Source organism: Loxodonta africana, chromosome 22, assembly GCF_030014295.1.
Source record: "Loxodonta africana isolate mLoxAfr1 chromosome 22, mLoxAfr1.hap2, whole genome shotgun sequence".
Taxonomy (NCBI): domain Eukaryota; kingdom Metazoa; phylum Chordata; class Mammalia; order Proboscidea; family Elephantidae; genus Loxodonta; species Loxodonta africana.
Window position 1 is genome coordinate 4776803 of NC_087363.1, and position 144179 is coordinate 4920981.

The 144179-nt window shown below is 33.9% G+C and overlaps 3 pseudogenes; all 3 read right to left on the reverse strand.

Moving 5' to 3' along the window:
* Positions 1 to 51406: 51406 nt before the first annotated feature.
* LOC100656933 (olfactory receptor 6C3-like) lies at positions 51407 to 52636 on the reverse strand (annotated as a pseudogene).
* Positions 52637 to 65517: 12881 nt separating this feature from the next.
* Positions 65518 to 74359, reverse strand: LOC100658077 (olfactory receptor 6C1-like; annotated as a pseudogene).
* Positions 74360 to 81475: 7116 nt separating this feature from the next.
* Positions 81476 to 83241, reverse strand: LOC135228443 (olfactory receptor 6C3-like; annotated as a pseudogene).
* Between the last annotated feature and the right edge of the window lie 60938 nt (positions 83242 to 144179).

The window sequence follows — 144179 nt, forward strand, 5'->3', positions numbered from 1 at the left end:
AGAATATAGATGACAAACTACAGAATATAGAAGATATAACATAAAATATTGAAAAACGTGGTATATAGAATACAGGATATGCAACACAGAAGAATGTAGAATATAGAAAGTAGAAGAATAGAGATTACAGAATGTAGAAGAATACAGATTACAGAATATACAAGAATACAGATTACAGAATATAGAAGAATAAAGAATGTAGAATATAGAACCCCTAACTAACCCAGTGCCAAGTTGAGTTTCCAAGGAGTGCCTGGTGGATTTGAACTGCCGACCTTTTGGTTAGCAGCCATAGCACTTAAGAATATAGAAGAATATAGAATATTGACAAATATGGTATATAGGATATACAATATAGAAGAATGTAGAATATAGAAAGTAGAAGAATATAGATTACAGAATATAGAATGTAGAATAATATAGAATATAGATTACAGAAGTGCATAGAGATTAGAATGCAGAATATAGAAAAAAGAATATAGAATTCAGAATATAGACTAGAGAAGAATACAGAATTTAGAAAAATTAGAATATAGAATGTACAATACAGAATATATGAGAAAATGGAACATAGAATGTAGAACATAGAATATAGAATACACAAAAGAGAATAGAGAAGAATAAAGAATATAAAAGCATTTAGAATAAAGAATGTAGACTGTAGAATATAAAATATAGAATATGGAAAAATATAGATTAAAGAACATAGAAGAATATAGAATGTAGAATATAAAATATAAAAGAAACAAGAGTATAGAATACAGAACATGGAAGAATATAGAATGTAGAGCATGGAATATAGAATAAAGAATATAGTATGTAGAAATATACAGAATATAGACTATAGAACATAGAATATGGAACACAGAATACAGAGCATGGAATATAGAATATAGAAAAACATAATATAGAATATAGAAAAATATAGAATTTAGAAGAGAAAATATAGAATGTAGAATCTAGACTACAGAATATAGGATGTAACATATAGAATAAAGGATATAGAAGATTGTAGATTATACAATATAGACGATTATGGAATATAGAATGTAGAACATAAAATACAGAATACATAAGAATATCAATATGGAATATAGAAGAATATATAATATGCAATTATGGAAGATAGAATAGAATAAAGAAAAATATAGTATGCAGAAAAATATAGAATATAGAACATCAAATATACAATATAGAATTAAGAGTATGGAATATAGAATATAGAAAAATATAGAATATGGGACATAGAAGAATATAGAATATAAAAGAACATAGATTATAGAGTTTAGAATATCGAATGTAGAATATAGAATATAAAATAATACAGATATAGAATATAGATTATGGAGCAAAGAACGTAGAATGTAAAATAGAGAATATACAATATAGAAGAATATAGAAAATAGAATGCAGAATGTAGAATACAGAATATGGAATATAGAATACAGAAAAATATAGAATATAGAATACACGACATAAAATATAGAAGAATATACACTATATAAGAATATGGAATTTAGAATATGGAATATAGAGAATTTAAAATACAGAATGTGGACTATGGAATATAGAAGAATATAGTATATAGAAGAATATAGAATATGGAACGTAGAAAATAGAACACAGAAGATAAAACACAGAATATAAAAGAACTTTGAAAAGAGAAGAATATAGTGTATAGAAGAATATGGAATATAGAAGAATATAGAATATACATTATAGAAGAATATAGAATACAGAATATAGAAGAAAATAGAATATAAATTTAAAATATAGAATACAGATGAATATAGAATGTACAATGTAGAATACTGAATATAGAATACAAAATATAGAAAAAAGAACATAGAATATAGACTATAGAATATAAAAAAATTTATATAGAAGATGATAAATTATAGAATGTAAAATATAGAATATAGGAGAATATAGAATACGGAATATAGAAGAATATAGAATGTAGAATATGGTACATAGAATATGCAATTTGGAATATAGAATACAGAAAATTACATTATATAGAAAAATAAAGAATATAGAAATAGAGCATAGAATACAGAGTATGGAATATATAATATTGAAGAATATGGAATGGAGAATACAGAATATAGAATTTACAAGAATATAGAATATAGAAGATAATAGAATATAGAAGTTTATGGAATATAGAATGTAGAATGTAAAATACAGAATATACAATATAGAAGAATATAGAATACAGAATATAGAAGAATAGAGAATGTAGAATATAGAATATGGAATATAGAATACAGAAATACATAGTATATAGAAAAATAGAGAACATAGAACCTTGAATATAGAATACATAGTATGGACTATACAATATAGAAAAATATAGAATATATAAGAATGTAGAAGAACATAGAATATAGCGTTTAGAATGTAGAATAAAGAATATAGAAGAATTTAGAATCTAGAATGAAGAATGTAGACTATAGAATATGGAATATAGAACTGAGAATACAGAAGGATATAGTATATAGAAAAATATAGAATATAGAACATAGGATATCACACATAGAATATAGAATACGGAGTATGCAAAATAGAATATAAAAACTAGGAAAATATAGAATATAGAAGAATATGGAAAATAGAAGAACATAGAATATAGAAGAATTTAGAAAATAGAATGTAGAATATAGAATATTGAAGAATAAAGTATATAGAATATAGAACGTAAATTTAGAATGTAGAATATAGAACATAGAAGAACACAGAATATAGATGACAGACTACACAATACAGATGACAGAATATAGAAGAATATAGAATATTGACAAATATGATATATAGAATATAGGATATACAATATAGAAAGTAGTAGAATATAGACTACAGAATATAGAAGAATATACAATGCAGAATATAGAAGAATATATAATATAGATTACAGAAGTATACAGAACAGAGTTTAGAAGGTTGAATGTAGAATAAAGAATATAGAATTCAGAAGATAGAATAAAAAAGAATATAGAATTTAGAAAAATTTAGAATGTAGAATATAGAAGAAAATGGAATATAGGATGTAGAAGGTAAAGCATAGAATATAGAATACAAAAAAGAGAATAGAGAAGAATTTAGAGTATACAATTTAGACTGTAGAATATAGAACACAGAATGTTCAATGTAGAATATAGAAAACAGAAGAATATAGATTAGAGAACATAGAAGAATATAGAATGTAGAACACAAAATATAGAATATAGAGGAGTATAGAATACAGAACAGAGAAGAAATACAAAATACAACGTAGAATATAGAATATGGAATAGAGAATAGGGAAGAATATAGTATATAAAAAATAGAATATAGAATACCCAATGTAGAACACAGAACATCAAATATGGAATATAGAATACAGAGTATGGAATATAGAATATAGAAAAATATAGACTATACACGAACATAGAATATAGAATGTAGAATCTAGAAAATAAAATACAGATATAGAAGAATATAGATTTTAGAATATAGAGAATTATGGAATATATAATGTAGAACGTAAAATATAGAATATGCAACATAAAAGAATATAGAATGCATAATACAGAAAAATATAGTATATAGAAAATAAAACATAGAACATCAAATACAGAATATAGAACACAGAGTATGGAATATAGAATATAGGATATGGAAGAATATAGAATTTAGAATATAGAATGTAGAATACAGAATATAGAAGACAAAACAGAATATAGAATATAGAAGAATACAGATTATAGAATATAGAAGATTACGGAACAAAGAATGTAGAATGTAAAATATGGAATACAGAGTATGGAAGAATATAGAATACCATATATAGAAAAATATAGAATGTAGAATATACAATACAGAATATAGAATAGGGAATATGGAACATAGAATATAGAATACAAAAATATATAGTACATAGAAAAATATAGAACATAGAACATCAAATATATAATATAGAATACAGAGTATGGAATATAGAACAGAATATACAGAAATAGAAGATATAGAAAAATATACAACATAGAAGAACACAGAATACAGAAGAATTTAGAATGTAGAATATATAATATTGAATATGGCATGTGGAATATAGAATATAGAAAAATATAGAATAGAGAACATAGAACATCAAAAATAGAATATGGACAGGGGCGGGGCCAAGATGGCAGACTAGGTGGACGCTACCGCGGATCCCTCTTGCAACAAAGACTCGGAAAAACAAGGGAATTGATCACATACATAACAATCTACGAACTCTGAACAACAAGCACAGACTTAGAGACGGAAAACGAACAAATAAGGGCAGACAGCGACCGTTTTCAGAACTAGGAGCCAGAGTACCAGCTGATTACCTGGAAAATCTAGTTTCCCAGTGATGGCTCGGAGACAGCAGTCAGTATCAAACCACATAAAGAAACAGACCATGACATCTTCTCCAACCCCCCAAACAAAAGAATCAAAATCTTTCCCAAATGAAGATACAATCCTGGAATTATCAGATACAGAATATAAAAAACTAATTTACAGAATGCTTAAAGATATCACAAATGAAATTAGGATAACTGCAGAAAAAGCCAAGGAACACACTGATAAAACTCTTGAAGAACTCAAAAAGATTATTCAAGAACATACTGGAAAAATTAATAAGTTGCAAGAATCCATAGAGAGACAGCATGTAGAAATCCAAAAGATTAACAATAAAATTACAGAATTAGACAACGCAATAGAAAGTCAGAGGAGCAGACTCGAGCAATTAGAATGTAGACTGGGACTTCTGGAGGACCAGGGAATCAACACCAACATAGCTGAAAAAAAATCAGATAAAAGAATTAAAAAAAATGAAGAAACCCTAAGAATCATGTGGGACGCTATCAAGAAGGATAACTTGCGAGTGATTGGAGTCCCAGAACAGGGAGGGGGGACAGAAAACACAGAGAAAATAGTTGAAGAACTCCCGACACAAAACTTCCCTGACATCATGAAAGACGAAAGGATATCTATCCAAGATGCTCATCGAACCCCATTTAAGATTGATCCAAAAAGAAAAACACCAAGACATATTATCATCAAACTTGCCAAAACCAAAGACAAACAGAAAATTTTAAAAGCAGCCAGGGAGAAAAGAAAGGTTTCCTTCAAGGGAGAATCAATAAGAATAAGTTCAGACTACTCAGCAGAAACCATGCAGGCAAGAAGGGAATGGGACGACGTGTACAGAGCACTGAAGGAGAAAAACTGCCAACCAAGGATCATATATCCAGCAAAACTCTCTCTGAAATATGAAGGCGAAATTAAGATATTTACAGATAAACACAAGTTTAGAGAATTTGCAAAAACTAAACCAAGACTGCAAGAAATGCTAAAGGAGATTGTTTGGCCTGATGGCCAATAATATCAGGTACCAACACAATACAAGGTCACAAAACAGAACGTCCTGATATCAACACAACTCAAATAGGGAAAGCACAAAAACAAACAAATTAAGACTAATTCTAAAAAATAAATAAGTAAACAAAATAATACACATAACAGGAAATCATGGAAATCAATAGATAAACGATCACAATAATCAAAAAGAGGGACTAAATATAGGAGGCATTGAACTGCCAGATGGAGAGTGATACAAGGCGATATAGAAGGATACAAGTTAGGTTTTTACTTAGAAAAATAGGGGTAAATAATAAGGTAACCACAAAAAGGAATATCAATTCCATAACTCAAGAAAAAAGCCAAGAAAAATGTAACGACTCAACAAACACAAAGTTAAACATTATGAAAACGAGGATCTCACAAGCTACTAAGAAAAACGTCTCAGCACAAAAAACTATGTGGAAAAATGAAATGGCCAACAACACACATGAAAAGGCATCAAAATGACAGCCCTAAAAACTTATTTATCTATAATTACGCTGAATGTAAATGGACTAAATGCACCAATAAAGAGACAGAGAGTCACGGACTGGATAAAGAAACAAGATCCATCTATATGCTGCCTACAAGAGACACACCTTAGACTTAGAGACACAAACAAACTAAAACTCAAAGGATGGAAAAAAATATATCAAGCAAACAATAAGCAAAAAAGAAGAGGAGTAGCAATATTAATTTCTGACAAAATAGACTTTAGACTTAAATCCACCACAAAGGATAAAGAAGGACACTATATAATGATAAAAGGGACAATTGATCAGAAAGACATAACCATAGTAAATATTTAAGCACCTAATGACAGGGCTGCAAGATACATAAATCAAATTTTAACAGAACTGAAAAGTGAGATAGACACCTCCATAATTACAGTAGGAGACTTCAACACACCACTTTCGGAGAAGGACAGGACATCCAGTAAGAAGCTCAATAGAGACACGGAAGACCTACTTACAACAATCAACCAACTTGACCTCATTGACTTATACAGAACTCTCCACCCAACTGCTGCAAAATATACTTTTTTTTCTAGCGCACATGGAACATTCTCTAGAATAGACCACATATTAGGGCATAAAACAAATCTTTCCAGAATCCAAAACATCGAAATATTACAAAGCATCTTCTCAGACCACAAGGCAATGAAGCTAGAAATCAATAACAGAAAAACTAGGGAAAAGAAATCAAATACTTGGAAAATGAACAATACCCTTCTGAAAAAAAGACTGGGTTATAGAAGACATCAAGGAGGGAATAAGGAAATCCTTAGAAAGCAACGAGAATGAAAATACTTCCTATCAAAACCTCTGGGACACAGCAAAAGCAGTGCTCAGAGGTCAATTTATATCGATAAATGCACACATACAAAAAGAAGAAAGAGCCAAAATCAGAGAACTGTCCCTACAACTTGAACAAATAGAAAGTGAGCAACAAAAGGATCCATCAGGCACCAGAAGAAAACAAATAATAAAAATTAGAGCTGAACTAAATGAATTAGAGAACAGAAAAACAATTGAAAGAATTAACAAAGCCAAAAGCTGGTTCTTTGAAAAAATTAACAAAATTGATAAACCATTGGCTAGACTGACTAAAGAAAAACAGAAAAGGAAACAAATAATCCGAATAAGAAACGAGAAGGACCACATCACAGCAGAACCAAATGAAATTAAAAGAATCATTTCAGATTACTATGTAAAATTGTACTCTAACAAATTTGAAAACCTAGAAGAAATGGATAAATTCTTGGAACAATACTACCTACCTAAACTAACACATTCAGAAGTAGAACAACTAAATAGACCCATAACAAAAAAAGAGATTGAAACGGTAATCAAAAAACTTCCAACAAAAAAAAAAAGTCCTGGCCCAGACGGCTTCACTGCAGAGTTCTACCAAACCTTCAGAGAAGACTTAACACCATTACTACAGAAGGTATTTCAAAGCATAGAAAAAGACGGAATACTACCCAACTCATTCTATGAAGCTACCATCTCCCTGATACCAAAACCAGGTAAAGACATTACAAAAAAAGAAAATTTTAGACCTATATCCCTCATGAACATAGATGCAAAAATCCTCAACAAATTCTAGCCAATAGAATCCAACAACACATCAAAAAAATAATTCACCCTGATCAAGTGGGATTTATACCAGGTATGCAAGGCTGGTTTAATATCAGAAAAACCATTAATGTAATCCATCACATAAATAAAACAAAAGATAAAAACCACATGATCTTATCAATAGATGCAGAAAAGGCATTTGACAAAGTTCAACACCCATTTATGATAAAAACTCTTACCAAAATAGGAATTGAAGGAAAATTCCTTAACATAATAAAGGGCATCTATGCAAAGCCAACAGCCAACATCACTCTAAATGGAGAGAACCTGAAAGCATTTCCCTTGAGAACGGGAACCAGACAGGATGCCCTTTATCACCGCTCTTATTCAACATCGTACTTGAAGTCCTAGCCAGGGCAATTAGGCTAGACAAAGAAATAAAGGGCACCCAGATTGGTAAGGAGGAAGTAAAGCTATCACTATTTGCAGATGACATGATCGTATACATGGAAAACCCTAAGGAATCCTCCAGAAAACTACTGAAACTAATAGAAGAGTTTGGAAGAGTCTCAGGTTATAAAATAAACATACAAAAATCACTTGGATTCCTCTACATCAACAAAAAGAACACCGAAGAGGAAATAACCAAATCAATACCATTCACAGTAGCCCCCAAGAAGATAAAATACTTAGGAATAAATCTTACCAAGGATGTAAAAGACCTATACAAAGAAAACTATAAAACTCTGCTACAAGAAATTCAAAAGGACATACTTAAGTGGAAAAACATACCCTGCTCATGGATAGGAAGACTTAACATAGTAAAAATGTCTATTCTACCAAAAGCCATTTATACATATAACGCACTTCCAATCCAAATTCCAATGTCATACTTTAAGGGGATAGAGAAACAAATCACTAATTTCATATGGAAGGGAAAGAACCCCCGGATAAGCAAAACATTACTGAAAAAGAAGAAGAAAGTGGGAGGCCTCACCCTACCTGATTTCAGAACCTATTATATAGCTACAGTAGTCAAAACAGCCTGGTACTGGTACAACAACAGGCACATAGACCAACGGAACAGAATTGAGAACCCAGATATAAATCCATCCACGTATGAGCAGCTGATATTTGACAAAGGACCAGTGTCAGTCAGTTGGGGAAATAATAGTCTTTTTAACAAATGGTGCTGGCATAACTGGATATCCATTTGCAAAAGAATGAAACAGGACCCATATCTCACACCATGCACAAAAACTAACTCCAAGTGGATCAAAGACCTAAACATAAAGACTAAAACGATAAAGATCATGGAAGAAAAAATAGGATCAACCCTAGGAGCCCTAATACAAGGCATAAACAGAATACAAAATATTACCAAAAATGATGAAGAGAAACCAGATAACTGGGAGCTCCTAAAAATCAAACACCTATGCTCATCTAAAGACTTCACCAAAAGAGTAAGAAGACCACCTACAGACTGGGAAAGAATTTTCAGCTATGACATCTCCGACCAGTGCCTGATCTCTAAAATCTACATGATTCTGTCAAAACTCAACCACAAAAAGACAAACAACCCAATCAAGAAGTGGGCAAAGGATATGAACACACATTTCACTAAAGAAGATATTCAGGCAGCCAACAGATACATGAGAAAATGCTCCCGATCATTAGCCATTAGAGAAATGCAAATTAAAACTATGATGAGATTCCATCTCACACCAACTAGACTGGCATTAATCCAAAAAACACAAAATAATAAATGTTGGAGAGGCTGCGGAGAGATTGGAACTCTCATACACCGCTGGTGGGATTGTAAAATGGTACAACCACTTTGGAAATCCATCTGGCGTTATCTTAAACAGTTAGAAATAGAACTACCATACAACCCAGAAATCCCACTCCTCGGAATATACCCTAGAGATACAAGAGCCTTCACACAAACAGATATATGCACACCCATGTTTATTGCAGCTCTGTTTACAATAGCAAAAAGCTGGAAGCAACCAAGATGGCTGTCAACGGATGAATGGGTAAATAAATTGTGGTATATTCACACAATGGAATACTACGCATCCATAAAGAACAGTGACGAATCTCTGAAACATTTCATAACATGGAGGAATCTGGAAGGCATTATGCTGAGCGAAATGAGTCAGAGGCAAAAGGACAAATATTGTATAAGACCACTATTATAAGATCTTGAGAAATAGAAAAAACAGAGAAGAACACATACTTATGTGGTTACAAAGGGGGGAAGGAGGGAGGGAGGGAGAGGGCTTTTTATTGATCAATCTGTAGATAAGAACTGCTTTGGGTGAAGGGAAAGACAGCACTCAATACAAGGAAGGTCAGACTAATTGGACTGGATTAAAAGCAAAGAGGTTTCTGGGATAAAATGAAAGCTTCAAAGGTCAGCGGAGCAGGGGCTGGCGTCTGGGGAACTTGGTCTGAGGGGACTTCTAAGTCAATGGGCGAAATAATTCTATTACGAAAACACTCTGCATCCCACTTTGAATTGTGGCACCTGGGGTCCTAAATGCCAACAAGCGGCCATCTAAGATACATCAATTGGTCTCAACCCACCTGGAGCAAGGGCAAAGTAAGAACACCAAGGTCACACGACAACTAAGAACCCAAGAGACAGAAAGGGCCACATGAACCAGAGACCTACATTATCCTGAGACCAGAAGAACTAGTTGGTGCCCGGCCACAATCGATGTCTCCCCTGTCAGGGAGCACAACAGACAACTCCTGAGGGAGCAGGAGGCCAATGGGATACAGACCCCAAATTCTCATAAAAAGACCATACCTAAAGGTATGATTGCAACTAGAGGAATCCCAGAGACAATGCTCCCCAGAACTTCTGATGGCACAGGACAAGAACCATCCCCGAAGACAAATCACCAGGCATGAAAAGGACTGGTCAGTGGGGGGGAGAGAGATGCTGATGAAGAGTGAGCTAATTAAATCAGGTGGACACTGGAGAGTGTGTAGGCAACTCTTGACTGGAGAGGGGATGGGAAGATAGAGAGAGAGGGAAGATGGGAAAATTGGCACGAAACGAGAGACTGAAAGGGCTGACTCAACAAGGGGAGAGCAAGTGGGAGAAGGGAGTAAGATGTATGTAAACCTACATGTGACAGACATATTGGAATGGTAAATGTTCACTTGAAGCTTAATAAAAATTAAAAAAAAAAAAAAGAAAGTAATCTCCAACATTCAAGGAAGCTAAGGAAAGACTGAAACACCATTCTGTATTAAATGAAATTAAAGAGTCATGCTAATCAAATGAAAACATAATTCTGAGCTATTTATACCTTTTTTCTATAAACTTGTAAAAATTGAATGGGATTGGGATATTGGATGTTATTAATATCTCACAGTTAGTGTGCTACTGTTCTAATATTTATTAAAAATGGTTTCATGTTATTATATAGTAGATATTTTCTTTCTATGTAAGGAATGCACACTGTAGCGTTGAGCAGGAGATAGGGCATCAAATGATTAAGGAAAAAACAAAAAAATTTCTTGCTCTGTATTTGTAACTTTTAAGTTTAAGATGGTTTCAGAATAGAAATAATAATTAATAGGAGCCATTTAAATACTCCTTCTCAGGCCTTAGGGTGGGCCACAATCAAGTGAGTGGAATCTTAATATATTGCCTAATGAAGGCAAGAGAAAAATTCCTGTTTGAGATAAAGTCTCTGACCAGTAGAACGATTCATACAGCCCCAAAACCCAAAAAACGAAACTGGTTGCTGTTGAGTAGACTCCGACTCACAGTGACCCCATAGGGCAGAGTACAACTGCCCCATAATGTTTCCAGGAGCGGCTGGTGGATTTGAACCGCCGACCTTTTGACTAGCAGCCAAGCTCTTAACCACTGTGCCGCCAGGGCTCCCATATAGCCCTGGGGGAGTGGAATATCGAAATCTTGTTGGCATCCCACACAGAGTTTAAATCGTTTCTAGTTATCTTTTGGGAGAGTGTTCCCTCAGCTTTGTATTTAAATCAATATACAGCTTTGTGGCTTTTTTTTTTTTTCTTGATGTAAGTGGTAGGTCCTGAACACCAGTTTCAACAGGAGATTTCTTTTTCTTTCTTCCCTTTATTTCAATTAATTCCCCTGAGTCTTTTATGAGCAAATTGATAAAACTGTGGCTTTTGTTAGCGCACAATTGTAAACATAGTCATTCTTTGTTACGAAGAGTGGGTTGCTTTAATCTGAGACCTTTCCTAAAATGCCCTTCTCTTAGAGCATCATTTTCATTTAAGTTTAAATATTTAAGGAAAAAAAATCAGAAAACCTCTACTTGGTAACTAGAAAGGGCATTCTAATTGAATTTTCTATAATATCTAGGTTCTGTGATTTTTGTAGTGTATGTGAAACTGGGAGGTATTAACAGATACATATACTTCCCAAATCTCCCCTCTGCTTTGAATCCTTCCCACGAAAAGCATTGGAATTAAATTTCTTATGCAAATAATGGAATGTTTTCTAATATTATAAAAGCAATAATATTCAACATCTATTATTTTACTTTTGTTTATAGCGTATGTCCTTAAAATATATATATATATATATATATATATTTGTCCTTAAAGGAGAAGGGAAATCAATATATCCTGCATACAGTAAGTCACCTAGATCATAGGTGAAGGTAGTTCTACACGTACAGTAGTTCTAACCATTGGCGTCTGGATCATCATACATGCTCTGTGTAGATGCAGTACTCAAAGCTGCCTGATTATATAGGGACTGAAGTCACCTAGATCATAGGTGAAGGTAGTTCTACACATACAGTAGTTCTAACCATTGGCATCTGGATCATCATACATGCTCTGTGTAGATGCAGTACTCAAAGCTGCCTGATTATATAGGGACTGAAGTCACCTAGATCATAGGTGAAGGTAGTTCTACACGTACAGTAGTTCTAACCATTGGCATCTGGATCATCATACATGCTCTGTGTAGATGCAGTACTCAAAGCTGCCTGATTATATAGGGACTGATATAAACTGTAGCATTATAGGCTTTTTACTATATGTAACTATGATCATTCAGCAGATTTTGAAGAGTAAAAATAGCTTCTGTTTTGCAGGTTTTTAAGAAAGCAGCATATAGACTTGTCATCTAGACACATGATGTTAGCAAAAATTGTTTGACTGACTCAGAGAGATTCCTTTCCCACTGAGTTAGAGCAAAACTGGGATTAAAGAAATGGCAGTGCAGATATACATATTTGATAAATAAACACTCATGATCACTCAGCTTCTCATCCTTTCAGTAGTCAAGGAGTAGAAGAAAAATTGCTACTATCCTTGTGTTCTGGTTTTGAGATTTACACAAATCAATACTTTGGAATTTTTCATCAATATCTCTCTTGCTGTCACTCTCTCTCTCTTTTCCAGAGCCAAATGAAGATAGAAGGGACCACTACCTATAAAATATTGGGGAAAAAAGCCACTTGGAAATAGGAGCACTATACTTTTTTTTTTCAGTAGCTATCGTTTAAAACACTAAACAAAATTCTTATAAGAAAATGGACGTGTTTATTGCATTGAGTAGAGAGTGAGAAAAAATGAAATTCAGGAAAAACTAATAAAATTCTTATATGCAGGAATAGATGAAATTATTTTTATTCATGTGAAAAGCATACATTAATAACCCATGGAATGATTTTAAAATGAATAAGGAAAGTATTTTGCAAATGCATTTATTTAAATACCATATGAAACCTGTAAATTAACTTTGACATTAAACATAGATGAATGCTTGGATAGCACCTCAATATCTTCCTTCAAATAAAGAGAAAAGCTCTCTTTTCTGTTCTAGACATCTATAGAAGGCCATCATCTACCGAACATAATGTATCGAGTCAGCAATTTAGGTCTATTGGTCTGTACAGAAAAGTCTTATTTATGGATTTAAGAACAATGACATTGAGTGCCAAAAACAATACAGTTAGGATCATAAGTGAGTATTGACTACCACTTCTATACTAGTCTTTGAATAACAAAATGATTTTAATAAATTACTTCTAGTTATTAAAACACCTAGGTATTACATCCTTATATTTACACTAAAAAGATAAAATTATTTATTGTGGTCGGCTCAAACAGGGAAAAAATATTGTTTAAGAATTTACAAATTACCTGAATCCAAGACAAAGATCAAGTCAGAAAATAATTGATTTTGATTTGTTTTATTTTTCCTGTAGCTACAGTTTTTCTCCCAATTTGTTTAGAATTTTGAAATTACTAACTGTATCTTGAAGATATTTCAAAATGATAAGTTTAAATGATTAAGAGAAGACTAATGATTTGGAACCAGAAAAATAGTAATTAAATAAAATAAATCAAAGGAACAATGGAGCAGTACTGCACTGGAACTAAACAATTAATGGCATATATTGGAGAAATTCAATTGTAGTTAAGGAAAATATGTAACTACCAATATTTCTGTATGTTTCATCAATTAAAAAAATTCATAAAATAAAAAGTGTTGAACATACATTGTAAATTGACACTGGAAAGGCTGCCTAGATTTTATAAAGCTTTTTTTTTTTTTTTGCCGTAATTTATTAAACACACACAGAAGATACATAGAGGATGCTTTGGTTGACCGATGCTATAATTTTAGGTATCATCTGCCTTGTTAAACTGCAGCAAATATTTACACTTATTTACATTTCTGGATATCAGATTTTTTTCCTGATGTAGCTTTAAAAAATTTGTTTTTTCTGTTTTTGGAGTTGTTTCCTAATGTCAGTTTAATAGGTCTCAAAACTGAAATGAAGAACCAGTCAAGGGAGATAGAATTCATTCTTTTGGGACTCACAGATGACCCACAGTTACAAATTGTGATTTTTATATTTCTCTTTCTCAACTACATTTTGAGTGTGATGGGGAACTTATCCATCATCCTCCTCACCCTACTGCATCCTCACCTCAAGACTCCAATGTATTTCTTCCTACGAAATTTCTCCTTCTTAGAAATCTTATTAACAATCTCTATTCCTAGACAACAATTGTGACTAAAAACAAAATCATTTCCTACAATGGTTGTGCATCTCAATTATTCTTTTTTCTTTTGTTAGGAGTTACAGAGTTCTACCTTCTGGCTGCCATGTCCTGTGACCACTATGCAGCCATCTGCAAACCCCTGCGTTACTCAGTCATTATGAGAAGCCAAGTGTGCTACCAACTTCTACTCAGTTCATGGACAGCTGGCTTTCTGATTACCTTTCCACCATTGGTCTTGGGACTAAAGCTGGAATTCTGTGCTTCCAAAGTAATTGATCATTTCATGTGTGACACTTCTCCTATCCTGCAGATTTCTTGCAGAGACACTCACTTCCTAGAAATGATTTCATTTGTTTCAGCAGTTATAACACTAGTGGTCACACTACTCTTAGTAATTCTTTCCTATACATATATAATCAAGACCATTCTAAAAATTCCCTCTGCTCAGAAAAGAACAAAAGCTTTTTCCACTTGTTCTTCCCACATGATTGTGGTTTCCCTTACTTATGATAGCTGTGTCTTCATTTACATGAAGCCATCAGCAAAAGAAAGGATGACTTTATCCAAAGGTGTAGCTGTTATCTATACCTCAGTTGCCCATTTACTCAATCCCTTCATTTACAGTCTTAGGAACAAGCAAGTGAAACGAGCTTTCAAGGATATACCCAAAAAAGTTTTCATTTCTTTCAAAAAATAAGGAAAAAAGCTAAAATCTTGACAGAAACAGTGAATATATTTTTTATTCCTTTTTCATGTTTACTTAATTTATCCTTTCAGTAAGTTAAATTTCTTATAGCATTTAAACAAGTCTTTCAGCACAATACACTTTCCTACTTATTCTTTAATAGTTCTTGCAGTGTTAATATTAAGAGTTCCGTGATTGATGGCTGTTACGAATTAAATTGTGCCCCCCCAAAATGTGTGTCAACTTGGCTAGGCCATGATTGCCAGTAGCGAATGATTGTCCACAATTTTGTCATCTGATGTGATTTTCCTATGTGTAGTAAATCCTGCCACTATGATGTTAATGAGGTAGGATTAGAAACAGTTATGTAAATGAGGTAGGCTCAATCTACAGGATTAGATAGTATGTTGATTCAGTCTCTTTGGAAATATAAAAAAGAGAAGCAAGCAGAGAGACAGGGGGACCTCATATCACCAAGAAAAACCACCAAGAACAGAGCACATTCTTTGGACCTGGGGTCCCTAACCTGAGAAGCTCCTCAACCAGGGGAAAATTGATGACAAAAACCTTCCTGCAGAGCCAACAGAGAAAGAAAGCCTCCCCTGAAGCTGGCATCCAGAATTAGGACTTCTAGACCCCTAGACTGTGAAAGAATAAATTTATCTTTGTTAAAGCCATCCACATGTGGTATTTCTGTTATAGCAGCACTAGATAACTAAGACAATGGTGTATCTATTATTTATGTGGCCCTGAATAGAAATCATTTAGTTTTGATTTGTGTTCAAATTTGTTTTACAATCTTTCAAAGCAACAATTTTTAGTCATCTACTTTTCCTTGGCAGAAAGAAGAGTGTTAGTTCATGTGATTACATTTATGGGCCTGAGAACTTTCACTCACACAGTTTGTGTTTTCAATATACTTTTTAAAAATTATTTGAGCCTTATCTGATAAATGATGGCCAAATATTTTTTCCATTCTATCTATTACATTTTCATTTTCTTGGTAGTATCATTTAATGGACAAAAACTTTTCATGAAATGGAGAAAATACTTGCTTTTAATGTATAAATATGTAATTTGTATAATTTTTTTACAAAGAATGAGCAGGATCAAGATACACTGAACATTATTGAAATTAAGACATTATTCATCTGAATTAGTTGGTTTTACATTAAGATGCTAACTGTAATCCACAAGAAATCATTAAGAAAATAACTTGAAACATATGCTGTAAAAGATACAATAAATAAATTTAAAGGTACACTAGGATGTACCAATTTAACACAAAAGAAGCCAGCAATCCAGGAATAGACTAATAAAAAAGACATAAGCATATTTAAAAAAAGGAAGACATAAGTCCTACTTTATCAGTAATTAAATTTAAACAGTGAAACAACCCAAATGAAAGGCAGAGATTGGAAACAGAGTTTAAAAAGAGAACATAACCCAAATATATGTCTGTCTATTACAGGCACTCTTTAGATTAAAAGACACAAATAAATTGAAAATAGGATTTAAAAGATAAGCCATATATTCTGGATTGAAAGTGTCTCCGAAATATATATGTTGAAGTGCTAAAACTTGTACCTGGAAGTTGTGACCTTGTTTGGGAAAATAGCGCTATTCTTTGATGATAAAAGAAAAACCTTCGCCATCCTGTTGATTATAACCCATAGTGACCATATAGGACAGAGTAGAACCACCCCATAGGGTTTCCAAAGAGCAGCTGATGATATTGTCACTTAAGCCATACCAGAGTAGGATAAGTCCTATTCCATTCTGAGTGGTATCTTAAAAGGAGATAACAGACAGGGAGATGGAAAGAAACAGAGTAAGACAGATGCCAGGTGATGATGGAGGCAGACACATCTATAAGCATCCATAAGCATGCCAAGAATTGCAAAGGGCTACAAGGAGCCCTGACGGCGCAGTAGTTAATAGTTCAGCTGCTAACCGAAATGTCAGCAGTTGGAATCCACCAGCCGCTCTTTGAAAACCCCGTAAGAAAGTTCCGCTCTATCCCATAGGGTTGCTATGAGTTGGAATTGACTCAACGGCAACAGGTTTTTTTTTTTTTTTTTTTTTTAGCTGCAAGAAGCTGAGACAGGAAGGACCTTTCCGTAAAACAAACAGAGAGAGAGCTCATAGACCCATTAATGAATTTGGGCCTCTAGTGTTCAGAACTGAGACAATAAATTCTGTTCTTCAAAGCCATTTACTTTGTACTATTTTGTTATGGCAGCACTAGGAATCTAACATTCTATGCGAGCAGTAGCCAAAAAAAAAAAAAAAGAGCTGGGTTGCCTATAATAATATTCGATGTATTAGACTTTAAGACAAAAAAGTTACAGGATACAAATAATATTTTATAATTATAAAGTGTCGATCTATTGGGTAGAATAAACAATTATAAACATATATTCACCTAACTTTTCACAATAATAGAGACTTCAATAACTCATTTTCAATAATGGATATAAAACTAGGCAGTATACATGGGACATTCTCCAGAGTGACCATATACCAGACTATAAAACAAACCTGAGTAAATACAAAATAATTGAAATAATACAAAATATGTTCTTTGACCAAAATACAATTAAATTAGAAATCAACAATAGAAGAAAATATAAGAAAATCACAAATATATGTAAATTAAACAGTACACTCCTAAATAACAAATGAGCCAAAGAATAAATCACAACTAGAGTTTAAAAATAATATTTTTGGATAAAAGGAAGTGAAAAACAGCATGCTAAAACATATGGATTGCAGCTTTAGAATCGTTTATAGAGAAATTAATAGCTCCAAATGCCTGTGTTAAAAAGGAAGACAGATTTCAAATCAGTAAACAAATGTTTTACCTTTGGAAACAAGAAAAAGAAGAGTGAAATGGCACAAAACAAACAAAAAAAGAGAGTACATATTATACGATTTTATTCATATGAAATTCTAGTAAATGAAAACTAATTGTAGATTCATTGTTGCCTGTATAGATATAGATGTAGGTGTTAATATTGAGGTATATATAAATATTTGACATAATAACTATATATATATATTTGGTGAAACCAAAACGTTCACTAATGAGAGGACAGTACAAGAGTTTCAAATCTTTGATTAAAAAATATTTATTGAGTATAAATTATGTCACCTTTACCAGGCACTAGAGATATAAATATAAAACAACCAAGGCTTGTTTCTTCCAGGTTAGGTAGTAATTTAATAGAAACAGGTTTATGTACAAATAATTTCAGTAGAGTAAAAATAAGAGGACAAAGTTTTGGGAGAGCAAAGAGGAGATAGCACCTAATCTTGGCTTTACACAAAGGGAAGATTTCAAGGATTTTATTATATTTAGACCAAACCTTAAAGGAAAGTATGGGTGTATACGTGTGTGTATTTGTGTGTATGTGTGCATGTCTGGAAATACCTAGTGTTAACAGGAATAAATGAAAGATTTGATGATGTTAGAGCAAATGTTGCACAGGGCCTAGGTTCTGGGTTGCACAGGGTTAGTTTAAGAACAAAAAGGAGAAATAACTGACCCCCCAGCACTTGTCTGAAACAATTTTCTACAATAATGGAGATGTTCTATAATCTGTGCTGCCTGATACATTAGCCACTAGACACATGTGGCTACTGATCATTTTAGATACTGCTGCTAACCAAAGGGTTGGCAGTTCGAATCCACCAGGTGCTCCTTGAAAACTCTATGGGGCAGTTCTACTCTGTCCCATAGGGGTCGATGTGATTGAGGAACTGAACTGCTATTTTATTTCATTCATATTTAAATTTAAATAACCTCAAAAGTAACTTACTCCTGAGCAAGGCTGATACTTGGTTATTAATTCAAATTCAAATATTATTACTGCTTTAAAGATGAAGCACAGGACATTCTGGAAACATGCAAGAGTTTGAGAGAATCAGAGAAGACTTCTCCAAGACAGTACAATTAAGTACAAATGAATTGAGATGCCAGAGGAACCACCTCTAGCAGACAGAAGAACACATGTGAATGTCCTTAAGGAGAAGAGAAAGTGTCAGATTGTTAGAGAAACAAACAACAAATAAAGAGTATCTCAAAAGGACAAAAGTGAGGGACATGGAATGAAGTGAGTCTGAAAGGTCAAATCTTAAGGGCCTTGAAGGTGTTAGATACTTTTTGCTCAGGGCACTAAGAATCCAGTTTGTTTATTTTTACCTGAAAAGTGAGATGATATTTACAAATTATATGCATCATTCTAGTTTGTAGTATGAATTATAAAGTTAAGATTAAGAAAGTTGGTTTTTAAGGATAATATACTTTTGTCTCCTCATGGAGATAAAGATAATCCCTGGGCTGTTAGATAGATTCTTAGGCCAAGATTGTGTTTCAATAAACTGGTCCCTATCTCCAGCTGAAAGATTGCATGTGGGCCTTATTGATGATAATTCTGGACCAGAACCACGTCTAATAGACGATAACATGACACTGATGCTCATATTGTCTCTAGCCTAATGTTGTTAGGGAATTTGGTTACCTGCTGAGAAAATAACAAAATTGGATCCATATCTCACATAAACAAGAATGAATTCTAGATGGATTAAAGATGTCAATGTAAAAAGCAAACTCATGGAAGTATTAAATATAGATGAATATTTATATGATTTTGAAGTATATGGGGAAGACCTTTCTAAATAGAATATGTCACTAAGAATTCATGCTGGCTGCACAATCATTTATTATAGAACCACATCGCAGAAAAGTTAAAAAATAAGGATATGCAACAGACAAGACATACCACGGGTTTATATTCACAATATAAATAAATGAGAAAATAATAAACTCAATGGAAAGTGAGCAAAAGTTATGGATAAGCAATTCAGGGATGAGAAATGAAAATATTAAAAATATATTTTATCTCTGTTTCAATCAGGAAATATGAAAATTTTAAAATAGGTAACATTTATACATTAATCATTTATTATATGCAAACTAGTATGCTAATCTGTTTTATACACTATCTCCTTTAATAATTACAATAGACATTAAGGTAGGACAGTTAGTCTTCTCATTTTATGGGTGAAGAGACTGATGCTCATAAAGAAAGGTTCAGTAAATTTTGCAAGTTTGCAGAGAAATTGGATCTGTTTAACCTCAAAACCCAGGTACTGTGACAGCAAAGCTATAGTGTCTTTACCATTAAATAAATTGGGATATTATTTTGTCTCTCTGTTTGTAAAATTTTTTAAATGACTGATAATACCCTGTGTTGACTTAGATGTGAAGACAAGGGCTCATTCTTATTGTAGGAGCAAAATTTGATGTGGGTATTAAAATTCACACCTATATAAGTTTTTTGCATATGCGAATGATGCATAAGGGTGTATTGTCATATGGTAAACAAGGGTGTGAAATTGGTAGTAACCTAATCTCTCAATCATAATCAACAATGTAATCACTAAATTATATACAAGTCAACTGTTGTATTCTATGCAACTGTTACAAAAGAATATTTCTATCTAAATAACTTGATAAGGAATGCTATCCATCATATACTGTTAACTGAAATGAAAAGAAAATAGAAGAATATTTTGCATAGGATAATTGCATTAGTGTCTAAAGAAAGAAATATCTTCAAGTGTGTGAATGTGAGTGTGGTCCTATGAGACAATATAGAAATAAATCTGGAAAACAAACTATAAATGCTCAATACTGTCTAACTGGAAGATTGGAGTAAAAGCGGAGGATTTGTTAGGAAATGTAGGACATGCCTCACACCACTCTATACTACTGTGACACTTGATTCTTATAGCATTAAGCATATATTACATTTAAAATAAAAAAATTAAACTCAAGTACTCTTCTGACACTCAAAGATATTAAAATGCCTTCCTTTATTTATGTATTTTTCAATCCATATTATAAGGATGGAGATATAAAAGTGAATGAAAAATAGATATCACCCTCAAAATAAAGTCCACTATGGTGTAGTTGAAGCCCTTGTGGTGCTGCGGTTAAGAAATTGGCTGCTAACCAAAAGGTCAGCAACTCAAGTTTCCCAGTGACTCCCTGGAAAATCTGTGGGCAGTTCTACTCTGTCCTATAGGGTTGCTGTGAGTCGAAATTGACTTGATGAAAATGGGTGTATGGTGCAGTTTGGCACTGGATTTAAGCTGTCCCAAATGAACTGAGAATAAGTAATTTCTTGAATGTAGACTGAGTGCCATGTGCATATTAGGAAGATTTTGCATAATAAAAGGGATTATAGCCAGAAGCAAAGAAATTTCCTGAATAAACCAAATGCTTTGAAAGCCAGAGTAGCTGGGGCAGGGGTCTGGGGACCACGGTTTCAGGGGACATCTAGGTCAATTGGCATAATAAATTCTATTAAGAACACTGTCTGCATCCCACTCTGGTGAGTGGTGTCTTGGGTCTTAAATGCTAGCAAGCAGCCATCTAAGATGCATCACTTGATCTCGAACCACCTGGAGCAAAGGAGAATGAAGAACATCAAAGACACAAGATAATTATGAGCCCAAGAAACAGAAAGGGCCACTTAAATCAGAGACTACATCAGCCTGAGACCAGAAGAACTAGACGGTGCCCAGCTACAATGGATGACTGCCCTGACAGGGAACACAACAGAGAATCCCTGAGGGAGCAAGTGAGCAGTGGGAGGCAGACCTCACATTCTCTTAAAAAGACCAGATTTAATGGTCTGACTAGGACTAGAAGGACCCTGGAGATCATGGTCCCCAGACCTTATGTTAACCCAAGACTGGAACCATTCCCAAAGCCAACTCTTCAGACAGGGATTGGACTAGACTATAAGATAGAAAATGGTACTGGTGAGGAGTGAGCTTCTTGGCACAAGTAGGCACATGAGACTACGTGGGCAGCTCCTGTCTGGAGGGGAGATGAGAAGGCAGAGGGGGACAGAAGCTGGCTGAATGGACATGGGAATACAGGGTGAAGAGGAGTGTACTGTCTCATTAGGCGGAGAGCAACTGGGAGTACATAGCAAGGTGTACATTAATTTTTGTATGAGAGACTGACATGATTTGTAAACTTTCACTTAAAGCACACAAAAAAATAAATAAATAAAGGGAGTTTAGTTTGATGGTATAAGCTGATTGGTATGCTTTTACTTTTATTTCTTTAAATTGCTTAACTTTCCAAAAAAATATATGTCATGACATCATTTATATATTTTGAACTTATCTCTCCTTGGATCTTTCCTTTCTTCATGCTATTCTCAGAGGGATTTATTCAATGACCAGAGAAGTTAAAAGTATTTTATTGTTGGGTACTATTAAATCCTCATCTTATCCAGGGAGCTTTGGAATGTTTTCTTTTCCAGCCTCTTGAAGCAGTATTTCCTTGAAATTTACTTAAAGAACTCTTAGAATTACAATAAATAACTTCTTATTGAGTTCACATATGGAACAATGTGTTTATGTGAAAAGATACGTGTTGTCAATGAGTTGCTTCCGGCTCATAGCAACCCTATAGAATAGAGTACAACTGCCCCATAGGGTTTCCAAGGAGGACCTAGAGGTTTTGAACAGCCAATTTTTTGGCCTGTGATCATAGTTCTTAACCACTGCATCACCAGGGTTCCTATGTGAAAAGATAAGTTTATTTTTATTTAGAAGAGAGGCTGCTAAGAAAGTTATACACAATTCAGCCTTCTTTTTCTCCATGGAAGAGCACTCCTGTGATAAAGGCAAGGGTGGGCTAAATGACAGTGTCCTGAAATATATTATGAGTGAATTACATATCATAGTTTGAAAAAATTAAGAAAGACCCAGGGTTATATTTCTGACTTGAGACATCAAACATCTGAAAAAGTATGTTCCTATTTTTATAGTTAATAAAATTACTTTTGTCTTTTTATCCACAATTTGGTATACTTAGAATAAATTGCAGAGAAACCCAAATTATCCTTTTAACATATTTAGTATTATTAACTATATGTTGTAATATGTTTCAGTCATTATTGAAAACAGAAATACAATCTCTCCCCTTCATTCTGCCAATTTTGCTGATATGATACAATGTGTATACTCCAAAAGAAAGAGAATGATCATTGACAGGAAAAAATAAATAAAAAACAGAAAAAAGTAAAAACAGATGTTATCATCTTTTAAATTAATCACTTATCAGCAAGAATCGTTGCTAAGGATAGCCAAATGACGACACTTTTCTTCACGTTCCTCTCTTCAATGCTATATCACCAGTTTATGTTATAGAAAGAGAATATGATAGGCATTGTTGAAAACTTACATACAAATACAGTTCTGTTGGAAAATTGATAAGGAGAGAGCAGAGACCAAAACAGACAAAAGTTATTGAGCTTACCTTGTAGCAATTTTTGCTTTTTCTATAGTAAATTTCCTAAAGAAAATTTTATTTCCTATAATCATTATGTCATTTAAAAAGGAGATGATGAGATAAATTGGCATTAAAATACTCATTTATGAGTTACATTTTGATCTCGGGCAAGTTTAAGACCAAAAAGAAAAAGTGAATATAGTTAAAAAAAAAAAATCTTTGTAATAATTGTAAATTTCAATTAAAAAACCCATAAAAAATGGGAAACAGAAGCACCATGCCATCCCTCCACAGCGAATGCCCAAAAAACTAAGCAAAACAGATACAACTGTCAATCCTGGTAGCCTAAGTGTCAAAAGAAGGGATAAAGAACTCGATCAAGCACAGAATGGAATAAGAAACCATCAGCCAAATATCAACTTAGGTAATGAATTCTCAAAGAGAAAACAAAACTAAAATATTTACAACAGGAAACCAGAGAGGAAAATCTGTAAATGATGTCAGAATGATAAAAGCGGGAATAAATGGTGTAGGTATAGAACTTTCAAATGGAGAAGTCAAGGTGGTATCAAGAAACAAAAAACTGGTTTAAACTTACAAAGATGGGGTAAATATCAAGGTAATCACAAATAAAGTTAACAAACCTGTTATTGTGTTGTTGTTAGGTGTCATCAAGTCAGTTCCAACCCATAGCGACCCTATGCACAACAGAACGAAACACTGCCCAGTCCTGCAAAATCCTTACAACAGTTGTTATGCTTGAGCTCATTGTTGCAGCCACTGTGTCAATCCACCTCATTGAGGGTCTTCCTCTTTTTCGCTGACCCTGTACTCTGCGAAGCATGATGTCCTTCTCCAGGGACTGATCCCTCCTGACAACATGTCCAAAGTGTGTAAGGCGCAGTCTCGCCATCCTTGCTTCTAAAGAGCATTCTGGTTGTACTTCTTCTAAGACAGATTTATTCGTTCCTTTGGAAGTCCACAGTATATTCAATATTCTTCGCCAACACCACAATTCAAAGGCGTTAACTCTTCTTCGGTCTTTCTTATTCATTGTCCAGCTTTCAGATGCATATAATGCGGTTGAAAATACCATGGCTTGGGTCAGGCAACCCTTAGTCTTCAGGGTGACATCTTTGCTCTTCAACACTTTGAAGAGGTCCTTTGCAGCAGATTTGCTCAGTGCAATGCGCCTTTTGATTTCTTGACTGCTGCTTCCATGGCTGTTGATTGTGGACCCAAGTAAAATGAAATCCTTGACAACTTCAATCTTTTCTCCTTTTATCATGATGTTGCTCATTGGTCCAGTTGTGAGGATTTTAATTTTTTTATGTTGAGGTGTAATCCATACTGAAGGCTGTGGTCTTTGATTTTCATTAGTAAGTGCTTCAAGTCCTCTTCACTTTCAGCAAGCAAGGTTGTGTCATCTGCATAACGCAGGTTGTTGATGAGTCTTCCTCCAATCTTGATGCCCCATTCTTCTTCATAGAAGAAGTGTTATCCATAGTTTGTTATGATCCACATAGTCAAATGCCTTTGCATAATCAATAAAACGTAGGTAAACATCCTTCTGGTATTCTCTGCTTTCAGCCAGGATCCATCTGACATCAGCAATGATATCCCTGGTTCCACGTCCTCTTCTGAAACCAGCCTGATATTCTGGCAGTTCCCTGTCGATATACTGCTGCAGCCATTTTTCAATGATCTTCAGCAGAATTTTGCTTGCCTGTGGTATTAATGATATTGTTCTATAATTTCCACATTTGGTTGGATCACCTTTCTTGGGAATAGGCATAAATGTGGCTCTCTTCCAGTCAGTTGGCCAGGAAGCTGTCTTCCATATTTCTTGGCATAGACAAGCGAGCACCTCCAGCGCTGCATCTGTTTGTTGAAACATCTCAATTGATATTCCATGAGTTCCTGGATCCTTGTTTTTCGCCAATGCCATCAGAGCAGCTTGGACTTCTTCCTTCAGTACCATTGGTTCCTGATCATATGCCACCTCTTGAAATGGTAGAATATTGACTAATTCTTTTTGGTATAATGACTCTGTGTATTTCTTCCATCTTCTTTTGATGCTTCCTGCATCATTTAATATTTTCCCCCATGGAATCCTTCACTATTGCAACTTGAGACTTGAATTTTTTTCTTCAGTTCTTTCAGCTTGAGAAAATGCCGAGTGTGTTCTTCCCTTTTGGTTTTCCATCTCCAGCTCTTTGCACATGTCATTATAAAACTTTGTCTTCTCGAGAGGACCTTTGAAATCTTCTGTTCGGTTCTTTTACTTCATGAATTCTTCCTTTTGCTTTAGCTGCTTGACGCTTTAGAGCAAGTTTCAGAGTCTCCTCTGACATCCGCCTTGGTCTTTTCTTTCTTTCTTGTCTTTTCAGTGACCTCTTGCTTTCTTCATGGATGATGTCCTTGATGTCATTCCACAACTCATCTGGTCTTCGGTCAATAGTGTTCAAACCTACTCATCAAAATAAAGAAGAAAAACATAAAGTCTCAGTAAACACAAAATCTACAAAAATAGAAGAAATAAAAAAAATCACAAGCAAAAGAAATTCAGCTCAGGAGAGTAAGCAGAACAAAAAAACAGCACCACAAAAAAAAAAGCACTACAAAATGACAGCAATAAACTCACCTTTCATTAATCATACTGAAAGTGAATGGCTTAAATACACACATAAAGAGACAGACAGTGACAGAATAAAGAAACAGGACCCATCAATATGATGTTTACAAGAGACACACATTAGAAACAAAGACAATAATATATTAAAAATCAAAGGGTGAAAAGAATACATTAAGTAAATAGCAACCATAAAAGAAGAGAAGTGGCAATATTAATCTCAGATAAACATATTTTAAAGCAAAATTCACTTAAAAGACAAAAAGCCCATTGCTGTCTACTTGATTCTGACTCACAGCGACCCTATAGGACAGAGTAGAACTGCCCCATAGGGTTTCTAAGGAGGGCTGGTGGATTAGAACTGTCAACCTTTTGGTTAGCAGCCTAGTTCTTAAGCACTGTGCCACCAGGGCTCCATAAAAGACAAGAAAGAAAGTTAAATAATGGTTAAAGGGACAGTCCACCATAAGGACATAACCATAATACATATCTATGCACCCAATGACAGAGCTACAAAGTACATAAAACAAATTCTAGAGACACTGAAAAGAGAAATTGACAGTTCTGCAATAATAGGAGTAACTGACAGTTCCACAATAATAATAGTAAAAGGTCAGAACATCTAGAAAGAAACTCAGCAAAGATCTAAAAGATCTAAAGACCACAATCAACCAACTTGGCCTCATAGACATATACAGAACACTTCACTCAACAGCAGAGAAGTGCATATTCTTTTCCAACGCACGTGGAACATTCCTCTGAATAAACCACATCTTAGGCCTCAAAGCAACACTCAACAAAATCCAACACTTTGTTATAATACAAAACATCTTCTCTGATCACAATACCATAAAGGTAAAAAAATTAATAAAAGGAACAGCAAGCAAAAAAAAGTCAAACACATGGAAACTAAATAACATCTTGCTTAAAAACCACTGGGTAATAGAAGAAATCAAAGATGGAACCAAAAAATTCCTAGAATCAAATGAGAACAAAAACACTTCATACCAAAACTTTTGGGACACAGCAAGGCAGTGCTCAGAGGTCAATTTATAGCAACAGATGCACATATTAAAAAAAGAGAGACAAAATAAAAACATTAGCTATACAACTTGAACAAATAGAGAACAGCAAAAGATGCCCACAGCCACCAGAAGAAAGGAAACAATAAAGATCAGAGCAGAAATATATGAACTAGAAAATAGAAACACAATAGAAAGAATTAACAATACCAAATATTGGTTCGAGAAACGATCAACAAGATCTACCAATCATTGGCCAAACTGACAAAAGAAAAATAGGTGAGGATAAAAATAACCCATTAAGAAGTGAAATGGGGGACATTACAACTGATCCAACTGAAATAAAAGGGATCGTAACAGTGTACTGTGAAATCTATACTCCAACAAATTTGAAAACCTTCAGGAAATGAACAAATTTCTGGAAACACACTACCTATCTAAACTAACATGAATTGAGGTCAAAAATCTGAACACAGACCCATAACAAGAGAAGAGATTGAAAAGGTAACTAAAAAAAAAACACTCCCAACGAAAAAACCGTGGCCCGATTGCTTCACTGGAGAATTCTACTAAACATTCAGAGAAGAGCTTGCACCTATAGTACTCAAACTATTTCAGAATATTGAAAGGACAGGATACTTCCGAATTCATTCTATGAAGCCAGCATAATCCTGATAACAAAACCAGGTAAAGACATCTCCGAAAAAGAAAATTACAGACCAATATCTCTCATGAATATAGATGCAAAAATTCTTAGCAAATGTAATTTAGCATCATATGAAAAAATAATACACCCCAACCAAGTAGGATTCATATCAGGTATGCAAGAATGATTCAACATCAGAAAATCAATCGATGTAGTTCACCTTATAAAAAAAATAAAAGAATCACATGATCATCTCAATCAATGCGGAGAAGGCATTCAACAAAATCCAACACCTATCCCTGATAAAAACTCAATGAGATATATATGGAAGGGAAATTCCTCAACATAGTAAAGGGCATCTATACAAAACCAACGGCCAACAACATTCTTAATGGAGAGAGGCTGAAAACATTCCCTTTGAGAACAGGAACAAGACGAGGATGCCCTTTATCACCACTCCTATTTAACGTTATGCTGGAAGTCCTAGCTAGAGCAATAAGGCAAGAAAAAGAAATAAAGGGCATCCAAATTGGTAAGGAAGAAGTAAAACTGTCCTTATCTGCAGATGAAGTGATACTATACATAGAAAACTCTAATGACTGTGCAAGAAAACTACTGGAACTAATAAAAATATTCAGCAGATTAGCAGGATACAAGATAAATATACAAAAATCAGTTGGATTCCTACACACCAATAAAGAGAATAATGAAAAGGAAATCAGGAAAACAATACCATTTATAATAGCCCCTAAAAAAAAATAAAAAGCTAGGAATAAATCTAGCGAGGGATGTAAAAATCCTATGCTAAGAAAACTACAAAACACTACTGCAACAAACCAAAAGAGATCTACATAAATGAAAAAAACATACCATGCTCATGGATAGGTAGACTCAACATTGTGAAAATATCAATTCCACACAAAGCAATCTACAAATACAAAGCAATTCTCATCCAAATACCGACAGCATTCTTTAAAAAAAAAATTTGTTTTTTGGAAAAACTAATCATTAACTTTATATGGAAATGAAAGAGGCCCCACATAAGTAAAGTACTATTGAAGAAGAAGAATTAACTAGGAAGACTCACATAACCTGACCTCAGAATCTAATGTACGGCTACAGTAGTCAAAACAGCCTGGTACTGGTACAATGACAGCTACATTGACCAATGGAACAGAATTGAGAACCCATCTACAATCACCTGATCTTGGAAAAGGGCCCAAAGTCCATCAAATGTGGAAAAGACAGTCTTTTTAACAAATTCTGCTGGCAAAACTTGATGTCCCTCTGCAAAAAAACGAAACAGGACCCATACCTCACACCATACACAAAAACTAATTGAAAATGGATCAAACACCTAAATATAAAATCAAAAACTATTAAAGATCATAGGAGATAAAATAGGATCAATGCTAGAGGCCCTAATACATGTCACTAACAGGATACAAACCATAACTAACAAAATGCAAACTGTAGAATATAAGTTAGATTACTGGAATCTTCTAAAAATTAAACACTCATGCTCATCAAAAGACTTCACCAAAAGAGTAAAAAAAGAACTTACACTTGGAAAAATCTCTAGCTATGACAAATTCAACAGAAGTCTAATCTCTAAAATCTACGGGAAAATCCAATACCTCTACAACAAAAAGACAAATAATCCAATTAAAAAAATGGGCAAAGGAAACTAACAGACACTTCACTAAGAAGGCACTCAAGTGACTAACAGACACATGAGGAAATGACCGTGATCACCAGCCAATAGACAACTGGAAATTGATACTACAATGAGTTACCATCTCATCCCAACATTACTGGCATAAATCAAAAAAACCAAAAAATAAAAAATGTTGAAGAATCTGTGGGGAGACTGGAACTCTTATGCACTACTGGTGGGAATGCAAAATGGTACTGCCACTTTGGAAAGCGATATGGCTCTTCTTTAGAAAGCTAGAAAGAGAATACCATAAGATCCAGCAGTATATCTTAGAGAAATAAGAGCTGTCACATGAATAGACAAATGCATACCCATGTTCATTGCAGCATTTTTCACAATAGCAAAAAGATGGAAACAACCTAGATGCCTATCAACAGATGAATGGATAAACAAACTATGGTACAGACATACAATAGGTACTAACTATGCAACAGCAACAAACAATGATGAATCTCACAACATGGATGAATCTGGAGGGCATTATTCTGAGAGAAATAAGTCAATTACAAAAGGACAAATATTGTATGAGACCACTACTAGATAAACTCACTGACAGGTTTAAAGGTTTACACACTGTTTTAGGATGGCTTTTCTAAAGAAGGAAAACCAGTAAAGTATATAAATATACATATACATATAAGTATAATATATATATATGAATGGAGAGATTTATATCAAGGACAGCTCATGTGATTGTAGAGGCTGGAAAGTCCCAAGTCCCTGAATCAGGATAGAGGTTTTTCCCGATTCACACAGCCATGGGGGCTGGCGAGCCCAAGACCTGCAGGCCGAGAAGCAGGGCTCTTGCTCACAGGCTGTGAAGGTTGATGAATCCCAAGATTGGCAGGCAAGACCTCAAGGCTTCTCCTGAATCACATAGCTGCAGGGGCTGGCAAACTCAAGATTGGCAGTTTGGAGAGCAGGACTCTTGCTCACAGTCTGTGAAGATTGACGAATCCCAAGATCGGTAAGTAAGCAGCTAGCTCAAGTCCCAAGAACTGGAGGTCAGACAAACAAGAGGCAGTTGCAGGATCCAGAACCAGCCAAAAGCCTTGGCAAGGAGAGCAGTAAGAAAGTAGGCAGTGGAGGGCAGAGAGATGAAGGCTGAGGGGTGGTGAACAAGCACAGGCCCCGCCCCTGCTGGTACCACTCAGCAGATTCCATCATAGGGGTGATCACAGATCAAATCTCAACAGGGAAGTGATCACAACATTATATGACTGCTGAAACACTAAGAATCATGGCCCAGTCAAGTTGGCACACAATCTTAATCATCACAGTCCACCCCTCCTCAACTTGGCACCAGTACACACCTCTCCAAACCATACATAATCTCTGAATAAACAAAATTACAAATTCATTCTTGTGCATAACATGATATAACTAACACAAGTACAACCGAAAACACACTAGTCCCATTTCCATCTTATATTTTATAAGTGGAGAAAACACAAATATTTCATGCACACATACAAAGCAGAAATACTCATAACAATTACAGTCCTCATTTCTGCAACTGGTCACATGGCCATAACTGGTATTTAGAACTACCTTCTGAGGTGGGGTCAAGATGGTGGAATAGATAGAAGCTTCTGGCAAGGCCTCTTACAACAAAAACCCAAAAAAGCAACTGAACCAAGTATATTTATGACAAGCTAGGAACCCCTGAACATCAAAGGCAAAGTTAGAAAATAAACTGAGTGGCAGGGGGAGGAAGGGATGGTTCAGAAGCAGAGAGAAGTTACTGAACCTGAATCACTAGGCGCTTTCAGGCACCATTCCTGGAAGTGGCAGTGGCGGGCTGATACTAGCGTTCGTCCACACTTTCCTCAGGGAGAAGCAGCCAGCCACACAGCCTACTCATACCTCCAGAACCAGAGAAGAACACTGTTCTCGGCAAAAAGCTAAGTACTTGTGTACATTTTACCATGCCCCGCCACCAAGGTGGCTTCAGAGGCTGTTGATTTCCCTGGCCCTGAGATATGCCCTGTTGAGCACCTAGAGCAACCTTCTTGCCCTCAGAGAAGGAATAAATTCACATTTGGGGGAAAAGATAATTTGCCAGCTTAACTAAACAGAGGAGCTCAGGACAGAAGTGGCTGCTCTCCAGGTATAAACCATCCATGGACTTTGAGTACCTTTCCCCCCTGCATGGACCTGTGTGGGCCTATTTCAGAAGAATAGACCCTTGATGGCAGACTGCAACTGTTTCAGCTGTGCGGTGGAGAGGTGGGTGTTTGATGTTTGACATTGCTTTGCCTATTAAACGGGGTCCTCACCTACCCACATCAGGGGCCTAAGAACTGGTGGCTTCACTCAGGTCACCCAGCTACCTGCGACAGGGGTCCAAGGATAACTGGTACCTCCCAGTCCTTCCAACCAAAAGCACTGGGTGCCCATGGCCCATCTGCAGAACACACCCACAGGTACATTCTAAGGAAAAGGGATATGGTATCCTCAGTGACACTTGGGGGACAATTCTAAGCCTTCTGCCTTGTTCAGAGCATGACCCCGGCCCCTCTAAGACTGTAGAACAGAGCCTGTACCACACACTTGATGATCAGCTATCTGGACACCTGAGCTGAATTCATTCAAGAAAAGTGAATGGACTTCTAGATTGAAATACCTGATAACAACTCTAGCCATCTGGGGTCAGGAAATCAGAGCTCCAAAGGCAAAAATAATCAAGCTAATTCACTCAAGTAACCCATTTGGACATATCAAAACAAAACAAGAAGCTACGATACAGTAAGCAAACATAAAATAAACTAATACAATAACTTATAGATGGCTCAATACCAATATCAATATCAAGTCACAAAAGGAAACAGACCATGATCACCTCAACAAGCTCTCAAACCAAAGAATCAAGGGATCATCTAGGTGAAAGCGTGTTCCTGGAATTATCGAATGCAGAATACAAAAGATTAATATACAAAACCGTTCAAGACATCAGGAAGGAAATCAGGAAATATGCAGAACAAGCCAAGGAACACACATATAAAGCAGTTGAAGAAATTAAAAAGGTTATCCAGGAACATAATGAAAAATTTAATAAGCTAGAAAAATCCATAGACGGAAAGTGATCAGAAATTCAGAATATTAACAATAAAATTACAGATTTAGACAAATCAATAGAAAGTCAGAGGAGCAGAATTGAGCAAGCAGAAGGTAGAATTTGCGAACTTGAAAATAAAGCACTTGGCACCACTATATTTGAAGAAAAATCAGATAAAAGGATTTAAAAAAATGAAGGAAACTTAAGAATTATGTGAGACTCTATCAACAGTAATAACCTACAAGTGATTGGAGTACCAGAATAGGGAGGGATAACAGAAAATACAGAGAGAATTGCTGAAGATTTGTTGGGAGAAAACTTCCCTGATATTGTGAAGGGTGAGATGATATCTAATAAAGATGCTCATTGAACTCCAGATAAGGTAGATTTTAAAAGAAATTCACCAACACATATTATAATCAACTTGCCAAAACCAAAGATAAAGGAACAATTTTAAGAGCAGCTGGGGAAAAATGAAAAGTCACCTACAAAGGAGAGTCACTAAGAATAAGCTCAGACTACTCAACAGAAACCATGCAGGCAAAAAGACAATGGGATGACTTATACAAAGCATTGATGGAAGAAAATTGCCAGCCAGGAATCATATATCCCACAAAACTGTCTCTCAAATATAAAGGTGAAATCAGGACATTTCCAGACAAACAGAAGTTTAGTGATTTGTAAAAACCAAACCAAAACTACAAGAAGTACTAAAGGGAGTTCTTTGGTTAAAAAATCAATAATATCAGGTATCAATTCAAGACAGGAACAGTGGACAGAGCAATCAGATGTCAACCCAGACATGGAAATCACAAAAATAAATCAAGATTAAAAAAACGCTTAAAACAGGGAAACTCAATGCTATTATGTAAAAGAAGAAAACATTAAAATGATAAAGAGGGACTAAGAAATGTAGTCATAGATCTTTCATATGTAAAGGAAAAGAAGGCAATATAAAGAAATAAAAGTTAGGTTTAAATTTAGAAAAACAGGGGTAAATATTAAGGTAACCACAAAGCACACAAACTATCCTACACATCAAAATAAAATACGAGAACAAAATAGAAGCTCTTCAGAAACAAAATCAACAACAATGAATATGAGGAAAACACAATATATAAAGATAAACTAGTCAGCACAAAAAATTAAGTGGGAAAAAGAACACACAAAAAAGACATCAAAATGATAGCACTAAATTCATACCTATCCATAATTACACTGAGTGTAAATGGACTAAATGCACCAATAGACAGAGAGTGGCAGAATGGAATAAAAAAAAAAGGTCTGTCTATATGCTGTCTACAAGAGACACACCTTAGACTTAAAACCCAACACACTGACATTGAGTCTATTCCGACTCATAGTGACCCTATAGGACAGAGTAGAACTGCCCCACAGAGTTTCCAAGAAGCTCCTGGTGGATTTGACTGCTGACCTCTTAGTTAGCAGCTGTAGCACTTAACCAGAATGCTACCAGGTTTCCCCCTTGGACTTAGAGACACAAACAAACCAAAACTGAAAGGATGGACAATATATCAAGCAAACAACAATCAAGAAAGAGCAGGAGGGGCAATATTAATTTCTGACAAAATAGGCTTTAAAATTAAAACCATGATAAAGGATAAGGAAGGACACTATGTAATGATTAAAAGGACAATATACCATGAGGATATAACCTATCCAATATTTATGCACCCAATAACAGAGCTGCAAGGTACATAAAACAAACTCTCTTACCACTGAAAAGTGAGATAAACAGCCCCACAATAATAGTAGGAGACTTCAACACACCACTTTGGTGAAGGACAGAATATCAGGAAGAAGCTCAATAAAGACACGGAAGACCTAAATGTCACAATCAACCAACTTGACCTCATAGACATATACAGAACACTCCACCTAACAGCATCCAAGTATACTTCTTTTCTAGTGCACATGGAACATTCTCTAGAACAGACCACGTATTAGGTCATAAAGCAAGCCTTAGCAGAATTCAAACATTGAAACATTAAAAAGCATCTTCTCTGACCATAAGCCATAAAAATGGAAATCAATAACAGAAAAAGCAGGGAAAAGAAATCAAACACTTGGAAAATGAAAAATACCCTGCTCAAAAAAGACTGGATTACAGAAGACATTGAGGATGGAATAAAGAAATTCAGAGAACCCAATGAGAATGAAAACACTTCCTATCAGAACCTTTGGGACACAGCGAAAGCAGTGCTCAGAGGTCAATTTATATTAATAAATGCACATATCCAAAAAGAAGAAAGGTCCAAAATCAAAGAATTATCCCTACAACTTGAACAAATAGAAACACAGCAACAAAACAAACCCTTAGTCACCAGAAGAAAACAAATAATAAAAATTAGAGCAGGACTAAATGAAATAGAAAACAGAAAAACAATTGAAAGAATTAACAAGGCCAAAAGCTGGTTCTTTGAAAAAAATCAACAAAATTGACAAACCATTGGCCAAACTGACAAAAGAAAAACAGGAAAGGAAGCAAATAACCTGAATAAGAAACGAGATGGACGATATTAGAACAGACCCAACTGAAATTAAGAGTCATATCAGATTACTATGAAAAATTGTATTCTAACAAATTTGAAAACCTAGAAGAAATGGATGTATTCCTAAAAACACACTATCTACCTAAACTAATACAAACATAGATAGAACAACTAAATAAACCCATAACAAAAGAAGAGATTGAAAAGATAATTTAAAAACTCCCATAAAAAAAAAAATGCCCTGATCCAGACAGCTTCACTGGAGAGTTCTACCAAACTTTCAGAGAAGAGTTAACACCGCTACTTCTAAAGGTATTTCAGAGCATAGAAAAGGACGGAATACTCCCAAACTCATTCTAGGAAGCCAGCATATCCCTGATACCAAAACTAGATAAAGATGCCACAAAAAAAGAAAATTACAGACCTATATTCTTCATGAACTTAGATGTAAATATCCTCAACAAAATTATAGCCAGTGGAATTCAACAACATATCAAAAAAATAATTCACCACGACCAAGTGGGATTCATACCAGGTATGCGCAGGGATGGTTCAACATTAAAAAAAAAAAAAAGAAAGAAAAAACAATTAATATAATCCATTGTATAAATAAAACAAAAGACAAGAATCACACGATTTTATCAATTGATGCAGAAAAGCCTTTCACAAACTTCAACACCCATTCATGATAAAAGTCTCAGCAAAATAGGAATAGAAGGAAAATTCCTCAACATAATAACGGACATTTATACAAAGCCAATAGCCAACATCATCCTAAATGGAGAGAGTCTGATAGCATTCTTCTTGAGATTGGGAACCAGACAAGGATGCCCTTTATCACCACTCTTATTCAACATTGTGCTGGAGGTCCTAGCCAGAGCAATTAAGCTAGATAAAGAAGTAAAGGTGCATCCAGATGGTCAAGGAAGAAGTAAAAGTATCTCTATTTGCAGATGACATGATCTTATACACAGAAAACCCTAAGGAATCCTCTGGAAAACTACTGAAACTAATAGAAAAGTTCAGCAGAGCATCAGGATACAAGATAAACATACAAAAATCAGTTGGATTCCACTACACCAACAAAAGAACATCGAAGAGGCAAGCACCAAATCAATACTACAAAAAAAAAAAAAAATCGTTAGGAATAAATCTTACCAGAGATGTAAAAGACATACAAAGAAAACTACAGAACACTTCTGCAAGAAACCAAAAGAGACCTACGTAAGTGGAAAAACATATCCTGCTCAGGGATAGGAAGACTTAAAAGTATAAAAATGTCTGTTCTACCAAAAACGATCTATACATTTAATGTAATTCCAATCCAAATTCCAATGACATTCTTTAATGAGGTGGAGAAACAAATCGTCAGCTTCATATGGAAGGGAAAGAGGCCCTGGATAAGTAAAGCATTACTGAAAAAGAAGAACAAAGTGGGAGGCCTTACTCTACCTGAGATTAGAACCTATGATACCACCACAGTAGTCAAAACAGCCTGGTACTGGTACTACAACAGATACATAGATCAATGGAACAGAATTGAGAATCCAGATATGAATCTATCCACATATGAGCAGCTGATATTTGACAAAGGTCCCAAAGCAGTTAAATGGGGGAAAAGACAGTCTTTTTAACAAATTGTGCTGGCATAACTGGATATCCACCTGCAAAAAAATGAAACAAGATCCATCCCAAACACCATGCACAAAAACTAACTCCAAATGGATCAAAGACCTAAATATAAAATCTAAAACAATAAAGATCATGGAAGAAAAAATAGGGACAACATTAGGAGCCCTAACACATGCCATAAAGAGTACATAAAACATTACTAACAATGCAGAAGAAAAGCTAGATAACTGGAAGCTCCTAAAAATCAAACACCTATGCTCATCCAAAGACTTAGCCGAAAGACTCAAAAGGTTACCTACAGACTGGGAAAAAGTTTTGAGATATGACATTTCCAGTCAGCACCTGATCCCGAAAATCTACATGATACTGTAAAAACTCAACCTCCAAAAGACAAATTATGCAATTAAAAAATGGGCAAAAGATATGAACAGACACTTCACTAAAGAAGACATTCAGGTAGCTAACAGATTCATGAGGAAACGCTCCCGATCATTAGCCATTAGAGAAATGCAGATCAAAACTTCGTTGAGATTCCATCTCATGCCAACAAGGCTGGCATTAATCCAAAAAACACAAACTAATAAATGTTGGAGAAGTTGTGGAGAGATTGGAACACCTATACATCGCTGATGAGAATGTAGAATGGTACAACCACTTTTGAAATAGATTTGGTACTTCTTTAAAAAGTTAGAAATAGAACTACCATATGATCCAGCAATCCCACTCCTTGGAATATATCCTAGAGAAATAAGAGCCTTTACACGAACAGATATATGCACAACCATGTTCATTTCAGCACTGTTTACAATAGCAAAAACATGGAAGCAACCAAGATGCCCATCAATGGATGAATGGATAAATAAATTACTGTATATTCACACAATTGAATACTACGCATCGATAAAGAACAGTGAAGAATCTGTGAAACATTTCATATATGGAGGAATCTGGAAGGCTATATGCTGAGTGAAATTATTCAGTTGCAAATGGACAAATATTGTATAAGAACACTATTATAAGAACTGGAGAAATAGTTTAAACAGAGAAGAAAATATTCTTTGGTGGTTACGAGAAGGGGGAGGGAGGCAGGATGGGAGAGGGGTGTTCACTAATTAAATAGTAGATAAGAACTATTTTAGGTGATGGGAAAGACAACACATAATAAAGGGGAGGTCAGCACAACTAGACTAAACCAAAAGCAAAGAAGTTTCCTGAATAATTTGAATGCTTCGAAGGCCAGTGTAGCAGGGGCGGGGGTTTGGGGACCATGGTTTCAGGGGACATCTAAGTCAATTGCATAATAAAATCTATTAAGAAAACATTCTGCATCCCAACTTGGAGAGAGGCGTCTGGGGTCTTAAACTCTAGCAAGCTGCCATCTAAGATTCATCAATTGGTCTCAACCCACCTGGATCAAAGGAGAATGAAGAACACCAAGGACACAATGTAATTATGAGCCCAAGAGACAGAAAGGGCCACATAAACCAGAGACTACATCAGCCGGAGACCAGAAGTACTAGATGGTGCCTGGCTACAACCGATGACTGCCCTGACAGGGAACACAACAGAGAATCCCTGAGGGAGCAGAAGAGCAGCGGGATGCAGACCCCAAATTCTCGTAAAAAGACCAGCCTTAATGGTCTGACTGAGATTAGAAGGACCCTGTTGGGCATGGCCCCCAGACCTTCTGTTGTCCCAGGACAGGAACCATTCCCAAAGCCAACTCTACAGCCAGGGATTGGGCTGGACTATGGGATGGAGAAGGATGCTGGTGAAGAGTGAGCTTCTTGGATGAGGTGTACACTTGAGCCTATGTTGTCATCTCCTGCCTGGAGGGGAGATGAGAGGGTAGGGGGGGTTAGAAGCTGGCAAAATGGACAAGAAAAGAGAGGGCCAATGGAGGGAGCGGGCTGTCTCATTAGGAGAAGAGCAATTGGCTGTATGTAGCAAGATGTATATAAGTTTTTGTGTGAGAGACTGACTTGATTTGTAAACTTTCACTTAAAGCACAATTAAAAAAAAACATATGGTCTCCCAGAGTTCTTTGTCATTTCTTAAGATTTTATTTCCAACAGTTGACAAGGTTGTTTGAAGATGAAAATATAAATGTGCATACATAGACATATATGTGCCCATTCAAATTCCAATCCTCTCCCATGTAGTACTCTGGGGCACTAATTTTTCTACCCCCTAACCATGACACTGACATCCTTTTATTATTCTAAACATGCTTTTAAAATCACAGGTTTTTTTCACAATAGTTCTTATAAAAAAGAGAGAGGCAGAGAAAATGGTGTTTTAGGATTACCTCAGGAACACACTATTTCTAGAGTTTCAGGAGATCACACATCATGTTTAGCATTATTTCTAATTGGCTATAAAAAGGCTATAAACATAATTTGAATACAGCTTTATTAGAACATTTCAGATAGATCTTTTCCAAATTGTAGACAATTGGTAACGATGTGAAAAACAATACCACTAAAAGAATAATGCAGTTATATTTGCTATAGACACCAAAAAGAATTTCTGGCCACCCAGCTTAAAAATTTCTGTGGCATATAATGTATAAAATGATTATCAATATATATACTTGCTTACAGAAAACTAACAGCTTTCCCTTATGTAACTTCTTACATTTCAGAACCTCATAATTGCTATATATGCAATACTATTCTTAATAAAAACCTGAAGAAATATGTTATTAGATACCTCATACAATTACATTTTCTGTGTCCCAGTAGCATTTGTAAATAAATATTGATGTTAGCATGCTTTTTCTAAAAATAAGAATCCAAGAAGTTTATAACTGTCCCATATTTGTGGTTATGTTGATATAATGAGATACATGACCAATTCTTTTAATTGCTTAATAAGGTGACCCATTCAAACTAAATCCAAACCAACCCAAATCCAAACCAACTCAAATCCAAACCAACCCAAATCCAAACCAAACCCGTAGCCATAGCATTGATTCAACCTTTCAGTTAGTAATCCTTTCAGCCACCCTGGAAGCTGATAAAGTGACAGAAGTAATTTAACAAGAATGAAGAAACTAACAACAATAAAATTACAATATATGTATATAAAACACTGAGATTTCTCTTGTTAAAAAGTCTTTTCACTCTAAGGTAAACATTAGGGTATGGCACTGATTAGGATTTATATCAAGATCATAGAAGATCATATAATTATAATTATTAGCTTTTTAAAAATATATCGCCAATATAGCAAAAGCTGAAATGAGAATGAAGGACACTCAAAGATACTTTAGTTTGTTATTAACCATGTTTCCAGAAGAGAGAAAAACAGACTAGAAACATAAAACATTGAGCCAAATTCTTCATGAACTCGGACTATACTCAATTGAGAAACTCAGCTCTATAATTTTCCAAGAAACAAAGAAAGACACCTGTCATACTTGAATACTGAGAAGTTGAGCTGTTGGAGGGAGATCGTGGAATTCCTGTTTCCTTTCTTCATACTGTTATTGTAATTTTGAAGGTAAATTACTCCAGATGCATATGTTTAAAGTGGAGATCAGTATAGATCAGGGAAGCAAAAATTTTGTAAGTTCCTACAAATAGTATGAGGCACTTTATGCTGGTACTATTGAATGATTCAGCTCTCTATTTAAATCTATATCAACTCCTACTGTTGATTACAAACTTTGGAAATCTGTATATTATTTTGATTGTCTATTTCAGAGGTCAACAATTTTTTTTGTAAAGGGCCAGGTATTAATATTTTAGTGTTTACAGGTCATACAGTCTCTGATGCATCTACTCAAATCTCCCATGGTAGCAAGACAGCAGCCATAAACATACATAAATAAATGAGTTTGAGTATGTTCTAATAAAGCTTTATTTACAGAAGGAGGTGGTGGGCCAAATTGGATCGTAATTTGCCAACCTTTGCTTTGGCTATTTCATAATGCAGTCCACATATTATTTCATATGGAAAATAAGATAATTTGATAAAAATGTTAAAGTTCAATAATAGACAATTTTAAATTAGTTCCCAATTTTGATCTTGTATTATGCAATGAATGAGATAAATCTTATAAAACTTTTCCAAGGAAAAATAAAAGATGCAAATTTTTCTAGCTCTTACGTGGATTAGTATATCCTTGACATGAGAAAATAATATGAAAAATGAAAACTTACCAGTAATCTGGCTCGTAAAATAGGAGATAAAAATACCAAAATAAATCAGCAAAACTTCTACTATGTTACGTTACGTTCTATGTTACGTATGATTTTATTCCAAAGATTATTTATCTTTAGAAAATCTACTAGTGATGCTTACCACATAAACAGATTAAAAGGTAAAAACACACCCACTCATTCCTCTGACAAAATGAAATAGCCATTCATGATTATTAAAATATAGCTTTGGGAAATAAGAAGAGGACAGAATGTCGTTATCAGAGAAAGTTAATCAGAAGCAAAAAAGACTAAAACAGATACAACAGACATATACGGATGTGCTTTTTGTCTGTAATTTGAAGAAGTCGATTATAAAACGGTATTTTGGGAGCAACTGAGGACATTTGAATAAGGACAACGTCGTAAATGATGCCAAAGATTTTTCATTAATTTTGCTACCTGTGGAAATTGCATTGTGTTTTTGTAACAATACACACATATATTTTAAAAATACATTCTGAAAGTACATAAGGGCAAAAAGACATGACGTTTGGGATTGGACTTAAAACATCCATAAAAGAAAAGAAAACTTTTAAAAGGATAGGTAAAGCATATGTGAACAAAATTTTCATTTTTACTGAATCTGTTTGATCTCTATATGGGATGTATTTGTCCAGTATCTCTATCCTAGTGTATATTTGAAAATGTTCATAACAAAATTTTAAAAAATGTATAGGAAACATCAAACTTTACTGTGAAACAATAGTAGGTAGCATCCTTAGTAAAATCAGTAACTAGATGAGAATGCCCAATGTCACTGCTTTTATTCAATATTCTACCAGTGGTCCTATCCATAATACTAGCACAACAAAAATAAATTTGAGAGAATTGGAAAGGAGGAAAATAATTTTTTTTTTTTTTTTTTTTGGTAAATATCATGACTGTCTTTATAAGTCCTCTGGGAGGTTGCACTAAATGCTTTTAAACCTGAAATTATCCTCTCTCAGATATATGCATGGCTATCTCCCTCCCCTCCTTCAAGTCTCTGCTCATGTGCCACCTCAGTAAGGCACACTCCAATGGCAAGATTTAAAATTACAATAGCTCTCCACCTCCAATTTTTTCAGTTTTCTCTTGCCTAGGGTAAAATCACTACAAAGTCATAGTAAAATAAAAAGAAATTTTATTTGGCATATGTTCAAAGAAGCAAAAGTGGCAAATGGAAAAGCATGCTGCCAGAGTAATGTCTGCTCAAGTCCAAGGAACGTTACAGAATCATCAGTATATATTAACTTTACAAATGCGTGAAATCTTTAAAAGCTTCATCCTTTCACAGATTGGCTAAAAACTGCCAAATCACTGTGATTCTACATTTTGAATTATCTTTCTTAATAATCATTGGTGCAAGTTTCTGTGATGACAGTCAGGAGGGTCTGCATTGGTCCAACAAATCTTATTATTTATTAAATGCTAATAGAAAAATATAAGACTGGAAAATTTTGGGGTCTTTTGTGCTCTATCAATCTTTGTTTATGTGAAAGTTTCCCTAAAAGATGTTTTCCAAGATTGTCTTAGCTATTGTCTGTATACCTCAGGGCTCAGTTGATATGCCCTTGTGAGTCCTTTTGAGTCCAGCTCCACCTTGGTCACATTCTTTATACTCAAGGACAAGGAAGAGTGGCTCCAATTTTAACTTGTAAATCACTCCCTCCTTTTGGCCTGAGATTGGAGATAACAAATCAGTGATCAATACCTGAATGCAGTCAGGCGCCTAGATAACAGCCATGGCAGGCTCTGCAAACTCATAGGGCTGGTTTTTCACTAGATACCATCTGGTTCTTCACCAGGATTTTATGGAAGAGTGAAGTTCTCATCAATCACATTGCAGAAATGAGTAGAATTGATGTACATCAACAATTTATCTCAAAGTGTTCTTTTACCTTTGAAGTGTGTGTAGGACAACATAAAATAAGTTTTATTATGCCTAATGCTATCAGCATGCAGACTGAGAATATTCCTTGTAATAGTGATCTATCTTCTGTATTTATTCCTGATGGTAACCAACAACTTAAATCTGGTGTTTTAAAGGTGTTATAGTGTAACCATGTAGTTTGCTGTCTAATTCTATGTATGTCTTATTCTACTTCCCCTGTGTTATTTATCCAGATGCAGCAAGAGGTATTTGCTACAGCACAGACTACATCTCCTTGGTCTAATAAAAAATCTAAGGCTATCCTGTAATGTAATGCTACCTTGACTAGTGAGGTCAGAGATTGCTGTCGTGTTTCCATCCCATCAGCAATTTTGTCTATTCATCCCACAGTGATTGATAAATTTCTTAAAGATTTTTCTAAGTCAAGTATACCGGAAGTAGAAATTAAATCTCTTAGAAATGACCAATGGATTGTCTTCTGACTCTCATTTTACAGTGTGTAACAATTTAACATTACCTTTCCAATACTTACTAGCATCATTACTATGAATATCTAAAGTAATCTTAAAGTTCCCGAAATGCATTGCCCAAACATTTGCCAGGAATCTAAATTAGAGATTGCCTGTGTAAACTGTCATTGTCAGTTGGAAAGGGATCATTTAAACTAGTATAGTTGGATCCACCACACAAAAACATATGTCCATAGGGAGCACATAAAGTTTGTTTAGAGGAAATAAAAGGTATACAAAATTTCACATGTGACAACCAAGTTTCCGTCAGAGAATACTGATTAGCAAGATAATACCAGATGGATCCTACCTGTTGGACGTCTTCAGTTAATATACTTAAAACATACTAAGTGTTTTTCCTGAGGGCAAGCTCGCCCACCCTGGTTTACCTTTTAACAGTCATGGGTCGCTTTTCCAGAAGCAGAAGTGGATCCTAAGACAAAATGGAGTCTGAACCAGACCTTTTGTTAGCCATTTTAGTTATGCCAACTGCCTTAGTTTCAGGGCAAATTTTGGATCCCAAAAGACTCACTAAAGGTGTGATGTCGATCTCCTCCGAGAACATGGTTTCTCCAAGATACGTAATTTTCTGCATAGCAATGGGGTGATAATTTGATTACAAACATTAGATAGGCATTTCATACAACGTTGTCTTAAAGACTAATTAAAATGGTTACTGATTTTACCCTAAACATAGCTCTCAGTCAGATCTTTGGAGTTAGTTTCCCAAAACAGACTGAATTCTTAAAAAAATGCACAATGCCCAGATCAAAACTGTCTAGCTAGTTTATCTGGACAATTGTTTGACTCAAAAATGGCTTTGGAATCTGTTTTTTTCTCATTTCTCCAGGTTCAAAAGGAAACCTAAGGACAATGGCCTGTGTAAGTTACCCCAACCTCCATGAAAGCCAGAAATCTGGATTCCAGGAGAATTATAACTCTTTCATCATGCCCTCTTTTGGATCATGATCCTGCTATAGAATCTTTGATTAGAAACGTTCAATAATGGTAGTTGGGCACCATCTGGTTTTTAAGATCCCAGGCACCGTACAGCAAACTAGGAAGTAGAAAAGAAATACTAACAATAATATTAGGACAATTGTCTGAAAATAATCGTGGAAACCATGACCCTAAGGTCTTTGAACCAAGGAAACAAATTTCATGGTGTATTTGTTTATACATTAGCAGCATCAGTTACTTTTTACTTGTGTCAGCAGCAACTACATCCTATAAAACCTCAGACTTCGTTTTAATATAAACACAGCAGCATTCATCTATTGAGGCACAAACTGCTCCTTGGGAGACTAACAGGAAATCTAATACCATTCTATTCTGTAAAATTATAGCTCAGAAGGGATCAGTTCCTGGAGAAGAACATCGTGCATGGTAAAGTAAAGGGTCAGTGAAAATGAGGAAGGCTCTCAATGAGATGGATTGACACAGTGGCTTCAACAATAGACTTCAGCATAACAGTGATTGTGAGGATGGCATAGGACCAGGCAGTGTTTCTTTCTGTTGTATATAGGGTCACTATGAGTTGGAACCAACTTGATGGCACCTAACAGAAACAACAATATGGCATAAAAAACAAAAGTATATAATCTTAAATTATTACAAATATCTATTAACTTAGTTTAATATAGTAAGTTACTTAAAGGTCTTGGAAATTATTTTAAACCTGTGTATCATAAAACATGACTGTTGAAATAAAGTTTGCTTAAACATTCTAAGTTTTCATTCAACTTTTACTATTTCGCATATTTCCCCAATCAAATTTTAACCTTCAAAGATTTTATCAACTGGCTTTGGAAATCACAAAGTCTCTGCTCAACCAACCAACTCATTGATGTGGATATAACCTTAAATCTCTGGCTGGGGTGGAAATATTTTCCCAGGCCATTTCAGATGTAACTCATTGTGATTTATCTCTTTTGGCTTCCTAGAGTGCCTTTACAATAGAGATAGCTGTTTATAGTACTTTTACGATTGGGATCCACCAAATTTCTGATAAGTACAGTAAGACAGCATTTTTTCTTATTTTCTTTCATCTAGTTGGAAGGGATCTTTCAATATGACCTCAGAGGCTAGGGACCAAGGAGGCCTGATGTTGCCCCACCCTCCCTCTCTTTAGACACATGTTTATTGTAGTTGTCAGGTGCCATTGAGTCGATTCTGACTCATAGTGACCCTGCAGTAGTATATTGACAGGGAACTGCAAGAAATTCAAGCCAGATTTAGAAGAAGACGTGGAACCAGGGATATCATTGCTGATGTCAGATGGATCCAGGCTGAAAGCAGAGAATACCAGAAAGAGGTTTACCTGTGTTTTATTGGCTATGCAAAGGCATTCGACTGTGTGGATCTTAACAAATTATGGATAACATAGCAGAGAATGGGAATTCCAGAACATTTAATTGTGCTCATGAGGGAATCTGTATATGGATCAAAGGACAGTTGTTCGAACAGAACAAGGGGTTGCTACATGGTTTAAAGTCAGGAGAGGTGTGCTTCAGGGTTTTATCCTTTCACCATACCAATACAAACTGTATGCTGAGCAAATAATCCAACAAGTTGGATTCTATGAAGAAGAACGTGGCATCAAGATTGGTGGAAGACTCATTAAGAACCTGCGTTATGGAGATGACACAACCCTGCTTGCTGAAAGTGAAGAGGACTTGAAGCACTTATTAATGAAGATCAAAAACCACAGCCTTCAGTATGGATTACACCTCAACATAAAGAAAACAAAAAATCTTCACAATTGGACCAATAAACAACATCATGATGAATGGAGAAAAGATTGAAGTTGTCAACGATTTCATTTTACTTGGATCCACAATCAACACCCATGGAAGCAGCAATCAAGAAATGAAAAGGCAATTTGCATTAGGAAAACCTGCTACAAAGGACCACTTTAAAGTGCTGAAAAGCAAAGATGTCACCTTGAAAACTAAGGTGCACCGGACCCAAGCCATGGTGTTTTCAATCGTCTCATGTGCATACAAAATCCGGACAATGAATAAGGAAGGCCAAAGAAGAAATGACACCTTTGAATCGTGGTGTTGGTGAAGAATATTGAATATACCATTGACTGCCAAAAGTATAACCAGAATGCTCCTTAGAAGCATGGATGGTGAGGCTACATCTCATATACTTTGGACATATTATCAGAAGAAAGCAGTCCCTAGAGAGGGACATGATGCTTGGTAAAATAAAGGGTCAGGTAAAAAGAGGAAGACCTTCAATGAGATGGATTGACACAGTGGCTGCAACAAAGGGCTCAAACACAGCGACAATTGTGAGGATGGCACAGGATCAGGCAGTGTTTCATTCTGTTGTGCATGGGGCTCTATGAGATGGAGGCGATGCGACAGCACCTAACAACAACATTGCTGAACCCTTAAAACAATTTTCTGATAGAAAATATCAGTATTTGATGAAAAAAAAGTGTTATCAAATGCTCTTTATTTCCTGCCCTATGATTTATACGTAAGTATAAGGAGCCCAGGTGCTGTTAAGAGCTAAGACTGCTAGCCAAGATGTCAGCGGTTCAAACCTACCAGCCTCTCCTTGGAAACCCTATGGGGCATTTCTGTTTTATCTTGCAGAGTTGCTATGAGTCAGAATCGACTCTAAAGCAATGGGTTTGGATTTGTTTTTTACATGTAACTATATATAACCTTTATTTTCCAAATATCATTAACCACTTACACATTTTTGTCTTGACACCTCAAACGTATTTTTGAAAAAAAAAAATTTCCCTTTTGAATATCTTTTATATTTCAAATTAAATACCACTTCTTCTGAGGAAACATCTTTGATTCCTAGTCATAGTGAGTCAATCCGCAGGCACTGACTATGTTGTTGTTGTTGTTGTTGTTAGTTGCTGTGGAGTTGGTTCCAGCTCATGGCAACAACATGCACAACAAAACAAAATGCTGCTGAGTCCTACAACATCCTCGTGATCACAGGCATGCTTGAGTCCGTGGTTGGCTTCCAATCTGGGGTGCTCATCTCCCAGCACTACATGGTAAAATTTTCTGTTGTGATCCATTGGGTTTTAATTGGATAATTTTCAGAAATAGGTTATCAGACTTTTCTTCCTACTCTGTTTTAGTCTGGAAGCTCCACTGAAACCTGCCCACCATGGGAGACCCTGCTGGAATTTGAAATGTCAGTGCTATAGCTTCCAGTACCATAGCCACACACAAACCACCTCAGTGTGACAAACACAGATGGAGGGAGGACACACTCACTCAAATAATAATTAAATGATTCCATTGCAGTTTCTTTTTTTGTATTTATTTGTGTTGCAATTATAATGGTGACTAGAAGTTGAAGCTCCTTTGAGGAATATTGTGATATAGGTTTGAATCTGTACCATTACCTAGTACAGTCACAGGTGTTAAGTGGATATTTAACAAATGCATGTTGATTCAGTAACTGAATAAATGTCTACAGTCTTGTAAAACTGGGAATTGGGTTACCTAGTCAAAAGATCCTGGGAAAGCAGAAATTTTTCTGCACTAGGAACTATATAAACTGGAATACTCCAAACAGGTATTTTTTGAGATATCCACAGGCTAAAAAGAAAAAAATATATAATAATTATTATAAATTCCTAACTTTATGACATATACAGATTTTTAAAGTGTTTTTTTCTTTTTTTACTCTAACATATGTGTGCTTAATTTGTAGAAATTATCTCAATGCTTAATGGGAGTAAATGTGGGAAAAATTGAAGTGTTTTTTTTTTTCCTCTAGGAAACTCAGAAGGGTTTTATAAAGAAAGAGTCTATTTAAAAAAATCTAATATAAATGAAGGACTAAGTCAATCTAAGTGAGAGATGAACAAGGTTAGGATAGAGAAAAAAATCAACCGAATAAAGTACATAGCAGGTCCCAATCCAAAGCAAGAGGCACTCTGAAGCAGAGGAGTTTTAATCACTGATAGAATATCACGCTTCTTTTTTTTTTAGTTAATTCTACTCATAGCAAGCCAATAGGACAGAGTAGAACTGTCCCATAAGATTTCCAAGGCTGTAAATCTCTATGGGAGCAGACTGTGTCATCTTTCTCCCATAGATCGGCTGATGAATTCCAACTGCATACCTTTTGATTAGCATCCAAGTTCTTTAACCAGTGCACCACCAGGGTTCCTTTAAGTTCCCTCCCCAAAAACCAAACCCCATGGCTGTTGAGTTGATTTAGGACAGAATAGAACTGTCCCCTAGGTTTCCCAAGGAACAGCTGGTGGAGTTGAACTGCCAGCCTTTTGGTTAGCAGCCAGTCTCTTTAACCACTGTGCCACCAGGAGCTCAAGCTACCAAGAGACAGATAAAGCCCTAGACTTGAAGCAAAACCTAAGACTTTCATACTGTAAGACTCTCTTACATATAAACCAAAACCAACTAATTGCCATCGAGTTGGTTCCTACTCATAGCAACACTGTAGGACAGAGCTGAACTGTCCCAAAGGGTTTCCAAAGAGTGGCTGGTCGATTCCAACTGCCAATCATTTGGTTAGCAGCCTGAGCTCTTAACCACTGCACTGCCAGAGCTCCAGTTAACACATATCTTTTATCAATATATCTCACAGTAAGCATATAACATAAAACTGAAGTAATATCATCTTTATCTTAAAAATGAGGAAGCTAAGCTTAGAAAAGTTAAAATGCCTAATTTTCTAAAGCTCTTACTAATGGTAAGTTGAAAGTTAAGTATGGTAACTCAAAAGTTCAATAAATAGTCAACCAGGAAAAAAAAAGCATCTCGTTGCTTGTTATTTGTTAGATTATTGTAAATATGAATCCCCCAAATGGAAACTTAATTTCAAATGGACACCCAAAAGTCCACACATATGGATGAGTATTTTTCTTTTTGACGGGAGTTGCAAAGATTGTCATTTACTGATTTTTCTCAGAATTACAGCTTTGTTCTAGCATGCAAGGAGAGTTTAAAAGCACAATATCTAGTCACAGAAAATTATTACTACATATGTCCTTAAAAAAAAAAAGCCAAACCAGTTGATAGAGACACATGTGCATCAGTAGAACTGTGCTCCGCAGGGTTTTCAGTGGCTGATTTTTCAGAAGTAGACTGCCAGGGATTTCTTCTGAGCACCTTTAGACGGAATCAAACCTCTAGTCTTTCACTCAGCAGCTGAGTATAGCATTAAACATTTGTATTACCCAAGGACTCCACATACGTCATAGGAGTTTCCAAAAATAATTATTTATGTACTTACAAATTTGTCTGGCATTTTTAAGTATTAACTTATTAGTTAATAGTTATTAGTGATATGTCTATTTATCTGAGGCTTTGCAGTATAGCATTTTTTTCTGCTTCATCTGTTATCACTGTCATGGCTGTAATCTTGGTATAAGAAATAAAATAACAATTATTCTGTCTTCCTTACTGATGCAATGTTTTTTTTTTTTGCAAATTCTTAATGATGTTGGCAAGCCTATTGTTATTTATAACCTTAATGTCTTCGTGTGTCTGTACAATGCACTGTTCATAGAGATGGTACAGCATTTAATATATTGCACCGTGATAATCACTTTACTTATGTTTTCCCTCTTTTATTGATATGCACTAATGCAAAAGACATTCTTTTCCATCACTGAATCGTTTTCTTAGTATACACCGCAACTTGTGACTAGTAAATAAGTAAGCAAATAAATAGAAGGAATATGTAAAATATCTTCGATACTATTAAACCACAGGCAAATGTTAGTCTGTAAGATATCATCAAAAGTCTTTTAGATTTTGAATTCCTCAGACAGAAGTAAACATATTCATTTCTCATACCGGAATACATTGTTTTCCAGATCTTACCAGCAGATAAGTAGATATATAAGGACCAAAAGTTATTTGAATTATACTAAAAATCTGTATAACAACACTTTGTGTTATCTTACAAATACTTGAAATTATTATTATTATTTACATTCTGTTGTGGAAGTTAATATTTAACAGTGAAGTGTTTTAGGCAAAATTTTTCTAATCAATACAATTTGGAAGTACAAGAAAAATAAATGAACATTTGAAATTATTCTATAATCTAGACATAAATTAATATTTTATATCTTAAGTCAAACCATCAATTACCATAACTCTTTCCATATTATTAAAATAATCATAAAAAAATATAGTGCATCATTAATTTATTTTTGTGTTTAGCAGGGAAAATTTTCTCAGTTTACGGAGAAAAAGAGTGGAATGTGTATCAGTTTTAGTGCACTTATTTGCATGTTCAGGGAAAAATATAAATATTTTCTAAAAAGTGGTCCAGAACATGGGAATTCTATAAAAGGTACTTAATATCACGATTGATATTTATCTAGAAATATACACTAAATTTCACAAAATATAAAGCTCTATAAGGTGCAATACAATAGTACAATAGGGGATGAATTTAATGAACAATGATAGAGCATGGAAATTCTATACACATTATTTAGATATTATCAATATTTATCTTCTAAATACACAAGAAATTACACAAAGTTTGAAACCCTATATTTGAAGTATAAAGCAATAATACCTGTGTCTTTAGAAGCTGAACTAATAAATAAAACTAAAACAATTTTACTCCGTTTTAACCTAATGTATGCCTTAAGTAAAAACATGACTTTCAGAAAATTCTGTAGGAGAAATAAACTTCACTATATTTTAAAATGGAAACCCTGGTGGCGCAGTGATTAAGTGCTACAGCTGCTAACCCAAGGGTCGGCAGTTCAAATCCACCAGGCACTCTTTGGAAACTCTACGGGGCAGTTCTACTCTGTCCTATAGAGTCACGACTCGACGGCACTGGGTTTGGTTTTGATTTTTATATTTTAAAATAAGTCTATAAACGTTGCATTGGAGAAACTCATGCATAGAAATTGAAGAAAAGGACTTAGAAAATATCAAATCAAATGATATGATAGGTAAAGAGACTTTAAAAGAGCAAGCATACCTGTAAAAATATTTAGGAAGTTCAAGGTTTTTTATAATTGTTGTTTATTTAAAAAAAAATCACAAAACTATCGATGTCAAGTCAATTCTAACTCATGTCAGCTACATTTCTGTATTTTTGCTAAAAAAAAATGAAAAAAGTCTAAATTTCATTTATTTGCAGAAAACACTACTTTCTGGAGCAAGTCTTTGAACACTTGTTTTACTTGCTGGTTCCTCAGGGAATAAATGAAGGGGTTCTGCACAGAAGCAACAGAGGTGTTGAGAATAGCGACTGCTTTGGCCAATGATGCTTTTCTTTTGCAGAGGGATTGGCATACATGAAGATGCAGCTTCCATAAGAGATGGAAATGACAGTCATGTGAGAGGAACAAGGGGAGAAAGCTTTTTTTCTCTGACTGGCAGATGGGATTCTCAGAATAGTCTTGTTGACATACATGTAGGACAAAATCATTAATGCCAAAGTGAATAGCAAGGTAACCAAAGCCAAGTAAAAACCAATTATTTCTAGGAGCCATGTATCTGAGCAAGATAGTTGTTAGAGGGGAAAATAGTCTTATGCAAAGTGATCAATGACATTGGAAGCACAGTAATCCAGCTGAAAGAGAAGCATTAGGAGTGGGAAAATGGTCAGAAACATCCAGCTGAAGGAGAAGCATTAGGAGTGGGAAAATGGTCAGAAACCCTCCCAGTCATGGACATAACACACACGGTGCAGAATTTCCTGTTCATGATGCTTGTGTAATGCAGGGGTTTGTAGATGGTCACATAGAAGTCATAGGAAATGGCCGTCAGAATGTAAAATTCTGTCACCCTCATGAAAATAAAGAAGAGTTGAGTTGCACAGTTGTTATAGGAAATGGTCTTATCCCTGGTGATAATTGCACCCAGAAATCTAGGAATGCATACAGTTGTAAAGGAGATTTCTAGGAAGGAGAAGTTCCAGAGGAAGAAATACATAGGTGTCTGTAGATGGAGTCCACCAAGGTTAGAGTGATGAAAGTCAGGTTTCCAGTGATGCTTAATACCTATGTGATAAATAGAAAGAAGAAGGTCACAATCTGAAGGTCAGGATCATCAGAAAGGCCTAGGAGGACAAACCCTGTGACCACGGTGTGGTTGTTCATTTCTCTTTCTCTCTTTTTCCCTTAAACATAATAAGTGAAAACAGTATAAAGGGAAAGAGATAAAAAATATAATGCATCATGATCAACATCACCATCATCAATACAGTTCCAAAATACCCTATATAATCCATGAAAGTGTTTTCCTTATTTTTAAGATCTAGCTGGCATTATTTTTAATGCATATTTATTAGTTTTCTCGTTTTTAAAATGCAGTAGTAGTTAGGAAATCTTCACACAATAAACCACATCTTTGAGAGATGGTGAATAAAATAAATAATTCTCACTTTGTGTCCAATTTATGCAAAATATCATTACATTTTTGTTGAAACAGTCACAGGAAGTACAAAGATCTTTTCCTTCAGGCGTGTAGTTATTAGGCAATTTTATCTCCTAAAAATAGAAAAGGATGAGCTTAATTTTATCAAAAAAGCAAAAGTGAAATTTAGCTAGTAACAAATCATTACTCTTTTCTGGATGTAGGAAAATGGTTAATGATTGCCTTAGTGAATATGTTTTATTTTTTATCCTTAAGAATCACAGGTCTAATTGCCAAGATAATATGAGAACACTATATAAAGTCTCTATAAGACAGAGTAAAAAGTCTATTTATTTAACAAATAAATTAAATTACTCACTGGTTTCTCTTGTTATTCCATCACAATCTTTAATGCTCCACATCCTTTATGGCTTGCTAGAAATGTACACGTGCATATTTATATACAACCAAGCCAAACCCACCCACTGCTGTCGAGTCGATTCTGACTCATAGCGACCCTATAGGATGGAGTAGAACTGCCCCATAGAGTTTCCAAGGGGTGCCTGGTGGATTTGAACTGCCAGCCTGTAGGTTGGCAGCCGTAGCACTTAACCACTACGCTGCCAAGGTTTCCTATTTATATATAAACACTTTTATTTTTGAAGTGAAAGAGACATAATGCATGTATTTATTTTTCATTTTGCACTGAAGTACACAATGGAAAAGTGATTACTTGCCTCAGATCTTAGCAGCTCTCTCACTGCATTGTAGCTCAGTGAATTTTCCATGTAAATACTCTTCCTGAGTTATTAAGCTTTTTGGAAGAATGTGTTATTCCCTTGTAATTCTGTCCCACAGTTACCTTTTCCATGAAGGCACTCATCCATATAGATATTCAAGAAATGTTTAGAAAAAACTTCCATTTGTCCTAATCTATTCAGTTCCTATTTGTTCAAGCATTTCTCTGAATACACTATTCCATAGATTCTGTCTAATAAAATCCTGACAGCTATCACTTCCAGATTTTAGATAGTCAAATGCCTGCTGTGAAAGATAGAATGTAAAAATCTTTGCATCCCTGACCAAAACTAGCAAAGTTTACACACTATCAAATTTGATTTTATTCTTTCTCTATTATGATTGCTCAAGACAAGTATTTCAGGAAATAAAAAATGAAATGTCAGAAACTTTCAGAAAATGTAGAATTACAATCCCCTTCAATAAGGTTGATCTACAAGTTCTAGGAGCTAATATTTAAAGAGAGAACTGAGAGACATATGACAACGTTAGGTATTATGAGCGTGTACTCAAACTAGGATCTGGTTTTCCCCTAGTTATACTTACATCTTAAATTTGCTAATTCATGCTTGCTTTAACCTTAGCAAAGACTGTGCAGAGATCTCCTGGGAACCAGGCAAAGTCCAGGGCATTTCTCTGCTTTATTATGGACCAGGAAGGAATTCTGCAAGGCGTCCTTGGGTAACTCAGTGATGTGCTAACTCCTCTCCATAATAGGTCTCCCTTGAGAAGAGTCGTGTTCATCGTTGTATCCCACAGAGGACCTAAGGTGGTGACTTCTACTTACCATTTCCTTCTTTGACTAAGTCACTTAATATTTTATCATTATTTAATATTTTATGAGTAATAAAATAAGTATGAAAGCCACTTTCTTACAAAAGTTGAGGTCTTCATCTAGTTTGTAGCTAATCATCTTCATTAGAAACATGTTTCGGACATATGCCTTTTTGTTGTCTTATTACCCTTATGTTTTGTTAGATGTCGGAACATAGACAAATGGTTATTTCATCATCCTTAATTGCTATCGTTAGGTTCCATCGAGTCAGTTCTGACTCAGAGCAACCCTATCTACAACAGAACGAAACACTGCCTGGTCCTGCATAACTTCACAATCATTGTTATGCTTCGGCTCATTGTTGCAGCCACTGTCAATCCATCTCCTTGAAGGTCTTCCTCTTTTTCACTGACCCTCTACTTTAGCACACACGATGTTCTTCTCCAGGGACTGATCCCTCCTGATAATATGTCTAAAGTATGTGAGATGAAGTTTCGCCATCCTTGTTTCTAATTAGCATTCTGTCTGTACTTCTGTGTTCAGTTTTTGAGATAAAAAATTACCCTTTAAATATCGTGCTCAAGATCTTTAAGAAAAATTTTATTACATAGGTTAATTTGTTTAATTCTCCTTACAGACGGCAATATTTTTCAACTTTGCCCACCATTCTTTTCATCTTGACCTTTGAATTCATTTATCAGCTTTTTAAATTCTGTTGAAGAATATCACAGTGTATTACACTTTACTTACATGAAATGTGGTTAGTGGGGTTATTATTCGTTTTTATTTATTGTTGTCTTTATGTTTTCCAAATATTTTGACATTAGACATATAGGTAATATGAAGTCAGATAATAATACTATGTATTTAATATGTAATCAAATGAATTTATAGAATTAAGTATAAATTGTGTGCTTAAAAGGTACTTGTTAAATATATTTGTACACAAATATTCATAACAGCATTATTCACAACAGCCAAAAGGTGGGAACAATCCAAGTATACATCATCATATGAATGGATAAACAAAATGTGATATAAACCCACAGTGGAATATTATTCAACCATATAAAGACTGACGTTCTGATACCTCTTATGACATAGTTGAACCTTAAAAACATTATGATAAGCGAAATAAGCCAGACAAAAATTTGACAAATATTGTATGATTGCACTTGTATGAAATGCGTACAATCGGCAAATTCATAGAGACAGAAAGTAGATTAGAAGTTTTTAGGAGCTGACGGGAAGAGAGTATGGGGAGTTATTGTTTAATGTTTATAATTTCTACTTGGGCTACTTTGGCCTGTTTTCCAAAAACAGTATACTATGCACCAACATCAACACTATATGGACTTTCTCACTGGTCTATGTTATGTAGATGCATTTCTTAATATTTTGTAAGCATACAATCTTCTCTACCAGGCTTCCATAAATAAACCAAAAACAAAAAAAAATAGATAGCCCTAATTAAAATTAAATTCCTCCTCATCTGCTTTTGAATTTTATGTGTTTTTTCAACATTTATCATAATCACTTTGTTTTTATATTTATAAATACTTCCTGAGTAGATTTGAAAATATTGAATGTGTTTGTCAGCTATAATAAACTGTGAAGTCCTAAATGGCTAGAAAAATGTCTTTTATTTCTGAATATATTCATAACTATCCCAAACTGATTTAGAAAACAAAAATAATAACACTTTTTTCATCAACATAAATGGCGACTATACATGTGGACCTCTGTGGATGGAAAACACAGAAGCCACATCGCCTACTTCTGTGGAAAGAAATGGTGGAAAAGCTGAATATCATCAGTCAGAACAAGGCCAGGGTCTGACTCTGGAACAGACAACCAACTGGTCACTGGCAAGTTCATGTTACAGTTGAAAAAAAATCACAACAAAGCAACGAGAGCCAAAATAGGACCTTGAGTATATCCCACCTGAATTTGGAGACCATCTCAAGAATAGATTTGAAGCACTAATGACCAAAGACCAGACGAGTTGTAGGATGATATCAAGGACATCATACACTAAGAAAGCAAAAGGTCATTAAAAATACAGGAAAGAAAGAAAAGACTGAAATGGATGTCAGAAGAGACTCTGAAACTTGCTTTTGAAGGTAGAATAGATAAAGCAAATGGAAGAAATGATGAAGTGAAAGAGCTAAACAGAAGATTTCAAAGGTCAGTTCGAGATGACAAAGTAAAGTGTTATAATGAAATGTCCAAAGACCTGGAGTTAGAACTCCAAGAGGGAAGAACAAGCTCCTCATTTCTCAGGATGAAATAACTGAAGAAAAAAAAAAAATTCACCTCAAGTCACAATATTGAAGTATTCTGTGGACAAAATCTTAAAGGACACAGAAAGCATCAAAAGAAAATGAAAGAAATACACAATCACTGTACCAAAAAGAACTGGTTGACATTTAACCATTTAAAAAAAAAAAAAACCCCGTTGCTGTCAAGTAGTTTCCAACTCACAGCGAGCCTATAGTACAGAATAGAACTGTCCCATAGGGTTTCCAAGGAGTGGTTCGTGGATTTCACCTGCTGACCTTTTGGCTAGCAGCTGAACTCTTAACCACTGAGCTACCAGGGTTCCCTCAACCATTTTAGGAGGTAGCATATGATCAAAAACTGATGATGCTAAAGGAAGAAACCCAAGATACCCTGAAGGCATTGGTGAAAAACAAGGCTCCAGGAATTGAAGCAATACCAACTGAGATGTTTCAACAAAGAGTTGTAGCCCTGAAGGTACTCGCTTGCCTATGCCAATTAATTGTGAAGATAGCTGCCTGCCCAACTGAACACAAGAAATCCACATATGTTCCCATTTCAAAGAAAGGTGATTCAACAGAATGGGGAAATTATCGAACAATGTTATTAATATCACATGCAAGTAAAATTTTGCTAAAGATAATTCAAAATGCAATGGTATATCAACAGTGAGCTGTCAGAAATTCAAACAGGATTCAGAAGAGGACATAAAATGAGGTAGCAGTGCTGAATTCAGATGGATCTTGGCTGAAAGCAGAGAATACCAGAAAGATGTTTACCTGTGTTTCAGTGACTGTGCAAAGGCATTCAATTACGTGGATCATAACAAATTACAGATGACACTGCAAAGAATGGAAATGCCAGAACACTTATTTGTGCTCATGGGAAACCTGTACATAGACCAAGAGAGAGTCCTTCAAACACAACAAGGGAATATTTCATGGTTTAAAAACAGGAACCATTGCCATCAAGTCAATTCTGACTCGTAACGACCGTATGCTGATGAAGATTAACCACCACAACCTTCAGTATGGATTACACCTCAACATAAAGAAAATAAAAATCCTCACTGCTGGACCAATTAGCAACATTATGTTAAATGGAGAATAGATTGAAGTTGTCAAGGATTTCATTTTACTTGCATCCTTAATCAACACCCATGGAAGCAGCAGTCAAGAAATCAAAAGGTGCATTGCATTGTGCAAATTGGCTGCAAATGACCTCTTTAAAGTTTTGAAAAACAAAGATGTCACCTTGAAGACTAGGGTCTGCCAGATCCAAGGCACTATGTTTTCAATCACCTCATATACATGTGAAAGCTGGACAGTGAATAAGGAAAACCAAAGAGGATTGACACCTATGAATTCTGGTATTGGCGAGGCATATTGAATATATCATAGAGTGCCAAAAGAATGAACAAATCTATCTTGGGAGAAGCACAACCAGAATGCCCCTTAGATGTAAGGATGGTGAGACTATGTCTCACATACTTTGGACATGTTATCAGGAGGGCTCAGGCCCTGGAGCAGGGCATCATGCTTGGTAAAGTAGAAAGTCAGTGAAAAAGAGGAAGGCCCTCAAGAAGATGGATTGACACAATGGCTGCAACAATGGGATCAAGCATAACAATGATTGTGAGGATGGCCCAGAACTGGGCAGTATTTCATTCTGTGGTACATAGGGTCACTACGAGTTGGAATCTACTCAACAGCACCTAACAACAACAACAACCATGACTCTAAAGAGAGGGAGGGTGGGCAGGATCAGGCCTTCTCATCCCTCAGCCTCTGATGTCGTATTGCTCCAGGGAAGCTTTTGAAAGACCCTTTCCAACTAGGTGGAGACCTCTCTAGACAAAAGCTATTAATATTCAGAAAGAACTTACCTTGTACTCATAGAGACCCTAAAAGACAGAGTAGAACTGCCCTATAGGGTTTCCGAACCTATAAATCTTTAAGGAAGCCGGCTGCCACAACTGTCTCTGGCTCAGCGACTGGTGGAGTCAAACCACTGACCTTTTGGTTAGCTGCCTAGTGCTTAGCCACTGTGGCACCAGGGCTTCTTAACACAATAACAGTAAATAAACTTATGTTACAGATCTAGTGTGTATTTCTTCCCTATTTTTTATTGTGTATTAGGTGAAAAGTTTACAGTGCAAATAAATTCCTCATTCAAAAATTTATCCACAAATTGTTCTGTGTCAGTGGTTGCAATCCCTGCAATGCGTCAGCACACTCCCCCTTTCCCTTTACACCCAGGCCTCCCTGTGTCCATTTGTCCATGTTTCCTGTTCAGTCTTGCTTTCATGTCTTTATATGGTCAGGTGATGTCCATTAAGTGTCCTATATTTGATTGAAATAAGAAGAACATTCCTCACATGTGTTACTGTTTGTTTTAAAGGCCTAATCACTGGCTGAGGGGTGGACTTCAGGAGTGGCTTCAGCTCTGAGTTTGCACAGTGTCTGAGGGCCATAGTTCTGAGGGTCCCTCCAGTCTCTGTCAGACCAGTAAGTATGGTCTTTTTTGTGAACTTGAATTTTTTCCGACATTTTTCTCCTGCTCTGTCTGGAACACTCTATAGTGATCCCTGTCAGAGTAGAAGGTGGTGGTAACCAGGCAAGATCTATCTATTTCTTCTGGGCTCAGGATGATGAAGACTGTGGTTCATGTGGTCCATTATTCCTTTGTACTGATATTTTCCTTGCATGTTTGGTTTTCTTCATTCTCCTTTGCTCCAAACCTGATGGGGAAAATAGGTGTATTTTAGATGGCTTCTGTTTTGTTTTTTTAGAGATGGACATTCAGCTTTGCCAGCACCATTTGTTTAAAAGACTGCCTTTTTCTCATTTAATGTACTTGGGTCCTTTGCCAAAGATTAGCTGACCATAGGTGGATGGATCTACATCTCGGTTCTCGATTCTATTCCATTCGTGTACATCTGGTCGTTGTATCAGTACCAGGCTATTTTGACTACAGTGGCTGTACAGTAGGCTCTGAGATCAGGTCATGCGAAGTCTTCTACTTTGTTATTTTTCTTCAGTAATATTTTGATTATCTAAGGCCTCTTTCCTTCCCATATAAAGGTGGTGATTAGTTTTTCCATTTGATAAAGAATGCTGTCGACATATGGATCTGGATTGCATCATATCTGTGGATCGCTTTGTGTAAGATTGACGTTTTCACAATGTTGAGTCTTCCTACCCATAAGAAGGCATATTTTTCCATTTATGTAGGCCTCTTTTGGTTACTTGCAATAGTGTTTTGTAGTTTTCTTTGTATGGGTCTTTTACGTCTTACTATAAAAGAAAGTGTTTTTTTTTTTTTCCTGTGTGTAAACCTTTTCTTGAGTTCTTATAATAGCTGTCTCACACAATATTTGTCCTCTTCTGACTGACTTATTTTACTCACCATAGTGTCTTCCAGGTTCATTCAGGTTGTGCAGATTCATCACTATTCTTTATTGTTGCATAGTATTTCCTCATGTGTATGTACCATAATTTTTTATCCATTCATCTCTTGGTGTGCTTTTACATCGTTTCCATCCTTTTTCTACTGTGAATAGTGCTGCAATGAACATGAGTGTGCATGTGTCTATTCTGTCCATTCATGTGGAGGCTCTTATTTCTCTAGGGTATACTCCTAGGAGTGGGATTACTGGATTGTATGATATTTCTATTCCTAGCTTTTTAAGGAAGACCCATATCATTTCCCAAAGTGCATAATTTTACATTCCCACCACAATGCATAAGAGTCCCAATCTCCCTGCAACTTCTCTAACATTTGCTGTTTTGTGTTTTTTGGATCAGTACTACTATTGTTGGGGTGAGATGGTATCTCAATATAGTTTCGATTTGCATTTTTCTAAAGGCTAATGATCACAAATATTTCTTCATGTATCTGTTAGTTGCCTAAATGGCTTCTCTCGTGAATTGCTGTTCATATCCTTTGCCCATTTTTTAATTGGAGAAATACAAAATCTGAAACGATAAAGATCACGGAAGAAAAAATAAGGACAATGCTAGGTGCCCTAATACATGGCATAACTAGGATACAAACCATAACCAACAATGCACAAATACTGGAAGAGAAACTAGATAACTGGGAGCTCCTAAAAATTAAACACTTAGCTCTTCAAAAGTCTTCACCAAAAAGAGTAAAAAGAGAACCAACAGACTGGGAAAAAAATTTTCACTGTGATATATCCCCCCAGGGTCTAATCTATGATTGATTTTCGAATGTTGAACCATGCTTGCATAACTGGTATGAAACTAACTTGTTCGTGATGTGCTGTTTTCTTGATGCACTGAATTCTTTTGTCTAGAATTTTGTTGAGAATTTTTCATTTGTATTTATGAGACATTTTGATCTGTAATTTTCTTTTTTGTGGCGTCTCTGTCTTTGGGATCAGGGCTATGCTGGCTTCATTGAATGAATTCAGGTGTATTTCTTCCTTTCCTATGCTTTGAAACAGATACAATAGTACTGTTCTGGGCTCTTCTCTGAATGCCTGGTAGAATTTTCCAGTGAAGCCATCCAGGCCAGGACTTTTTTATTTTGAGGGAGGTAAGTTTAATTATCTCTTCAATCTCTTTTCATGTTACGGGTCTGCTCAAATTTTCTATCTCAGCCGTGTTAGTTTAGGTAGGTAGTGTGTTTCTAGGAATTTGTACATTTCCTCCAGGTTCTCAAATTCGTTGGAGTACAATTTTTCATAGGATTCTGTCATGATCCTTTTTTATTTCAGCTGTGTCTGTTGTAATGTTCCCCATCTCATTTCTTATTTGGGTTATTTGCTTCCTCTCCTGTTTTTCTTTTGTCATTTTGGCCATCAATTTGTCTATTTTGTTGATCTTTTCAAAGAACTTGATTCTTTTTATTGCTTTTCTGTTCTCTCTTTCATTTATTCTGGCTTTAGTCTATATCATTTCTTTTCTTCTGATATCTGTGGAATTTTTTCATTGTTCTCTATTCGTTCAGGTAGTAGGGCCAACGTTTTGATTTTGGCCCATTCTTCTTTTTTGATGTGTGCAATTATTGCTATAAATTGACCTCTGGGCACTGCCTTTGCTGTGTCCCAAAGATTTTGGTATGATGTGTTTTAATTCTTATTTGATTCTAAGAAATGTTTTATTTCCTCTTTCATTTCTTCTGTTACCAAAAAGTTGTTTTTAGGCAAGATGTTATACGGTTTTGTGTATTTGACTTTTTTTCCTTAGTCTTTCTCTTATTGATTTCTATTTTTATGGCATTGTGATGAGAGAGAATGCTCTGTAATATTTCATTGTTTGGGATTTTATTGAGGGTTGCTTTGTGGTCTAAATTGTGGTCTATTCTGGAGTATGTTCCATATGCATTGGAAAAGAATGTATACTTTGCTTTTGTTGGGTGGAGTGTTCTGTATATGTCTGTGAGGTCAAGTTGGTAGACTGTGGCCTTTAGATGTTCTGTATCTTTGTTGAGTTTCTTTCTAGATGTTCTGTCCTTTACCAAGAGCAGTATGTTGAAGTCTCCTACTATTATTGTGGAATTGTCTATATATGTTTTCAGTTCTGTTAGAGTTTGTTTTATATATTTGGCAGCCCTACTATTGGGTACACAGATATTCATTAAGGTTATATCTTCTTGGTGGACTGTACATTTAATCATTGTATACTTTTTTTCCTTGTCTTTAATGGTTGATTTTATACTGAAGTCTATTTTATCTGAGATTAGTATTGCCATTACTGTTTTTTTTTTTTTTTTTGGTTACTCTCTACCTGTGATGGTGAAGTATGGCCTGGCAGGAAGGGGTAGAGGTGCCGTATAGGGCTAGTTGGGTGGGAGAAAGAAAAGAAAGATTAAAAAAAGAGAGAAAGAAAAAAGCGGTGTGGTAGGAGCTGGTAGGTGAGGGTGGGGTAGACCCCAGTAGCTCACTAGCCAAAATGGTACAGCTTTGCCTGTCGTGAAGGGATGGAGGTAATGTATGGAGCTTAGCAAGAGGGAGAAATGAGGGGAAGAAGGGAAAAAATGACACAAAAAGACCCAGGGGAGGGGGTGGGGCAGACCAGGGGTAATGGCAGGCCAGTAGCTCTCTAGCCAAGCAGACAGAGTAGCCGGTCAGGAAGGGCTGATGTGGCATACAGGGCAGAAAGTTGAGGGACTGAAAGCATGTTTTTCTGCTTACTGGGTGCTGTCTCCTGTTGGGAGCTCCATGGAGTAGCCTTCCCTTACTCCCTGCCCAGGGTCATTGGTTGCTGTGCTCCAAGATGGCAAAGCTGTGCCATGTTAGTTGGCAGGCGACCTCCACTCCATATCTCTCCCCATTCTGTTTTTGATCATTTTTTTCCTTCCATTCAGTGTTTGATCTAGTTCTTTATCCCTTCATTCAATGCTTAGGGTTCCAGGCTAGAGATTTTTATCTGTTTTACTTTGTTGCGTCTTTGCTGTACAAGGACAGCATCATATGTCTGCCTAGGGTGCCATGTTGACTCTGCCTCTCCATTCAGTATTTTTTGACAGCATCTGTGTATGTATGTATGTATGAAACTCTGAAACTTGCTCTCGAAGGTGGAGCAGCTAAAGAAAAAGGAAGAATTCATGAAGGAAAAGAACTGAAGATTTCAAAGGGCATCTCGAGAAGACAAAGTAAAGTATCATAACGACATGTGCAAAGAGCTGGAGATGGAAAACCAGAAGGGAAGAACACACTCGGCGTTTCTCAAGCTGAAAGAAATGAAGAAAAAATTCAAGCCTCAAGTTGCAATAGTGAAGAATTCTATGGGGAAAAAGTTAAACGATGCAAGAAACATCAAAGGAATACACAGAGTTATTATACCAAAAAGAATTAGTCAATGTTCAACCATTTCAAGAGGTTGCATATAATCAGAAACCGATGGTACTGAAGGAAGAAGTCCAAACTGCTCTGAAGGCATTGGCTAAAAACAAGGTTCCAGGAATTGATGGAATATCAATTGAGATGTTTCAACAAGTGAGCTGGAGGTGCTCACTTGTCTATGCCAAGAAATAGGGAAGACAGCTCCCTGACCAACTAACTGGAAGAGATCCATGTTTATGCGCATTCCCGAGAAAGGTGACCCAACTGAAAGTAGAAATTATAGAACAATATCATTAATATCACATGCAAGCAAAATTTTGCTGAAAATCACTCAAAAACGGCTGTAGCAGTATATCAACAGGGAACTGCCAGAAATTCAGGCCAGTTTCAGAAGAGGACATGGAACCAAGGATATCATTGCTGATGTCAGATGGATCCTGGCTGAAAGCAGAGAATACCAGAAGGATATTTACCTGTGTTTTATTGACTATGCAAAGGCATTCAACTGTGTGGATCATAACAAAATATGGAAAACATTGTGAAGAATGGAAATTCCCGAACACTTAATTGTGCTCATAAGGAAATTTTACATAGATCAAGAGGCAGTTGTTCAGACAGAACAAGGGGATACTGATTGGTTTAAAGTCAGGAAAGGTGTGCGTCAGGCTTGTATTTTTTCACCATACCTATTCAATCTGTATGCTGAGCAAATGATCCAAGAAGCTGGACTATATGAAGAAGAACAGGGCGTCAGGATTGGAGGAAGACTCATTAACAACCTGCATTATGCAGATGATACAACCTTCCTTGCTGAAAGTGAAGAGGACTTGAAGCACTTACTAAGGAAGATCAAAGACCACAGCCTTCAGCATGGATTGCACCTCAACATAAAGAAAACAAAAGTACTTACAACTGGACCAATGAGCAGCATCATGATAAATGGAGAAAAGATTAAAGTTGTCAAGGATTTCAGTTTACATGCATCCACAATCAACAGCCACGGAAGCAACAGTCAAGAAATAAAAAGGCACACTGTATTGGGTAAATCTGCTGCAAAGGACCTCTTTAAAGTGTTAAGAGCAAAGATGTCACCTTGAAGACTAAGGTATGCCTGACCCAAGCCATGGCATTTTCAATCACAGCATATGCATGTGAAAGCTGGAGAATGAATAAGGAAGACCGAAGAAGAATTGACACCTTTGAATTGTGGTGTTGGCGAAGAATATCGAATATACCATGGACTGCCAAAAGAACGAACAAATCTGTCTCAGCAGTACAACCAGAACACTCCTGAGAAGCAAGGATAGCAAGACTGCGGCTTACGTACTTTGGATATGTCAGAAGGGATCAGTCCCTGGAGAAGGAAGGAGGAAGACCCTCAGTGAGGTAGACTGACACAGTGGCTGCAACAATGAGCTCAAGCATAACAACGCTTGTGGCGATGGCTCAGGACTGAATAGTGTTTCGTTCTGTTGTGCATAGGGTCGCTATGAGTCGGAACCGACTTGACAGCACCTAACACCACCACCTACCTACCTATTTATTGAGAGAGATTATAGGATTTGAAAGAGGTCTATTTAACACTTATACCTAAAGAAATACGTATTGATAACGATCTCTGCTGCTTTATTAACATGTAAATTATATTTGGAAACCCTGGTGGCCTAGTGGTTAAGTGCTACAGCTGCTAACCATGAGGTTGACAGTTCAAATCCGCCAGGTGCTCCTTGGAAACTCTATGGGGCAGTTCTATTCTGTCCTATAGGGTCTCTATGAGTCGGAATTGACTTGACGGCAGCGGGTTTGGTTTTTCTGGTTAACATATTGAAGTGAGGAATAATTTTTTTTTTTTTGCTTTTACAAACAAATGTATTTGCATTTTTCTTTAAATTATATGGAATCCCCCACACCCATATTTCCTAGAGAAGCTACAAGATGGTGAGGCAAATTCCTGTCAAAAATAAATACAAATGAAAAAATTATGTTCTCTGTATAATAAGTGAAATATTATATCAATATTTTTAGAGTGGCTCCTATATTTGTAGGATTATTGTTTTGCTAGCCACAACTCAAAACATAATTTTGCCTTTCAAAATAATTATTGTTAGAGAAATTATGATTAACAAACCTGTCTAGAAGAAGGAGGAGTTAGAAAGATAAAAGAAGCATTTTAAGAAGATGGGAAATATATTAAACAAATATCCCTGTGAATTATTAGGGAAAAATTAAAAAAAAGAACGCATGAACATGAATGAAAGGGAGGCCATTTTGATTTGAACAGGATACTGAAAATTCATGTTTATTTTTAAATTGCCCTTCAGTGTGCCTCTAATTCACGACACATCATCTTTTCATTTCCTTGTGAAAAATACAGTCCTCCTTGCCAAGTCCATGAAAGCTTGCTTGACTTGTTGATTCCTTAGGCTATAAATAAAGGGGTTCAGCATGGGAGCTACTGAGATGTTTAGCACAGCTACTCCCTTGCTCAAAGACACCCTGTCTTTTGCTGAGGGTTTAATGTACACGAAAATGCAGCTACTATAAGAGATGGATACAACAATCATGTGGGAAGAACATGTGGAAATGGCCTTTGTCCTCTTGACTAGCAGAAGGAATCCTCAAAATTGTTCTGATGATATATATGTAAGACAGAAATACTAATGCCAATGTGAACATTAGAGTAAACACAGCATAGGAAAAACCCATTATCTCCAGGAATTTTGTATCTGAACAAGAAAGTTGCAGCAGGGGAAAATAATCACAGGTAAAATGGTCAATAATGTTAGATCTACAGTAATCAAGCTTTAACAGCAACATGAGCACAGGGAATACGATTAAGAATGAAGCCAGCCGGGGGCGGAGCCAAGATGGCGGACGAGGCAGACGCTACCTCGGATCCCTCTTACAACAAAAACACGGAAAAACAAGTGAATCGATCACATACATAACAATCTACGAACCCTGAACAACAAACACAGATTTAGAGACAGAGAACGAACTAATATGGGGAAGCAGCGATTGTTTTCAGAGCCTGGAGCCAGCGTGCCAGTCAGGTACGGCACAAGCACAGACAGCTGCTCCACCCCCCTGAACTAACCCCGGGAGGGGAACCAGCCGGTTCTGCGGGCGGCATGGGACGCAGCTGATAGGAGAAGTCCCCGGGAGGCAGTGACTGGTCTTGGAACTGGGAGAGCAGCGTCCCAGCCGGGGAACCATCCCGCCGGGATTTGGACTGGACGCAGGTACGGCATAAACACGGAGAGCTGCTCCACCCCCTGAACTAACCCCGGGAGGGGGCCCGGCCGGGTCGCACGGGCGGCGTGGGAAGCAGCCGGTAGGAGAAGTCCCCGGGAGGCAGCGACTGGTATTGGAGCGGGAAGAACAGCGTCCCAGCCGGGACACTCGGTCACGGCACAAGCACGGGGAGCTCCTCCACCCACCTGAACTAACCCCGGGAGGGGGCACAATCAGTTCTCGAGGGTGGCACGGCAACGCAGCTGGAGGGACAAGAAGTCCCCGGAAGGAAGCGACTGATTTTGGAGTCGAGAGTGCACCGTCCCAGTAGGGGAGTCTTGACCCTGGGCGTGGGGCTGGAAGCGGAGGATCTGACCGTGACTCCAGCGGGCCAGACCCCCCGGGGGCAATCTCCACACAGCCAGCACACATAGGCGACGCGCCCCACGGGAATCTCAGATATAATAGTCATTCCAAGCAAGACAAGCAACTCTGGCTATATTCTGAGGTGCTACTCTCCTATCTCTCTGTTCCCTCCCCCACCCTCCCCAGGCGGCTTCATTAACATCCGAATAGCCTGAGCCAGAGGGAGAACTCTGATAGGGATCTGACTGCATTTTTTTTTAGCGGATTTTCTGGAAAAACTAGTTTCCCAGTGATGGCTCAGAGACAGCACTCCATATCAAACCACATAAAGAAGCAGACCATGACAGCTTCTCCAACCCCCCAAACAAAAGAATCAAAATCTTTCCCAAATGAAGATACAATCCTGGAATTATCAGATACAGAATATAAAAAACTAATTTACACAATGCTTCAAGACATCACAAACGAAATTAGGCAAACTGCAGAAAAAGCCAAAGAACACACTGATAAAACTGTTGAAGAACTCAAAAGATTATTCAACAACATAGGGGAAAAATTAAAAAGTTGCAAGAATCCATAGAGAGACAGCATGTAGAAATCCAAAAGATTAACAATAAAATTACAGAATTAGACAACGCAATAGGAAGTCAGAGGAGCAGACTCGAGCAATTAGAATGCAGACTGGGACATCTGGAGGACCAGGGAATCAACACCAACATAGCTGAAAAAAAATCAGATAAAAGAATTTAAAAAAATGAAGAAACCCTAAGAATTATGTGGGACTCTATCAAGAAGGATAACCTGCGGGTGATTGGAGTCCCAGAACAGAGAGGGGGGACAGAAAACACAGAGAAAATAGTTGAAGAACTCCTGACACAAAACTTCCCTGACATCATGAAAGACGAAAGGATATCTATCCAAGATGCTCATCGAACCCCATTTAAGATTGATCCAAAAAGAAAAACACCAAGACATATTATCATCAATCTCACCAAAACCAAAGATAAACAGAAAATTTTAAAAGCAGCCAGGGAGAAAAGAAAGGTTTCCTTCAAGGGAGAATCAATAAGAATAAGTTCAGACTACTCAGCAGAAACCATGCAGGCAAGAAGGGAATGGGACGACATATACAGAACACTGAAGGAGAAAAACTGCCAACCAAGGATCATATATCCAGCAAAACTCTCTCTGAAATATGAAGGCGAAATTAAGATATTTACAGATAAACACAAGTTTAGAGAATTTGCAAAAACCAAACCAAAGCTACAAGAAATACTAAAGGATATTGTTTGGTCACAGAACCAATAATATCAGATATAAGCACAACACAAGGTCACAAAACAGAACGTCCTGATATCAACTCAAATAGGGAAATCACAAAAACAAACAAATTAAGATTAATTTAAAAAAAATACACATAACAGGGAATCATGGAAGTCAATAGGTAAAAGATCACAATAATCAAAAAGAGGGACTAAATACAGGAGGCACTGAACTGCCATATGGAGAGTGATACAAGGTGATATAGAACAATACAAGTTAGGTTTTTACTTAGAAAAATAGGGGTAAATAATAAGGTAACCACAAAAAGGTATAACAACTCCATAACTCAAGATAAAAGCCAAGAAAAACGTAACAACTCAACTAACATAAAGTCAAACACTATGAAAATGAGGATCTCACAATTTACTAAGAAAAATGCCTCAGCACAAAAAAGTATGTGGAAAAATGAAATTGTCAACAACACACATAAAAAGGCATCAAAATGACAGCACTAAAAACTTATTTATCTATGATTATGCTGAACGTAAATGGACTAAATGCACCAATAAAGAGACAGAGAGTCACAGACTGGATAAAGAAACACAATCCGTCTATATGCTGCCTACAAGAGACACACCCTAGACTTAGAGACACAAACAAACTAAAACTCAAAGGATGGAAAAAATATATCAAGCAAACAATAAGCAAAAAAGAAGAGGAGTAGCAATATTAATTTCTGACAAAATAGACTTTAGACTTAAATCCACCACAAAGGATAAAGAAGGACACTATATAATGATAAAAGGGACAATTGATCAGGAAGACATAACCATATTAAATATTTATGCACTCAATGACAGGGCTGCAACACACATAAATCATATTTTAACAGAATTGAAAAGTGAGATAGATACCTCCACAATTATAGTAGGAGACTTCAACACACCACTTTCGGAGAAGGACAGGACATCCAGTAAGAAGCTCAATAGAGACACGGAAGATCTAATTACAACAATCAACCAACTTGACCTCATTGACTTATACAGAACTCTCCCCCCAACTGCTGCAAAATATACTTTTTTTTTCTAGCGCACATGGAACATTCTCTAGAATAGACCACATATTAGGTCATAAAACAAACCTTTGCAGAGTCCAAAACATCGAAATATTACAAAGCATCTTCTCAGACCACAAGGCAATAAAACTAGAGATCAATAATAGAAAAACTAGGGGAAAGAAATCAAATACTTGGAAAATGAACAATACCCTTCTGAAAAAAGACTGGGTTATAGAAGACATCAAGGAGGGAATAAGGAAATTCATCGAATGCAACGAGAATGAAAATACTTCCTATCAAAACCTCTGGGACACAGCAAAAGCAGTGCTCAGAGGTCAATTTATATCGATAAATGCACACATACAAAAAGAAGAAAGAGCCAAAATCAGAGAACTGTCCCTACAACTTGAACAAATAGAAAGTGAGCAACAAAAGAATCCATCAGGCACCAGAAGAAAACAAATAATAAAAATTAGAGCTGAACTAAATGAATTAGAGAATAGAAAAACAATTGAAAGAATTAACAAAGCCAAAAGCTGGTTCTTTGAAAAAATTAACAAAATTGATAAACCATTGGCCAGACTGACTAAAGAAATACAGGAAAGGAAACAAATAACCCGAATAAGAAACGAGAAGGACCACATCACAACAGAACCCAATGAAATTAAAAGAATCATTTCAGATTATTATGAAAAATTGTACTCTAACAAATTTGCAAACCTAGAAGAAATGGATGAATTCCTGGAAAAACACTACCTACCTAAACTAACACATTCAGAAGTAGAACAACTCAATAGACCCATAACAAAAAAAGAGATTGAAACGGTAATCAAAAAACTCCCAACAAAAAAAGTCCTGGCCCGGATGGCTTCACTGCAGAGTTCTACCAAACTTTCAGAGAAGAGTTAACACCACTACTTCTGAAGGTATTCCAAAGCATAGAAAATGACGGAATACTACCCAACTCATTCTATGAAGCCACCATCTCCCTGATACCAAAACCAGGTAAAGACATTACAAAAAAAGAAAATTATACACCTATATCCCTCATGAACATAGATGCAAAAATCCTCAACAAAATTCTAGCCAATAGAATCCAACAACACATCAAAAAATAATTCACCATGACCAAGTGGGATTTATACCAGGTATGCAAGGCTGGTTTAATATCAGAAAAACCATTAATGTAATCCATCACATAAATAAAACAAAAGATAAAAACCACATGATCTTATCAATTGATGCAGAAAAAGCATTTCACAAAGTTCAACACCCATTTATGATAAAAACTCTTACCAAAATAGGAATTGAAGGAAAATTCCTCAACATAATAAAGGGCATCTATGCAAAGCCAACAGCCAATATCACTCTAAATGGAGAGAACCTGAAAGCATTTCCCTTCAGAACGGGAACCAGACAAGGATGCCCTTTATCACCGCTCTTATTCAACATCGTACTTGAAGTCCTAGCCAGGACAATTAGGCTAGACAAAGAAATAAAAGGTGTCCGGATTGGCAAGGAAGAAGTAAACTTATCACTATTTGTAGATGACATGATTATATACACAGAAAACCCTAAGGAATCCTCCAGAAAACTACTGAAACTAATAGAAGAGTTTGGCAGAGTCTCAGGTTATAAGATAAACATACAAAAATCACTTGGATTCCTCTACATCAACAAAAAGAACACCGAAGAGGAAATATCCAAATCAATACCATTCACAGTAGCCCCCAAGAAGATAAAATACTTAGGAATAAATCTTACCAAGGATGTAAAAGACCTATACAAAGAAAACTACAAAGCTCTACTACAAGAAATTCAAAAGGACATACTTAAGTGGAAAAACATACCTTGCTCATGGATAGGAAGACTTAACATAGTAAAAATGTCTATTCTACCAAAAGCCATCTATACATTTAACGCACTTCCGATCCAAATTCCAATGTCATATTTTAAGGGGATAGAGAAACAAATCACCAATTTCATATGGAAGGGAAAGAAGCCCCAGATAAGCAAAGCACTACTGAAAAAGAAGAAGAAAGTGGGAGGCCTCACTTTACCTGATTTCAGAATCTATTATACAGCCACAGTAGTCAAAACAGCCTGGTACTGGTACAACAACAGGCACATAGACCAATGGAACAGAATTGAGAACCCAGGCAGAGATCCATCCACGTATGAGCAGCTGATATTTGACAAAGGACCAGTGTCAATTAATTGGGGAAAAGATAGCCTTTTTAATAAATGTTGCTGGCATAACTGGATATCCATTTGCAAAAAAATGAAACAGGACCCATACCTTACACCATGCACAAAAACTAACTCCAAGTGGATCAAAGACCTAAACATAAAGACTAAAACGATAAAGATCATGGAAGAAAAAATAGGGACAACCCTAGGAGCCCTAATACAAGGCATAAACAGAATACAAAACATTACCAAAAATGATGAAGAGAAACCCGATAGCTGGGAGCTCCTAAAAATCAAACACCTATGCTCATCTAAAGACTTCACCAAAAGAGTAAAAAGACCACCTACAGACTGGGAAAGAATTTTCAGCTATGACATCTCCGACCAGCACCTGATCTCTAAAATCTACATGATTCTGTCAAAACTCAACCACAAAAAGACAAACAACCCAATCAAAAATTGGGCAAAGGATATGAACACACATTTCACTAAAGAAGATATTCAGGCAGCTAACAGATACATGAGAAAATGCTCTCGATCAGTAGCCATTAGAGAAACGCAAATTAAAACTACGATGAGATTCCATGTCACACCAGCAAGGCTGGCATTAATCCAAAAAACACAAAATAATAAATGTTGGAGAGGCTGCGGAGAGATTGGAACTCTTATACACTGCTGGTGGGAATGTAAAATGGTACAACCACTTTGGAAATCTATCTGGCGTTATCTTAAACAATTAGAAATAGAACTACCATAAAAAAAAAAAAAAAAAAACATACAACCCAGAAATCCCACTCCTGGGAATATACCCTAGAAATACAAGAGCCTTCATACAAACAGATATATGCACACCCATGTTTATTGCAGCTCTGTTTACAATAGCAAAAAGTTGGAAGCAACCAAGGTGTCCATCAACGGATGAATGGGTAAATAAATTGTGGTATATTCACACAATGGAATACTACGCATAGATAAAGAACAGTGACGAATCTGTGAAACATTTCATAACATGGAGGAACCTGGAAGGCATTATGGTGAGCGAAATTAGTCAGAGGCAAAAGGACAAATATTGTATAAGACCACTATTATAAGATCTTGAGAAATAGCCAACCTGAGAAGAACACATACTTTTGTGGTTACGAGGTGGGGAGGGAGGGAGGGTGGGAGAGGGTTTTTTATTGATTAATCAGTAGATAAGAACTGCTTTAGGTGAAGGGAAGGACAACACTCAATACATGGAAGGTCAGCTCAATTGGACTGGACCAAAGCAAAGAAGTTTCCGGGATAAAATGAATGCTTCAAAGGTCAGCGGAGCAAGGGCGGGGGTCTGGGGAATATGGTTTGTGGGGACTTCTAAGTCAATTGGCAAAATAATTCTATTATGAAATCATTCTGCATCCCACTTTGAAATGTGGCGCCTGGGGTCTTAAATGCTAACAAGCGGCCATCTAAGATGCATCAATTGGTCTCAACCCACCTGGAGCAAACGAAAATGAAGAACACCAAGGCCACACGACATCTAAGAGCCCAAGAGACAGAAAGGGCCACATGAACCAGAGACCTACATCATCCTGAGACCAGAAGAACTAGTTGGTGCCCGGCCACAATCGATGACTGCCCTGACAGGGAGCACAACAGAGGACCCCTGAGAGAGCAGGAGATCATTGGGATACAGACCCCAAATTCTCATAAAAAGACCAAACTTAATGGTCTGACTGAGACTAGAGGAATCCCGGCGGCCATGGTCCCCAGACCTTCTGTTGGCACAGGACAGGAACCATCCCCGAAGACAACTCATCAGACATGAAAGGGACTGGTCAGCGGGTGGGAGAGAGACGCTGATGAAGAGTGAGCTAATTATATCAGGTGGACACTTGAGATTGTGTTGGCAACTCTTGTCTGGAGGGGGATGGGAGAATAGAGAGAGAGGGAAGCCGGCAAAATTGTCAAGAAAGGAGAGACTGAAAGGGCTGACTCAAGAGGGGGAGAGCAAGTGGGAGTAGGGAGTGAGATGTATGTAAACTTATATGTGACAGACTAATTGGATTTGTAAACGTTCACTTGAAGCTTAATAAAAGTTAATTAAAAAAAAAAAAATGAAGCCAGCTACGAAGAGAAGACAAGCAGTGTGCAGACTCTGCGATTCATGATAGTCACATAATGCAAGGGTTTGCAGATGGCCACATAGCAGTCATAGGACATGGCAGCCAGAAGGTAAAACTCTGTGATCCCCAAGAGAATTAAAAAGAATAACTGAGCAATGCAGTTGTTAAAGGAAATGGTTTTATCTCCTGTAATAATGGTGCCCAGGAACTTGGGTATACTGACAGTTGTGAATGAAACCTCTAATAAGGAGAAATTCCTGAGGAAGAAATACATGGGTGTCTGGAGGCGGGAATCCAGCAGTGTGAGCCTGATAATGGTCAGGGTTCCAGTGGTGCTGAGCATGTAGGTGATGAACAGAAAGACAAAAATCACACTCTGAAGCTTTGGGTCATCTGACAATCCCAAGAGGACAAACTCTGTTATTGCTGTATGGTTTCTCATTCTTCAGTTGCTTATTTGTTTTTCTCCTGCCAGATCTGTAGGAGAAAGCACAAAGGACAAACTTGAAAAGAAGACTACATTAACAAAATATCCACGTGTGGAGCTGGAAGTTGGCTAAAAGCGTATGTTATTTCACCTTCAAGGGAAATTTAAAGCACCCACATAATGACAGCAATGCTTTAGTTTCTTTTATTTCACAGGTGAACACTTGGGTGAAAGCCAGTTACAAAACCAAACTCAAAAACTTGACAGTATCACACTGCTTAAAGTGATTTAAAAAAAGCTCAAAAAACTTGACATTATCACACTGCATAAAGTGATAGGGCAGGGTATTTAACCCAACTTTTCTGACCCAAAATACTACCTCTAAACTTTCAAAGAGACATGCCGCAATGTTCTTCCTTAAGCAGAAGCACCTTTGTATCATTGCTTCAACCCCAGTGAAAGTTTCCTACTTTATTTTTATTTTTTTCTTATTTTGGGAGAGTAGATGGGTACAAAAGACAAAAAGTCAGTTAAAGATTTAACTTTTCTCAGAACAGGGAAGGAGAGTTTGACATTTCTTACATTCTGACTCTTGTCCTTAGTCATCTATCCACTTTTGCTTTTCCAACACCTACTAACTACCTTATTGAAAGTCAGAGATACTGAAGCCATTGTCACCAGCAAGCTCAGATGTTAGGTATGGCTGGGAGAAACAGGTAGAAGCCAAGGGTGAGAGAAATGGGAGGGGTTTAAAACTGATTGATTGTGCCTGAATCTGGAATATTTTATGACATTTCAGGCTATTTATGTGTTATTATAACACTTATTCCTATACGATTCATTTCCCTTTCTTCGTAAAATAATATAAGGAGCCCTGATGGCACAAATGGTTAAGTGGTTGGCTGCTAAACAAAAGGTTGGCAGTTTAACCCCACCCAGGAGCTCAGAGGGAGAAAGACCTGGCGATCTGCTTCCTTAAAGATTATAGCCCAGGAAACTCTATAGGGCAGTTCTACTCTGTCACATGGGTCACTATGAGTCAAAATCTACTTGATGGCATCTAACTACAACAACAATGGAAATAATTAGCATTAGTACAGAACCCTTACCCTCAGTCAAACAGATACATAGGTATACTCCAAGGAAGTTGGTTTTAAAATTTTTTATTTACATGTGTTTTTAAAATATCACGTTTTAATTTTTCTTTTTTTAAAATACAATTTAAAAGGTTTTACTATAGGTGTTTTCATAGGGAAGAGTGAGAAGCTCTGGGTTTCAGTCCAAGGCATTTACTAGGTCTGAAAATCATTAATTTCTCTATGCTTAAGTCTCTTCATCTGTAAATATACTGTTTCTTTCTCTGTATACCTGTCTACCTCATAGGGTTTTTATGAGCATTAAACGAGTTAATGAATTAAATGAGTTAATAGGACTCCCCAGGTCGTACAAACATATAGCACTCAACTAATAAGCAAAAGGTTGGCTGAAAGGTTGGCAGTTTGAATCCATTCAGAGGTACCTTGAAAGACTTGCCTGGCAATCTGCTTCTGAAAGGTCGCAGCCTAGAAAATCCTATCGAGTAGCCTACTCTGCACACGTGGGGTTACAACGAGTCGGAATCAACTAGATGGCAACGAACTACCAAAAATGAATTAATGTATTGTAGCATTTAGAAAAATATCCAGCATTTAATGAAAATGATACAAGGATTAAACTACTGAAAAAATGTTCCTTAACCACAGAGCTGAAAACCTGTGGGATTAAGATGTATGACCTTTGCAAAAGACCATGTCTAAGATAAATTCAGTACCAAGAGAAATAGCATAGGAATAACACTATTAATTTTAAAAATTGGCTTTTACATTCTCTGGCCTTCTAGGCAAGTGAATCTTAGACTTGTTTTTCCATCTCGTTTACATGATGCTGACCTCTCTTATCCTGGTATCTTTTTTCTCTACCTTGTCGTCACCATACACCTCCCGCTGCTCCCATCTCAGCTAGGATTTGATTACCAAGTTGCAGGTAGGTGTTTACAAGATGTCAGTACTACCACCAATGGCTACTTAGTTTCTCTGTTCCTCGTTAGTAATAATAACCTTTCTAAGAGTGCTTGTGAGACTGGAATGAAATAATATATGTGGATGTAAATAGCTTTGTGGGTAGCACATTGCAATGACAACCAAAACCAATTCCCTACTTAACTCAACACAGCCGTGGATTTTATGTCCATTGCATGTGTCTCCATAATCACCTTACAGTTATTCTTCCCAAACCCACCATCCTTAACACACTGCGCTGAAATATGTGAATTTTCCCACTACTATGTGCATTCTTGAGAGTTAGGACAGTGTCTAATCATCAAAATAATTGCAACCATATGGTTTCCAAGGAGTGCCTGGTGGATTCGAACTACTGACCTTTTGGTTAGCAGCTTAAGCACTATGCCACCAGGGTTTTCTGCTTAATATATAGTAGGTTTAAAATAAACACTTGTCAAATAAGCAAACAAACAGAAGTTGAGTTTGTTGTTGAACCAGACATTGACATCATGTGCAGTTCTCTATTTTATGCTATATTATAGCTTGGATGTTTCTTAAATTCATGTCTATGTTTTGCAAGATAAATTATTTTCCCATTTACCAATAATGTTTGGCCCAAACTCTCTGTATTAAATAAATTGCAAACAAATGATATGCAAAGGAAGAAAATATTATTGATATTATTTTTATATATTATCGATACATAAAATTAAAAACAAACTTCATAAAACATTTTTTAAAATTACTTCCCTTTAAATTACTTTACAATCCGTCCTCTCAATTCACTCTGTTAGTTCAGTGACATCATTCTTCCTTTTCAGAGGTCACTGTTCGTTAAATCACTAGTTTTTCATGACAACTTAAAGTCTCAAAGGACATCCTCATCAAATACGAAAGATTTTATTTCAATCTCAAGATTGAAGTTCCTTCAATAGCTTACTGGCTTTGGGAACCAAGGGTTATTATTACTACTGTTTTATAATTATTATTATGCAGTGAGTAACATTATCATTGCACAGTATTTTTAAATGTATACAACTTTAAAAAAAAAGTATCTGTTTTTCCTCTTAACTTTAGCATTTTCTGAGTAATGGTACCATGACTTACTCATTCTGAAGATTGATTAAAGCTCTGAAGAAGTGTACAAAGAGCTGCAAAGAAATGTATGAAGAGATAGTTTACTTGAGCATCACAAAGAATTAACACTTCTATACCCAGTCTGCAAGGACTTTTAAAAAAAAAAAAAAAAGCCTAGCAAAAAGAAACTCTAGCAGGACATGATCCAATACCATAAGACTAGTGGCAGTACATCAAACTTTTATGTAAAAATGTTTTGGAAACCCAACGAATTATATTTATTTCCCAACATCAAATAAGCTGATAAAAATGTTCACCGTTCATAATCCTTAGAGAGAAATAAACTTCAATGTTCCACAAGGTTATATGATTTGTAGAGTCTTAAGTCATCCCAAGGATGTACTCAGGGTAGTGAAGGACATCTTCAAGATTTAACTCAACATTTCAGCTTTGTATTGCTGAGTGCAGATCCCTATTTTTCCCTGGCTGAACATGGGTCATGTTACCAAGCTTTACATTTCTTTCCACCCATTTCTTCAAAATAGATTCTTAATTACCTTCAAAGGACCCCTGAGACAGACTCTGTGAATCATTCTAAATACAAATTAACAGTAATCTGTAACACTGGTTAAGTAAAATGACTGGAAAGGATTTTCAGGGCCTTCCTTCTCAAAGCACTCCTAGATTCTGCTCTTCCAAAATCCCTACCATCAAGTAAATACTAACAATCTCCCTTTGAATACTGAAGACAATTTCTTTGATGCACAAAATAAGAAAAGAACTTTATTTTAAAGGTCAAGTTAGATTTGAAGATCGAAGGATATACCTTTGACAAACTAAGATGAACTTTTGACTGGTTCCACTTCTTTTCTGTGTGTCTTTTTTTTTTTTCTTTCTTTCTTTTTAGTGCTTTTTGTTACACTGGGAGGGAATGCCAGTTGGTGATTTAATGACTTTGAAAGCCTACTTTTGTCATCTTCCTCTATGTTCACTCAGTTCTCTCTTCTTTAGTTAAGTCTCATTAAAGGCCATTAGAAAAACAAGGACAGAGCGAATCTCCAAAGCAATTTGCTTTACTGACCATGTCACCCTGTTTCTTTTTACTTTACTGAATTTAAAGATTTGTTTAGTGTTTATGCTAATACATTAGAAAAAGGAAAAGAGTCTAATATAGTGTTGTGAGCAACATTCAACATAGCTTCATAATTACACTAAAATATACATTTGGCACTGCTCAATCATTCTTGGCTTTGAATAACACGGGGCTCATCTGAGACCTTTCCTCTTCCCGAATGAAACAAAGTCTCCACAGGGGACGGTGCTGACTTGCTGGCAGAACTGTTTTATTAGAATTTTTTTCTTTTTTTTTTTTTTTTACTATTTTTCATAGAAATTTTATTGTTTCCCTGGAAAAAGTTAAATAATTTATATTTCTTCATTTCAATAAAGACGGGCAGGTTCATTTCTCAGATTTTATACAAGTGTGTATAGAAATAAATGAAAGGTAAATAGACATCCCAAAGTCACATTTAATGATAACTTCAGAAACAAAACAACATTCATACATGTAAGAGTTTATGGAGAATATCAGCTTGTAACCTCACACTTTGAGTTCATTAATTTGCCACCTATAATATAACAGACCATTTCACACAGAAACAAGATACCCATTGCCATCAAGTCAATTCCGACTCATAGCAACCCTACAGGACAGAGTAGAACTGCCCCATAGGGCTTCCAAGGAGTGGCTGTGGATTCGAACTGCCAACCTCTTGGTTAGCAGCCATAGCTCTTAACCACTTCCCTGCCAGGGAAACAAGAAAAGGAAATAATTATTAATAAACTTACAGTATCAAAACTTAATATTAATTTTCCACTTTTGGTATTATAAGGTCAATTTATTATCCTAGAAAATATATGGGCTTTGTGGATAGAGAGACGTGCATTAAAAATCCAAACAGGCCACATCATGGATTTGTGACTTTGAGTGAGTTCCTGAATTTCTTTTAAAAATGAAGTGGAAATGTCAAGGGTGTTTTCGAGAATTAACTGAAATAACATAAATGAAAGTGTTTCATAAATTCTATCATACTAAATTGGTGCTTAAAAGTAACGGTTTAATTAAATTTGTCTTTATTTTAATTGGAATAAATGCTCGACTTTGGAAAAGATATTCATATTTGTGAATTTTCAAAGGCACCATTTCACTGAAAGACTAAAGATTTTATGATTTATCTCATTTATTCTTTGTAACAATTGCTATGAAATTTTTATCTTTATTCTTAAATGAAAAAACTAAGGCTGGGAGAAGTTACGTGACTTAAATAAATTCCTATAGCTAGCAAGTGTTAAATGTAATGTCAGACTGCCTGAAATGCAATTCTGTTCCCTTAAACTGCACAGCCTACGTACAATTAGAGACACAGACACAGAGACAGCAGTTGTCTGCTTTTAATTAATGGGTAATGAATAAATTAATAAAATAATACTCAACTTTTTAAAAATACTTTTTAATATATTTGGTTTTAAATTTTAACCCCTAAGTTTTTTTATATATCCTATTTAATTTCATTAAAAGTTGATACAAAACAAATCAATGCTAAGAATAGGGAAATATTCATTGCCTTTTATATGCCCAACTTACCTCTGCTATTCGTATAGTTTCACACACACTCAGAATGCCTAGGATGGTAAAAATGCCATCGTTGTAATCCAGGGAAGCCAGCATTCCTGAAACCATGCCCTCCCCTTCCCACCGAACATAGGATCTTATGATGCCCTATTACAGATATGTCTCATTTTACCCTTGAGGAATATATAATTGCAGAGAGTGAGAAAGGAGCAAAAATATAAAAGAGGAAAAATGTCAGAAGGTGTTTTGAAACTCTATGACATGGTTTCTACACAGATTTTACTTGCACAGATACTTAAAGTTTTATCTATTTGAACTGCCACTGGCTCAATGGGATTAATTCAGGAAATCAAAATTTCCAGAAGAGGAATGTATACAAAACACTGAGGAATATAAAACATAACACACATTAGTATTGAAATTGGAAAAGAGAGCCTGTGAGACAGGGAATAAAAACTAACAACAACAGTTAAGTCTGAAGTTTTTCCCCTTTATTCCCCTGCCCCCCAGACAAAGACAAGAACCCAAATATCTTATCTCCAAATTCAGATTTCTTCTCAGTACTCTATGCCATTTTTTAAAGCTAAGAATCTACCACATTGTTGTAAATACATATATGAATCTTATTATTTTTAATCTGCCTTCTAATACAAATTTTTGCTGCCATATACTGCTAATTCTTTATGCTTTTTTTGAGATCACTCTGCTACTGCTCACCAGCAATAGCAAAATGAAGAGTGTACCTTATTTTGATTGAATAACGTTGTACCTTATATTCCAAAATAATAATTGGAGTTAGTATCTTCCCTGCCTACATTCAATAATACATTTACACTCAAATTAGATAATTTGAATAATAAAAAAAATTGTTCAGATTCTTCGGAATCTATACAAAATCTGTGGGTCATTTCAGAGTTCCAACTATGTATAAAACTAGAACAAACTCAAGCTTTTTTTTTCTGTTGTTTGTTTTGTTTTTTACTTCAGGCTATCACACTAGATACTATAGCTCAGTAGCCTCAAGTAAGTTACTCAAATTGAGAATGAATTTACACATTTTTAAAAGGAAGATAATCATGTTTAGTATGCCATATACCTAGTAAATAAAATATAGTATAGAACTTACCTAGTTGAGTAAATGCACAGAGTAGGTATTCTCTTCAGAGGAGCTTTTATTATTTATTACACATCAATCAGACTTGCAGGTTATATAATGGTAATGGTGGCTCCCTAAATATTCATCTTTATTATACATTTTCAAAAACAAATACAGATAACGAGGAGATTATAAAAAGCCAGAGATAACACGTCTTCAGCATAACTAGGAAACAGAGTATTTATGAATTTTCAATTACTTGTAAGTAGGAAAATAATACCCAAGTCCATCAGATAAGTGGAAATAATTGTACAGACACTGCAGGGAGTGTACAAAACATGGTGTCAAATTTCATATTTCATATAATTTCTAAGAAGAAACTACTTTATTGTGCTAGTAACAGAAAATTTAAGAGTTAATTAAAACTGCTCTTTTAAGTGATTACAATGTAAAACATTCTTAATGTTCGGGATAATTAGCCAAATGGATTATATCTTATAGTCACTGGTTTTCTATTCAGAAAGATAAATCGACGATTACATAGAATTTACTGAAAGTTTTAAAGGAAGGCACAACATAGACACTTCTGTGTTAAAAAGAACGTTTAAGTATTTGAGTTCGCCATTAGGGGTAGTGGAGAGATGGATTTAGGATAGTGAAGATTAAAAGAAGGCTAGAATTTCATTTATTTTTCATTGAACCTTCATAATAACATTCATTCATGCCAATAAATACTTTCATTTATTTTCTGGAAATCCTATTTTATGGATCAAGTCTTTGAAGGCTTGTTTTACTTGCTGGTTCCTCAGGGTGTAAATGAAGGGGCTCAGCATGGGGGCAATGGGAGTGTTGAGAACAGCTACTCTTTCTTTGCTGAAGGGTTGACATACATGAATATGCAGCTGCCATAAAAGATGGAAATGACAATCATATGAGAAGAACAAGTGGAGAAAGCCTTTTTCCTCTGACTGGCACAAGAGATCCTCAGAGTGGTGATAACGATGCACAAGTAGGATAGAATCACTAATGCCAAAGTGAATAGCAAAGTAACAAAAGCAAGGTAAAAGCCAATCATCTCTAAAGGCCAGGTATCTGTGCATGAGAGTTGTAAGATGGGGAAGTGGTCACAAGAGAAGTGGTCAATGACATTGGAAGAACAGAAATCTAACTGGAGGATAAGCATGAGTGGTGGGAAAATGGTCAGGAATCCTCCCAGCCATGAACAAAGAACAAGCAGGGTGCAGATTTTCTTGTTCATGACGCTGGTGTAATGAAGGGGCTTGCAGATGGCAATATAACGATCATAAGACATGGCAGTTAGAAGAAAAAATTCAGGCACACCCATAAAGATGTGATATTTCTGATGGTTCCAGTCCAAAATATTATCCTGGATTTTTCTTAATTTATTTAAAAAATGAAAAATAATACATGCATCATGTCCTTCAGAGGAACTTTTTGTCACTTGGTCCACCCTTGCCTCTATCACAGAAGAGCCTCTAGCATAAAGAAAACACAGACTGGACTCCATATCAGTTTGTTAGCAGCTTTTGTTACAAGTAACAGAAATTTCTCTTATCTTTCCACAAAAACACATTGCTCTGGACCTGAACTCCAATAAAAGCTACTTATTTTAACACTAAGAGTTCTTTAGGTAAATGTCCAGTGAATAATGCTTTAAGAGACTGGAAGTTGAAGCATTTCAAAGCTCTCTGGATAAGATGAAGATTTAACACTACCCCAAAATAAAACAATTTTAACTTCTCTGGTCACGGAATAAATTCCCCAGAGATTAGCATGAAGAAAGGAAAGGTGCAAGAAAAGATAAATTCCAAAACTGTAAATGATGTCATAACACAGAGTTTTCTGGAAAGCTAAGCAATATAATGAGATAAAAGTAAAAACATACCAATCAGCTTGTACCATCAACCTAGTCTCCCTTTGACTGTGTATAATTTTCCTAATATGCATATGGCACTTGTTCTACACTCAAGAGATCATTTCTCCTCAGTCCCTTGGGTCTGGTGAAATCCAGAACTGAACTACTCCACAGCGGACCCTAATTTGGGAGTGCTACCTATGTTTTATTCATTCATATATATCCACCAGCGTAAGGCAAAATGAATGAATACATAAATAAAATAAGGGATTTCAATATCTTTGAATATCAGAAGAGTACTAGAAAATTTAGTTTTGATTTTCCTTTCTTAATTTTAAATCTAATACATGTTTAATGTTATAAGAATCAAGGTGACAGTAGTATAGAGTGGCATTTTGAACGGCCCTAATATTTCCAACGAATCCTCCATTTTTACTCCAATTTTCAAATTAGCCGGTGTTAAGAGTTTATAGTATGTTCTCAAGATATGTTTTTTCTCTATCCGGAGTAATATGGGAGCACTCACATTCAAACACTTGAAGATTTGTTCCTGTTGATATTATACATTAATGCCATTATACGATGCCAAATACTCTGTAATTATCTTTTTCTTAGTATGTAATATGTAATAGATATCATTCCTTATCAAGTTTTTTTGTGACAATTGCAAAGAATACCAGAGGTGACTTGCATGTAATTTAATAATTACTTTGCTGATTTAATATTTAAGGGATTAGATTGTGACAAATTTCACATGATTACCTATGATGTTACAATGCATCTGTATGCATACATTTACATATGTGTAAAACTGACAGCTGTGTTTAAAATTTTAATAGATACTTAAAAAACTTCTCCTACAGATAAGAATGAGCCCTTTTCTTCACATTTGAGTCAAAACTGGATATTATTGGTCATTAAAAAATTTTATAAGCAGAAAGACAAAATAATGTCACAATTTATTTAATGGCAAAGACACTGTAGCTTAAAGATCACAGTGCCTGGGTTTTTAGATTAAACAGATCCATTTTTTTTGCAAACTCACAAATTTTAATGCAGCTTTCTGAACATTGGTCTCTTCACCCATAAAATGAGAAGACTAATAGTCTTAAGTCATAGGCTATTATAAAAATTACAATGAGATAATGTATAAGAGAGTTTAGCAAATGCTGCTGTCATTAGTTGCCTTCAAGTTGATTCCAACTCACAGAGAGCAACCCTATTCGATGGAGTAGAACTGCCCCATAGGGTGTTCAAGGCTGTAATCTTTACTGGAGCAGATTGCTACATCTTTCTCCCATGGAGCTGCTGGGTGGGTTCTAACCACCAACTTTTTGGGATAGCAGCTGAGTGCTTAACCATTTTATCACAAGGGCTTCTTGAGATATAGTAAGTGCTTAATGCATAAATCATCTATTTTTATATTTTCATATTCTTTGATTCATACAGAGATTGAATATATTTTCAGTATTTTTATTTCTTGTTCCTGAACTGCCTATTTACAACCTTTTTTTCACCTTCCATTGGGTTTATTGTCTTCCTATTTATTGATCAAAAAAAAAAAAAAAAAACCAAACCCGTTGCCATCAAGTCAATTTCGACTCCTAGTGACCATACAGGACAGAGTAGAACTGCTCCATAGGGTTTCCAAGGAGCACCTGCTGGATTTGAACTGTCAACCTTTTAGTTAGCAGGAGAGCTCTTAACCACTACACCACCAGAGTTTCCATGGTAGGATACATTTATATATTGTGGATATAAATACATGGTGTGTCTTCTCTGTTGTGTATCCTTATTTTGTAAATTTTCTCTGTAGTTCTACTCGAAAAGATTGTACAACTATCATAAATTCTTACTGACATATTTTCTTTAGCAAGGACTTACCCACATACTTCAAAATTATATAAATGTTGTTGTTGTTAGGTGCTGTTGAGTCAGTTCTAACTCATAGAGATCCTATGTATAACAGAATGAAACACTGCCCAGTCCTGTGCCATCCTCAAAATCTATGTTATGCTTGAGCCCATTGTTGCAGCCACTGAGTCAATCCATCTCCTTCCTCTTTTTCTCTGACTCTCTACTTTACCTATGAGCATGACGTCCTTCTCCAGGGACTTATCCCTGCTGAGAACGTGTCCAAAGTGTGTAAGAAGTAGCCTGTCCATCCTTGCTTTCAAGGAGCATTCTGGTTGTACTTGTTCCAAGACAGATTTGTTCACTCTTTTGGCAGTCCATGGTATATTCAATATTCTTTGCCAATATCACAATTCAAAGTTCTTCAGCCTTCCTTAATCATCATCCAGCTTTCCTATGCACATGGAGCGATTGAAAACACCATGGCTTGGGTCAGGCTCACTTTAGTCTTCAACATTTTGCTTTTCATCAATTTAAAGAGGTCTTTTGCAGCAGATTTGCCCATTGCAATGTGTCCTTTGATTTCTTGACAGCTGCTTACCATGGCTGTTGATTGTGGATCCAAATAAAATGAAATCCTTGACAACTTCAATCTTTTCTCCCTTTATCATGATGTTGCTTCTCGGTCCAGTTGTGAAGATTTTTTGTTTTCTTCATGTTAAGGTGTAATCCATACTGAAAACTGTGGTCTCTGATCTTTATCAGTAAGTGCTTCAAGTTCTTCACTTTCAGCAACCAAGGTTGTGTCATCTGCATAATGAAGGTTGTTAATGAGCCTTCCTCCAATCCTGATGCCCCGTTCTTCCTATAGTTCAACTTCTCGGATTATTTGTTCAGCATACAGATTGAATAGGTATGGTGAAAGGATAGAACCCTGACATACACCTTTCCTGACTTTAAACCATGCAATATCTCCTTGTTCTGTTCGAACAACTGCCTCTGGACCTATGTACAGGTTCCTCAGAGTCACGATTAAGTGTTCTGGAATTCTCATTCTTCACAATGTTATCCATAATTTGATATGATCCACACAGCCAAATGCCTTTGCACAGTCAATAAAACACAGATAAACATCTTTCAGGTACTTCTGGTTTCAGCCATGATCCATCTGACATCAGCAATGATAACCTTTGTTCCGTGTCCTTATCTGAATCCAGCTTGAATTTTGGCTGTCCCCTGTCAATATACTGCTGCAGCCACTTTTGAATGATCTTCAGTAAAATTTTATTTGTGTGTGATACTAATGATATTGTTCGATAATTTCCACATTGGGTTGGATCACCTTTCTGGGGAATAGGCATAAATATGTATTTCTTCCAGTGGATTGGCCAGGTAGTTGTCTTCCAAATTTCTTGCCATAGACATGTGAGCGCTTTCAGCACTGCCTCCATTTGTTGAAACATCTCAATTGATATTCTGTCAATTCCTGTAGCTTTATTTTTGCCAATGCCTTCATTGCAGCTTAGACTTCTTCCTTTAGTATCATCGGTAACTGATCATATGCTACCTCCTAAAATGGTTGAAAGTCAAATAATTCTTTTTAGTATGATGACTCTGTATATTCCTTCCATCTTCTTTTGATGCTTCCTGCTTCGTTTAATATTTTCCCTGTGTAATCCTTCACTATTGCAACTTGATGCCTTAATTTTACTTCAGTTCTTTCAGCTTGAGAAATGCCAAGGGTGTTCTTCCCTTTTGGTTTTCTATCTCCAGGTCTTTCCACAGGTCATTATAATACTTTGTCTTTTCAAGTAACCTTTTGAAATCTTCTGTTCAACTCTTTTACTTCATCTTTTCTTCCTTTTACTTGAGCTACTTGACATTCAAGAGCAACTTTCAGAGTCTCTTCTGACATCCATTTTGGTCTTTTCTTTCTTTCCTGCCCTTTTAAAGACCAAAAAGGTCTTGAAATATTCTTTTGGACAATGAATGCAACACCATTCCTCTTTGAGTTGTCATTCCAGGTATAGTAGACCATAACCATATGATTGTTCAATTCAAAATGGTCAGTACCAGTCCTAGGATATATATGTTTATGCCTAGGATATTGATGTTTATACATTCCTCTTCATTTTTGACAATTTCCAGATTTCCTAAATTCATACTTCAGACATTCCACATTTCTATTACAAATGGATGTTTGCTGCTATTTCTTCTCATTTTGAATAGTGCCACATCCACAAATGAAGCTTGTCTCCAACCACATCATTCAGGTTGACTCTAATTTAAGTAGGCAACTCTTTTGCAGTAGTATTTTGCATGCCTTCCAATCTATACAAATATCTTTTTTTTTATATTTAATACTTCCATGGTTATGCTTTTTAAACTGACATCTTTAATCCATCCAGAATCCATATATAATTCAGGCTTGTTTTTGTAAGATATGGATTTAATTTTACTATTTTCTCAAAACCACCTACCCTAACAGTGCTAGGCTAGAGACAATATAAGCACCAATGTCATGTTACCCTCTTTTAGTAATATTTCTAGCCCAGAGTTCTCATCTTCAAGGTCTACACATAATCCTTCAGCTGGAGATAGAGATGCATCTATTGAAATAGAACCTTGGTCTAAAAAACTATCTAATATCCCTGGAACTATGTTCGCCTCCATGTGGAGACAGAAGTATATCATAATTAAAAAACTCCTCTCTTAAACCAGATAACTCATCTAAAGACTTCACCAAAAGAGTAAAAAGACCACCCACAGACTGGGAAAGTATTTTCAGCTATGACATCTCCAACCAGCACCAGATCTCTAAAATCTATATGATTCTGTTAAAACTCAACCACAAAAAGACAAACAACCCAATCAAGAAGTGGGCAAAGGATATGAACACACACTTCACTAAAGAAGATATTCAGGCATCTAACAGATGCATGAGAAAATGCTCTCAATCATTAGCCATTAGAGAAATGCAAATTAAAACTACGATGAGATTCCATCTCACTCCAACAAGGCTGGCATTAATCCAAAAAACACAAAATAATAAATGTTGGAGAGGCGGCGGAGAGATTGGAGCTCTTATACACTGCTGGTGGGAATGTAAAATGGTACAACCACTTTGGAAATCTATCTGGCGTTATCTTAAACAGTTAGAAATAGAACTACCATACAACCCAGAAATCCCACTCCTCGGAATATACACTAGAGAAATAAGAGCCTTCACACGAACAAATGTATGCACACCCATGTTTATTGCAGCTCTGTTTACAATAGCAAAAACTGGAAGCAACCAAGGTGTCCATCAACGGATGAATGGTTAAATAAATTGTGGTATATTCACACAATGGAATACTATGCATTGATAAAGAACAGTGACGAACCTGTGAAACATTTCATAACGTGGAGGAACCTGGAAGGCATTATGCTGAGAAAATTAGTCAGAGGCAAAAGGACAAATATTGTATAAGACCACTATTATAAGATCTTGAGAAATAGTATAAACTGAGAAGAACACATACTTTTGTGGTTACGAGGGGGGAAGGAAGGGAGGGTGGGAGAGGGTTATTTACTGATTAGTTAGTAGATAAGAACTACTTTAGGTGAAGGGAAGGACAATACTCAATACATGGAAGGTCAGCTCAACTGGACTGGACCAAAAGCAGTTTCTGGGATAAACCGAATGCTTCAAAGTTCAGCAGAGCAAGGGCGGGGGTTTGGAGATTATGGCTTAAGGGGTTTTCTAAGTCAATTGGGAAAATAATTCTATTATGAAAACATTCTGCATCCCACTTTGAAATGTGGCATCTGGGGTCTTAAATGCTCACAAGCAGCCATCTAAGATGCATCAATTGGTCTCAACCCACCTGGATCAAAGGATAATGAAGAACACCGAGGTCAAACAATAACTATGAGCCCAAGAGACAGAAAAGGCCACAAGAATCAGAGACTTAACATCATCCTGAGACCAGAAGAACTAGGTGGTGCCCGGCCACAACCGATGACTGCCCTGACAGGGAGCACAACGGAGAACCCCTGAGGGAGCAGGACATCAGTGGGATGCAGACCCCAAATTCTCATAAAAAGACCAGACTGAATGGTCTGACTGAGACTAGAGGAATTCCCATGATCATGGTCCCCAAACCGTCTGTTGGCCAGGACAGGAACCATTCCTGAAGACAACTCATCAGTCATGGAAGGGTAGGAGAGAGATGCTGATGAAGAGTGAGCTACTTGTATCAGGTGGACACTTGAGACTGTTTTGGCATCTCCTATCTGGAGGGGAGATGGGAGGGTAGAGAGGGTTAGAAACTGGCAAAATTGTCATGAAAGGAGAGACTGGAAGGGCTGACTCCTTAGGGGGAGAGTAAGTGGGAGTATGGAGTAAGGTGTATATAAGCTTATATGTGACAAACTGACTTGATTTGTAAACGTTCACTTAAAGCTCAATAAAAATTATTCAAAAAAAATAAAAACTCCTCTCTTGATCTTTTAACTCGTAGTGCAACCAGAATGATGCACGAAATATATATAAATATCATCTCACTTTTCAGGTAAAGAACAATTTGGGCTCCTACTGCCCTCATTATAAAGTACATAAATAACTAAATTTAATACCTTCAAGGCCCTGTAGTTATTAACCCACTCCTCCCCTTTCAGACTCACTTTGTACCATCTCACCTGACTTATTCCATTCCAGTAACCTGCTTTTGTTGTTGTTGTTTGTTTGTTCTTGTTTTTGTTGTTTGTTTTAATAATTCAACACTTTCTCTCCTCCTTCATGACATTCATACATGCTCTTCTGCCTGCTGGATGTGGCTTCTCTGGCACCTCAGTTGGTTTGTACTTTAATTGTACTCTCTTAGAGACGACTTCTCTGATTCTCTCAAACTCATGTCTTTTTATAATACCCTGTGCTTCATCTTTATAGCAGTAATTGTATTTTAATTACTAACCAGGTGTCATCCTTGCTCAGCAGAAAGTTATGTGTGTGGTTATTTAAATTCACTATATACTAATTCAAATGAAATCAAATGGAAGTTTAACTCCCCAGTCACACTAGCCACATTTTAAATGTTCAGTAGCCACATGTGGCTAATGCCTGTTGTATGGGACAGCACAGATTAAAGACCATTTATATATTGCAGAAAATTATATTGGACAAGTGCCAAGGGATCAGTTATTTCTCCTTTTCATTGTTCTTTGTGAAGCAGCCAAGTGTATGACATCTTTTCCAGAACCAAGACTATGCATAACCATTGCTCTAATATCATCAAATCTTTTCTTTTATTCCTTCAAATAGTGAGGTATTTTCAGACACACACACACAAATTTATACTTTCCTTTAATGTTTAATCTAAATATCATAAAATCTTTGAAATCTTTCCTATCTGTAAAACCAGGATTAGATGCTTTCTCTTTTCCCTCCCCACAATTTGTACTCTTATCTTACTCCACTGCATTTATTTGTAGAGAAATCTGTTCCTATTAAAAAGCAACTTAAGGAGGAGGCAATAGGCCTTGGTTATTTTATATACCTGCTCTTCATTTACTATCGCATTAACCTACTTTTCTCATTTACGTCATTAGTGAAAAATCTGACTTAATTTGCACGTTGACGATGTATGTCTGGCAGTAAGGAATGCAGAGATGCGAGAAAAGACTAACACTGGTTGCAGTGGGTTCACTAGGGTTGATGTCACACAGTGTGGTAACTAATGGACCTTCTCCCATACAAGCCCCTGCCCGAGCTCTAGCTCGGGACGCGCCCTGAACTCCCAGAACTCCCGTCGGGAGCAGGTGCCCAGCTAAGAGTGACTGGCCAAGAGGCTCCAGGCTCCAGGCAGCAAAGCACTGCAGGGTCAAGCCAGGAGGGCTGGAGAACAGTCTGGGAACATAAAGAATGGCTTCTGACCCCCAGCCTGGTGCCATTGGTGCAGTCCCACTCAGGGCTTGGGTGCTAGGGTCCCACCAGTGCGACCATCCTGCCCACGCAGTCTCCAACTAGCTCCCAACCATGCACAAAGGACAAAGGAGAGTGGGGGGATGAGGAGACCAAGGAATTGGAAGGAAGGAGGGAGAGGCGGAAGGCTAGGAGTTGGGAGCAAGGGAAGAGAAGGAAGGGAATGAGATTGAATGGAAGAAATGGTTGGAGCAGACCTGCCACAGAGGACACAACAGCCGCCAGCCGCGAGGCGCGCCAAAGACTGTGAGGGGAACCCTGTATCCTGAGTCCTAGGTCATCTTTCATTTTTCATAATGCCTACTTTTGCATAACAACCTGGTCTTTAGAACTGAACCACTTCGATAAGTGAGTAGTCGGTGTATTTGTATCTTCAGTGCCTGGTAGAAGTAATATACTTAACACTCAGTAAATATTTCTGTAATTATTTCAAAGACATGAAACCTCTGTATTGTCCTCCCACTAGTGAGCATTTTGGTTTAACCAAAAAGTCTTACTGGCATTAAGTAAAAAAAAAGAAAATCTTTCTATATATGTAGATAGCTAAATAGATATAGATGTGATATCTTAGCTAATTTTTCAGAGATATTAATATTAAAAAAGCCTATAAGCTACTGCTTTTTATGGAGTAAAATATTAAAGACACGGGAGGGAAGAAAATTGGGACTGAGTGAAAGAGAGAAAGCCAGTCTAAACTTCATTACTGAAATGTTGTGCCAGTTATTTATCAAGCATAACTGATAGTTCGACTTTACTACCTTCTTTCAAAAAGGAGCCAGGGTAGTGCAGTAGCTAAAGGTTTTGGCTAACTGAAAGGTGGGTGATTCAAATCCAGTAGACGCACTAGGATTTACAGCCTCGGAAACCCTATGAGGCAGCTCTACTCTGTCCTATAGGGTCACTACGAGTCGAAATCTACTCTATGACAGTGAGTTTGGTTTAGTTTAGTTACCTTCTTTCAAAGGTCCTATGAATGGATATGTCTCAGAATAATCCAACCAGGAAGAAGAGGAAGAAATTACTCACTGATCTGCTTTTCCATCGGTCAAAGATTTGCCCTACATTGCGTTCATTGCTCAGTACTTCACTTTTCGAACTGAGCAGGTACAGCAATATCTTTAGCCTCAGAAATAACAACAGAGTCTAGTACAGGATGCCCGAGGCATATGATACAAGAAAAGACAATAGATTTTCAGGTTGTACCCAAATGAATTTAGCTAGAGCCTATCTTGGATTCTATCATTAAAATGGTGCACAAGATGTAAACACCAGAGTCTTCTGACACAGTATACTCATTGTGACACTCAGATCAGCTGAAGTCCTCCCATTTTAACCAGCCCTCATGGTACAATATTGGGGCTTTAAATTCCTGAAAGCAATATAACTCAACATCGCCTTGTGGTAAAAATACGCAAATTCAAATAGCCATAGAGGCACTTCAAGGAGAGGCCAGTTTTAATCACTGAACAAAACATAATGCAAGAAAGCATGGATGTCCCAATTTTGCTACTCCTAGTTCATTAGTGTGTTGCTTTCATTAATTCTAACAGAATGGTTGATTTTTTTTTTTTTAGTTCATTAGTGTATTGCTTTCATTAATTCCAGCAGAATGGTTGATATTCCCTGTCACCCTGCTTCACCAAGCAGTCTAGGTTTCCTCAGTCTGAGCCAGAAATTTGTTGGTCCGGGTTGCCAGACCTTTCATTTTCAAGGTATTTGTTCTTTATCTATTTTAACTTTCTTAGGCCATTGTAATTTTTAGTGCCTGTGTACCACTATTTATCATTAATTTTCTAATGCACGAATGTTACATTCAGGGCTTACCATCAAATTCTGCTTCTGGCAGGTTGAGAATTCAATGGTGGTAGTAAGTGCATCAGCTTTGGTGAGAGTTAGTCCATGCTATTGGGCTTATGCACAGTCTCCAACACTATTTACCATGGCCAGTCTGATCATTGGCACAGAGCACCAGTACTGACATGGCTAACAAGAAGGACTCACTGACATCCACATGACACTGGTTGTTGGTAGTCTTCTCTGTGGTGGAAACTCCATAGTTGACGTGATATGAGAAAATTAGTTTTGCATATTTTTTGTCCATTTCCATAGATTGAGCCACACACCACTTCTACAGCCCTTGCCCCAAACTTGCAGTCTTGATACTTTCAGAACTTTCATCAACTAACTAAGCCATTTACCACTGCCCAGGAGTCCATGTATATTGACGTCTCAGGCCAGTTCTTCTACATATAAAGTTTTTTAAGATCTTCCCTAAATTGAACTATTATGTGGTAACAATCCATTTATGAGCAGAATCACTTATCACATCAATCCATCTATATAAAACATGCGTGAACATTTTCTTCCATTGTCAGTTGCCACAGGAAGACTCAATGAGCTTATGTTATCTGAGAAGTAGATATAAGGCTTTAGAAAGCCTTAAAATAAAAAGACTTCGTATCACTTTTATAACAAAGTATAATAAGGTGTCATAAAAGTGATATAAAGTCTTTTTGAGACTTTCTAAAACCTGTCCAGAATGCACTGTATAATACATTGCTTCTTGGCTTGCCCAAACATACAGTTCTATATCTCATAATACCCAGATCATGATAGGCAGCACCTCTCTCCAGACACCTGCAGGCCTGTTGATGTTAGGAGTCATCGAGTCAGTTCTGACTCACAGCAACCCTATGTACAACAGAATAAAACACTACCCAGTCCTGCACCATCCTCACAATTGTTGTTATGCTTAAGCCCATTGTTGCAGCCACTGTGTCAATCCATCTCATTGAGGGTCTTCCTCTTTTTTTGACCCTCTACTTTACCAATCATGATATCCTTCTCCAGGGACTGATCACTCCTGACAACATGTCCAAAGTATGTGAGAAGTAGTCTCGCCATCCTTGCTCCTAAGGAACAACACTCTGGCTGTACTTCTTCCAAGACAGATTTGGTTTGTTGCTTTGGCAGTTCATAGTGTATCACAATTCAAAGGTGTCAATTCTTCTTCGGTCTTCCTTATTCATCATCCAGCTTTCACATGCATAGGAGGCGATTGAAAACACCATGGCTTGGGTCAGGCGCACCTTAGTCTTCAAGGTGACATCTTTGCTTTTCAACACTTTAAAGAGACCTTTTGCAGCAGATTTGCCCAGTGCAAGGCATCTTTTGATTTCTTTGCTTCCATGGGTGTTAATTGTGGTTCCAAGCAAAATGAAATCCTTGACAACTTCAATCTCTTCTCCATTTGTCATGATGTTGCTTATTGGTGCAATTGTGAGGATTTTCGTTTTCTTTATGTTGAGGTGTAATCCGTACTGAAGGTTGTGGTCTTCGATCTTCATCAGTAAGTGCTTCGAGTCCTCTTCATTTTCAGCAAGCAAGGCTGTGTCATCTGCATAAGACAGGTTGTTAATGAGTCTTCCTCCAATTCTGATGCCTGTTCTTCTTCCTACAGTCCAGTTTCTCAGATTATTTGCTTAGTATGCAGATGGAATAGGTATTGTGAAAGGATACAACCCTGATGCACACTGTCATGGATTGAATTATGTCCCCCCAAAAATGTGTGTATCAACTTGGTTAGGCCATGATTCCCAGTATTGTGTGGTTGCCCTCCATTTCATGATTGCAATTTTACATTGCAAGGATTAGGGTGGCACTGTAACATCACCCGTACTCCAGTCCCTTCCCTGATCCAAGGTAAAGGGAGTATCCCTGGGGTGTGGCCCACACCACCTTTTTTTAAAAAATAATTTTTATTGTGCTTTAAGTGAAAGTTTACAAATCAAGTCAGTCTGTCACATATAAGCTTATATACACCTTACTCCACAGTCCCACTTACTCTCCCCTTAATAAGCCAGCCCGCTCCCTCCTTCCAGTCTCTCCTTTCGTGACGATTTGGCCAGTTTCTAACCCTCTCTACCCTCCCATCTCCCCTCCAGACAGGAGATGCCAACACAGTCTCAAGTGTCCACCTGATACAAGTAGCTCACTCTTCATCAGCATCTCTCTCCAACCCATTGTCCAGTCCCTTCCATGTCTGATGAGTTGTCTTCGGGCATGGTTCCTGTCCTGGGCCAACAGAAGATTTGGGGACCATGACCGCCAGGATTCTTCTAGGCTCAGTCAGACCATTCAGTCTGGTCTTTTTATGAGAATTTGGGGTCTGCATCCCACTGTTCTCCTGCTCCCTCAGGGGTTCTCCGTTGTGCTCCCTGTCAGGGCAGTCATCGGTTGTGGCCGGGCACCATCTAGTTCTTCTGGTCTCAGGATGATGTAAGTCTCTGGTTCTTGTGGCCCTTTCTATCTCTTAGGCTCATAGTTATCATGTGACCTTGGTGTTCTTCATTCTCCTTTGATGCAGGTGGGTTGAGACCAATTGATGCATTTTTTTTTAATTTAAAACATAAGTTTAATGAAATTATACTAATATAATGCCAAAAGGATTGCTTATAGCCTGAAATAAATTACTAAAGAGTTAAGAGTAGAAAGAACATGGGACTTAATATCAAGCAATTATCTTATTGTCACAGGGCCTCATCTCATTCATTTTTAGCTTGCTTCAGAAAATTCTTACTTTTTTTAATTTTTATTGAACTTCAAGTGAACTTTTACAAATCAAGTCAGTCTGTCACATACAAGTTTATATACACCTTATTCCATACTCCCACTTTCCCCCTAATGAGTCAGCCCTTCCAGTCTCTCCTTTTGTGACAGTTTTGCCAGCTTCCAACCCTCTCTACCCTCCCATCCCCCCTCCAGACAGGAGATGCCAATACAGTCTCAAGTGTCCACCTGATACAAATAGCTCACTCTTCATCAGCGTCTCTCTCCTACCCACTGTCCAGTCCCTTCCGTGTCTGATGAGTTGTCTTCGGGAATGGTTCCTGTCCTGTGCCAACAGAAGGTTTGGGGACCATGACCGCCGGGATTCCTCTAGTCTCAGTCAGACCATTAAGTATGGTCTTTTTGTGCAAATTTGGGGTCTGCATCCCACTGATCACCTGCTGACAAGTTTCCCTGGGGTGTGGCCTGCACCACCTTTTATCTCTCAAGAGATGAAAGGGAAACAAGCTGAGAGTTGGGGACCTCATACCATCAAGAATGTAGCACCGGGAGCAGAGTGCATCCTTTAGGCCCAGGGTCCCTGTGCCTGAGAAGCTCCTCGAGCATGGGAAGATTGAGGACAAGGATTTTCCTCCAGAGCCAACAGAGAGAGGAAGCCTTCCCCTGGAGCTGACACCCTGAACTTAGACTTTTAGCCTACTTTACTGTGAGAAAATTAACTTCTCTTTGTTAAAGCCATCCACTTGTGGTATTTCTGTTATGGCAACACTAGATAAGCAAGACACGCACCTTTCCTGACTTTAAACCGTGCAGTATCCCCTTGTTCTACTCGAATGACAGCCTCTTGATCTATGTACAGGCTCCTCATGAGCACAATTAAGTGTTCTGGAATTCCCATTCTTCACAATGTTATCCATAATTTGTTAGGATCCACACAATCAAATGCCTTTGCATAGTCAATAAAACACAGGTCTACATCTTTCTGGTATTTTCTGCTTTCAGCCAGGATCCATCTGACATCAGCAATGATATCCCTGGTTCCTCAGCATCTTCAGAGTCCGGCTTGAATTTCTGGCAGTTCTCGGTCAATAGACTGCTGCAGATGCTTTTGAATGATCTTCAGCAAAAAATGATCTTCAGACATGTAGCCTGGCACATATTATCTAGTGGAAAATAATAACACATTGGTTGTTTTTTCTAAAACAGATTTATTGAGGTATAATTGGAATATAATAAACTGCACGTGATTAAAATGTGTACAATTTGATACGTGCTGATGTATGTATTCACTCATGTAATCGTCAATACAATCACCATAATTAACATAGTCATCATCGCCAACAGTTTTCCTCTTCCATTTTGTACACCCTCATTCAGCCCTTCCCCAACTTCTTTGATACATACCCCCTGCCACACCCAGGTGGCAGTCAATCTAATTTTTGTTGTTACATATTAGTTTCCATTTACCAGAATTTTATATAAAGGAAATCATATAGTACATGTTCTTTTTGTCCTCTTTGTGATTATTTTATTCTTCTTTTTCTTGTTTTCACAGGTATAACACTTGTTTATTATTAATTTGGAATCTGTCTTCTTTTTTAATGTAATCATTTACAGCTATTAATTTCTCTATAAACAATTCTGAAGTGGCATTCTGTTTCTTTTATCTAAATATTTTATTTTAAAATTTCTCTTGTGATTTATCCTTTTTTAGCTTTTTTGAGTATTTTTTTGTGTTTTTGGTGAAAGTTTACACAGCAAATTAGTTTTCCATTCAATAATTCATAGACAAAAACAATTGTGTATGACAAAAGAAAAATTCATAGACAAATTGTTTTGTTACATTGGTTGCCATCCCCTCAATGTGTCAGCACTCTTCCCAATTCCACCCTGCCTTCCCCGTATCCATCCCTCTAGTTTCCATACTCCTCTTGCCTTCTCATCTTTGCTTTAGGGCAAGTGTTGCCCATTTGTTTCCAAATAGCTGATTGTTCTAAGAAGCACATTCCTCAAATTGTTACTGTTTTTTTTATTTTATTTTTGACATTTTATTGTGCTTTAGGTGAACGTTTACATACTAAATTAGTTTGTCATTCAATAATTCATATGCACATCGTTCCATGACATTGGTTGCAATCCACGTAATGTGCCAGCATTCTCCCCATTTCCACTCTGGGGTCCTCGTTTCCATTCGCCTGGTTTCCTCACTCCTTCCTGCCTTCTTATCTTTGCTTTTGGGCAAATATTGCCCTTTTGGTCTCATACAGTTGACTCCTCGAGGGTGTTATTGTTTATTTTGTAGGCCGATCTATTATTTGGCTGAAAGGTGACCTACAAGAGTGATTTCCATTCCAGTTTAAAAAGTTGTCTTATGGAAAACGTTCTTCATTCTACTTTGGTTAGTAGCACCTGGGATCTTAAAAGCCTGTGAATAGCCATCTAAGATACTCCACTTGTCATCCCATCAGGAGCAAGGGAGAAAGAAGAAACCTAAAGACAAAAGGAAAAGACTAGTCTGAAGGACTAACAGACCACAACTACTACAGCCTCCAGCAGACGGAGTCCAGTACAACTAGATGGTGCCTGGTTACCACCACCAACTGCTCTGAGAGGAATCACAGTAGAAGGCCTTGGACAGAGCTGGAGAAAAATGTAGAACAAAATTCTAACTCACAAAAAAAGACCAGACTTACTGGTCTGACAGAGCCTGGAGAAACCCCCAGAGTATGGTCCCCAGACATCCTTGTAGTTCAGTAATGAAGTCAGTCCGGAGGTTCACCCTTCAGCTGAAGATTAGACAGGCCCATAAAATGAAACGAGACTAAATGGGCACACGAGACCAGGGACAAGGATGACAAGGTGGGAGGGGACAGGAAATTTGGTATTGTGGAACCCAAGGCCGAGAAGGGGAGAATATTGACATGTCATGGGGATGGTAACCAATGTCATAAAACGAAATATGCACTGTTTAATAAGAAACTTGTTTGCTCTTTAAACCTCCATCTAAAATATGGTTTAAAAAAAAGAAACGTTGTTTTAGGACTATAATGTCAGAGATTCCTTTAGTCTCTTCCACTCCAGCAAGTCTGCTCTCTTTTACATATGTGAGTTTTGTTCTATATTTTTCTCTCATTCAGACTAAGACCTTTTATTGTGTCCCTGGTCAGATGGTCAGTAGTGGTAGCTAGGCACCGTCTAGTTCTTCTGGTCTCAGGCTAGAGGAGGCTGTGGTTCGCGTGGCCCATTAGCCCTGTAGATTATTTGCATCCTTGAGTTTGTGGTTCAGTTCTTTTGTGTCTTTATTGAGTTTCTTTCTAGTTCTTCTGTCCATCATCTAAAGTACTGTGTTAAAGCCTCATGCTATTATTGTAAAACTGTCTATTTCTCTTTTCAATTCTGTTAGTTCATTTTATGTATTTTAGAGATCTTTCATTAAATGAATAAATGGACTGGGTATTGTTATGTCTTAGCGGTTTGACCCTTTAATCATTATATAATGCCCTTCTTTGTCTCTTATAATGAATTTTGGCTTAAAGTCTTTTTTATCCAGAATTATATACTGTTACTCCTGCTCTCTTTTGGATACTGTTTGCTTGGTATATTTTTTTTCCCATCTTTGATTTTTAACTTGTTTATGTCTTTGTGTCTAAATGTGTCTCTTGTAGGCAACATATTGATGTATTTTTTTTTAATCCTTTCTGCCACTCTCTCTGTCTCTTCACTGGTTCATTTAATCCATTTTCACTGAGGGTGATTAACATGGGTATGTATTCATTGCTGTCATTTGTTGTACCATTGTTTGTTTTGAGAAGTTAATGGTTTCTTTGTTCCTTTTAATTTTCTGTGCTGGGTTCTTTTTGTATCTGGATTTTCTTTTCCTTCCAACTAGTGTTGTTGTTTTTGCATTTACTGAGTTTTTTTGGGTCTCTTCTTTATTTAAGTAAGTAGATTTATTCCTTTTCAAAGGTGTTACCCTGAATATTACCTTAGTCTCCTTAAAATTAAGACAGTTTGCTACATCTAGAAATCTCATTGACTCTCTCCCCATATGGAATTTATATAACTACATCTTTAATTCTCCCTTTTTCTTTCAAAGTTGTCATCATTTACAGCTTATCTTCCCTGGTTCCCTGTGATCAGTTTTTTAGCTTTATTTTATTATTGCGAAGTCTTTATTTGAGTTGGTATCTGGGAGATGTTGTTGTGGGTCTTTATCTCAAGTTGTCTGATGTCATTGGTTCTTTATTAGAAGGACTCCCTTTAATATGTCTTGTCAGTCTGGTCTGCCTTTTACAAATCTGTTCTGCCCAACATATTAACACCTTTATAATTTTAAGATGTCCTTGATGTCTGGTAACATGTTTTTACTTGAAGTCTAATAGTCAGTGTCTTAGCCTGGGTTCTCTAGAGAAGCAAAAACAGTAAAGCATATAAATATAGAGAGATTTATATCAAGGAAACGGCTCGTGGGATTGTAGAGGCTGGAACGTCCCAAGTCCATGGATCAGAATAGAGGCTTCTCCTGATTCCTGTAGCCACAGGGGCTGGTGAACCCAAAATTGGCAGGTCGGAGAGCAGGGCTCTTTCTCACAGGCTGTAAAGATTGACAAATCCCAAGATCAGCTGATAAGCTGCTAGCTCAAGTCCCAAGAATCAGAGGTCAGGTGAACAGGAGGCAGCTGTAGGATACCAGACAGGGCAAAAGCCTGAACATCTGCTTATATTCAAATGCAGGCCACATGCCCAAGGACTCCCTTTCAACTGACTGGCTACTCACAGCAGATTCCATCATGGGGCAGATCACATGTAAACACTGAGAATCATGGCCCAGCCAAGGTGACACACAATCTCAACTGTCACAGTCAGATATTAGTATAGCTGATTCCAGTCTCTTTTGGCACTGCTTGCATGGTGTCTTATTTTCCTAGGGGTGCCATAACAAATTTATTTATTATCTCACAGTTCTTCTCCAAATTTAGGGTTATACACTTTCTCTTTTGGTTCTAGGGGAACAGCCTCCTGACTTTCACCTTCTAGTTGCCCCTTGCATTTCTTGGCATTCCTTGGCATTCCTTGGCTGCTTACAGATGCATTGGCCTCCATCTTCACATAGCATCTCTCTTGCCCGTGTGTCTGTCTCTCCAACTGTTCCCTCCTTGTATAATATGCCTCTCAGAAGATATTAGGATTAGGACCTTCTCTACTCTGATATGACTTAATTGATAATATCTTCAAAGAATAACCTTATTTCCCCAAACAAGGCCACGATGACAGGTATAGGGGTTAGGACTTCAACACTTTACTTCCAGGTACACTTTCATTTCATAACACAGGTCATACATTTTACCATCCTTTATTTTTGAACAACTACTTGTGTCTTTAAATCTTAAGTGTGTCTATGCACACTGGTTTTTATTTGGGTCATATTTTCTATTTAATGCATTTTTCCAGCAACTATCTTTCAATTGGGCTGTTCCACTATTTAAATTTAATTACAGATAATATTTCCTTTTACTTCTTGCAATTTGTTTTTTATGTGTCTTAGTTCTTTTCCAGTTAGTCTATTTATTGATCCCTGGCTACTTTTTTGTTAAATCAATATTCCTAGTGAATTTTTAAATTTACTTTTTTATCTTTTACAATATATATTTTAAATTATTTTCTTAGAAATATCTGTGAAGGTTATAGTTAGCATCTTCACTTAAACTAATTCAGATAGTGTCTTAATTTCAGTAATATGCAATATATCTCTGTCCACTTATTTTTTGAAAAAATATTGTCATACAAACTACTTCTTTACATGTTAAAAGGAAGGATTTTCTTTTCTTCATCTATTGGAAAGGTTTTTCTGCATCTAAGGACACTATCAAGAAAATAAAAATTCCACCAGCAAATCATATATCTGATAAGATTCTAGTTGTTGTTGTTGTTGTTTTTTTTTTTTAAGAGCTTGTCGAGGAAACAAAATCTATGTGGATGGAGGCTCTCAAGGCCTTGAAATAATCATGTGCCCTTACACCATATCTACCAAGGAAAATTAGATTACTCAAAATTCTCCCTTTGAAAGTTTGCAAAACTAATTTGAACACAAATCTGAAGTTAAATGATTTATATTCAGGGTCACATATGTAATAGTTACACCACCATTCGCCTAATGAGTTATTCACTTATATGGCAAATTATATCCCATACAGAATCCATAAGTTTTATAGGTGATTTTTTTAAATTTCAAAGTATATTAATAAAACTTCCCTATATATTTTCATTTTATTTTATTATTGTACTTCAGATGAAGGTTAACAGAACAAACTAGTTTCTCATTAAACAATTAGTACACATATGGCTTTGTGACATTGGTTACAACCCCCTAACATGTGAACACTCTCCCCTTCTCGACCTTGGATTCCGTACAACCAGCTTTCTCTCCCCTCCTACCTTTCAGTCCTTACCCCTGGACTGGCGTGCCCCTTTAGTCTTGTTTTGTTTTATGGGCCCCTCTAATCTTTGGCTGAAGGGTGAGCCTCAGGACTGACTTCATTGCTGAGCTACCAAGTGTCTAGGGGCTGAATTCTCAGGGTTTCTCCAATCTCTGTCATGCTAGTAAGTCTGGTCTTTTTTGTGAGTTAGCATATTTTTCTACGTTTTTCTCCAGCTCTGCCCAGGACCCTCTACTGTGATCTTTGTCAGAGCAGTCAGAGGTAGTAGCCGGACACCAGACTCAGGCTGGAGGAAGGTGTGGTAGTTGTAGCCAATTAGTCTTTTGGACTAATTTTTCCCCTGTGTCTTTGGTTTTCTTCATTCTCCCTTGCTCCCCATAGGGTTAAAACTTCCTTTTTTAAATGGCATTAAATATATGGGTGCTTGTGTGCAGAAGTGGAAAGCAGGGAGAGCCCAAGAAGAATCATTTTTTATAAGCTTCTTGCAACCTTCTTTCACTTATCCCAGATATGAAACGTACAATAATTTCCCTCAGTTCATTTTCCTAAATGTATCTGGGGGTCACATCTGGAGCTTTTGATCCACTCCCACTATTGTGTTTTTAACTCTTAAAATATCTCATTTAGCTTAAATTATTGGCACTCTAACTTGTCTTCCTAACTCTAAACATCTAAAAATCCATTCTCAGCGCATTTGACAGAGCAATCCATATAAGATAAATATCTCATCACATAGATGCTTAGATTAAAAGAGGAAACGCTTATATGAATATCTGCCTCAGAATCACCCACGGTTCATTTTTCTAGAATATTCCATGTGGTTTTAAAGTTGCTTTAGGTATGAGACACAAAGAATTTGCATCTCACTACTCTGTTCACACTAAATTTTGGGGACTGTACACCTACCAGATTAAGTTCCAGTACATTTCAGTGCACTTACACTTTTAAAATTTGTAGTCTGTCTCTTTTTCTTGTTACAATTTATCCCACCTAAGGTAAACTTTCCCCCCAAAGGGCAGCTAACACTTGTCGAGAGCTCATTGAGGGCCAGGTGTTGACCTAGAATTGCTTTTTATGTACTGCCTCAATTCATTCCCAAACATATCAAGTGAGAACGGTTATTACGTTTATTTCATAAACGGAGAAATTCAGCAACAAAGAGTTTGAGAAACTTGACACCATGCCTATACATAATTCTGCAGTTATACCCTGGCTGGCTGGCTCAGACTATGCTCCTGAATATCAGTATAGTGATAGTAGCTAGTGATGTTTGAACTACTTCCTGTGCTCCTGAACAGTGTGTATGTTATTATATACATGTCTTTAACATCCTATTACTCTTTTTTCTATATATTGCAACTGTCACAAGAATTGCCTCTTTTTGAACTGCACTCTTGATTCACTAAAATAATGAAACTTGATTCACTAAAATAATAAAATATTGCTGTGATCACACAATTCTGTATATAGCTCTGTCATAAAAGAAATTGCACTCTTTAATAATTTTGGTTTCTTTATTTCTCTACCCCACAGTAAACTGTATCATCCTAATGAGAACAAAAATTATGACTAATGTAGAAACAGATGAGCTTATCTATAATAAATGGATGTTAGCTACACTTATCCAGGCAAATTGATTATGGGATATACGAGTATATAATTTAAATTTTTTTTCTTTTTAGTGAAGGTGAGTTCCATGTCTTGGGAAATAAAAGGTATTTAAATTTATCTTGAAAACTGGAAGGAATAATTCTATGACACGGCAAGAAGTAATAATCATAAAGAGAAGTAGGAAAGTGTGAATCATCCTGAGATATTTGTCTAAAATGTTGTAAGAATGTTAAGTAAGTGAAAGAATAGATTAAGTAAACATGAACATAGGAGCAATAACCTTTACTCAATGTTTACATCAAGATTTTTAAATTATTTCTTCATTTTTTGAAAAAAATGAAAATCTTTCTCAGTGTATCCTTGAAAGCTTGTTTTACTTACTGTGGGTATAAACAAAGGGGTTTAATAAAGGGGCAACTGACATATAGATATCAGCTCCACCTTTAGATAAAGTCACACTTTCTTTTGCTGATTGCTTCAAGTAAGTAAAGATGCAGCTACCTGTAAGGGAGACTACAATCATGTGGGAAGAACAAGTAGAAAAAGCTTTTGTTCTTTTCTGAGCAGAGGGGATTTTTAGAAGGGTCTTGATTATATGTGTACTGGAAAAAAATCACTAACAGCAATGTGACCACAAGTGTTATACCTGCTGAAACAAATGAAGACAATTCTAGGAAGACAGTGCCTTTGCAAGACACCTGCAAGAGTGGAGAAGTGTTACATATGAAACAATCCATTACATTGGAAACACAGAATCACAATTTCAGTCCCAAGACCAGTGGTGGAAAGACAGATATTCAGAAAGCCAGATGACCATGAATTGAGTACAAGTTGGTAGCACACTTTGCTGCTCATAACGACTGAATAATGCAGGAGTTTGCAGATAGCTACATGGCAGCCAGAAGGAAAAACTATACATCTCCTAATAAAAGAAAAAAGTATAATTGAGATACACAACCATTGTAGGCAATGATTTTGTTTTTAGTCACAATGGTTGTCAGGAATCTAGGAATGCAGATTGTTGTCAACAAGATTTCCAAGGAGAAATTTCAGAGGAAGAAATACATTGGAGTCTCGAGGCGAGGATCCAGCAAGCTGAGGAGGATAATGGATAAATTCCCCGTCACACTCAAAATGTATTTGAGAAAGAAAAATATAAAAACTACAGTTTGCGACTGTGGGTCATCTGTCAGTCTCAAGAGAATGAGCTCTGTCTCCCTAGTTCTCATTTCAGATTTGAGACCTATTAAATGGACATTGAAATAAACTCTAAAAGCAGAAATAACAGTAGTTTTTTAAAGTTACCATCAAGAAAAAAATCTGATATCCAGAAATATAAACAAGTGTAAATATTTGTTGCAGTTTAACAAGGCAGATGATACCTAAAATTATAGTACAGAACAAACTAAGATAATCTTATAATTGACTTTATACATTAAAGTTTTACATATTACTATAGCAAGTTATTCTTTTCCCCTTTTAGGCTTGAAAGGTAATTTAAATCTAAATGATCTGAATTCTGCTTAAACACTCTAAATAAAGAGAGCCCAAGTATTATTTAAGATGTATTTTCTGTGTATGTTTATTAGTGATTGCATAAATTCTTATAAAATCTAGACAGTTTTGCCAGTGTCAATTTATTATGCATGTTCAGTATTTTTTACCTTGTGAAAAGACTTTTTCAAATCTATGAAACATACAGTAATATCAGCTATTACATGATTTCCCTAAGTGTGATTAAAATTCTTTAGCATATGCCTTTAATTACTTGGCTCCAATGCAGAACCACTTCATTATTCTTTGACTTATTTCCTTTATTATTTTTTTCTGCTTCCAAATCATCAGGCTTTTTGAAAATGTTGCATTTAAACTCATCATTTTGAAATACGTTCAAGATGCATTTACTAATTTCAAAAAAGTCTAAAGGCATTGAGGAAAGAAATACAGCTTTTAGGAGAAACAAACAAATCAGGCATTTTGTGACTTGATTGTTGTGTTAGATTCAGATAGTTAATAAATTCTTAAATAGTACATTTTTCCTGTTTATGCAGACCATAATAAATAATTTTGTCTTCTTAGTAGGAGAGTGATTTTAATGAGTAAAGAATTGAATTAAATTATTCTGTTAGTCAAAGACAAGTACAGAAGTGATAGTAAACAGTCAACTTACAATCCTAACTATCGTTTTTGTCACTCAACATAATTGTTCTTAAATCCATAAGTAAGTCTTTTCTCTACAGATGAACAGGGCCACTGTTTGCTAAATTGCTTATTGGATACATTATGTTCAGTAGATGATTGTCTTGTATATATACATCTATGGTGGAAAAGAGCTTTTAACTGAATGAAGATGTTGAAGTGTTATCCTAACATTCACCTTTTTTTTTTTTTTTTTTTGCTCTTCTCTTTGTTCAAGTTCTGTAGCTAATGTTTTGATTTTGTCCCATTCTTCTTTTTTGATGTGTGTATCTCTTGCTATAAATTGACCTCTGAGGACTGCCTCTGCTGTCTCCCAAAGGCTTCGGTATTATGTCTTTTCATCCTCGTTTGATTCTAGGAATTTTTTACTTCATCTCTGATTTATTCTATTACCCAGTGGTTTTTAAGCAGGTTCAAACCTAGGAATGTAATTGATTTTTTTCCTCTTCTTCCTCTTCTTAATTTCTACTTGGATGACATTGTGGTCAGAGAAGATACTTTGTATTATCTCAATGTTTTGGATTTTGTTGAGGGTTGCTCTGTGGTCTAAGATATGGTCTATTCTGGAGAACGTTCCCTATACATTGGAAAAGAATGTGTACTTTGCAGCTATTGGGTTGAGTGTTCTATATATGTCTAGGCAGTCAAGTTGGCTGATTGTGTATTTTTCTTGAGTTTCTTTCTACATCTTCTGTCCTTTATCGAGAGTGGTGTGTTGAAGGCTCCTACTATTATTGTGGAACTGTCAATTTCTCTTTTCAGTGCTGTTAGAGTTTGTTTTGTGTATTTCGGAGCCCTGTCATTGGGTGCATAGATGTTTATTATGGTTAAGTCTTCATGATGGATTGTCCCTTTACTCATTATATAGTGCCTTTCTTTGTCTTTCATGGTAGAATTTATTTTAAAGTCTATCTGATCTCTTATCTGGGATTAGTATTGCCACTCCTGCTGTTTTTTGGTAGTTATTTGCTTAATATATTTTTTCCGCCCTTTGATTTTTAATAAATTTACATCTTTGTTTCTAAGGTGTGCCTCTTGTAGACAGTATATTGATGGATCCTATTTTTTTTTTTTTTCCATCAATTCTGTTACGCAGTGTCTCTTTATGGGTGCATTTAGGCCATTTACATGCAGTGTAATTATTGATAGGTGTGAAATTATTGCTGTCATTTTGTAGTGCTTTTTTTCTGGTGCTAACATTTTCTTTGTTCCTCTTACTCTCCTGTGCTGAGTTCCTTTTGTTTGTGGTTTTTATTTTCATTTGTTTTTGTAGATTTTGTTTTTATTGAGACTTTATTTTTCTTCTTTATTTTGATGAGTAGGTTTATTAATTTTCTTTGTGGTTACCTTGAAATTTACCCTTATCTTCCTAGGTTTGAACAAGCCTATTATTTCTTGGTATCACCTTGCCTTCCTCTCCATTAGAAAACTCTATACCTACACCATTTTTCCCCTCTTTTATTGTTCTGATGTTGTTGTCATTTACAGATTAGCTTCTCTGGCTCCCTGTGGTAATTCTTTTGGTTTTGGATAGTCCTTGAGAGTTCATTTCCTACACTGGTGTTTGGCTGGTACAATCTTGTGTCCTAGATTCAGGCTGTGGTCTGCTGTTGTTTGTTCTCAGACCAAAGGACTCCCTTTAATAATTCTCGTAAGTTTAGTTTTTACATATTCCCTTAATTTCTGTTTATGTGGAAATGTCCTAATTTCACCATCATATCCTCTCGGTGGTTTCTATTTTCTCTCCCTGTTCTGGAAGTCCAATCACTTGCAAATTTTTGCTTTTAATTATATCCCACATAATTCTCAGGGTTTCCTCATTTTTCTTCATTCTTTTTTCTGATTTTTCCTCAAAGTTATATCCAAGTGTTTGTCTTCAATTTCACTAATCCTGTTTTCCATCACTTCACACCTTCTATGACACTGTTCATTTCTGAAATCTTGTTGTTTATCTTTTGGATTTCTAATTGATGTGTTTGCATGACTTCTAGTTGTGAATCTATTTTGGCATTTTGTTCCTGTATTACTTTCCTGAATTCTTCCATTTTTTGTCTGTATTTTCCATGAATTTGTCTGCTTTTTCCATAAAGTTGTGTATTTTTCCTCATTTTTGTCTGTTTTTTTGCTTCAACTCTTGGATAGCTGTGAATATTAGAGATTTGAATTCCCTGTCAGGTAGTTCTAGTGCCTTTTCTTCTACTGAAAAGTCATCTGGTGTTTTATTTTGGATACCTACTGGAACGATCTTTTCTTTTTTAATGTTTTGATATTGTCTGCTGTCTTCAGGACATTCAGTAGTTATTTTCTTTGTTTCTTGATTTGTTTGTTTTGTCTTACAGTTTTATTTGGTTATGTTTGAGCAGGTGCACTTTGCCTTCTTTGTTTTCTCATCTGTAGTCATGATACTTTTCGCCTACTTGTCTAATGGGTGGGGTTAGTCACTCAGGTACAGTGCAGCAGGGCAAGTGCAGCTGAAGGGGAGGGCCTGGGATGGGTTTGTGGCACACATAGAGCCAACAGGGAGGGCCAGGAATCAGTGCTGGGCACGTTCCAGTAGGCCATGACTGTGGTACTCAGAGGTGTGATGTTTAGTGCACAGTGCAGGTAGGTAGGAAACGGAGGAGGTTGTGGTGTGCAGAGCTAGCATGGGTATGGAAAAGAGGAGAGAGAAAAAGGAGCCAAAAGGGGAAAAAAACACAACAACAACAAAAGAGTGCAAAGGGAGCTTGCTGTTGGAGTGGAGAGATGAGAATCCATGAAATGGAGAGCAGCAAAAAGAAAAGAAAAAGAGAAAAAGAAGAAAAAAACTAGACAAAAATTTGGAAAAGAAAAGCCCTCAGGTGTCCCTCCTGTGTCTCCGTGAAGATGGGGGAAGTGTCCCAGTTTGTGCAGTATAGCCTGGCTAGAGAGGGTATAGATGTCACATAGCATCAAGTATTCAGGAGACAGGAAAAGAAGGTAAGTATACACAGATGAGAACTGAGAAATGAAGAGAGACAGAAAGGGAAAAAGGTAGAAGGAAAAAGAAGAAAAAAAAGAAATTCCCCCAGGCATCCTGCCTACTCAGCTATGCAGATTGGGGGAGTGTCTCCTAGGCTGTGCAGTCCAGCCCAGCAAGAAAGGGCTCCAAAGTGTGAAAAGAGAAAGAAAGCAAGCAAATTTAAAAAAAGGAAAGAAAAGAAAAGCCCCAGGGATCCCACCAGTGTGGTGCCCTAGGCCAGGGGAGTGGATCCCCAGTTGAGCGGGGCTTCAAAGCCCTTCAAGAAGAAGCAAAGATGGCACACGGAACCAAGTGTTCAAGATAAATGAGGGGGAGGTGGTAGGAGGCATGGAAGAAACCAAAAGAGACTGAAAGTAGCAACCCAGCTCAGGGAACTGGCCAGTGTGGATGGGGCGAACCCAAGCATCCTGGGGCTGAAGCAGTTGCCTCCTGGCCAAAAGACTGCTGCTGGCCAGAAGCAGAGGAGGCTGAAGGGGCAGGGGAAGAAGGGTGGGGATTAGGAAAGATATATAACTCCTTATCAGGTCCTCTGCCTCTTGCTGGCAACTTAATGAAGCTGCTTTCCTGTACTCACTGCAGACGCTGCACTTCCCAGCTGTCCAAGCCACCACAGCCAGTCAGGAAGTTTGGAGGTAGAGTAGTGGGGAGTAGAGTAATGGGGAGATGATGGGGGGCAGGAAAGCATGTATCGCTGGTTACCAGGTGCTCTATCTCCTGCTAGGAGCTCCATGAAGCTGCTTTCCCATGCTCCTTGTTAGCCAATCTCCGACAGGAGTCCAAGAGGGCCAATCCATGCTGCATTAGCTGATAAGGATTCTCGGCAAATATCTCTCCTCATTCTCAGTCCTCTGTCAGTTTCTTATTCCATTTGGTGCTTGGCTGAGTTCTTTAGCTCTTCATTTGACGCTTTGGGGTCCAGGAATGATGTTTGTCTCTGTTTTGTTTAGTTTGTTGGGTCTTTGTTGTGGAGGGATGGCGAGGTGTTTCTGGCTAGGGTGCCATGTTGGCTGGAAGTCCTCATCATTGACCTATTTAAAGTCAAAGGTATTTTATAGGTCTCATATGGTATTTAGCAGCCCTGGTGTCACAGTGGTTAAGAACTCAGGCTGCTAACCAAAAAGTCAGCAGTTCAAAACCACCAGTCACTCCTTGGAAACCCGATGGGGCAGTTCTACTTCTCTTCTACAGGTTAGCTATGGGTCCATATTGACTCAAAGCCAACCGGTTTGGTTTGGTTTGGTAATATGGTATTTAGATAGAGGTATTTGTAAAAATAATTACTTTATTCATTTTTCATGTCATTACACTAGGTTTTTAATCTGTTATCCCAGTTAAATAAAATATTTCTTTTTATTCCTGCATCCAAAAATCAAACCTGTTGCCGTCAAGTTGATTCCAACTCATGGTTACCTTGCTGGACAGAGTATATTCCCCATATGGTTTCCAGCATGCGATTGGTAGATTCAAACTACTTATTCTGGTTAGCAGCTGAGCTCTTAACCACTGTGCCATCAGCATGGGAGGATTTTTTTAGTTTTTCCTGAAATTCAATTTTACTCACTCTGCTTAATGTGACAAAATATCTACTTTCCGATGACAGTTGTGAGTTTACAATGATAGCTATTAACAGTCTAAGGTGCTATAACAATCTATAGCTACAACAGGCTAAGGTGCTCCAATTTTCAAGTGTTTTTTTCCCCCAATATTTTATATCTATTTTTGGATTTATACTTTCTTTGGAAAATAGATTAGATAGATAGGCAGACAGGTTTCAACTTTTGATTTTTGTAAATCTCAAATTCTGAAGTCAAATTGAGTAGATGTTTTTGTTTTATTCCTTGACTACTGAAAAGAGCATAAGCTGAGTGATTACAAGTGTTTATTTACCAAGAATATGTATCAGCACTGTCATCACTTCTACTCCCAATGTAACTCCACATTCAGTCAGTAGGAGGGCTTTCTAAGAGGCAGACAGTTTTTGCTGACATTATGTTGCTAGAGGACAAGTCTACACAATGGTTTCTTAAGAATCTGCAAAATAGGTGCTATTTTTACTCTTCAAAATTTTCTGAAGGACCACAATTGCATAGAGTAAGAATCAGATCTATCATGCCAAATTTATATCCACCCTTGCATAATCAGGCAGGTTTGAGTGCTGCTTCTACATGAAGATAGAAAATATATGATGCCTGTGATGTCAATGTTAATTATCACTGTATTCATAGAATTGCCTTTGTTTATTACCTAGATATTTATTCCAAATTACAAGTGACTTACTGTATGCAGAGTATATTGATGTTCTTTCTCCCCAAGGGTATATGGTATAAAAAAAAGTCAAATAGAAAAGCATTCAATTATTTAAATAAGAAGTTTAATTACAATGCTCTTCTTAAGCACAATTTGAATCAGAGGGGCAATTTGGAAAGTATATGCAATTTCACATACACTACAAAAATCACCTGAAACCAAAATGAAACCCCTTGCCATTGAGTCAGCTCCAACTCACAGTGATCCTATAGGACAGAGTAGAACTAACTGCCCCATATGGTTTCTGAGGAGCGCCTGATGGATTTGAACTGTTGACTTTTTTTTGGCTAGCAGCCATAGCTCTTAACTACTACGCCACCAGGGTTTCCACAAAAATCACAGGACATAGTTATTACAGATAATATAATTAGAATACTGTTTCTACTAGAACTTTTCTGCAGTTTTTTCCTTAAATATTTAAACCTAAATGAAAATATTATTCTCGAAGGGAAGGATATTTTAGGAAAGCTCTCAGATTACAGGAACCCACTTTTCATAACAAAGAATAACTATGCTTGCAATTGTGCACAAAATTCCACAATTGCCACAGTTTAATCAGTTTGCTCATAAAAGACTCGAGGGGATTAAATGAAATAAAAGGATAAAAGAAAAAGAAATCTCCTGTGGAGACTGGTGTTCCTGTCTACAAATTACATACAAAAAAAAAAAAAAAAAGACAGAGAATTGTCAATTCCTTTAAGTACAAAACTGAGGGGACATTCTCCCAAAAGATAACCAGAAATGATTTAAACTCTATATAAGATGTCAACAGTATTCTGCTATTCCACTCCCATGGGGTCATATTGTTTAGAAATTTATCTATGGCTATATCTGAATTGTAATAAGAGAATTGTCCTTCACAGTTGCTCAGTAACTGGCTGCTCATCACTTGGACCCTATGTTAAATACATTTTGAGGTGGTGATATTTAAGTTATGTGCTGGTATGCAATCTACTCTCAACTCCGATGGGGCTGTTGAGTAATTTTACTGGTCAGATGTTTAACTCGAAAAGGAACTTTTGTCTCCATTAGGCAATATATTAAGATTCTGTTACCTTGGTTGTTTCCCATCCCAATACTTGAGAAAAAAATATGTTGTTGTTAGTTGCCATCGTCACTATGAGTCAGAATTGACTCAATGGCAATGGTTTTTTTTTTTTTTTAATAGTGACACCATGTACAACAGGGAGAGAAGCTGCCCAGTCCTGTGCCGTCCTCACAATCATTGCCATGTTTGAGCTCATCGTTGTAGTCACTGTGTCAATCCATGTCTTTGAGGGTCTTCCTCTTTTTCACTGACCCTTTACTTTATCAAGCATAATGTCCTTCACCAGGGACTGATCCCTCCTGATAACATATCCAAAGCACGTGAAAGAAAGTCTCTGCACCCTTGCTTCAAAAAAGTATTCTGGCGGTACTTCTTCCAAGATAGATTTGTTCATTTTTCTGGCAGTCACTGGCATTTTCAATATTCTTCACTAACACCTAATTCATTGTCCAGCTTTCACATTCATATGCGGTCATTGAAAATACCATAGCTTCGGTCAGGCACACCTTGGTCTTCAAAGTGACATCTTTGCTTCTTAACACTTTAAGGAGGTCTTTTGTAGCAGATTTGCCCAGAGCAATACTGTTAAACATATAATATGAGATATTTCATTCTGAGGTCATATTGTTTAGAAATTTATCTATGTCTATATTTGAATCCTAATAAGAGAATTGTCCTTCTCAATTGCTCAGTAACTGGCTGCTCATCACTCGGACTCTATGTGAACTAGATTTTGAGATGGTGGTATTTAAGTTACATGGCGGTGTGCAATTTACTTCCAAATATATCTAAGTGTGGGGATGAGAATAGAAATTTTAAGAAAAGCTTTTTTATTTCCCTTCCACAGACATCTATGGTTAAGGGAAGTCATGGTCCTCATTTATCTCTGATGTAGCTTTTTCTTACTCATTTTTTTAAGAACATAATTTTCCTGGTCCCAGCTTGATATCTCGGCATGTGCAATAACTAACCACTGTGCATGGGACTTAATTTGGCTTCCTTTCCCCATTGTATGAGTCCTAGTAAAGTCCAATACCTATATCAACACCTTTTTCATGTCTGTTACCTGTATTGACCTTTTTCAGGACTCATTCACAATATCTTTCTAGATAGTGCAGATTTCTCTTATTTTTCCAGTAGCTCAATCATTCATCTGATAGCATATATATTTGCATATTATATATATAAAACCAAATCAAACCAGTTGCCCCTGAGTCAATTCCAACTCATAGTGACTCCACAGAACAGAGCTGCATTGCCCCATGGGTTTCTAAGGCTCTAAATCCTTATGGAAGCAGACTGCCACACCTTTCTCCTGTGGAACAGGCTGGTGAGTTCAAATTGCTTATCTTTTGATTAGCATCAGAGCACTTAACCACTGTGCCACCAGAACTCATATATAGGTATATATATGTATATGTATATATACATATATATATATACATATATATAAAACCACCAGAGCTCATATATACATATATATACACACACACACATATACCCACACAAATATACAAAAATACAAGTATATTTTTAATTTCTTTCAGCAATTTGAGGCTTTTTGTGCCAGAAATATAATTTTCAATATACCTGCTGTCTCAGCTATCCAGTGCTGCTATAACAGAAGTACCACAAGTGGATGGATGGCTTTAACAGAGAGAAATTTTTTCTCTCACAGCATAGCAGGCTAGAAGTCCTAATTCAGGGTGCTAGCTCCAGGAGAAGGCCTTCTCCCTCTGTTGGCTCTGGCGGAAAGTCCTTGTCATCAATATTCCCCAGTTGAGAGATCCTAAACACAGGGACCCCCGGTCCAAAGGATACTCTATTCTCCTGGCTCTTGTTTCTTGGTGGTATGATGTCCCCCTGTTTCTCTGCTTGCTTCTCTCTTTTATATCTCAAAAGAGATTGACTTAAAACACACCCCAGTCTTGTAGATTGAGTCCTTCCTCATTAACATAACTGCCACTAATCCCACCTCGTTAACATCATAGAGGTAGGGTTTACAGTGTGTAGGAAAATCACATCACTCGACAAAATGGTGGACCATCACATAATACTGGGAATCATGGTCTAGCCAAGTTGACACACAAATTTTTGGTGGACACAATTCAACCCATAACATCTGCCGTATTTTAAGAAGTGAAAGACCCTTCTCCTTCCTTAAGTTTTTAAGTCTAGATATTTTATTAAAAATATTATTAACTAGATGGTACCTGGCCACAACCAATGACTGCTCTGACAGGGAACACAACAGAGAACCCCTGAGGGAGCAGGAGAACAGTGGGATGCAGACCCCAAATTCTCATAAAAAGACCAGGCTTAATGGTCTGACTGAGACTAGAAGAATCCCAGCGGTCATGGTCCCCAAACCTTCTGTTGGCCCAGGACAGGAACCAACTCCTCAGACATGGATTGGACTGGACAATGGGGTGGAGAGAGATGCTGATGAGGAGTGAGCTACTTGTATCAGGTGGACACTTGAGACTGTGTTGGCATCTCCTGTCTAGAGGGGAGATGGGAGGGTAGAGAGGGTTAGAAACTGGCAAAAGAGTCACGAAAGGAGAGACTGGAAGGAGGGAGCGGGCTGACTCATTAGGGAGAGAGTACATGGGAGTATGTAGTAAGGTATATATAAGTTTATATGTGAGAGACTGACTTGATTTGTAAACTTTCACTTAAAGCACAATAAAAATTATTTTAAAAAATATGTATTATTGATACCATAAACAACAGGGTTAAACGTTTCCCCTCCTCCCATCACACCTGGGTGACATCACAAACTTTTGATAAGAAATTCTGTGTAGCAGCTCAAGGCCATCTTACTACTTCTCTGCTCAGGTTTGCTTTGCTACCCACCGACCTTCCCACCACTCCATTTGGACATGAGCAATAAGCCACAAAGCTGTCCTTAGGTAAACTTCATGTTTCATACCCCCCTAAAAACCACATGCCCCGAGCCACCATATTGCACCCCCTACTGCACCCCTGTATGTGTTAATTTCCTGAAATTGTCTGCCAGTTCCCAGAAACTTCGTGAATTATGCTTAAGTTGCCTATGACAAACCCTGCAAATGCACTAGAATCCCCAACCTCAGGGAGCTTGATTTGAGACTTGATCTCTGAGCTCCTTGCTTGACCGGCTTGCAATAAAGTCTGTTTTGTCTTTTTCAAAGGCCTGGTGCCTCTCAATTGACTCAAGGAGTCGCACCAGGCAGGACCCACCCTCATCAGGTTACAATCCTATAATGATGCATAGATTACCACATCTTTCATTGGTCAGTTAATTCATTTTCTGTGTCTGTTATAACAAATCGCTACAAACCGAGTGACTTAAAACAACAGAAATTTATTCTTCCACAGCTCAGGAGGCCAGAAATCCAAAGTCAGAGCCAAAATACCTGAGCCTTAATCAAGGTGTCAGGGCAGAACCACACCACAGACTCTTCAGAGGCTCCAGGGGAGAATCTGTTCTTTGCCTCTTCCAGCTTCTGGTGGCTGTCTCTATCCCATGGCTGTGGCTGCATCATCCAGTCTCTGCCTCTGTGGTCACATTGTCATCTCCGCTTGTGTCTTTATGAAATCTCTCTGCTTCTCCCTTCATTCTCCCTATATTCTTCTATATTTTATATCCTTCTATATTCTATATCCTTCTGTGTTCTGTATTCTTCTATATCCTATATTCCATATTCTTCAATATTCTATATTCTATCTTTTATTTTCTATATATTTTGTGCTCTATATTCTATATTCTTCTATATTGATATTCTATATTCTTCTATATTCTGTATTCTCTATTCCATATTCTACATTGTACACACTATATTCTATTTTCTATGTTCTTCTGTATTCTATATTCTTCTATATTCTATATCCTATATTCTATGTTCTATATTCCTCTATACTCTATATACTTCTATATTCTTTATTCTTCTATATTCTACATTCTACGTTCTATATTCTATATATTTTTTCTTCTATTTCCTATCTTCCATATTCCATATTATATATTCTACATTCAATATTCTTCTATATTCTATATTCATCTTTATTCTATACTCTATATTTCATATTCTACATTCTATATTCTTCTATATCCTATAATCGATATTCTATATTCTCTAGTGTTTATTATATATTTTATATTCTACATTATATATTCTTCTATTTTCTATATTCTATAGTCTTCTATATTCTGTTTTCTATATTGTACGTTCTATATGCTATATTCTATATTCCACATTCTACATTCTTCTATACACTATAATCTACATTCTTCTATATTCTACATTTTACATTCTATATTCTATATTTGAAGATCAAAGACCACAGCCTTCAGTATGGACTGCACGTCACCATAAAGAAAACAAAAATCCTCACAACTGGACCAATGAGCAACATCATGATAAACAGAGAAAAGATTGAAGTTGTCAAGGATTTCATGTTACTTGGATCCACAATCAACAGCCATGCCAGAAAAGTCAAGAAATTAAAAGACTCATTGCATTGGGCAAATCTGCTGCAAAGGACCTCATCAGTGTTGAAGAGCAAAGATGTCACCCTGAAGACTAAGGTGCACCTGACCCAAGCCATGATATTTTCAATCACATCATATGCATGTGAAAGCTGGACAATGAATAAGGAAGACAGAAGAAGAGTTGACACCTTTGAATTGTGGTGTTGGCGAAGAATATTGAATATACCATGGACTGCCAAAAGAACGAACACATCTATCTTGGAAGAAGTGCGGCCAGAATGCTCCTTAGAGGCAAGGATGGCGAGACTGCGTCTTACATATTTTGGACGTGTTGTCAGGAGGGATGAGTCCCTGGAGAAGGACATCATGCTTGGCAGAGTACAGGGTCAGCGGAAAAGAGGAAGACCCTCAACGAGGTGGATTGACACAGTGGCTGCAACAATGAGCTCAAGCATAACACCGGTTATAAGAATGGAGCAGGACCGGGCTGTGTATCGTTCTGTTGTGCTATAGGGTCTCTATGAGTCGGAACCGACTCGACAGCACCTAACAACAACAATATTCTATATTATTCCTATTCTGTATTATTCTATATTAATCTATATTGTATATTCTAAATTCTATTTTCTATATTCTACATATATTTTCATATCTTCTATATTCTATCTTCTTCTATATCCTATATTCCACATTCTACACTCTATATTCTATATTCTTCTGTATTCTATTTTCTTCTATATTCTATATCCTATGTTCTATATTCTGTATTCTATCTTCTATATTCTGTACTCTATACTCTTCTATATCCTACATTCTATATTCTATACTCTATATTCTTTGATATTCTATGTTCTGTGTTCTATGTTCTATGTTCAATCTTCTATCTTCTATCATCTGCTTTCTTCTATCTACTGTCTTCAATCTATCTTCTATTGTCAATTTTCTTCTATATTGTATATTCTGTGTTCTATATTATATTTTCTTCTATTTTCTATATTCTTTTGTGTCCTATATTTTATTATTTTCTATATTCTATATTCTATTTTCCATATTCTTCTATATTCTACACTCTTCTACATTCTATACTCTATATCCTATAATCTTCTATATATATATTTTCTTCTATATTTTATAATCTACATTCTAGTTTCTGTATTCAATATTCTACCTTCTATGTTCTATATTCTGTATTCTTCTAATGCTGTATTCTATATTCCATTCTACAGTCTATATTTTTCTACATTCTATATTCTGTACTCTTCTATATTCTATAATCTATATTCTTCAATATTCTATATTCTATGTTCTGTATTCTGCGTTTTATATTGTACATTCTACATTCTACAGTATATATTCCATATTTTCTATATTGTATAATCTATATACTTCTACTTTGTTTTCTATTCTTCTACATTATGTATTTTTTGTCTCAAAGTCTATATTCATCAATATTCTATTTTCTATATTCTTTTATATACTATATTCTTCTATATTCTATATTCCATATTCTACTATATTCTATAAACTTCGGTATTCTACTTTCTATATTCTTCTGTATTCTATATTCTATGTACTATATGCTATATTCTTCTACATTTTCTCTTCTATATTCTATATTTTGTACTCTATATTCTATGTCCTGTATTCTGTATTCTTTATTCTTCCAAATACTGTATGCTTCTATGTTCTATATTCCATATTCTGTATTCTACATTCTATATTCAATATTCTTTTTCTATGTTTTTCCATATTCTATATTCTACATTCTATTTCTACATTGTATATACTAAATTTTATATTCTATACTCCGTATTCTACATTCTACATTCAACCTTCTATAGTCTTCTATATTCTACATTCTATATTCAGTATTCTATGTTGTTCAATATTCTATATTCTTCTGTATGCCATATTCTTCTCTATTCTGTATTCTGTATTCTTCTATATTCTATGGTCTTCTATATTCTTTATTTTATATTCTACATTTTACTTGCTATATTCTATAATCTATATTCTGCTATATTCTCTATTCTATGTACTGTATTCTATATTGTACATTCTGCATTCTATATTCTATTTTCTATAATCTATATACTTGTACATTCTGTATTCTGTATTCTTCTATATTGTATATTTTATTTCTTATATTCTTTTTGCCATATTGATCAATATTTTATATTCTTCTAAATACTATGTTCTATGTTCCATATTCCATATTCTATTTTCTACATTCTATATTTTATATTCTGTATTCTATAATCTACATTCTATATTTATCTATATTCTATATACTTCTATATTCTATATTTTGTATTCTATATTCTTCTGTATTGTATATTTTATGTCTTATATTCTATATTCATCAATATTCTATATTGTATACTCTTCTATATTCTATCTTCTATCCTCTATGTTCTTTATTCTATATTCTGTACTGTATATTCCATATTTTATAAACTATACTGTTCTATTTTATATATTCCATATTTTATATTCAGTATTGTACATTCTATATTCTATACACTTCTATTTTTTATATTTTATATTCTTCCACATTGTATATACTATATTCCACACTCTACATGCCATATTCCATATTCCTCTATATGCTATAATCTATATTCTTCTATATGCTACATTCTATATACTTCATTTCACATTCCATATTCTACATTCTGTATTCTATAGTCTATATTCTTCTATATTCTATATTCTTTATTCTACATTCTAAATACTAGTCTATATTCTACATTCTAAATTCTTCAATATTCTACATTCTTCTATATACTCTATTCTACATTCTGTATTCTTCTATATTCTGCTTTATTGTATATCCTATATTATTCTAATTCCATATTCTTGTATATTCTTTATCCTCCTATATTCTATACTCTTCTATATTCTATATTTTTCTATATTCTGTATCCTATATTCTTCTATATTCTATATACCTCTATATTCTTTATTCTTCTATATTCTATATCCCACATTCCATATTCTATATTCAATATTCTATGTCCTATATTCTTCTATATATTATATTCTTCTATATCTATATTCCATATTCTTTATTCCATATTCTATACTCTATGTTCTATATTCTACATTCTTTATTCTGTATTCTATATTCTAAAATCTATATTCTATATTCTAAAATCTATATTCTATGTTCTATATTCTACGTTATATATTCTTCTATTTTCTATATTCTGTGTTCCACATTCTACATTCTATATTCTTCTATATGCTATAATTTATATTCTTCTATATTCTGTATTTTATGTTCTATATTCTCCTTTATTCTATATTCTATATTCTTTATTCATAGTCTACATTCTATATTTTACATTCTATATTCTGTGTTTTATGTTCTACACTCTATATTCTATATTAGTATATATTCTATATTCTGTATCCTACATTCTATATTCTTTATTCCATATTCTTCAATATTCTATATTCTTCTATATTCTACATTCTAAATTCTGTATTTAATATTCTTCTATATTCTTGTATATTAAATATTCTGTACTGTATAGACTATACTTTTCTATATTCTATATTTGATATTCTTTGTGCTCATAGCGACCCTACAGGACAGAGTAGAACTTCCCCACAGAGTTTCCAAGGAGCGCCTGGCAGATTCAAACTGCTGACCTCTTGGTTAGCAGCCGTAGCACTTAACCACTATACCACCCAGGTTGCTATGAGTCAGAATTGACTCGCCGGCAGCAGGTTTGGTGTGGTTTTGGTTTATTCTACATTGTACATTCTATACTGTATTTCTTCTATAGTCTATATTTTTCTATGTCCTATATTCTGTATTTTTCTACATTCTATATTCCATACTCCGAATTCTATATTCGATGTTCTATATTTTTCTACGTACTATATTTTTCTTTATTCTATATTCCATATTGCATATTATATATGCTATATTCTTCTATATTCCATATTGATATTCTTCTGTATTCTATATTTTACATTGTACATTCTATATTCCATAATCTTCTATATTGTATAATCTATATTCTTCTATATTCTTTGATCCATATTTTATTGTGTAGTCTAGATTCTACACTCTACATTCTACATTCTATAAAAAAATAGTATATTCTAAATACTATATTCTATGTTCTTCTATATTGTTTTTCTATGTTCTATATTCCATACTCTGTATTCTATGTTCCATGTTCAATGTTCTATATTCTGTAGTTTTCTATATACTATATTCTTCTGTATTCTATACTTTTCTATATTTTATATCCTTCTATGTTCTATAATCTATATTCTTCCATATTCTATATTCTGTATTCTATATTCTACAGTCTACCTTCTTCTATATTCTTTATTCTTCTCGAGTCTCTATTCTCTGTTGCATATTCTGTATTCTATGTTCTACATTCTATGTTCCATATTGTACATTCCCTATTCTAAATTTTTCTAAATTCTGTATTATTCTATATTCTGAATTCTACATTCTTTATTCTATAGCCTACCTTCTAATCTCTATGTTCTATATACTTCTGTAATCTATATTCTTTATTCTTCTATATTCTTCTATAATCTATATTCTTTTACTTTCTGTATTCTACATTCTTCTATATTGTATATCCTATATTCTATATACCATATTAGTCAATATACTATATTCTTCTATATTCTATCTTCTATATTCTGTAGTCTGTCATCTATATTTTTCTCTATTCTTTATTCTCTATTCTAAATTTATGTTCTATATTGTATATTCTGTATTCTCTATTCTTCAGTATTCTCTATCTTCTATAATGTACATTCTATATTCTTCTATATTCCATACTTCATATTCTTCCATATTATATATTCCTTATATTCTGTATTCTATCCTCTATGTTCTATATTCTATATTCTTCTATATACTCTGTTCTATATTCTATATTCAATATTCTACATTCTATTTTCTAAATTCTTCTATATTCTATATTCTAAATTCTATGTTCTTCTATTTTTTTATTCCTCTATCGTCTATATTTTTCTTTATTCTAAGTTCTATATTGCACACTCATATTCAATATTCTATATTCAATGTTGTATGTTGTATAGTCTATATTTTTCTATATACTATATTTTTCTGTATTCTATATTCCATATTCTACATTCTACATTTTATATTCTATATTCTTCTGTATTCCATATATTTTTCTATATTCTATATTTTATGTTCTACATTCTATATTCCATAATCTTGTATATTCTATAATCTACATTCTTTTATATTCTATATTCTGTTTCTACATTCTATATTCTCTATTCAAAATTCGATATTCTATGTTCTCCTGTATTCTATATTCTTTTATATTCTATATTGTATATTTTCTATAATCTATGTTCTGTATTCCATACTCTGTGTTCTGTATTCTATATACAATGTTCTATGTTCTATATTCTATATTTTTCTATATGTTATTTTTTTGTATATTCTATATTCTATACCCCTTATTCCATATTCTATATTCTACATTCTACATTCTATATTCCAAAGTCTTCAATATTTGGTATTGTATATTCTATGTTTTACATTCTATATTCCATAATCTTCTATATTGTATGATCTATATTCTCCTATATTCTATATTCATTCTTCTATATTTTATATTCTATATTCTACATTCTACATTTTATATTCTATATTGTATATTCTATGTTCTTCTATATTCTATATTTTTCTGTAGTGTATGTTCCATACCCTGTATTCTATATTCCATATTCAATGTTCTATGTTCTATATTCTACAGTCTACATTCTATATTCTAAATTATTCTGTTCTTTCTTCTTCTCTATTCTATATTCTTCTATATATTTCTTCCACATTCTATATTCTAAATTTGTCTATATTCTATATTATTTTCTGAATTCTATATTCCATTTTCTACATACTAAACTCTATATTCTATAGGCTTCTATATTCTATATTCTTCTATATTCCATGTTCTACGTTCTATAATCCTCTATATTCTACATACTAAATTCTATATTGTATATTCTTCCAAATTCTATATTCTTCTACATTATATATTCTTCTATATTCCATACTCTGTATTCTTTATTCTATGTTCAATGTTCTATATACCACTATATGCTATATCCTTCTATATTCTATATTCTACATTCTATATTCTTCTATTATCTCTATTCTATATTCTGTTTTCTTTTTTATATTCTACATTGTACATTCTATAATCTTTATTTTCTATATTCTACATTCTTTATTCTGTATTATTCCATTTTCTATATTCTATATTCTCACTCTACATTCTATGTTCTAAATTTTTCTATATTCTATATTCTCCTATATTCTGATTCTATATTCTACATTCAATATTCTACATTCTTCTCTATTTTATAATCTATATTCTTCTGTATTCTACATTCTAAATTCTGTTATATATTCTTCTGTATTCTATAGTCTGTATACTTCTACATTCTATACTCTGTATTCTATATTCTTCTATATTGTACGTTTTATATATTTTATTCTGTATTCTATATTCCATATTCTACATTCTAAATTCTGCATTCTATACTCGATATTTTACATTCTATGTTCTATATTCTTCTGAGTTTTATTCTCTTCTATATCTATATGTACATTCTACATTCTATATTCTTCTATAATCTATATTCTGTATTCTACATTCTACAGTCTACATTCTATATTCTAAATTCTATATTCTTTACTCTTCTCTATTCTATGTTCTACATTCTATATTCCGTTTTCTTCTATAGTCTATATTCTAAATTTTTCTAAATTCTATATTCTTTATTCTACCTTCTAAACTCTGCATTCTATATTCTTCTGTAATCTATATTCTATATTCCATATTCTATGTTCTACATTCTATATTCTGTACTCTTCTATATTGTATAGTCTATATTCTTCTACTTTGTATATTCTACATTCTTCTATATCGTATATCCTATATCTTAAATTTTATATACCATATTTGCCAATATTCTATATTCTTCTATATTCTATCTTCTGTCTTCTACATTCTGTAGTCTCTCATCTATATTCTATATGATTCTATATTTTAAAAATTTATACTCTGTATTCTCTATTCTTCAATATTCTATATTCTATATTCCATAGTCTATAGTCTATATTCTTTTATATTCTATATTCTATGTTCTAAATTCTTCTATATCTTATATTCTGTATTCTATATTCCATATTCTATATTCTATATGCTAAATTATTCTATATTCTTCTACTTTCTATATTCTTCTATATTCTATGTTCTATATTCCATACTCTGTATACTATATTTGATGTTGTATGTCCTATATTCTGCATTTTCTACGTACTATATATTTCTATTCTATATTCTATATCCCATATTCCACACTCTTCTACATTCTGTATTCTATATTTTCTATATTCTATATTTTACACTCTACATTCTATATTCCATAATCTTCTATATTGTATAATTTATATTCTTCTATGTTTTATATTCTACATTCTGTATTTTTATTCTATATTCTATGTTCTTCTATAGTCTATATTTTTCTATATTCTATATTTCATACCCTGTATTCTATATTCCAAATTCAATGTTCTATGTTCTATATTCTATATAATATATTCTTCTGTATTCTATATTCCATATTCTACATCATGCATTCTATATTCTATATTCTTCAATATTCCATTTTCTATATTCTTCTGTATTCTATATTTTACATTCTACATTGTATAATCTTCTATATTCTATAATTATGTATCCTTCTATATTCTTTACTCTATATTCTGTATTCTCCATTCTATATTCTACAGTCTACATTCTATATCCTAAATCCTTCTATTTTTTCTTCTCTTTTCTCTATTCTGTATTCTACATTTTACATTTTATATTCGTCTATATTCTAAATTATTTTCTACATTCCATATTCTGAATTCTGTGTTCTTCATTCTTTTTTGTACATTCTAAACTCTGTATTCTACATTCTATAATCTTTATTTTTCTACAGTCTATATTCTTCTATATTGTATATTCCATAGCCTATGTTTTGTATTCTGTATACCATATTTGTCAATATTCTATATTCTTCTATATTCAATTTTGTACATTTTATATTTTATAATATTTTGTATCCTGTATTCTAAATTTATATTCTGTTGTCTTCTATATTCTGTATTTTTAGTCTTCTATCGTCTGTATTCTATAATGTATTTTCAATATTGTATATTCTTCTATATTCTATATTCCAATTATTCTATGTTCTGTATTCTTCAATATTCTGTATTCTATATTCTTCTATATTCTATTTTCTGTTATATTCTATATCCTTCTATATTATATATTCTATTTTTTTATATTCTGTGTTCTATCTTTTATGTTCTATGTTCTGTATTCTTCTATATACTATATTCTTGTGTATTCTATATTCTACATTCTTTATTCCATTTTCTTCTATATTCTATATTCCAAATTTTGCTATATTCTATATTCTATATTCTACATCCTGAACTCTGTATTCTATAATCTTCTATACTTTTCTGTATTCTATATTTTATATTCTATAATCTATATTCTACATTCCATATTCTTTATTATTTCATATGCAATATTCTGTACTCTACATTGTACATTCTATAGTCTTTGTTTTAAATTCTCTATAGTTCTATATTCTAAATTCTATATTGTATGTTCTTCTGTATTCTATATTCTCTATATTTCTATATTCTATACTCTGTATTCTATATTTCATATTTGATGTTCTATGTTCTATATTCTATATTTTTCTATATGCCATATTCTCTATTCTACATTCCATATTCCATATTTTACATTCAATATTCTACATTCTATGTTCTATTTTTTTCTAAATTCTATATTCTATATTATTATCTATTCTATATTCTAAATTCTATATTCTTTATTCTTCTCTATTCTGTTCTGTATTCCATATTCCATTATACACGTTACACTCTATATTCCATTTTCTTCTATATTCTATGTTAATTTTTCTAAATTCTATATTCTTCTGTATTCTACCTTCTGAATTCTTTATTCTATATTCTACCTTCTAAACTCTATATTGTATGTTCATCTGTAATCTATATTCTATGCTCTTCTATATTCTATATTTTTTTATATTTTATAATCTATATTCTTCTAATTTTATATTCTATATTCTTCTATGTTGTATATCTGTATCTTATATTCCCTATTTGTCATATTCTATATGCTTCCATATTCTATCTTCTATATTCTGCAGTCTGTCATCTATATTATATATCCTATGTTCTACAGAATATATACTATATTTGATATTTTATATTCTAAATTTATGTTCATATTCTATATTCTTCAATATTCTATATTCTTCTATAATGTATAATCTATATTCTATTTTCCATATTCTTCTATAATCTATATTCTCCTATATTCTTTATTCTTTTATATTCTGTATTCTATCTTCTACTTTCTTTGTTCTATATTCTAAACTCTTCTAAATACTATATTCCTCCATATTCTATATTCTGTATTCTACATTCTGTATTCTAAATTCTTCTATATTCTGTATTCTATATTCTAAATTCTATGTTCTATATCCTTTTATATTCTATATTTTTCCCTTTTATGATCCATCCTCTGTATTCTATATTCTATGTTCTATGTTGAATAATCTATTTTTCTATATACTATATTTTCTTGGTTTCTATATTCCATATTCTACACTCTACATTCTATATTCTTCTATATTCCGTATTCTATATTCTTCTACATTCTATATTCTTCTATATTCTGTATTTTTCTATTTTCTATATTCTGTTTTCTATCTTCTGTGTTCTATATTTTATATTCCATGTTGTATATTCTACATCCTAAATTCTATATTTTATGTTCTTCTATATTCTATATCCTATATTTTTGTATATTCTACATTCTATATTCCATACTCTGCATTCTATACTATATATTTGATGTTCTATATTCTATATTTTTCTATGTTCTATATTTTTCTGTATTCTATATTCCTTGTTCCAAATTCCTTATTCTATATTTTTCTATACTTCGTATTTTGTATTCTTCTATACTGTGTATTTTATATTTTACATTCTACATTCTGTATTCCATAATATTCTATATTCTATAATCTGTATTCTATGTTTTATATTGTATATTCTATGTTCTATATTCTATATTCTTCTGTATCTTATATTCTATAGTTTTGTATATTCTATATTCCATACTCTATTTGATATTCTGTACTCTATTTACTATATTTTTCTATATACTATATTTTTCTGTATTCTATATTCCATATTCTCTATTGTGTAATATTCCATTTTCTTCTATATTCTACATTGTATATTCTAAATTTTTCTGAATTCTACATTCTTCTATATTCTATATTCTACCTTCTAAAGTCTATCTTCTATAGTCTGTAAACTATATTCTATATTTTTCTATATCCTACATTCTGTATTTTATAATCTGTATTCTACTTTCTATATTCTATATTTTTCAGTGTTGTATATCCTATATTCCATATTTGTCAATATTCTATTTTCTTCTACATTCCATCTTCTGTATTCGATAGTCTGTCATCTATATTCTTTATACTTCTATATTCTAATTTATGCTCTAAATTCTTCTATATTCTGTATTCTATATTCTATAATGTATATTCTATATTCTCCTATATTCCATATTCTTCTATACTCTATATTCTTTTTTCTTTAATATTCTGTATTGTATCTTCTATGTTCTATATACTATATTCCTTTATATTCTATATTCCATATTTTACATTCTAAATTCCTCTATATTATGTATTTTATATTCTATATTCTTCTATATTCTATATTCTTTTATATTCTTTTCTATATTTTTCTATATTCCATACTCTGTATTCTATATTGTGTATTTAATGTTCTGTGTTCTATATTCTTCTATAGTCTATATTCCATACTCTGTGTTCTATATTCAATGTTCTTTTTCTATATTCTATATTTTTCTATATAATTTTCTGTATTCTATATTCCATATTCTACATTCTATATTCTTCTATAGAATGTATCATATATTCTTCTAAACTTTATATTCTGTATTTACATTTTACATTCTATATTCCATAATCTTCTATATTCTATAATGTATATTCTCTATCTTATGCATTTTTATTCTGTATTCTATATTCTAAATTCTGTATTTTTCTATATTCCATTTTCTGTATTCTGTATTCAATGTCTTTTTCTATATTCTATATTTCTTTATAATTTTCTGTATTCTATATTCCATATTCTGTATACTATATTCTACATTCTCTTATATTCAATCTTCTATATTCTATATTTAATTCTACATCCTTTACTCCAGAATCTTGTATATTCTATAATCTATACTCTTCTATATTCTGTTCTTTATTCTATATTTTATATTCTACTTTGTACATACTCTATTCTATAGTCTAAATTCTATATTTATCTCTATTCTATATTTTTCTCTATTCTCTATTCCATACTCTGTATTCTATACTCCATATTCGATGTTCTATATTCTACAGTTTTCTATATACTATATTCTTCTTTATTCTACATTCTATATTCCACATTCTATATTCTGCATTCTATACTCTATATTCTTCTATGTTCTGTATTCTATACTCTACATTCTTATTCTACATTCTATATTCTTCTATCTGCTATATTCTATATTGTACACTCTAAATTCTGTATTCCATATTCTACAGTCTACATTCTATATTTTTCAATATTCTTTGTTCTTCTCTATTCTCTATTCCATATTCTATGTTCTCCATTCTACATTCTATATTCCATTTTCTTCTATATTCTACATTTTATATTCTAAATTTTTCTGAATTCTATATTCTTCTATATTGTACATTTTATATTGTATATTCTGCCTTCTGATATGTATATTCTATATTCTTCTGTAATCTAATATTCTCTTATATTCTGTATTCCATATTCTCTACTCTACATTCTATATTCTTCTGTACTTTGTAATCCATATTCTTCTACTTCCTCTATTCTGTATTCTTCAATAGTGTATATACTATACCCTATATATTTTTTTTTATATTCCATATTTGTCAATATTCTATTTTCTTCTACATTCTCTCTTCTATATTCTGTAGTCAGTCTTCTATATTCTTTAGTCTTCTGTATTCTGCAATTTATATCCTATATCTTCTATATTCTAAATTTATGCTCTATGTTTTCCTTTATTCTGTATTCTATATTTTTCAATATTCTATATTCTTTGATAATTGTATTCTACATTCCCCTATCCATATTCCATATTCTTCTAAAGTCTATATTCTTTTTTCTTTTATATTCTGTATTGTGTCTTCTATGTTCTATGTTCTTCTATATACTATATTCCTCTATATTCTATAGTCCATATTCTATATTCTACATTCTAAATACTTGTATATTCTGTATTTTATATTGTATATTCTACATTCTAAATTCTATATTCTTCTATATTCTATAATCTTTTCTATTCTATTTCTATATTTTTCCATATTCTAGGTTCTATATTCCATACTTTGTATTCTATAATGTATATTCAAAGTTCTATGTTCTATATTCTTTATTTTTCTATGTACTATATTTTTCTGTATGGTATATTCTGTATTTCATATTCTATATTCTATATGCTATATTACATTCTACATTCTGTATTGTGTATTCTTCTTTATTTTACATTCTACATTCTTTATTCCAGAATTTTCTATATTGTATAATCTGTATTCTAGTTTTTATTCTATATTCTGTATTCTACTTTCTATATTCTAAATTCTGTATTCTATATTCTTCTATAATCTATATTCTGTATTGTATAGTCTTCTATTGTGTATATTCTCCTATAATGTATATTCTATATTCCTTTGTATTCTATATTCTAATTCTTCTATATTCTCTCTTCCATATTCTGTATTCTTCAATATCCTGTACTCTACATTCTACTATATTCTTTTTCTTCTATTTTCTCTAGCCTTCTATATTCTATATTCTTCTATATTCTAGATTTATATTCTATATTCTTCTGTAATATATTTTCTATAATCTATATTCTTGTATATTCTATGTTCTACTATATTCTATATTCTTTTATATTATGTATTCTGTCTTTTGTGTTCTATGTTCAATATTCTTCTATATTCTGTATTCCATATTCTATATTGTAATTTCTTCTATATTCTATCTTCCACATTCTAAATTCTATGTTCTTCTGCATTCTATATTTTCCCGTATTCTATATTCCATACTCTCTATTTGATGTTCTATGTTCTATAATCTATATTTTTCCCTATACTATATTCTTCTTATTCTATATTCCATGTTGTATATTCTGCATTCTATATTCTAAAATCTTCTATATTCTACCTTCTGTATTCTATATTCTCCTAGATTCTATATACTAGATTCTATATTTTTCTATATTCTATGTTCTATATTCAATCTTCTATTTTCTATATTTTTACATATACTATATTTTTGTGTATTCTATATTCCATATTCTTTATACTATATTCAACATTTTATATTCTTCTATATTCCATATTCTATATTTCACAGTCTACATTCTCTATCCCATATTCTGTATTGTATAATTTATAATCTATATTCTATAATCTATATTCTCCTATATTCTTCATTCTATACTTTGCATTCTGTATTCTACATTGTACATTTTATATTCTTCTGTATTCCATATTCTAAATTTATATTCTATTTTCTTCTATATTTTGTATTCTTTATGCTATATTCTTTTATAATGTATATTCTATATTCTTCCTTATTCCAAATCCTCTATACACTATAGTCTTCTATTTTCAAAGTTCTTTTATATTCTGTATTCTATCTTCAGTGTTCTATATTTGATGTTCTACATTCTATATTTTTCTACATAAAATCTTCTATGTACTATATTTCATATTCCATATTCTATATTCTGCATTGCATATTTTAAATTCTTCCATATTCTCTGTTCTGTATTCTATATTCTACATTCTAAATTCTATATTCTATGTTCTTCCATATTCTTCTATATTCTCTATTTTTCTGTATTCCATATTCTACATTCTTCCTTCTGTATTCTATATTCTGTATTCTATATTCTTCTATATTGCATATTCTGTATTTTACATTCTATATTCCATTATCTTCTATATTCTATAATCTATATTCTTCTATATTCTGTGTTCTCTATACTTTATTTTATATTCTATATTTTGTATTCTACATTGTATGTTCTATATTCTATATTTTCTATATTCCATATTCCATACTCTGTGTTCTATATTCAATGTTCTTTTTCTATACTCTATACTTTTCTATGCAATTTTTTGTATTCTATATTCTACATTCTATACTCTATATTCTTCTATAGTCTGAATCATATATTTTTCTATATTTTATATTTGGTATTTTACATTCTACATTCTATATTCCATAATCTTCTATATTCTCTAATGTATATTGCCTACATTATGTATTTTTACTTGATATTCTGTATTCTACATTCCAAATTCTGTATTTTTCTATAATTCATTGTATTCTATATTCAATATTGTTTTCTATATTCTATATTTTTTATGTTCTGTATTCTATATTCCATATTGCATATTCTTTAAACTATATTCTACATTCTATATTCTCTTAGATTCCATCTTTTATATTTAATTCTACATTCTATATTCCAGAATCGTCTGTATCCTATAATCTATATTCTTCTATAATCTATGTTCTTTATTCTATATTTTATATCTGTATTCTACTTTGTACATACTTTATTCTGTATTCTATATTTATCTCTAGTCCATATTTTTCTATATTCTCTATTCCATACTCTGTATTCTATATTTCATATTCAATGTTCTATATTTTTATATCCTATACTCTTCTGTATTCTACATTCTATCTTCCGTATTCTATATTCTACATTCTGCATTCTATATTCTTCTATATTCTGCATTCTATACTATTCTACATTCTTATTCTACTTTCTATATTCTTCTGTTATAATCTATATTCTGATATCTGCTGTATCCTATATTGTACATTCTGAATTCTATATTCAATATTCTACAGTCTACATTCTCTATTCTAAATATTTCAATTTTTTTATTCTTCTCTATTATCTATTCCAAATTCTGTGCTCTCCATTCTACATTCCATTTCCTTCTATATTCTATGTTTTATATTCAAAATTTTTCTGAATTCTATATTCTTTTATATTCTATATTTTTATTGTATATTCTACCTTCCAATCTCTATATTCTATATTCTTCTGTAATCTAATATTCCTTTATATTCCCTGTTCCATATTCTCTCTTTTACATTCTATATTCTTCTATACTTTGTAATCTATATTCTTCTACTTTCTCTATTGTAAATTCTTCAGTAGTGTATATCCTATGCCCTATATTCCATATTTGTCAATGTTCTATTTTATACAGAATATAAAATGCACAATGTAGAATACAGATTATAGAATGCAAAATATAGAATGAAGAATATAGGAGAATATAGATTATAAATTATACAATATACAAGAATATGGAATATAAAATGTTGAATGGAAATTATAGAAGAATATAGAATGTTGAATATAGTATCAAGAATATGGAATATAGAATACACAAAAATATAGTATGTGTAAAAATATAGAAAGTGAAGATTGAATATAGAACATAGAATATAGAATCTAGAAGAAAACAGAATGTAGAATATAGAATGCAGGATGTAGAATGTAGAAGATTTTAGAATATAGAATGTAAAATATACAATATGGAATATAAATACAGAAGAATATAGTATAGAGAAAAATATAGAATATAGAACATCGAATATAGAGTATGAAATATAGGATATAGGAAAATATAGACTATAGAAGAACAGAATTTAGAATGTGGAATATAGAATATAGAAGAATTTAGAATATAGAATATGGGATTTAGAATATACAAGGACATAGTATATAGAAGAATATTGATCATAGAACACAGAACACAGAAGATAGAATACACAGTATAAAAGAATATAGAAAATAGTAGAATACAGAATATACAAGAATATGGAATAGAGAAGAATATAAACAAGAATATAGATTATAGACTATACATAACAGAAGAATATAGAATGCAGAATAGAGAATATCGAATATAAATTTAGAATATAGAAAGCTATAGAAAATACAAGAAAAAGAATATAGTACTATGTAGAATACAGAATATTGAAGAATACAGACTATGGAAGAATAGAGAATATAGAAGAATTAGGATATAGAATATAGAAGAATATAGAATATACATTGTACAATAATATACACAGAAGACTAAAATACAGAATATAGATTATAGAAGAACATAGAATATAGAAAGAAGAATGTAGAATATAAAATAGAATAAAGACTATACAATACAGATTAAAAATATAGAAAATAATGGAATGTAGAATGTAAAATACAGAAGAATAGAGAATGTAGAATGTAGAATATACCATATAGAATATAAAACATAGACTATAACATACAGAAAAATACAGTACATAGAAAAATAAAGAATATAGAACATAGAACTTTGAATATACAATATAGAATACAGAATATGGAATATAGAACCTAGAATAAGGAAAAATATAGAAATGGAATATAAAAGACTATAGAACATAGAAGAATGTAGAATATAGAATTTATAATACAGAATATAGAATATAGAAGAATTTAGAACATAGAATATGGACTACAGAATATTGAGGAAAATAGTATATAGAAGAACATAGAACATAAAAGATACAATACAGAATATAAATGAAAAAAGAATATAGAAGAATATAAAGTATAGAAAAATATGGAATATGGAAAATAGAATGTAGAATGTAATTACAGAAGAATATACACTATTGAAAAATATAGAATACAGAATATCAGAAAAAATAGAGCATAAATTTAGAATATAGAAGATATAAATTATATAATGCAGAATATAGAAGAATTTTTATATGTAATGCAGAATATAGAAGAATTTTGCTTTTTATAGAAGAATAAAGAATATAGATGACAGACTACAGAATAAAGAAGACAAAACATAGAAGAAAATAGAATATTGACAAATATGGGATGTAGGGTATTGAAGAATATAGAATAAAGTAGAAGAATGTAGATTACAAGCTATAGAAGAATATAGACTGTAGAATAGAGAATATGGAATAGACAATACAAGAGAATATTAGATTAAAGAAGAATATAGAATATAGAGATTAGAAGGCAGAATATACAATAAAAATATAGAATATAGAATTCAGAAAAATTTAGAATATAAAAGGTAGAATACAGAAGAAAATGGAATATAGAATGGAGAATGGAGAACATAGAATATGGAATAGAGTATAGAAAAGAATAAAGAATATTGAAAAATTTAGAATATAGAATGTAGACTGTAGAATACTGAATACAGAATTTAGAATGTAAAATATAGAATATAGCAGATAGAAGAATATAGATTATAACAGAAGAATATAGAATGTAGAATAAGAATGTAGAAGAGTATAGAACACAGAACATGGAAGAATATAGAATATAGAATGCAGAATATGGAATATAGAATACAGAAAAATGTAGTATATTAAAATATAGAACATCGAATATGGAATACAGAATACAGAGTATGGAATAGAGAATATAGAAAATATAGAATAGAGGATGTACGAAGTAGGATACAGCATATAGAATATAAAATATAGAATAAAGAACATAGAATATAGAAGAATAGAGATTACAGCATATAGAAGATTCTGGAATACAGAATGTAGAATTAAATATAGAAGATGGAATATAAGAGAATATAGAATGTAGAGTACAGTATACAGAATATGCAATATGGAATACAGAATCTAGAAAATTATAAAAAATATACAATATAGAAAAAAATTGAATGTACAATACAGACAATGGAATATAGAAAAATGTAGAATTTAGAATACAGAATGTAGAATACAGAATATAAAATATAGAATAAAAATACATAATATAGAGAATATACATTATAGAATATAGAACATTATGGAATATAGAATGTAGAATGTAAAATACAGAATATACAATACAGAAAAATATATGATAAAGACTATAGAAGAAAAAAGAGTATAGAATGTAGAATATAGAATACAAAAAATTATATAGAAAATATAGAATATAGAAAAAATATTGAATATAGAACACAGAGTATGGAATATAGAATATAGAAATTATAGAATATAGAAGAATATAGAATTTAGAAAACAAAATATAGAATATGAAATAAAGCATAAAGAACACAGAATATAGAAGAATATAGATTATGGAATATAGAAGATAATGGAATATAGAATATAGAATGTAAAATACAGAATATACAATATAGAAGAATATAGAATACAGAATATAGAAGGAAGAATGTAGAATATGGAATATAAAATACAGAAAAATATAGCAGATAGAAAAATATAGAATATGGAAGAACATAGAATATAGAATGTAGAATATAGAATACAAAACATAGAATATGGAAGAATTTAAAATATACAATGCAGAATATAGAATATGGAATATGAAATATGCAACACAGAATATAGAAGAATATTGTATGTAGAAAAATATAGAATATAGAACATTAAATACAGAATACAGAATTATGGAATATAGAATATACAAATATATAGAATATAGAAGAACATAGATTATAGAATACAGAGAATTTAAAGTATAGAATATGGAACATAGAACACTGAAGATAGAATACAGAATATAAAAGAACTTTGAAAATAGAACAAAATAGTGTATAGAGGATTTAGAATAAAGAACAATATACATTATGGTAGAATATAGCATACAGATTACAGAATATACAACAAAATAGAATATAAATTGAGAATATAGAATACAGAAGAATATAAAATGTACAATGTAGAATACAGATTATAGAATGGAAAGTATACAGTGAAGAATATAGGAGAATATACATTATAGAATATAGAAGATTATAAATTATACAATATAGAAGATAATGGAATATAGAATGTAGAATGTAAAATATAGAATATAGGAGAACATAGAATACGGAATATAGAAGAATGTAGAATATAGAAGGCTATAGAAAATACGAGAAAAAGAATATAGTAGAATGTAGAATACAGAATATGGAAGAGTAGAGAATATAGAAGAATTAGAATATAGAATACAGAAGAATACAGAATATACATTATACAAGAATATACACAGTAAAAGACTATACAATACAGAATATAGATTACAGAAGAACATAGAATACAGAATTTAGAATATAGAAAGTAGAATGTGGAATACAGAACAGAAAATATAAAATAAAGACTAGAATATACATGCTACATTCTTCATTCTATATTATATATTCTTCTATATTCTGTATTCTATGTTCTTCTATATTGTATATTCTGTATTTTACATTCTATATTCCATTATCTTCTATAATCTATATTCTGTGTTCTTTATGCTTTATTTTATATTCTATATTTAGTCTTCTACATTCTATATTCTATATTCTTCTATATTCCATATTTTCTATATTCTACATTCCATACTCTGTGTTCTATATTCAATGTTCTTTTTCTATATTCTGTATTTTTCTATATAATTTTCTGTATTCTATATTCTACATTCTACACACTATATTCTTCTCTACTCTGTATCATATATTCTTCTATATTGTATATTCTGTAGTTTACATTCTACATTCCATAATCTTCTATATTCTATAATGTATATTCTCTATATCATGTATTTTTTATTCTATATTCTAAATTCTATATTTTTCTATATTTCCTCATTGTCTGTATTCTATATTCAATGTTTTTTTCTATATTCTATATTTTTAATAATTTTCTGGATTCTATATTCCATATTGCATATTCTGTATACTGTTATTCTTTTTTTATATTCTCTTATATTCCACCTTCTATATTCTATATTTAATGCTACATTCTATATTCCAGAATCTTCTATATTCTATAATCTATATTCTTCTATATTCTATTTTCTTATATATATTCTAATTTCTTCTCTATTCTGTATTCTTTATGCTATATTCTTCTATAATGTATACTCTATATTCTTCTTTATTCCAAATCCTCTATACACTATATTCTTCTATTTTCAAAGTTCTTTTATATTCTGTATTCTATCTTCAGTGTTCTATGTTCCATATTCTATATTTTAAATTCTCTATATTCTATGTTCTTCTATATTCTACATTTTTGTATATTCTATATTTCATACTCTGTATTCTATTTTCAATGTTCTATATTCTATATTTTTCTACATACAATATTCTTCTATATTGTATATTTCATATCCCATATTCTACATTCTGCATTGTATATTTTAAATTCTTCCATATTCTGTTCTATATTCTACTTTCTAAATTCTATATTCTATGTTCTTCCATATTCTTCTATATTCTATATTTTTCTATATACTATGTTTTCTGTATTCTATTTTTTTATATTCCATATTCTACATTCTTCCTTCTATATTCTTCTATATTCTATATTCATCTAAATTGTATATTCTGTATTTTATATTCTATATTCCATTGTCTTCCATATTCTATAATCTATGTTCTTCTATATTCTGTGTTCTTTATACTTTATTTTATATTGTATATTTTGTATTATACATTCTGTATTCTATGTTCTATATTTTTCTATACTCTATATTTTCTATATTCTATATTCCATACTCTGTGTTTTATATTCAATGTTCTTTTTCTATATTCTATATTTTTCTATATAATTTTCTGTATTCTATATTTTACATTCTATACACTATATTCTTCTGTAGTTTGTATCATATATTCTTCTATATTGTATATTCTGTATTTTACATTCTACAATCTATATTCCATAATCTTCTATATTCTGTAATGTATATTCTCTATATTATGTATTTTTTATTCTATATTCTGTATTCTACATTCTATATTTTCTATATTCCATTGATTGTATTCTATATTCAATGTTTTTTCTACATTCTATATTTTCTGTATTCTATGTTCCATATTGCATATTGTGTATACTATATTCTATATTCTCTTATACTCCATCTTCTATATTCTCTAATCTATATTTAAATCTGCATTCTATATTCCAGAATCTTCTATATTCTATATTCTATGTTCTTTATTCTATATTTTATATTCTGTATTCTACTTTGTACATACTCTATTCTACATCCTATATTTATCTCTATTCTATATTTTTCTATATTCTCTATTCCATACTCTGTATTCTATATTCCATATTTGATGTTCTATATTCTATATTTTTATATACTGTATTCTTCTATATTCTACATCCTATATTTCATATTCTATATTCTGCATTCTATATTCTATATTCTTCTGTTCTGTATTCTATATTCTACATTCTATTTTCTCCCGTTATAATCTATATTCTTCTATCTGCTATATTTTATATTGTACATTCTAAATTCTATATTCAAAATTTTACAGTCTACATTCTATATTCTAAGTTTTTGAATAATCTTTATTCTTCTCTATTGTCTATTCCATATTCTATGTTCTCCTTTCTACATTCTATATTCCATTTTCTTCTATATTCTATATTCTACATTTTATATTCTACATTTTTTTGAATTCTATATTCTTCTATATTCTGTATTTTTATTGTATATTCTACCTTCTAATCTCTATAGTCTATATTCTTCTGTAATCTAATATTCTCTTATATTCTCTATTCCATATTCTCTATTCTACATTCTATATTCTTCTATATTTTGTAATCTATATTCTTCTACTTTCCCTGTTCTATATTCTTCAATAGTGTATATCCTAAACCGTATAATCCATATATGTCAATATTCTATTTTATTCTACGTTCTATCTTCTATATTCTGTAGTCTGTCATCTATATTCTTTATTCTTCTATATGCTGCATTCTGTATCCTAAAAAAAATATCTTCTATATTCTAAATTTATGCTGTTTTCCTATATTCTGTATTCTATATATTTCAATATTCTATATTCTTCTCTAATTATATTCTACATTCTCCTATTTTCCATATTCTTCTATACTCTATATTCTTCTATATTCTTTTTTCTTTTATATTCTCTATTATATCTTCTATGTTCTATGTTCTTCTATGTACTATATTTCTGTATATTCTGTAGTCCATATTCCCTGTTCTACATTCTATATTCTGTATTTTATATTCTATATTCTACATTCTAAATTCTATATCCTTCTATGTTCTATATGCTTTTATATTCTATTTCTATATTTTTCCATATTCTATGTTCTATATTCCATACTCTGTATTCTATATTCAAAGTTCTATGTTATATACTCTTTATTTTTCTATATACTTTATTTTTCTGTATGGTATATTCTATGTTCCATATTCTATGTTCTATATGCTATATTCTACATTCTTTATCCTTCTATATTCTGTATTCTATATTCTTCTATATTTTACATTATACATTCCATAATTCTCTATGATCTGTATTCTATACTCTATAGTCTTTATTCTATATTTTATATTCTACATTCTTCTTTCTATATTCTAAATTTTGTATTCTCTGTTCTATAATCTATATTCTGTATTGTATAGTCTTCTATTGTGTATGTTCTATAATGTATAGTCTATATTCTGCTTATTCTATATTCTAATTCTTCTATATTCTCTATTCTTCCATATTCTGTATTCTACATTGTACTATATTCTTTTTCTTGTATTTTCTATAGCCTTCTATATTCTAAATTTATATTCGGTATTCTATATTCTGTATTCTTCTGTTATGTATATTCTATAATCTATATTCCTGTGTATATTCTATATTCCATATTCTTGTATATTCTATATTCTTTTAGAGTCTGTATTCTATCTTGTGTTCTATGTTCAATATTCTATATGCTATATCCTTCTATATTCTAAATTCTTCTATATTATGTATTCCTCATTGTAAATTCTATGTTCTTCTATATTCTATATTTTCCTATATCCTATATTCCATACTCTCTATTCTATATTTGATGTTCTATATTCTGTATTTTTCTCTATAATATATTCTTCTGTATTCTCTTATTCCATATTCCATATTGTATATTCCACATTCTGTATTCTACATTCTATATTCTTCTCTATACTATATTCTTCTGTATTCTCTTATTCCATATTGTATATTCTATATTCTAAAATCTTCTATAGTCTACATTCTATATTCTTCTAGATTCTATATTCTATATCTTTCTATATTCTATCTTCTATATTCAATCTTCTATTTTCTATATTTTTACATATACTATAGTTTTGTGTATTCTATATTCCATATTCTTTATACTATATTCAACATTCTATATTCTTCTATATTCCATATCCTATATTTTCCTATATTCTATTTTTTAGTATATTATGCATTCTACATTCTATATTCCATAACCTTCTATGTTCTACAATCTATATTCTCCTAAAGTCTTCATTCTATACTTTGCTTTCTATATTCTGTATTCTACATTGTACATTTTATATTCTTCTGTATTCTATATTCTAAATTTCTATTCTATTTTCTTGTATATTCTGTATTCTTTATGCTGTATTCTTCTATAATGTATATTCTGTACTCTTCTTTATTCCAAATCCCCTATACACTATATTGTTCTATTTTCAAAATTCTTTTATATTCTGTATACTATCTTCAGTGTTCTATGTTCCATATTCTATATCTTAAATTCTCTATATTCTATATTTTTGTATATTCTATATTCCATACTCTGTATTCTATATTCAATGTTCTATATTCTATATTTTTCTACATACAATATTCTGTATTCTATATTTCATATTCCATATTCTACATTCTGCACTGTATATTTTAATTTCTTCTATATTGTATGTTTTGTATTCTATATTATTCATTTTAAATTCTATATTCTATGTTCTTCCATATTCTTCTATATTCTATATTTTTCTATATACTATATATTTCCATATTCTATATTCCATATTCTACATTCTTCCTTCTATATTCTATATTCTGTATTCTATATTCTTCTATATTGTATATTCAGTATTTTAAATTCTATATTCCATTATCTTCTATATTGTATAATCTATACTTGTCTATATTCTGTGTTCTTTTTCCTTTATTTTATATTCTATATTGTATTCTACATTCTATATTTTTCTATCCTCTATATTTTCTATATTCTATATTCCATACTCTGTGTTCTATATTCAATGTTCTTTTTCTATATTCTATATTTTTCTATATAATTTTCTGTATTCTATATTCTACATTCTATACTCTATACTCTTCTATAGTCTGTATCATATATTCTATATTGTATATTCTGTATTTTACATTCTACATTCTATATTCCGTAATGTTCTATATTCTATAATGTATATTCTCTATATTATTTTTTATTCTATATTCTGTGTTCTACATTCTATATTCTAAATTCTATATTTTCTCTTCCATTGTCTGTATTCTATATTCAGTGTTGTTTTCTATATTCTATATATTTTATAATTTTCTGTATTCTATATTCCATATTGCATATTCTGCATACTATATTCTACATTGTATATTCTCTTATATTCCATCTTTTATATTCTCTATTTAATTCTACATTCTATAATCCAGAGTCTGCTATATTATATAATCTATATTCTTCTATATTCTATGTTCTTTATTCTATATTTTATATGCTGTATTTTGTATTCTACTTTGTACATACTCTATTCTATATTTTTCTGTATTCTCTATTCCATACTCTGTTTCTTCTATTCCATATTCAATGTTCTATATTCTATGTTCTATATTTTTATGTACTATATTCTTCTGTATTCTATATTCCATATTCTACATTCTATATGAGTGGGAAATCGACTCACGACAGTGGGCTTGGTTTTTTTTGATGGGTATATTCTCCCATGATTTGTATTCTATACTCTTCTACATTCTTATTCTACATTCTATATTCTTCTGTTATAATCTATATTCTTCTATCTGCTATATTCTATATTGGACATTCTATATTCAATATTCTACAGTCTACATTCTGTATTCTAAATTTTTCAATATTCTTTATTCTTCTCTATTCTCTATTCCATATTCTATGTTCTCCATTCTACATTCTATATTCCATTTTCTTCTATATCGTACATTTTATAAATTTTTCTGAATTCTGTATTCTATATTCTACATTTTTATTGTATATTCTACCTTCTAATCTCTATATTCTATACTCTTCTGTAATCTAATATTCTCTTATATTGTCTATTCCGTATTCTCTATTCTACATTCTATATTCTTCTATATTTTGTAATCTATATTCTTCTACTTTATTCAATATTCTTCAATAGTGTATATCCTATACCCTGTATTCCCTATTTGTCAATATTCTATTTTCTTCTATGTTCTTTCTTCTATGTTCTGTAGTCTGTCATCTATATTCTTTGTTCTTCTATATGCTGCATTCTATATTCTATATCTTCTATATTCTAAATTTATGCTCTATGTTTTCCTATATTGTGTATTCTATATTTTCCTAATATTCTATATTCTCCTATTATTATATTCTACATTATCCTATTTTCCATATTCCATATTCTTCTATACTTTATATTCTTCTATATAATTTTTTCTTTTATATTCTGTATTGTATATTCTATGTTCTATGTTTTTCTATATACTATATTCCTCTATATTCTATAGTCCATATTCTATATTCTGTGTTCTGAATTCTTCTATATTCTGTATGTTATATTCTATATTCTTCTATGTTCTATATTCTTTTATATTCTATTTCTATATTTTTCCATATTCTAGGTTCTATATTCCATACTCTGTATTGTATATTGTATATTCAAAGTTCTATGTTCTATATTCTTTATTTTCCTATATACTACCTTTTTCTGTATGGTATATTCTACATTCCATATTCTATATGCTATATTCTACATTCTATATTCTATATTTTACGTTCTACATTCTATAATTTTCTATATTCTATAATCTGTATTCTATATTCTATAATCTTTATTCTATATTTTGTATTCTACATTCTACTTCCTATATTCTAAATTCTGTATTCTAGGTTCTTTTATAACCTACACTCTGTATTGTATATTATGCTATTGTGTATATTCTTCTATAATGTATATTCTATATTCTTTTGTATTCTATATTCTAATTCTTCTATATTCTCTATTCTTCCATATTCTGTATTCTCCCACATTCTGTATTCTACATTCTAGTATATTTTTTCTTGTATTTTCTATAGCCTTCTATATTCTATATTCTTCTATATTCTAAATTTATATTTGATATTCCTCTATATTCTGTATTCTATTTTCTACTGTAATGTATATTCTATAATCTACGTTCTTGTTTATATTCTTCAATATTCCATATTCTTGTATATTCTATATTCTACTCTTTTCTATATTCTTTTATATTCTGTATTCTATCTTCTGTGTTCTATGTTCAATATTCTTCTATATACTATAACTTTCTACATTCTATATTCCTTATTCTAAATTCTTCTATATTCTAAATTCCACATTCTAAATTCTATGTTCTTCTATATTCTATAGTTTCCTATATCCTATATTCCATACTCTCTATTCTATATTTGATGTTATATGATCTATATTCTACATTTTTCTTCTTACTATAATTTTATGTATTGTATATTCCGTATTGTATATTCTACATTCTATAGTCTAAAATCTTCTATATTCTATATTCCGTATTCTGTATTCTACATTCTATATTTTTCTAGATTCTATATTCTAGATTCTGTATTTTTCTATATTCTACATTCTATATTCAATCTTCTATTTTTTATATTTTTACATACACTATATTTTTGTGTATTCCATATTCCATATTCTTTATACTATATTCAACATTCTATAGCCTTCTATATTCCATATTATATATTTTACATTCTATATTCCATAATCTTCTATATTTTATAATTATTAATCTATATTCTACAATCTATATTCTCCTAAATTCTTCATTCTATACTTTGCTTTCTATATTCTGTCTTCTACATGGTACTTTTTATATTCTTCTGTATTCTATATTCTAAATTTATATGCTATTTTCTTCTGTATTCTGTATTTTTATGCTATATTCTTCTATAATGTATATTCTGTATTCTTTATTCCAAATCCTCTATACACTATATTCTATGTTCAAAGTTCTTTTATATTCTGTATTCTATCTTCAGTGTTCTATGTTCCATATTCTATAATTTAAATTCTCTGTATTCTATAATCTATGTTCTATATTTTTGTATATTCTATATTCTGTTTTTATATTAAATGTTCTATATTCTATATTTTTCTACATACAATATTCTTCCATATTCTATATTGTGTATTTCATATTGTATATTCCACATTCTGCACTCTATATTTTAAATTTTTCTATATTCTATGTTCTTCCATATTCTTCTATATTCTATATTTTTCTGTATACTATATTTCTCTGTATTCTATGTATCATATTCTACTTTCTTCCTTCTATATTCTTCTATATTCTGTATTTGATATTCTATATTGTATATTCTGTATTTTATATTCTATATTCCACTATCTTCTATATTCTATAATCTATATTCTGTTTCTGTATACTTTATTTTATATTCCATATTTTGCATTCTTCGTTCTATATTCTATATTTTTCTATACTCTTTATTTTCTATATTCTATATTCCATACTCTGTGTTCTATATTCAATGTTCTATATTCCATATTCTGTATACTATATTCTACATTCTGTATTCTCTTATATTCCATCTTCTATATTCTCTATTTAATTCTACATTCTATATTCCGGAATCTTCTATATTCTATATTCATCTATATTCTATGTTCTTTATTCTATATTTTATATTCTACTTCTACATACTCTATTCTATATTC